The sequence below is a fragment of the Vicia villosa genome, unplaced genomic scaffold (genome assembly GCF_029867415.1).
Source record: "Vicia villosa cultivar HV-30 ecotype Madison, WI unplaced genomic scaffold, Vvil1.0 ctg.001111F_1_1, whole genome shotgun sequence".
NCBI classification, from domain to species: Eukaryota; Viridiplantae; Streptophyta; class Magnoliopsida; order Fabales; family Fabaceae; genus Vicia; species Vicia villosa.
Genome location: NW_026705482.1, coordinates 366,692 through 510,870, shown reverse-complemented (window position 1 = coordinate 510,870; position 144,179 = coordinate 366,692). Strand labels below are relative to the sequence as shown.

Genomic DNA, 144,179 nt, shown 5'->3' with positions numbered 1-144,179 from the left:
AGTAGTGAGCTTATATGAGGATTTAGCCGAGGAATTTTGGTTTATATTTTGATTATGTAGAGAGTCAAATGCTCTGTTCATGTAACACTTTGGAGGGTTTATTTGAACTCATGTTTTGGTTATTTGGATATTGTTATCTTTTTCATATTTGACATGATATTTGGATATGTTGTTAAAGGCTATGTTGCCTAGATCTTGGATTTCATATAGCATAGTGAGTATGTTATTTTGAATTGGTAGATGAATATAGTATGAGATATATTCGTTGAAATTTTCTGAGTTGTATTTATTCTTCCGCATGCGATATGCATTATATATGAAAGCATGAAGTGCCAAATTGTGTTACGATATGATTAGTGCATGTTTTGTATGTTTTGTTCTATGTTTTCATTGCGATGAAAATAACATGTGACGCTCTTTTTATTATATGCATATGAATACTCTGTGAATAATTATTTTTATTTAGGGGTTAGAAAAGAGATGTTACAGTCACGACCCATATTAACACCCCCTAATCACATGTTAGTATTGTTCTTCACGAAAGCTACCGACTAGCCTATTGCGATATATATTGACATTTGATTAACCAATCCAATAGCTTGAATAAATTAAGATTTAGATTATGCATTCTATAAGTAAAAAAAGACTATGCATTCTAAAGTATAAAATAAGACTATGCAAAAGAGACCCAGTCTATTTTTGTTTGACAAATTCAAAAAAAAAAAAATTGAAAAAATTAGTTAATATTATGGAATATTGAAATTATTTATTGAAAAATTAGTAGAACTAAATAGTTAAAAAAATAATAAAGCACATTTTATAATAGTATGAAACAAAAATTCTTAAAATAATAAAGCACATTTTTAAATTAAATCAATAAATTTGCAAACAATTGACTTCATCATACTAAAAAATAATTGCAAACAATTGACTTCATCATACTAAAAAATACAAAACTATCAAGTAGAAATTTCCATTTCAACTTATATTATACAAATATGTTGAAATGATACATTTATCCATACAAAGTTTTATCTTCAACTTAGTTTTAAAAAAAAAAAGAGGATTTCAATCACATAAAATCGATTTCTCATCCTCATATAAATATGTTGAAATGATACATTTATCCATACAAAGTTTTATCTTCAACTTAGTTTTAAAAAAAAAGAGAGGATTTCAATCACATCAAATCGATTTCTCATCCTCATCACCTTCAATGCATATATATATATATATATATACCCTAATTTTTGACCCCCTGAGATGTCATATCTTTTAAACTTTTCATCAAAGATAAAATAGATACCCAGAGCAGTCACTTGTTCATCTGATACCCAGTCTAGGGTCTTGAGCCCCATCAAGGACTAAAATCAGGGATCACATTTGGGAAACCCTAGAAAACTCCAGGGGATCACTCAAAGACATTAATCATCTTCAAATAGCTCATATGGCAATATCCATTGGGCATTACACTCCAAGCCAAGATCCACAGTCATCAATTTCATCTGGTCGACAATTAGGGTTTTTTACCTAATTCACCAAGAAAGTTGACTTTTAATCAGGACATGGATCCAAAACTCAAGACATGGTTCAAGGACTTCTACTACCTCAATATAATCCATCTACATCACCCATTTGAGGAGAAGATCTTGATTCCACACAAAAGTCCAAAATCTCACTTTATCAAGAAAAAGTCAACTGTATAGGATCACATTTGACTTTTAAGATTTTTGGTCAAACCATGACTTTTAAAGATCAATATCATCAATATATGGTTATTAAAGTCATTTGACCAAAGAAATTCAAAGAGATTCACCAAGGAGCAAAAAGTCGGGAATTAGGGTTTTTGAGGGTATTGTGGGAACTCAAAATTTCACCTACACAACTCAAAAAACTTCCAAAATGAAAGTTGTAGATCTTGCAAAATAAAATAACATCTTACATAGGAACTTTTTTCAAAAGATCAACCATTTAAGAGATTTGGAATTTTGAAGCTTTAGGTCATAAAAACTTAGAATTTTTCTAAGTGTTTTTAACCTAGTTTTCATCCAACTTTGGGCTCATTTTTCACAATTTTCCCAAATGATTCTGAAGAAACCATAAACTAATGATTTGAAGTAGATGTTTAGGGCTTTCCAAATTGTGCTCAACCTTCTCCAAATTCATTTTGAGCTAGGAGTTATGCTTGTTCAAAGTTGGCCTCATGAAGTGAAATTATAGGTCATGCCTCATTTTGGAACTTTGAAATTTTGTGCACATGACCTCACTTATGGATGCTACACGACCCATAACACATATGAAAACATGCCATGCATTCATTTTCACCATAGCATAAGAATTGAGGAAGATTCCCAAAACAAGAACATGTGATTATGTAATGATTACATTTGGGAATTTATGGCAAATTGATGAATCACCCAAGGAATCTTCTCACCAACCAATTAGAGCTCATTTCTGTATCAGAATTGTCCCCTAAGATCAAGAAAAATCGAGGGCTAGGGGATTGATCAAATGGAATCAAAATTCCCATCATTGCATTTTGGATATTTTTGAATTCCTTCATAGCCAAGAAACCAAATCAACCTCACTAAGCAAGCTCTCTCCTCTGCAACTATACTGAACCATTTGCCTATAAATACAAGTGCTATCCTTCATACAATTCACACCAAAGCAACCATATTCCTTGCTTTTCTTTCTCTTCTCATGCTTATAGTTTTTCAAAGTTCTTTGGCAAGAAGAATCGTTTTCTTCAAACCAGAGCTTCTCTTTGGAAAGTAAGCATTCTAACATCTCAAGGGGGCTCATTTGAGGTGATCCAAGCACCTGGATCACTCCTGTAGGTGGAGGAACACCATTGTTGCTCTCACTTTGGAGCTGTTGCAGTTGGAGGTCCATAGAGCAATTCAGAAGGTTTCTAACAAAGCCAAGCATCCAGACATGTTCCTTAGGGCATAGTGAAGCTGTTCAGATGGCTGCAGCTCATTTGTAACTCAAGATTCATCACCCTCCATGTCCACTTGAAGCTCAAATCAAAGGTGTCGGGTAGAGCAATTCAGAAGGATTGAAGTCACAACAACATTCAGTTAGCATCACTGAGTCCCAAGGAGCTTTTAGGATCACTCACACAAGCCCAGGTGTTCCTCATCATCCTCACGACCTCCATTTTCAGAGGTATTTTTTCAAACTCCAACCCACTTATTTGAGTATTCTTTCTCATATAGCTCGACACTATCTTGTTCAACATCATCAAAGGATCGAAAACCCTCTATCATCATTCATGTATTCATCTTGTTTGTCATTTAATTTTAAATTTAGGGTTTATGTGTTCTTCGTGTTTTCTGAAAAATTAGATAGTTATAGTCAATATAAATAAATGTTAGTTACATATTTGAAATCGTGAGAGAATTTAGAGCAAGTTTGCTCTTTACATCTTTGCAAATGGTTGAGAGTTGAGAGAGTTCAGAATTTCAAAAATCCAAAAGCTAGAGGTTGAAGATGACAATGGTGGTGGCGCGCAAAATTCAAATCCATGGCTAAAGTTTATTTTATTTTGAATGGTAGTTGTTTCATAAACGACTAAATCGTTATAGCCCAGTGGTAAAGAGTGTTTGTGTGTTGCGCGTGCCCAAGGTCTGGGGTTCGAATCCCCCTCGCCCCAGACCTTTTGATTTTATTTCTTTTTTTGCTTCTATGCATTTGAGTAATATATGTATTGCAATGGAACCATTACCTTGTCACCAAGCGCGCGTTGGCTCAGTGGTGTTGTTTTGGGCTGGTAACATAAAGGGCGTGGGTTCAAACCTTTGTGGGGACAAAACCTTATTTTTTATCACTTTTTCCACTTAATTTCTTCACAACTTTAACCAATTATTTAACATATCAAATTAAATCATTTTCACTTCATTTTTCATACACTTATCATTTAATATATCTATTTTATGAATAATCAAAAAAATCATAAAAATATTATTTATTTCATGTATTTTTATTAGGTTTAAAATGATGTATTCTTTAAGAATTTCTAAAATACTTTTAATACATTTTCATTTGATTTTAAACTTAATCTTTCTTTGTGAATAATTTTATGGTAAAACCCTAATCATATAGGTCTTAATTAGGTATAGATTTTATCTTTACCTTAATTAAGTTGACTTTTGTCATTTTTTTAAAAACAGTTTTCAATCTCCGATTAAATGGATGATTATGGTTTTCAAACAACAAAACCTTATATCATTTCAATCATTTTCCAACTGTTTACATAAACAGTAAATCATTTTCATTGGGCCTCTAATAGAGTGTAAGTCCCAGCACCTTTTTCTTTTCATAGTTTGTTTTCAAAAACTGTATTTACAAAATCTTCTTTCTGTTTTCAAAACATTCTTCTGGTATTTGAAGGGCATTATTCCCGGTGAAACTCTTCAGATACCTATGTGACCTTTGTCCATCTTCACTTCTTCTGTTTTCAAAAACCCTTAACTGTTTATCATAAATAATCAACTGTCATCAATAAAATTGCTGGTAAGGCTTTGTACATACTTCTTCAAAGGCCTCCACTCCATCCAGGTTAGGCTTTACAAGCTTTCAATTTACAGTCTTTATTTAAATTACTGTCAAATATAGAACTGTTTATATATTGTTTAGAACTACGTTTGAGTGTAAACCCTAGGACAGTTAAACTATATATATATATATATATTATAGGAATATGGCCTAGGATTGAGAATGTCTTCCCGGTGAAGGCTCTTTCCTAATTAGAGATCTGTAGTTCAAACCCCCAAGATGAATTATTCCCGGTGAAACATCTTGGCAAAAGCCTTAGAAAAAAAATATGACACATCCACCCAAAGAGGAATTATTCCCGGTGAAACCTCTTACCCATTAGCTTAGAGCCAAAATAAGTTCAAAACCACATAGCTTTCTCTTGTGCTATAACAAGGACCCTCGATGACCCTCGATTAGCCTCCTCTTGGGCTTTGTACAAGGACCCACAGGCTTCTTAAAAGCATTTCCAGCTTCCTCTTGAGCTTGTATACAAGGACCCATCAGGTTTCTTATAAACATAGGAACAGGTCTTTAGTTACCTTTTAGCCTATCCTGGTGAGTTTCTTCCATTCTTTAAACCAGACTTTAAACAAGCTAATATTGTCTCAATCTCATATTGAGTACACTTTTGGAATGAGAGACATGGACAGTCTCTGTCACCCTTATCTTCATCAATCTTCCTTAGCAGAGTCTAGGATCTATGTTTTCTTATTCTCAGTCAGAGTCAGCCTTAATCTTGGGCTTTAAAACAAGAAGTCTCCAATAGATAATCTTTCTGCCTTTCATTTTAACAAAAACCCCTGGAAAGGGTAAGCCTCCACACATTCCTTCATTTTAACAAAAACCCCTGGAAAGGGTCAGCCTCCAAAAATCACTCCTTCAAATCCAAAGATTCACTCTTTTAAAAGATAAATTCCCTAAAAGAGTCAAAACCCCTGGAAAGGGTCAGCCTCTAAAAAACATGATAAAAATCCAGTCTTTTAATAGTTTATTTCTTCAGCTGAGTCAAAACCCCTGGAAAGGGTTAGCCTCCACACATTCCTCATTTTAATAAAAACCCCTGGAAAGGGTTAGCCTCCACACATTCCTTCATTTTAATAAAAACCCCTGGAAAGGGTCAGCCTCCAAAATCACTCCTTCAAATCCAAAGATTTATTCCTTTAAGAGATAAATTCCCCAAAAGAGTCAAAACCCTTGGAAAGGGTCAGCCTCCAAAAAACATGATAAAAATCCAGTCTTTTAATAGTTTATTTCTCCAGCTGAGTCAAAATCCCTGGAAAGGGTTAGCTTCCAAAAACATAAAAAATAAATAAATTAGTTTGTTAGAACCTCTAGCAGAATAAAACTCCCTCAGTGAATCTTTCATTTTTAGTAGCCACAACCTTGGGCTTTGTACAAGGCAGATAAACCATATTGTCCTGTGTCAAAGATTCCTAATCTTTAGGATCTTTTCCCCATAGAGTCTTCCATACTCAGTTAATTTAAGAGTCCGCCACAACCTTGGGCTTTGTACAAGGCAGAAAATAATTTTTCCTAGCTAGAGTAGCCACAACCTTGGGCTTCATACAAGGCACAAATTAATAATTTCCTCAGCTAAGAGTCAGCCACAACCTTGGGCTTCATACAAGGCACACAAAATAGAGTCATTCATAGTCTTAAAAGCTCAGTTTCCTCAGCAGTCAGCCACAACCTTGGGCTTCATACAAGGCACACAAAAATAGAGTCTCCCTAAATAGAGTCAGCCACAATTCTGGGCTTTGTACAGAACACCAAATAAAATCCATCAAATAAAAGCTCTCCAACTAGAGTCAGCCTCAATTCTGGGCTTTGTACAGAACACAAAAACTCCTTAATTAAAATTCTCCCCAGTAGAGTTATCTTTCAATAAGTCAATAAATCAATCAAAAGCCTCAAGCTTGGGCCTCATTCAAGCCAGCTAAAACCAAATCTTTTATACAGTAGATAGACATAGCCTATCTCTATAGAGAGATATTTTTACTACTCTACCACATTAAAACAAACAAACATCACATTTCATTTTAATTTTAATTAAGTCTCCCATTTAGGATTTTGAAAGGCATGAGCTGGCAGTGAAACCAGACATGTGATTAACTTTCCCTAATTTGGATGAACATCCTTCTTTCATTCAAGAGGCATGTTGGCTGTCATACTTGATCAACCAAGTAGGCTCCCTCTCTTGAATGAAATGAATTCAGTTATTCTATCACTCTTTCAATGTTTGTGGTAGAATAGTAGAAATACTTCTCTATAAAGATGACTTCATGTCTCTTTACTGTAAACAGAGATTTAATTCAAAGCTTCAACCTTGAGCTTCAAGCAAGGCACCAAAAATAATTCATTTCCCTAGTTAGTTCCCCGAACTACATTAAGCTCTGACTTCCACTAGAGATATGTAGGCATGAGGTTCACAAGGAATCTCAGCGAGCTAATAAAATACCAAAAATAGTCAGTTTGTCTGTCTGTCTGTCTGTCTTTTTAAATCAATTCAATTCTCTCTCCTAACACAAAGGAGAAACTTTCCCAATCATTAGCAATAAACACAATCACAATGACATAGAGAAGGTTCCCGTAGAGTACTACGGATATGTAGGGTGCTTAAACTCTTCCCTATGTATAACCGACCCCCCGAACTCCAGAATTTCTAGTCTAGGTGAATCCCCACACTTAGCAAACTCCTAGGGTTTAGTTGAGATCTTTTTTCCCCTTTCCTACTCGTAGGACAATAAGAAAGTTCGTGTGATATCGTAGGAAGAACTGAAACAAAATTCATCCCACCACGGGCGCATTCTCCTTCCAAATTTCGCGTGAAGGGTCTAGCGTGCCGTCCTCCCAAGTGAAACGGGGAGGTAAAAAAAACGACACCACAGAAAAATGGCGACTCTGCTAGGGATATAAGTGTTAAAAACCTTGGTTTTTCATCCAAACCAATGGTTGACCTGTTGCTGGTCCAGCCCCAATGAGGAATTAGGGATGCCAAATTCCCCCTCAAACAAGAGAGGTCCTGCCTAACCTCTATGTCATTTCATGTGTTTGTTGCATTTATATTTGTTTATTTTGTTTATTATGTATCAGGAAAGGGCTTGATTCCCCCTTGTGGTGAGAAATCCTATACCCGGATTTGAGTGCAACATAAGATAGGATGGAGGATGTCTTCTCAGTGAAGGCCCTCTAATCTTGGTTTCCAAGTCTACTCTTGGGATTTGCCTGGCTGGTTGTGATTAACTGCGCCAATGCATTCCGAGATTGATTTGTACCAGGAGGACCTAGAAACACATTAACCCCACTTAAAGCCTTTTTTTTAGGACTTAGAGCGGTGATTACAGAAGTAATTGTCACGCAGATACTACACTCAGAGAAAACTCTCTTATAGATACCAATCAACGTATCTTTAAGGTTGAGCAAAAACTCTGAAACCCCTAGAACCCGTTCTACAGGTACAAAAATCCTTATCCTTAGTTTACCATTGGGGCGAGGTTTGCGTTGTGATTTCATGACCACTATACCCTTCCACGCCATGTTTGTTTAAAAACTCTTGTGTGTGCATTCATGCATTCATGCATCATTCATAATAATTAAAACCAAAAAGAGTCTTTTTCGAGTCGTTTTTCAAGGAAACTAAATAACGAACGTTTTGAACTTCAGAGAAAGAGAGAAACGGAGAAAGGACTTAAGGATCTATACCATGGACTACGGGAGAAAGAGATCTAGGAAATACACCTTCAAGATTCCTAAGGTAGAGGAATTGGAAAAGCTCGGAAAACTGGTGGTCAACCCCCAGGCTTTCAAGGAGAAGTATGGAAAACTTCTGCCTCTTCTCAGCACTGACGTTGTGGATGAGATCCTTCCCACATTGGTGCAGTTTTACGATCCAACGTATCACTGCTTTACCTTTCCAGATTATCAACTCATGCCTATGCTGGAGGAGTACTCTCGTCTGATTGGAATACCCGTGTACGTGCAAGATCCGTACTCCGGTTTGGAAAAGAATCCTGACGACATTATCATTGCTGCAACTACTCCTTTGAATGTGGTCGACAGCAGAACTCATATGGTGAGTAGAGGAGGAATTCAAGGATTACCCTCCAAGTTCTTGTTAGATCAAGCTCGGTACTTCGTCAGCATCCAAGATATGAGTGCTTTTGAGGAAATCTTGGCTTTGCTTATCTACGGATTGTTTTTGTTTCCTAACATTAACGATTTCGTCGACATCAACGCAATTAAGATCTTTTTTATTGGAAATCCAGTTCCAACCTTGCTTGCGGATGCTTATCACTCTGTGCATTCAAGAAACCTGCAGCGAGGAGGATTAATCACATGCTGCGCACCGTTGTTATACGAATAGTTCGTCTCGCACCTGCCAAAGTCTAGCACTTTCTGGAACATGAGGGATGGCCTTTACTGGTCACAGAAAATCATGTCTCTCACTCATACAGACATTGATTGGTGTAGTCCTGACAACGACGAAACCAAGATCATCTTCAGTTGCGGAAGTTATCCCAACGTACCCCTTATTGGAACTAAGGGAGGAATCATCTATAATCCAGCTTTAGCCCGTCGTCAATACGGCTATCCAATGAAAAATATTCCAAGTAGTATTCAATTGGAGGGTCTGTTCTTCAAGAACATCGACGATCATGGCAACATGCTGAAGAAGGAAATTGTCCAAGCCTGGCGTCTTGTTCACACAAAAGGGAGAAGATTATTAGGAAAACATCCTTGCATCTCTTTGGATCCTTACCTTCAATGGGTACGAGTCAGAGCATTCAAGCTCAGGATGCTATATCAACATCAAGAACCTATTCCCCTAAGGGAACCGATATACCTTTTCTCCACCGATGTTGAAAAATTACAAGCGGCATTAAACAAGGTATGCCAAGAAAGGAATGCTTGGAGGAACAAGTATCAAATTGTCAACAAGGAAAACGTTGAGATTCAGAACATCCTAAGAAGGAAGGATGAATTACTTAAAGTACTCGATCGACAGGTGACACAATCATCACTTTCTCATCATATCCCTCCTGCTTCCTGGATCATCGATCAGCTCACGTCAGAGAATGCTCAGCTCAAGAAATAGAACAAAATGTTAGAACGTGAAGTCGGCTCTTCGTCAAAGTTTTAGAGTCCTTTCTCTCAGTTTCTCTGTATTTCCTTTTTCAAAGTGTGTAAAAACGGCGTTTTCGCTTAATTAATAAAAGTTTGATGTTTCATAACGTAATTATGGTGTTTCCTTGAAAAATAATAACTTAATTACATATCATGCATCGCTTTAGTCGTACGCACTGACACGAGAATTGTCGCGGATCTAATAGTCACTTTCCTTTCTCCAGAAAGAGAGGAGGAGAAGGAGGTGAACAAAGACTTTCAAGCTGTCTCATCCATACAACACTCGTTCAAGTCGCAAGAAAAGAATGGAAGACTTCGAACAAGAGAATGAAGAACTCAGAGAAGAGATTAATACTCTCAAAGGTACTGTTGAAAGACTCAATAGTATGGTAGAAGCCCTGGTAGTTGCGCAGAATTGACCAACGCCAGAAGAACCGCAAAGGACTGTGGTTTCCGAGATTGTTTCTACTCCTATTCCTCAGTATACCATGCCGCCCGATCGACCTTGGGGCATGCCGTATAACTTTACTCCAGAAGGGTACATACCTCCAGCTTCTGAAGTTCCAAGAGTCACCATGGATATGCGACCACCGGAGGGTTACAAACCTCTGGAAATTGAAGTTCCAAGAGCAATGACAATGGGTTTCACACAACAGAATGCTGAGATACCAAGATCTGCTGTCATGGCTTCTCCACGACCTATTATGCATACTTTTCCTCCACAGGGCGGACAAGTATATCATCACGCTCCAAGTGAGGATGCTGGCGTGTATGAAAGATTGGACGAGTTCCCGGAATAGTTTCTGCAAATGCAGAAGGAACTCAAGACTCTCCGAGGATAAGATCTATTTGGAAAGAATGCTGCAGACCTCTGTCTGGTTCCAAATGTTAAGATTCCTCACAAATTCAAAGTACCAGAGTTTGAGAAGTACAAAGGGAATTCATGCCCACAAAGTCATCTCGTGATGTACGCTCGAAGAATGTCAACTCAAACTGATAATCAACAATTGCTCATTCATTATTTTCAAGACAGCCTGACTGGTGCTGCACTCAAATGGTACATGAACTTGGATAGTTCAGAGATTCGTACTTTTAGAGACCTCGGAGAGGCCTTCGTCAAACAGTATAAGTACAATCTGGATATGGCTCCCGACAGAGATCAACTTCAGGCCATGACTCAAAAGGATAAAGAAAGCTTCAAGGAATACGCTCAGAGATGGCGTGAAGTTGCTGCTCAAATTTGTCCACCACTTGAAGAGAAAGAAATGACAAAAATCTATCTCAAAACTTTGAGTCCATTTTACTACGGACGAATGGTTGCAAGTGCACCAAGTGACTTTACCGAGATGGTAAACATGGGTGTACGTTTAGAAGAAGCAGTTCAAGAAGGACGCTTGAACAAAGAACCAGAATCTTCTATTGGTCCAAGGAAGTATGGAAGTTCTTTCCAGAAGAAAAAGGATCAAGATGTCAGCAATGTCTTGCACAAAGTGAAGAAGAAGTTTTCACCTCAAGTTGCTACAGTAACTCCGGTTGTTAACTCAGCGCCAGCCTATCAACCTCAGGTTTCGCAACAACCATTTCAACAAAGGTCGCAGCAACCTCAGCAGCAGGTTCGACCTCCAAATTTCAACAACAATCGGATTCCAAGGTATCCTGCCTTTGATCCCATACCAATGCCATATGCGGAATTGTTTCCAACACTACTGGCAAAAGGACTCATTCAGACAAAGAGCCCTTCAAATCCTGTAAATGAATCATCACAGTGGTTCAAGGCTGACCAATCTTGTCCCTATCATCAGGGGGCACCATGTCACAACATTGAGAACTGTTTCAGTTTCAAGGCCGACGTCAAAATATTAGTAAAGAGCGGAATGCTATCCTTCAAAGATACTAATCCCAATGTCCAGGCAAATCCTCTGCCGCAGCATAAAGAAGCTTCAGTGAATCTGATAGATCAACACCCCAACGTCATTCAAATCTACGACATTCGTCAGATAGGGGAAAATCTTGTCAAGATGCACGCTAGACAAGCTGGGTACGGTCATGTACCACCTCACAACTACTTCACATGTGAAATTTGTTCAAAGAATAATCAAGGATGTGTCGTAGTTCAAGCTGCATTACAAGAACAAATGGACTTAGGATGGATTCAACACATTCGAGTCAAAACTGAGCACGGCGTCAACATGGTGCAAGGATGTCCAGGAGAATATAAAATCTACAAAGTTGAAGATCTCGAAGGATCGGTAGTCAGGTTCCATAAGACTTTAAATGGACTTGCCTACTTTGGAACGGATTTCCATCCTTACAGTAGATGCAGAATTTGTCGAAGAAATTCACAAGGTTATTTGCGCGTCCGCAACGACATTCAGAAACTGATGGACGATAATACCATTACAGTTCTTGCCAACAGAGAAGATGACGAAGTCTTTACCGTATCTCCTCAAATTAATCAAGTTGAGCCTACACAAGTCAAGTATGACAGCAGGAAGACAGCAATTGCTCCATTAGTCATCTACTTACCAGGTCCTGTACCGTATGAGTCTGACAAGGCTATACCATACAAGTACAATGCTACATTCATTGAAAATGGTAAGGAAATACCATTACCATCTGTTGTCAACATTGCTGACATTAGTCGAGTCACCAGAAGTGGACGAGTCTTCAACAGAGCAACATAAAATGTGGAAAAGCCTTCGGAAGAAGCCCCACATAAGCAAGACAATCATCCGACCAATGCTGTTCAAGCGAAAGAAAATGATGAGATCTTGAAGTTAATCCAGAGGAGTGAATACAACATTGTAGACCAGCTGCTACATACTCCTTCTAGGATATATGTTCTCTCCCTACTATTGAGTTCTGAAGCTCATAGGGAAGCTCTACAGAAAGTTTTGGAACAAGCTTTCGTAGAACCAAGTGTTACTATAGGACAATTCAACAGTATCGTGGCCAACATCTCCGCAGGAACTAACCTGAGTTTCTATGATGAAGATCTTCCTGAAGAAGGAGTGGACCATAATCTTCCACTTCACATCTCAATTAGCTGCATGGGTGATGTACTCACAGGAGTCCTAATAGACAATGGATCCTCTCTCAACGTCATGCCTAAATCAACATTATCAAGATTATCTTTCAAAGATTACCCGTTAAGGGATAGTCACGTCATCGTCAAAGCATTTGATGGATCGAGAAAGTCAGTTTTTGGAGAAGTGGATCTTCCCATAACTATTGGACCTCAGACGTTCAAAATCACTTTCCAAGTTATGGATATCCCGACACAATACAGTTGTTTGCTAGGTCGCCCATGGATTCATGAGGCTGAGGCAATTACTTCAACACTTCATCAGAAATTGAAGTTCATAAAAAATGACAAATTGGTAACTGTATGTGGAGAACGAGCTTTGATCGTCAGCAACCTGTCATCATTCTCCGACATAGAACCAAAAGAAGTTGTTGGAACTAAATTCCAAGCACTTTCCTTGGACAAGGAAAAAGGAAAGGAGAAAGCAGCGTCTATTTCTTCATACAAAGATGCAATCCAAGTTGTAAAGGATGGCACTACCAGTGGTTGGGGGCACATTAATATTCCTACCAACAACAAGAACAGAACAGGAGTTGGATTCTTTCCGACATCATCAAAGGCTATTCCAGGGATTGAGGTAGTTCTCCCAATTCAAGAAACTTTCCGCAGTGGAGGTTTTCTTCAACCTGTTCAACAAACAGTCAATACCATCGGTACGGAAAACACCGATGAAGAGGAATGGCTATCCTATCTTAACAAAACAGGATACATCTCCCTATCAGAGTCTGATTCACCTTGCTGTTATCCAACTAAAGGATTTGAAAGTAAGACTCAACCAATCAGTGAAGAAGTTACAAACAGCTTCCCCACCAGAAGTCATGGTTCATCAGAAGAAGTTCCTCCTATCCCCGAGGAAACCTGGGATACATTAGGAGAACCAAGCAGAAAATTTGACTACATGGTGAAATACTCCGCTCCTGAAAGTTCAAGAATCTCTCTTGAAGATATTGTTCCAACTGGATGGAACATTGATTACGAGTACCTCTCTCAGCCAAAAGAGATATATAACCCTTGCTATTCATCATCAGCATCTGGTGAAGTCATCATTGAGGATTATATCCCCAAATCACCTTCCGAGGCTACTGATTTAGAGTTCACATATCTAGTCAATGCCATCTTGGGAGAAGAGCAAGACCAAAATACAGAAGAGGATGATCTCGAAAGTGTCTCCGACAACGAGTCTCTCCATTCAGAAGATTGGAAGTTTCCTTAAAAGAAAGGGGTTCGCCACTATTGGACAGCTGTTGGTAAATCAAGACCTACCACAGGCCAGCTTAAGCCTAAGGTGCCAGATTACTTAGTGCACAAAGGGGTTCGCCACTATTGGACAGCTGTTGAAGTTTCAACTGTTGTTCGCACTCCTAAGTAGGAACTTTCACCGTTATTTTGTCCTCTCACCATAGCCCATGGTGAAGAGATGTTTCATAGGGCTTTGCATTTTACTATTTCTTAGGAAAATGTCCCTCTTTGCTTCGCCCAAAGCAATAGAGTTTTGTTTTATAGGGTCTTTGTTTCAAGAAATGACTGTCAATAAATAAAAATGTCATTTTGTTCCTTCGTTAGTTTTTCCTTTTCTTTTTTCGGAAATTGGTAATCCTAAAAAACACCCTTAAAAAAACATCAAAAATTCCATTAACTGCATACACCGAGTCTTCCCTCGTTGTCTAAATAAAACTTATCACACATATGCAGATTAATCATAAAATACCCCGTTGAAACGTACGACCGTATGACTTCTTCAAGCTTTGGGTTTCCTGTATTCGAGGCAGAGGAAGAAGAAGACGAAGAAATATCAAAGGAAATTTCACGGTTACTTCAACAAAAGGAAGAGGCCATTTAGCCATATAATGAGCCTCTAGAGATCATTAACCTTGGTTCCGATGGAAACAGAAAAGAGGTTAAGATTGGAGCTTCGCTCAGTTCAGAGATCAGAGAGAGTTTGATACAGCTGCTCAGAGATTTCTCAGATGTCTTCGCTTGGTCTTATCAGGATATGCCAGGGTTGGATACCAGTATAGTGGAGCATCACTTACCATTAAAAGCAGAGTGCCCTCCGGTCAAGCAAAAATTGAGAAGAACTCATCCAGAAATGACTATGAAAATCAAATAGGAAGTTCAAAAGCAAATCAACGCTGGTTTCCTCGTCACTTCACAATACCCTCAGTGGTTAGCTAACATTGTTCCCATTCCTAAGAAAGACGGAAAGGTCCGCATGTGCGTCGAGTACAGAGATTTGAACAAAGCTAGCCCTAAGGATGACTTTCCTTTACCACATATTGATATGTTGGTGGACAGTACAGCAAAATCCAAAGTTTTCTCATTCATGGACGGATTTTCAGGATACAACCAGATCAAAATGGCACCTGAAGACATGGAGAAAACAGCTTTCATCACCCCCTGGGGCACGTTCTGCTACCGCGTTATACCTTTTGGACTAAAGAACGCAGGGGCAACATATCAAAGAGCCATGACTACACTTTTCCATGACATGATGCATAAGGAAGTAGAAGTGTATGTGGATGACATGATTGCCAAATCAGAAAATGAGGAAGATCACATACAGAATCTGACAAAGTTATTTCAGCGCTTACGGAAGTTTCAGCTTCGCCAGAATCCCAACAAGTGTACTTTTGGTGTCTACTCAGGAAAACTCCTTGGCTTCATCATCAGCAAACGAGGAATTAAAGTGGATCCAGACAAAGTCAAGGCAATTCAAGAAATGCCTTCACCCAGAACCGAGAAACAAGTTAGAGGATTTCTTGGACGTCTGAATTACATCTCGAGATTTATATATCTCATGACAGCAACTTGTGCTCCAATTTTCAAACTTCTACGGAAAAATCAAAGTTGCGTCTGGACAGACGATTGTCAGAAAGCGTTCGACAGCATTAAGGAATATCTGCTCGAACCACCCATCCTGGCTCCTCCAGTGGAAGAAAGACCTTTGATAATGTACTTAACCGTCTTAGAAGATTCCATGGGTTGTGTCCTTGGACAGCAAGACGAGACAAAGAGAAAAGAGCATGCCATCTACTACCTGAGCAAGAAATTCACGGACTGTGAATCCCGCTACTCCATGCTCAAAAAGACGTGTTGTGCGTTGGCCTGGGCTGCCAAGCGTCTCCGCCAGTACATGATTCGACATACTACTTGTTTGATCTCTCATATGGATCCAATCAACTACATCTTTGAGAAGCCTGCCTTAACTGGGAGAATTGCCCGTTGGCAGATGTTGTTATCAGAATATGACATTGAGTATCACGCACAGAAAGCCGTGAAAGGAAGCATTCTAGCTGAGCACCTGGCTCACCATCCACTCAATGGTCATGAATCAACCAGTTTTGACTTTCCAGACGAGGACGTCATGTACCTCAAGATGAAAGACTACGACGAGCCACTACCAGACGAAGGACCTGAGATAGGATCCCAATGGGGCTTAATTTTTGACGGAGCTGTCAATGTTTATGGACGAGGAATTGGGGCAATCATTGTTACACCTCAGGGTACCCATATTCCATTTACCGCCAGATTAACTTTCAAGTGTACAAACAATGAGGCCGAGTATGAAGCTTGCATCATGGGTCTCGAAGAAGCCATGGATCTAAGAATCAAACACTTAGATGTATATGGAGATTATGCTTTGGTCATCAATCAAATCAAAGGAGAATGGGAAACACGCCAACCAGGGCTAATCCCTTACAAAGACTACGCGAGAAGATTGTTACCATTCTTCGACAGGGTAGATTTTCATCACATTCCTCGTGAAGAAAATAACTTGGCTGATGCATTAGCCACACTCTCTTCCATGATTAGGATAAATCATTGGAATGACATTCCTCGGATCGATGTTATGCGCCTGGATAGGCCTGCTCATGTTTTCACAGTAGAAGCAATCATCGACGACAAACCGTGGTATCACGACATCAAGAACTTTCTTCAAAGACAAGAGTACCCGCTTGGGGCATCAAATAAAGATAGAAAGACTTTGAGAAGGTTAGCTTGTAGATTCTTCCTAAATGAAGATGTTCTGTACAAGAGAAATTTCGACCTGGTTCTGCTCAGATGCGTTGACAAGAAAGAAGCAGAAACACTCATGAAAGAAATACATGAAGGTTCCTTTGGTACTCACACCAATGGACATACCATGACAAGGAAAATACTGAGAGCAAGATATTATTGGCTGACGATGGAGTCAGATTGCTACCAGTATGCAAAGAAGTGTCACAAATGCCAGATCTACGCCGATAGAATTCATGTGCCACCATCTCTTCTCAACATACTCTCTTCCCCTTGGCCTTTCTCCATGTGGGGAATCGACATGATTGGAATGATCGAGCCGAAAGCGTCCAACGGACATCGCTTCATCTTGGTAGCCATAAACTATTTCACCAAGTGGGTTGAAGCAGCTTCATATGCAAACGTTACAAGACAAGTTGTCGTCAGGTTTATCAAGAATCACATCATATGTCGCTACGGCATTCCTAGCAGGATAATCACTAACAATGGGTCAAATTTGAATAATAAAATGATGAAGGAGCTTTGTGAAGAATTCAAGATTGAGCATCACAACTCATCTCCTTACAAACCAAAGATGAATGGGGCTGTAGAAGCAGCTAACAAGAATATCAAGAAAATCATTCAGAAGATGGTCATCACTTACAAAGATTGGCATGAAATGCTCCCATTTGCTCTTCATGGTTACCGTACATCTGTACGTACTTCGACTGGAGCAACTCCTTTCTCCCTTGAATAAGGCATGGAGGCAGTCCTACCTATAGAGGTTGAGATCCCATCAATGAGAGTCTTGATGGAAGCAAAATTAACAGAAGCCGAGTGGTGTCAAAGCAGATTCGATGAATTGAACTTAATCGAAGAAAAGCGCATGACAGCTTTATGCCACGGACAGCTATATCAACAAAGAATGAAGAAAGCTTTCGACAAAAAGGTTAAACCTCGCACAATCAAAGAAGGCGACCTTGTACTAAAAAAGATTCAATCTTTTCTCACAGATTCGAGAGGGAAATGGACTCCCAATTATGACGGCCCATATGTGGTCAAGAGAGCTTTCTCAGGAGGAGCCTTAATACTCACGGCTATGGATGGAGAAGAATTCACCCGTCTTGTGAACGTCGACGCAGTCAAGAAATACTTCGCCTAAATAAAAAAAAACAGCTCGCTAAGTTGAAAACTCGCAAAGAGCGGCTTAGGCAAAAAAGAGCGTCTCGGTGAATCGAAAACCCGAAAGGGCGATTCAGGCAAAAGTTAGAGACATAAAAAAAATATATAACAATCAATCCCGGTAGACTTAAAACCCGAAAGGGGTAGTTTACGCAAAAGTTAGGGATATATGGCAAGTAACTGTGTTCAGAACAAACTTGATCATTCGAAATCCATAGTGGAGTATTCATCATCAGTAGGTCATCTTCTACGAAGCACGCATGCAGCGCAATTCAGAGTGGAAGGGAAAGATAACGGTCGTCACGTTTCATCGTAGCCCTTTTTCCAAAAATTACCAATTTCCAACTTTGTAAATACTCCATGGAATCAAGCATTTGGCTGGTTACCATTCCATAAATAATAATTTGAGCCTTGTGCTTTTCTTTGCAATCGAGTCTTATTCAGTTTCTTAAAATGCATTTTAAGTTTAAAACAGTCATTTTCTTGAAACAGATGTTTTCATAAAATAAAATGAATTTACTTGCAAAAATAAAGGTGAAATTTCTTTCTAAGGTTTACAAACAATAGGAAGAATGCAAACAGTTGCTCCAAGAACGGTTGAGACTCCGGGAACCCAGATTTCCCCATGAGGTCGCTTTGCGAACATCTCCCGATGATGGATCTTCACTTTAAATCATATCACTCACTTCCAAACAGCGGGCAACTGATAACCAGATATCCCCAACGGAGTGCGTCTCTCAAGAAGAAGACATCTTCTGATCATCACAAAATTCAAGTCGCATCATAGGATTTCACATCCGCGACAATTCTATTCACATTCACTTTACATTTTATAATTATCATGATTTTCATGCATACATTATATCATAATTGCATAGTCGAGTTAGTGCCCAAGTCATTAAAGCATGTACTCGAGTTTCCCCTGCAAGTTGTGGAGGAACTTTCTTCTTCAAGACGACAGTTCGTACATAAGGATCTCCCCGAGTAGGTCAACAAATGGCAATCTCCTTTAAAGAGATAGTTTGTTCACTTTTGGAGTTCCCCAGTTGAGATTCTCCCGCAGAACGACACTCGACAAGATGAGTTTGTTTTGCATTTGCCATTCCTCACAGAGTCGTTGAATATCCCCAACAAGGTCAATGGATGACAGTTTGCATCAGGAAAATAACTCTGATTCCCCGACAAAGTTGACAAGCGACAAGTTTTCTCCCAGGAGATTGCTTCAGCAATCCCCAGCGGAGTCAGTAAATGATAATTTTCTTCAAGAAGATAGTTCAGACTCCTTAGCACGAGTCGATGAACGACAGTTTTTACCTCGAAAAAGCGATTTGTTTCCACCCCAGCGGATCGACAAATGATCCCCTGCGGAGTTAGTGAATGGCAGTCTCTTTCAGCAGAAGGCAGTTCACTCATTTTTCGGGCAAAAATAACGAATGGCAGCCTTCCTCATGAAGACAGTTCGTTTCGCTTAAAAAATCCTCAACAAAGTGCGCAAATGGCAGTCTCTTTCAGCAGAAGACAGTTTGCTCACTTTCTTTTCATGGCAAGGTCAACAAATGGTAGACTCTTTCAGTAGAAGACAGATTGATTCCCCTGGCAGTCGACAAATGGGACTTTTCCTCCTAGGAAAACATTTTGTTAATTCCCCGGCATAAGTCGACGAATGATGGTTTTCATCCCAAAAAACAGTTCGCCCGCTTTCAAGCAAAGTCATTAGCCCCTCAAAAGATCATGAGGCCGTATGACATTCTTTCAAAGACGTCAAGTCGGAAGAAAAGGTGGTGAAGTTTCTTTATTACCATCAAATGGCGTCTCATCTCCAAGTGCTGATGAGAAGTCTGATGAGGAAACAACCCTTGGAGATTTTCTCTTCATCAGAGATATCTTCCAAAAGATGATGAAGTTTCTTTATTTCCATCAAATGGCATCTCATCTCCGAGTGCTGATGAGAAGTTTGACGAGGAAACAAATCTTTGGAGAATTTCTCTTTATCTGAGATATTGTCCAAAATCACAACTTAGACCAGTTTCGAGATATGGACATCCGAAACGAGGGGAGGTTGTTTACCTTTTTCTAAGTATCAACACTCAGTTAAAGAAGATGGATTGCGCATCCTACATTGCCATCCATTCACCCGAATCCACATAACATGTTTCTACAAGAGTTTGTCTCCCTATCCCCGCCAAGTGCGACAACGGGATCAAGTCATGCAAAGATTTTATCACTATTACATCTCAGAAGCGCCCAAAATTCGGGCATTCTTTAGTATTTAAGTCTCTTTCACTCTGAAGTAATCGAGATATTAATCTCTCTCCCTCCAGATGAAAGAAACTTAAATAGGGGCATCTGTCATACCCTAATTTTTGACCCCCTGAGATGTCATACCTTTTAAACTTTTCATCAAAGACAAAATAGATACCCAGAGCAGTCACTTGTTCATCTGATACCCAGTCTAGGGTCTTGAGCCCCATTAAGGACTAAAATCAGGGATCACATTTGGGAAACCCTAGAAAACTCCAAGGGATCACTCAAAGACATTAATCATCTTCAAATAGATCATATGACAATATCCATTGGGCATTACACTCCAAGCCAAGATCCACAGTCATCAATTTCATCTGGTCGACAATTAGGGTTTTTGACCTAATTCACCAAGAAAGTTGACTTTTAATCAGGACATGGATCCAAAACTCGAGACATGGTTCAAGGACTTCTTGTAACACCCTGGATTTCCGCTTACCCCGCAGGGCTTCCGGCCTACCAAGCATGTCACCAGCTTAATCAATACTCCCCCCTAGGTCCGCTTATCGGCTGCCCAGGAAATATTGTTTTTGCCTCCCGCAGGAATCGAACCATGTACCTAGGGGTTAAGTACATATTCATAGCAATTCCTACTACCACTTGAGCTACTTGGGAATTTATGGCAAATTGATGAATCACCCAAGGAATCTTCTCACCAACCAATTAGAGCTCATTTCTGTCTCAGAATTGTCCCCTAAGATCAAGCAAAATCGAGGGCTAGGGGATTGATCAAATGGAATCAAAATTCCCATCATTGCATTTTGGATATTTTTGAATTCCTTCATAGCCAAGAAACTAAATCAACCTCACTAAGCAAGCTCTCTCCTCTGCAACTATACAGAACCATTTGCCTATAAATACAAGTGCTATCCTTCATACAATTCACACCAAAGCAACCATATTCCTTGCTTTCTCTTTCTCTTCTCATGCTTATGGTTTTTCAAAGTTCTTTGGCAAGAAGAATCGTTTTCTTCAAACCAGAGCTTCTCTTTGGAAAGTAAGCATTCTAACATCTCAAGGGGGCTCATTTGAGGTGATCCAAGCACCTGGATCACTTCTGTAGGTGGAGGAACACCATTGTTTCTCTCACTTTGGAGCTGTTGCAGTTGGAGGTCCATAGAGCAATTCAGAAGGTTTCTAACAAAGCCAAGCATCCAGACACGTTCCTTAGGGCATAGTGAAGCTGTTCAGATGGCTGCAGCTCATCTGTAACTCAAGATTCATCACCCTCCATGTCCACTTGAAGCTCAAATCGAAGGTGTCGGGTAGAGCAATTCAGAAGGATTGAAGTCACAACAAGCATTCAGTTAGCATCATTGAGTCCCAAGGAAGCTTTTAGGATCACTCACACAAGCCCAGGTGTTCCTCATCATCCTCATGACCTCCATTTTCAGAGGTATTTTTTCAAACTCCAACCCACTTATTTGAGTATTCTTTCTCATATAGCTCGACACTATCTTGTTCAACATCATCAGAGGATCGAAAACCCTCTATCATCATTCATTTATTCATCTTGTTTGTCATTTAATTTTAAATTTAGGGTTTATGTGTTCTTCGTGTTTTCTGGAAAATTAGATAGTTATAGTCAATATAAATAAATGTTAGTTACATATTTGAAATCGTGAGAGAATTTAGAGCAAGTTTGCTCTTTACATCTTTGCAAATGGTTGAGAGTTGAGAGAGTTCAGAATTTCAAAAATCCAAAAGCTAGAGGTTGAAGATGACAATGGTGGTGGCGCGCAAAATTCAAATCCATGGCTAAAGTTTATTTTATTTTGAATGGTAGTTGTTTCATAAACGACTAAATCGTTATAGCCCAGTGGTAAAGAGTGTTTGTGTGTTGCGCGTGCCCAAGGTCTGGGGTTCGAATCCCCCTCGCCCCAGACCTTTTGATTTTATTTCTTTTTTTGCTTCTATGCATTTGAGTAATATATGTATTGCAATGGAACCATTACCTTGTCACCAAGCGCACGTTGGCTCAGTGGTGTTGTTTTGGGCTGGTAACATAAAGGGCGTGGGTTCAAACCTTGGTGGGGACAAAACCTTATTTTTTATCACTTTTTCCACTTAATTTCTTCACAACTTTAACCAATTATTTAACCTATCAAATTAAATCATTTTCACTTCATTTTTCATACACTTATCATTTAATATATCTATTTTATGAATAATCAAAAAAATCATAAAAATATTATTTATTTCATGTATTTTTATTAGGTTTAAAATGATGTATTCTTTAAGAATTTCTAAAATACTTTTAATACATTTTCATTTGATTTTAAACTTAATCTTTCTTTGTGAATAATTTTATGGTAAAACACTAATCATATAGGTCTTAATTAGGTATAGATTTTATCTTTACCTTAATTAAGTTGACTTTTGTCATTTTTTTAAAAACAGTTTTCAATCTCCGATTAAATGGATGATTAAGGTTTTCAAACAACAAAACCTTATATCATTTCAATCATTTTCCAACTGTTTTCATAAACAGTAAATCATTTTCATTGGGCCTCTAATAGAGTGTAAGTCCCAGCACCTTTTTCTTTTCATAGTTTGTTTTCAAAAACTGTATTTACAAAATCTTCTTTCTGTTTTCAAAACATTCTTCTGGTATTTGAAGGGCATTATTCCCGGTGAAACTCTTCAGATACCTATGTGACCTTTGTCCATCTTCACTTCTTCTGTTTTCAAAAACCCTTAACTGTTTATCATAAATAATCAACTGTCATCAATAAAATTGCTGGTAAGGCTTTGTACATACTTCTTCAAAGGCCTCCACTCCATCCAGGTTAGGCTTTACAAGCTTTCAATTTACAGTCTTTATTTAAATTACTGTCAAATATAGAACTGTTTATATATTGTTTAGAACTACGTTTGAGTGTAAACCCTAGGACAGTTAAACTATATATATATATTATAGGAATATGGCCTAGGATTGAGAATGTCTTCCCGGTGAAGGCTCTTTCCTAATTAGAGATCTGTAGTTCAAACCCCCAAGATGAATTATTCCCGGTGAAACATCTTGGCAAAAGCCTTAGAAAAAAAATATGACACATCCACCCAAAGAGGAATTATTCCCGGTGAAACCTCTTACCCATTAGCTTAGAGCCAAAATAAGTTCAAAACCACATAGCTTTCTCTTGTGCTATAACAAGGACCCTCGATGACCCTCGATTAGCCTCCTCTTGGGCTTTGTACAAGGACCCACAGGCTTCTTAAAAGCATTTCCAGCTTCCTCTTGAGCTTGTATACAAGGACCCATCAGGTTTCTTATAAACATAGGAACAGGTCTTTAGTTACCTTTTAGCCTATCCTGGTGAGTTTCTTCCATTCTTTAAACCAGACTTTAAACAAGCTAATATTGTCTCAATCTCATATTGAGTACACTTTTGGAATGAGAGACATGGACAGTCTCTGTCACCCTTATCTTCATCAATCTTCCTTAGCAGAGTCTAGGATCTATGTTTTCTTATTCTCAGTCAGAGTCAGCCTTAATCTTGGGCTTTAAAACAAGAAGTCTCCAATAGATAATCTTTCTGCCTTTCATTTTAACAAAAACCCCTGGAAAGGGTAAGCCTCCACACATTCCTTCATTTTAACAAAAACCCCTGGAAAGGGTCAGCCTCCAAAAATCACTCCTTCAAATCCAAAGATTCACTCTTTTAAAAGATAAATTCCCTAAAAGAGTCAAAACCCCTGGAAAGGGTCAGCCTCCAAAAAACATGATAAAAATCCAGTCTTTTAATAGTTTATTTCTCCAGCTGAGTCAAAACCCCTGGAAAGGGTTAGCCTCCACACATTCCTTCATTTTAATAAAAACCCCTGGAAAGGGTTAGCCTCCACACATTCCTTCATTTTAATAAAAACCCCTGGAAAGGGTCAGCCTCCAAAATCACTCCTTCAAATCCAAAGATTTATTCCTTTAAGAGATAAATTCCCCAAAAGAGTCAAAACCCCTGGAAAGGGTCAGCCTCCAAAAAACATGATAAAAATCCAGTCTTTTAATAGTTTATTTCTCCAGCTGAGTCAAAATCCCTGGAAAGGGTTTGCTTCCAAAAACATTAAGAAAAAATAAATTAGTTTGTTAGAACCTCTAGCAGAATAAAACTCCCTCAGTGAATCTTTCATTTTTAGTAGCCACAACCTTGGGCTTTGTACAAGGCAGATAAACCATATTGTCTTGTGTCAAAGATTCCTAATCTTTAGGATCTTTTCCCCATAGAGTCTTCCATACTCAGTTAATTTAAGAGTCTGCCACAACCTTGGGCTTTGTACAAGGCAGAAAATAATTTTTCCTAGCTAGAGTAGCCACAACCTTGGGCTTCATACAAGGCACAAATTAATAATTTCCTCAGCTAAGAGTCAGCCACAACCTTGGGCTTCATACAAGGCACACAAAATAGAGTCATTCATAGTCTTAAAAGCTCAGTTTCCTCAGCAGTCAGCCACAACCTTGGGCTTCATACAAGGCACACAAAAATAGAGTCTCCCTAAATAGAGTCAGCCACAATTCTGGGCTTTGTATAGAACACCAAATAAAATCCATCAAATAAACGCTCTCCAACTAGAGTCAGCCTCAATTCTGGGCTTTGTACAGAACACAAAAACTCCTTAATTAAAATTCTCCCCAGTAGAGTTATCTTTCAATAAGTCAATAAATCAATCAAAAGCCTCAAGCTTGGGCCTCATTCAAGCCAGCTAAAACCAAATCTTTTATACAGTAGATAGACATAGCCTATCTCTATAGAGAGATATTTTTACTACTCTACCACATTCAAACAAACAAACATCACATTTCATTTTAATTTTAATTAAGTCTCCCATTTAGGATTTTGAAAGGCATGAGCTGGCAGTGAAACCAGACATGTGATTAACTTTCCCTAATTTTGGATGAGCATCCTTCTTTCATTCAAGAGGCATGTTGGCTGTCATACTTGATCAACCAAGTAGGCTCCCTCTCTTGAATGAAATGAATTCAGTTATTCTGTCACTCTTTCAATGTTTGTGGTAGAATAGTAGAAATACTTCTCTATAAAGATGACTTCATGTCTCTTTACTGTAAATAGAGATTTATTTCAAAGCTTCAACCTTGAGCTTCAAGCAAGGCACCAAAAATAATTCATTTCCCTAGTTAGTTCCCCGAACTACATTAAGCTCTGACTTCCACTAGGGATATGTAGGCATGAGGTTCACAAGGAATCTCAGCGAGCTAATAAAATACCAAAAATAGTCAGTTTGTCTGTCTGTCTGTCTGTCTGTCTTTTTAAATCAATTCAATTCTCTCTCCTAACACAAAGGAGAAACTTTCCCAATCATTAGCAATAAACACAATCACAATGACACAGAGAAGGTTCACGTAGAGTACTACGGATATGTAGGGTGCTTAAACTCTTCCCTATGTATAACCGACCCCCCGAACTCCAGAATTTCTAGTCTAGGTGAATCCCCACACTTAGCAAACTCCTAGGGTTTAGTTGAGATCTTTTTTCCCCTTTCCTACTCGTAGGACAATAAGAAAGTTCATGTGATATCGTAGGAAGAACTGAAACAAAATTCATCCCACCACGGGCGCATTCTCCTTCCAAATTTCGCGTGAAGGGTCTAGCGTGCCGTCCTCCCAAGTGAAACGGGGAGGTAAAAAAAACGACACCACATATATATTTATATATATATATATATATATATATATATATATATATATATATTCAAAATAAAAATATGAAGATATCGTAAGTGTATCTTCAAGGTTTGAGATCCCAAGCAATAAATTTGGTCCTAAACTTGATAAACTTCCTAATGAAGATTATATTATACAACTATTTAATGTATGGAAGAAAGAACATGGACGAGTCTACCGTGACCTAGAAGAGATGGCGATGAAATTTGATACTTTTGTTACAAATTTGAAGTATATCGTAGGGACCAAAGCAAAGAGAGACTCACCTCATAGCTCTCTTCTTGGTCTCACTAACTTTATTTATTTGAGCTTCATTAAGTTCAAAGAAACATATATGACCATGAACAGTGATAACATGGATATTGTGATTGATGATGTTGATGAATTAACATATAGTAAACCACCTCCAAAATTGGACTAGAGACTGAAAGCAGCTGTCACTCCTGTTAAGGATCAAGGCCTTGATTAGTCCCATGCATGTGATGATCATCATAAATTCTCATTGCCTTAATTTGATTGTCTGAATGAAAAAGGAGGAAAATCGAAAAAAGACTTAAGAACAAGGCATAGTTATAAAGGTGTCCGAAAGGGGAGCTCAGGTTTAAAATGTTCTCACGGAAACTCTTCGCGTCATGTGAATGCCAGGCGAATTGTTTCTTGATCAATGTGAACAGAAATCTCGCGTATGAGTATTGTGATACTTTGCTTTTCAAGAGCTTTTGTATTGATTGCTTGAGGTCATGCAGTGGTTTAAGTTTGGGGAAGTTGAATAGTGGTTTTTACTCATTTATTTGTCGTTGATTTTAGTTGTCTTTGTCTTGCTTTGTTAAGAATTTTATTGCATTCTTCTTCATTTATGTTCTAATGTTTTTAGGCTCAGATGAATAAATCAGGACAAATTAGTGCAAAACTCGGAGTTTTAGAGGAGGTACAAAAAGAATGCTTTAGGAGGCCTGACACGGATGATCGTGTCACCTGACACGGGCTGTGTCATGAGGAAGGCTGGGACGAAGTTTCAAAAAAGTGGAAGTCAGTCGTTTCACACGGGTGGCCGTGTCATGAGTTTTGAAGAAGAATTAGGGGACTTTTTGGAAGGAAGAATACACGATTGAAGATTGGAGAAAACAAGAGTTTGGGAGAGAAGAATGTTTTCATTAACGGAAGCGATTGAAGATCAACTTTCATCTCAATTCTAGTATTGTTCCTATTTTATATTTTGTTTTTTTTACAGTATAGGCAGAGACACCCTAGCAGTAGCTAAGCCCCCCCCCCCCCCCAATGCAAAGGGGTGTCCCTAATTTTAACCTGTAATGACTAAGTTAGTATTTGCAATGATAATTGGTTTTTCCGTATTAAGTTATTCTCTTGATGTTCTTAATGCTTTTTCTCTCTGACAAATTGAAATTATTGTATGATTATCAATTACGTTGGGCCACCATTGATAATGCTTTCATGAGAATATGCTATAGTTAATATCACCTAGGACTAGGGATACCCTATAGTCACCGGACTATTCTTGATAGTATAATGCTTAATTTCATCCCTAATTTCTATGGACATAGGGGCTTGGATTGAATGTTTAAAAGTTTGCTCACTAAGAACTTAGGAGTGAATACCCTTAAGAACCGGTAATTGATTCTTTAAAATATGTTGTTGAAGTAATAAGTCAGAGTTGTTACATGAGTGAGTCATACACCTTCCCTAGCAAGTTACTTTTATGTGCCAAAACCAAAACGTCATCCTTTACCTTATTCGCATTTATTTTCATAATTTTACAAATCAAAACCAACATTTATTTTTTGTTTAATCAAACGAGAATTTGAACTATATACCGGTACACAGTCCTTGAGATCGACATTCGGGGAATTTCCCCTTTATTACTACATAGGCAAAATAATACACTTACTATTTTACCGATCAAGTATCGTAACAATTTAGCAGGAGGACGCTTCTTATCATCATTGTCATTGTCATCACCATTATTGTTCTTCAACTTGTAGCACGACTCACCATATTCTGGATATTTATCCAAATTTTCATACTCTTTCCTGTATAATATGCAATCATTAGGACATGGATGTATTTTTACATACTCCAAATCCATTGGACACAATATCTTCTTGGCCTCATAACAATGATCCGACAAATTGTTATCTTCTGGTAGCATTTGTTTCAACAAATCAAGTAATTATATAAAAATTTTATCCGATCACCCACTTTTTACCTTTAGATTGAATAATTTTAACAACGCAGACAATCATGTAAAACTGATACACCCTTTATATAAAGGCGCATCTTTGGCACTGCATAAATGATCATAGATATGGGCTTTCATATAAGACGATTCTCCCATATCACAGATCGTATCTTCTAGTCGATCTTCCATATCTTTATGATCTTCACCCATTAGGGACATATCATTTCGTTTATTATCCACTTCTCCATGCCACGCCTATATTGTATAATTTTTACTTATTCCATTCTTTTTTTCGACGGTTTGTTGATATTCCCGCAAACAACACAAGGACAATAAAAAGATACCATTATTGTCGGGAACATTTTTTTTGGCAAATTCAAGGAATTCAAGAACTCTTTTCTCATATATCGGACCTAATTTATCAGCTTTCATCTAACTATGATACATGACGAATTCTAAAATTTATATCAAAAGACTAATGTGAATGACACACTAATGCTACACACACAACATCCTAATATGATTATATGCATATGCATATCCAACACCAAAAACTAAAGCATATTCACAAAATTTGTATAAAACATGAACAATAAACAAGACAATTTCGAAGACCATAAACAGGAGTCATTGACTCATGAAATATCACATAAATAAAAGCATCATTTACACGTTTAGAAAAATAAACAAGTAACCCTGACGGAGAATAAACATTCAGAAGAGTATGGTAACGTACCATAAATAATATTCGAAGATGATGGTGAAGATTTCGCTTCCAAAAATGAATGAAGATGGTGAATATTTTGCTATCGTGCGCTCTTGTCTTGTTCTCTAACGTACAAGAAATGATATTCGAAGAGGATGGTGAAGATTTCACTTCTGAAGATGTCGTCTCGTTCGCTAGGGCACCCATTGGTGTTATGAGAGGAATAAAGTACTTGTTATGTTTTAATTTTATGGGAAACAATTTCACAAAGATTGCATGATTCAACCATAGTGAAATATGAAACATATAACCAAGATTTTTTGAAACAACCGTAGTTGTTATACTTTAAATTTTTAAATCAAAATAAATGTTAAAGGACACACGCTTATTTTTACTAAAAAATGGAAAAATGTTGATGTTAACATTCGAAACTTGTCACCTAAGTTATATGACAACGATTATTTAAAGGAACCTTGATGTAAATTTTCTTAATAAAATAAAAATATATATTAGCGCGTAAAAAATGAGATATGACTACAGTGGATAAATTTTCGTGGTAATATTGTGTTACCGAAGGTGTTTTTCTTAATAGTGGGTTTAGAAATCAAAGGGGCCTTTTAGAGTTACTATAAGGGTCAGACAAAACTTCTTGATACTTGGGTTTGAGTGATTCATATATTGAGAGTTTGGGAGGTTGAGAAACACTTGGATAGAAAATAGAGGTTTGTTCTTGGGAGACTTAAGGGTTTGTTTTTTGGAACTCTGAAGGCGAAGACTATTTTATTGAAACTCAATTGCAATCCTTTTGTAACAAATTTTTGAGTATAGTGATGAATTGGAAAACTGTTCTCCCCCTCAGACGTAGATCTTTTGATCAAACTGAGTACAGAAACTTTTCACCTTTTCTCGCCTGATTATGTTATATCTTCTACTTATTGATTATAATTGTTGAAAGTCATTTATTTTTGTTGATATTGTTTCTTTGTCCTTACATATCAAAATACTTTATTTGAATTGAACATTGTCATTATCACAACACAAGGCACTATGAGTATCAGTTAAGAAAAAATCACACAAGCCATACCTAGTATCGGTTAAGGAAGAGTCACTCAAGCCATCAAGTATTTGTTGTTGGTCTCTTAACCTTCAGGATTATTGCCGATAGAAACTTTTTAAATGGATTCAGGTATTCTTAAAATCAACTTATATATTCTTTAATTATTTACATGTTTGTATGACTATCTAATTTCCACATTAAATGATATGTTATACTTTGTTAAACATGTATATTTAATAGAGGGGACAACTTCTCTACCCATTACAAAAAATTGGGTAGTGTACCTTCAACCAATCACAAAACACCATTTAATTTGGTTGGGTAATTTTCTTTGTCTTTGAGCTTGTCTTGCTCTTTTGTAATCTTTTGTAGAACTTTTGGTTCTTATAATATATCTTGATTACAAAAAAAAAATACCATTTAATTTTAACATATTTATTTATTTAATAATACAATTATTTGTTATTTCCAAAACATTTTACACTGAATGTAACTTTACCCAACTTTTTGAGTTGGGTAGATAAGAATTCACCTGTTGTGAATTCGATGCCAAGAACAAAGTATAATACAAGGGAAGAATAAAGAATAAATAAGAAGAAGAACACAAGAATTGGTTATAATTGCTATTCTTTTACTTTCTCTTAAAACAAGATTACAAGTTTACAAGAATAACAAATAACCTATCTCACCTTAAATTAGGATTTGCAGCTTAGCAATGATGAGAGACTAGTATACTATTTATAATAAAACCTAACATACTAACTAATGTGTTTTTTCCACAAGGCCCATTACACAAGCCAACTTAATAAACACGCTAACTTTACAAATTAGGATTTAAACACTAAAACCTAATTTAACATGCTAACAACCCTAGCATCTTCGACACAAGCATGTGAGCAACCTTCGACTTCATGCTTAATCTTGTCGAACCAAGAAGCTACCCTTCGACCATACTAGAGTTCGATCCAATATCTCTTAAATCTCCACCTTGGATCTAACTCTACAACATCAAGGGAACAAATTAATTTCTACATGCAGCTTTATCAATTGCATACAGTGGAAAAACTTGCAACTCGGCAATGTCTTGGTTATCATATCAGCAGCATTGTGATCTGTCGAAACCTTCAGCACTTGGACTTCTCCACGCTCGATTACTCCTCTGACAAAATGCAACCTCAAATCAATGTGCTTAGTTCGCTCATGATAGGCTGAGTTCTTCGACAGATGTATTGCACTTTGACTATCACATTTAACAGTGATACCTTTACCTTGAAGTTTCAGCTCCTTAGCAAAATCTTTAAGCCACAATGCTTCTTTGACAGCTTCAGTTAGAGCAATATACTCCGCTTCAGTGGTTGATAGAGCAACAACCTTCTGAAGTGTTGCTTTCCAACTAATTGTTGTGCCAAACATGGTGAAAACATATCCAGAAATAGACTTTCTAGAATCCATACAACTTGCATAATCAGAGTCGACATATCCTTCAATTGCTGCTTTACTATCTTCACCCAAGGCTCCACCATAAATTAGGACTCTGTTAAGAAACCCATTTATGTACCTTAAAATCCACTTCAATGCTTGCCAGTGAGCCTTTCCAGGATTCGCCATGTACGTTCTTACAAGACTTACTACATATGCTATGTCGGGTCTAGTACAAACCATAGCATACATCAAAGAACCAACTATATTAGGATACGGGATGCTATTCATATAAGCTCTTTCAACATCAGTACTGGGACACTGATCTATACTCATCTTGAATTGAGGGTTTGTCGGAGTCACAACTGGCTTCGAATTCGACATACCAAACTTTTCGAGAATCTTTCATAGATATGCCTCTTGAGATAAGCATAACTTCGACTTCTTTCTATCTCTTCGAATGTCAATTCCAAGAATCCTAGAAGCAGCTCCCAGATCCTTCATATCGAACTCCTTATTAAGTTCAGCCTTCACCCTCATCATATCTTCAACATTGTTGCTTGCTATGAAAATATCATCCACATAAAGCAACAAACTAACAAATGAATTACCAGGTCGAAATCTGAAGTAAACACAGTGGTCGAACTGACTTCTAATGAAACTTATGCGTGCCATGAACTTGTCGAATCTCCTATTCCACTGTCGAGGAGATTGTTTCAGTCCATATAAAGATCTCTTTAGCTTGTACACATAATCTTCCTTCCCCTTTTCGACATACCCTTCAGGTTGCCTCATCAGGATTGTTTCATCTAGATCACCATACAAGAACGCAGTCTTCACATCCATCTTCGAACTGTGCCACCATGGCAAGCAACATTCGAATGGATCTATGCTTCACAACAGGAGAAAACACATCATTAAAGTCGACACCTTCTTTCTGAGTGAAACCCCTTGCAACTAACCTTGTCTTGTATCTTTTCGACGCCACTCCTTCAATTCCTTCCTTAACTTTGAAAATCCATTTATAGCTGACTAACCTTGCCCCAACAGGTTTCTTGATCAGTTCCCAAGTATGATTATCATGAAGAGATTTCATCTCATCATCCATGGCCTTCAGCCATTCAGTCTTATTTCGACTCCTCATAACTTCCTTGTAGTCTCTAAGTTCATTGTCTAGAACCTCACTAGCAGAGATTAAGGCATAAGCTATAAGATCTGCATACCCAAGTCTCGGAGGTGGCTTGATGGTTCTTCTCAACCTATCTCTTGAAAATAGGTAGTCATCGACAGTTTCCTCAATTTTCTCAGCATCTTCTGCTTCTTCTTTGATTTCATCAGGGGTATGCAATTCAGCATCAACATGCTCCACCTCAACAGGAATCTCTACCTGTTCCAGGTCTTCGTCAGATGTTTTTGCATTTTGACCAACATCATCAGTTTTCTTAAAATCCATTTCAGCTTCATTGAAAACTACATCTCGACTGGTGATACACCTCCTGTGACCTGGCTCTAGGCACCATAGCCTATAAGCTTTGACTTCTTCAGGGTATCCCATGAACATGCATTTCAAAGCTCTAGGCTCAACCTTGTCTTGCCTAATGTGAGCATAGTCTACGCAGCCAAATACTCTTAGTTTGTCGAGATTTGGTGGATGTCCCGACCAAACTTCTTCAATTGTCTTCATATCTAACGCTGTCGAAGGACATTTGTTTATCAGATATGTTGCTGTTGAAACAGCCTCAGCCCAAAACACCTTCTTTAATCCGGCACTAGTCAACATGCATCTGACTCTCTCCAAAATAGTTCGATTAAACCTTTCAGCCAAACCATTTTGTTCTGGAGTACCTGTAGTAGTTCTATGCCTTGCAATACCATAGGCAGCACAAAAACTGTCGAACGCCTCATTGCAAAATTCAAGGTCATTATCGGTTCTCAACCTCTTGACCTTCCTGCCAGTCTGATTTTCGACCAGAGTTTTCCAACTTTTGAAATTCTCAAAAGTTTCATCCTTAGTCTTCTGGATGAATACCCATAACTTCCTAGAATAATCATCTACTATGGATAGGAAATACCTCGCACCAGAATGTGATGCACACCTTGTAGGCCCCCAAAGATTAGCATGGATGTAATCAAGGGATCCATGTGTTCTTTGTTTGCCTTTGTTGAACTTCACTCTGCAAGATTTTCCAAGTACACAGAGTTCACAAAACTTCAGCTTTTCGACTTTGTCTCCACCAAGCAGATTTTGTTTCCCTAATTCGACCAGACCCCTTTCACTGACATGGCCCAATCTCATGTGCCAGATTTATGTCTTCGACAATGGTTTCATGGATGTAACATTTGTCGAACCACTTACAACTTCAGCCTCAAGGGTATACAAGCCTTGTTTCTTCACGCCTCTCAAGACTTCCCTCGACCCCTTCATGACTCTTAGAATAATTTTCTCTCCTTGGAAAACATATCCTTTCTTGTCGAATTCACCAAGAGAAAGCAGATTTCTCTTCAAATCAGGAACATACCTGACTTCAGTCAACAACCTTATTGACTCATCATGGAGCTTGAATTTGACAGATCCAATACCTACAATTTTGCACGCCTTGTTGTTTCCCAGCAATACTGATCATCTTGAACAATGGCTGCATTGCCATTATCCTTGCCTCCATGATCTTTCAGGCGTTCAGGGCACACCTTTCTCGTGTGACCCTCCTTCTTACAATAATAGCATCGAATGCCCGATGCTTTGCCACTATAAGACTTCTGCTGGCCTTTGCCTTTCTTCTTGTCGAACTTACCATCTTTTCGCAAGAATTTGCCTTTAACGGCCAAACCTTCACCAACAATCGAAGGTTTATGCTCATTTGGTTCGTTCAAGTCCTTTGAATACAGAGCTAATTGAACTTCTTCAAAGGACAGGGGTTCCCTTCCATATAGGAGAGTTTCTTTGAAGTGAGCATGTGATCAAGGCAAAGCGCACAATAGTAACAGCGCTTGATCTTCATCATCGATCTTCACATCAATATTTTCAAGATCAAGAATCAGCTTGTTGAACATATCCAACTGCTCAGCTGATCAGTGCATTTTAATGCACGTTCTTCCATGTTTGTACTCAAGAATTTCTTTGGTTTGTTTTATTTATTTTTATGTTTTAGTATGTTTTTATATTTTATTTTATTTTTGCACTTATTTGTTTTTCGTATTAATTTTTCAGCATTAACAGTCTGCACGGAAACAATCATATCTGGAGTTCCAAGAGTCCGATTGAGGCGTTCTAATAATCGCCGGAAAGCTAAGAGAAAGCGCTACGATTCTTATGTTGGAGTCAAAGTCAGAATCGGAATGTAGAAGGGCCAGAATATTCGTTGAAGTTGCAGCACTAGTTTTAGCTAAGTTTCGGGTCATTTGGTTTTGGGCCTGGGTCATATGTTTGACCCAGTTGGATTGTAAAACGGGTTGTGGTTTTGACTTAGGTTAGGCAGCCGCGGTTACTGTTCATTCGGTCACTATTCACGAATTTTGAGAGCTTTCACGATTTGCTATGGAGAACTAAACCTTCCGGACGAATTTACTGTATTCAGGTTCAATACTTTGAGATTGTTATAACTACAAATAGAATTCTATTCCTTTCAATAATATTATATGATCATTGTTTGCTTAATTCGATTTCCTTATAATATTGTTGATTAAATTTGAATTGATACATGTTCTTGACTTTTGATCGCAATTCGACTCTACTTAACCATTAATTTGCGATATCTTTAACTGTATGCTTAATCCGGCAATAGGAATATGTATCTTACGATGTCAATCACGCTTGTTGAATGATATTATGTTCAAATATGATAGAGATCGTAGTTGTATCAATTGATGATAAGTAGAACCCGAAGCAGTGAATTCGTTTGCCTTTTAATCACTTATTTTCAAAACAGCTTATTTTATAATCACTTATTTTAAGCACTTTTTTTCTATAAATCGAACCTGAACCAAACCCGCCCCCCCAATTTCGACTTACATTCAGTTAATAAGAATAGGAATCCTTGAGAGACGATACGCGAGTTACCGTTACCGTCGTACTACAGTTTTATAAAATTAACTCGTTTTTGACCCGCGCGCGACAGCGGATCAAATTGGCGCCGTTGCCGGGGATTCTTGTGAATATTAACTGATATTAGAGTCTTAGGTGTAGGGTTTGCGCGTTTTGGCCATAGGTTCCTCGCGGTTTCGGCCATAACGCCTCTAGAGTCAAAAAAATCGGCTTTTGGGAAAATTTCACCGTTTCGAAAATCTGTCCCGACAGTTAGGTGTGAAAAAAATCCCTGATCAAAAGTCACCTACTATAGAGTAGTTACGTGACAAATTTTTCAAATCGCGAAAAAAGACTTTTTACTATTTTTAATGATTTATTTTCTGTTTTCATAGAGTCGAAAAATTCCGAAAAAAATATCAAAATTCTATTTTTACGTCATTAAATTATTTTCGGTGTCAGTTTATTTTTTTGAATTGTTTTTAATCGATTTGCTTCATTGTGTTGTTTTAGGGACATAGTTGGCATTTTCACGATTGTTGTTGCATTGTTGTGCACTAGTCCTGGCTACTAGGTCTTCCTGTCCTGAACTTGTTGCTTTTGATCCTGAGATAGAGAGAACCTTGCACACACTTCGTAGAGCAGGCCAGGCTAGCAATAGTTCACCTTCACCGACCATAGCTGAGTCTGATTCTGAGTCTGACTATTTGCATAACTTGTTTGATTCAGATTCTGAATTTGCTTTTGAAATGGATGAAAATAGAACTCTAAGGCAACTTGCAGCCCCTGATGTTAATTATAATGGCTTGTGTATTGAATATGATGCTGTTGCTGTTCCTTTTGAATTAAAATCGGGTTTAATACACTTGTTGCCAAAGTTTAATGGTCTTGCAGGTGAGGATCCACACAAACATTTGAAGGAATTCCAGGTGGTGTGCTCTACACCATTGAAGCCTGAAGGGATCACTGAAGATCATATCAAACTTCGTGCTTTTCCTTTTTCTTTGCAGGGTGCAGCGAAGGACTGGATATATGATCTCGAACCGAATTCAATCACAAGCTGGAATGCTCTGAAGAGAGTGTTCTTGGAGCGATATTTTCCTGCATCTAGAGCTGCTTCAATCCGAAAAGAGATTTGTGGTATTAGACAAGATAATGAGTCATTGGCTGAGTACTGGGATAGGTTCAAGAAGTTAGTTTCAAGCTGTCCTCAACATCAAATTACCGAACAACTTCTCATTCAATACTTTTACGAGCGGTTGTTACCTATGGATAGAAACATTCTTGATGCTGCTAGTGGTGGAGCACTTGTTGACAAAACTCCAGCTGCTGCCAGAGCCCTCATTGAAAATATGTCCTTAAATTCCCAGCAGTTCACCACTCGAACCAATTCTGTCCAGACCAAGGGTGTACATTGAAGGATAGAAAAACACTTAGAAAGGGGGGGGTTTGAATAAGTGTAGCTTTAAAAACTTGACAGATAAAAATAGATTGCACAGTTATTTTTATCCTGGTTCGTTGTTAACTAAACTACTCCAGTCCACCCCCGCAGAGATGATTTACCTCAACTGAGGATTTAATCCACTAATCGCACGGATTACAATGGTTCTCCACTTAGTCAGCAACTAAGTCTTCCAGAGTCTTCTGATCACACACTGATCACTCCAGGAACAACTGCTTAGATACCCTCTAAGACTTTTCTAGAGTCTACTGATCCACACGATCACTCTAGTTACAACCTGCTTAGATAACCTCTAAGACTTCCTAGAGTATTCTGATCCACACGATCACTCTAGTTCCTTACAACTTAATGTAATCCTAAGAGTATTACAAATGCTTCTTAAAAGCGATAATCACAACTGTGATATTTCTCTTAATCGTTTAAGCTTAATCTCACTAAAATATTACAAAAGCAATGTAGTGAGCTTTGATGAAGATGAAGATTCTGAGTTTAGATTTGAACAGAGTTTCAGCAAGTTGAATATGAGTTGTTTTGGTGCAGAATCGTTAACCTTGCTTCTCATCAGAACTTCATATTTATAGGCGTTGGAGAAGATGACCGTTGAGTGCATTTAATGCTTTGCGTGTTCCGTACAGCATCGCATTTAATGTTATACGCTTTTGTCAACTACCTCGAGCCTTGTTCACGCTGTGTCTACTGACGTAGCCTTTAGTAGCTTTTAACGTTCCTTTTGTCAGTCAGCGTAGCTTGCCACTTGTACTTTCTTCTGATCTGATGTTTGTGAATACAACGTTTGAATATCATCAGAGTCAAACAGCTTGGTGCATAGCATCTTCTGATCTTCTGACCTTGAAGTGCTTCTGAGCGTGATACCATCAGAACTTCAGTGCTTCTGTTCTCTTGTTCTTCTGATGCTTCCATAGACCCATGTTCTGATTCTGCTTCGACCATCTTCTGATGTCTTGCCAGACCATGTTCTGATGTTGCATGCTGAACCCTTTGAGACAAAGCTTCTGAGCGCTGAATTATGCGTACTCTTTATATATTTCCTGAAAAGGAAATTGCATTGGATTAGAGTACCATATTATCTTAAGCAAAATTCATATTATTGTTATCATCAAAACTAAGATAATTGATCAGAACAAATCTTGTTCTAACAATCTCCCCCTTTTTGATGATGACAAAAACATATATAAATGATATGAATTTGCGATCAGAAAGAATAGATGGCAAAAGACAAATTACACAGCTATAGCATAAGCATATGAATATGTCTCCCCCTGAGATTAACAATCTCCCCCTGAGATAAATAATCTCCCCCTGAAATAAATACTCGAAGAACTTTAATAAAAGACTTCCCTGATTATTTCGGTAGAGACGATCATATAAGCTTCTGTCTTTAGAGAATTCATAGCTTCTGACTTCTGCTTCCATTGGACAGCTTCAGAACTAGAATTTCCTTAGATCCCTAGAACACTCACAGCTTCTGATTCCTGCTTCCACCTAGGACAGCTTCAGAACTTGAATTTCTTTGATCTTCTGAACATTCACAGCTTCTGACTTCTGCTTCCATCTAGGACAGCTTCAGAACTTGAATTTCTTTGATCTTCTGAACATTCACAGCTTCTGATTTCTGCTTCCATTTAGGACAGCTTCAGAACTTGAGTTTTCTGGATCTTTAGAACATTCGCAGCTTCTGATTTCTGCTTCCCTCGGATAGCTTCAGAGCTTTGAATTTCTACCAACATCACTTCATGCTAGATTTGTATCAGAACATTGTTGAAAGTACCAGAGCATCATCTGAGCATCTCTACATCCTGAAATGTTACAGAACAAAAAACTAAACGACAAAAGTCAGCATGAACGAGTCAGAACATAAAATGTATATTTGAACACATTATATGTATCAGAGCCATATAGGCTAAAATAATGTATCAGAGCAAATAGAATTTTGTTAGATCAAATAGACAAATATATATCAAATTCTATTTTCTTTCTTGCTTCTGATTTCTGAAGCTTGACAGCACTCAGCTTGCTTCAGTTTCCATGGTTTTGCTTCTTGTGTTTGCTTTGAAGATTCTCTTCACTTCTTTATACCTGCAAAACACTTAAACCATATAGAACTTGCAGTTCTTGTCAGTAAATGTGTGGGAGCTTTACCCAGCAACTGATAGATTAATCAAATCATTTATCATTTATCTTTCTCCTCCTTTTTGTCATAACATCAAAAAGAATATTTCAAAAGATTCAGATGAATAAAACGACAAATAAAATCACTGGAATGTAAATCAAGGAAACTTTTTATTGATAATCAAAAGATATTACATGAAGATGTTTAACAAGCAGATGCAACAAGGAAAAGAAAACTACAAAGACCAAAGCCTAAGACCCTAGCTGAGACAAAGTCTGTGCCAGCATGCCATGATGGAGTGAAACGCCTCATTGACTGCTTCTTGGGCTTCCAGGCGAGGGATCAGGGAGACTTGGTTCTGATGCAGATCTTCCACAATCTTTATCAGAGACAACATTCTCAGCGGGTGGAGATGAAGAGATTTCTTCGGAGTGGGTTGAGGGAGAGGAAAGGTTAGATGAAGAGGAACTTGAGTCTAGAAGGAAACAAGATGAGGAAGAAGATGGAGATGATGGAGGGCTTTCACCAGGAGGTTGAAACACACGTCTAGAATAGCTTCCAGATAACATTGCTTCGAATGGATTCACCTTGAGAGGATCATAGGTGATTTTTATCTTTTTGGGTTTGGAAGGTGATGTTTCAACAGCTTTTCTCTTGTTGTTTTGATCTTTTCCATGGTTTCCTGGGCTTGATGAGGAGTTCATGATGGATTTGCAGAAAAAGAACAGGTAGGGTTTGATATGAATGCAAAAAGATAGAGTGAATAGAGAAAATATGAGAGGGAAGGAGAAGTGTTTGAAAAGTATTTAAAAGAAAATAAAATGAAACGAATGATGAATAGCATTTAATGTTACGTGACGTGAGGAGAGATAATAAAGACAAATGAGGTGACTGGCACAGTTACCTATGGTCGGCGTCCCTTCAACTGCACGCGCGCTTATCTATGAATAGTAACGACAGGTTTACCATCCCGAGATAAAACGTTACAGCTGTTTTGCTTTAAAAGAGGTTCTGAATCAACTTAGACAATGAAACGTTAGTAATAACCGAATCATAATTTCTAAAAGATTTCAATCAGAACTTCTGATTAAAAAAAAATTGTTCCACATTCATTTCAGAAGATACTCATACATGAGAACTTCTCATCTTCTCATTCTGGGCATAAATCCATACTGATGTTTTTCAGAATGAACTTAAACCTATCTTCAGCCAGGGGTTTTGTAAAGATATCAGCCCATTGATGGTCTGTATCAACAAAGTTTAAAGATATAACACCCTTCTGAACATAGTCCCTTATGAAATGATGTTTAATCTCAATATGTTTAGCTTTTGAATGAAGAATAGGATTCTTAGATAAACATATAGCAGAAGTATTATCACAGAATATAGGAATGTTACTCTCAAATATCTGATAATCTTCTAACTGACTCTTCATCCAGAGCATCTGTGTACTGCAACCAGCAGCAGCGACATATTCTGCTTCTGTTGTTGATAGAGCAATAGTTGCTTGCTTCTTGCTGTACCAGGAGATCAAATGACTTCCAAGAAATTGGCAACTTCCTGAAGTACTTCTTCTTTCAATTCTGTCTCCAGCATAATCAGCATCGCAGAATCCTACTAAGTTGTATTCTTTAGATTTTCTGTAAACTAAGCCAACATTAGTAGTACCTTTCAGATACCTTAGAATTCTCTTAACAGCAGTTAAATGAGATTCTCTAGGATCTGATTGGAATCTAGCACACAAACAAACACTGAACAGAATGTCAGGTCTAGAAGCAGTCAGATATAGAAGAGATCCAATCATACCTCTGTATAACTTCTGATCTACCTTCTTACTTACCTCATCCTTACCTAGGATGCATGTTGGATGCATAGGAGTTTTGGCTTCTTTGCAGTCTAGAAGATTAAACTTCTTCAGAAGTTCCTTCACATACTTGGTTTGGTGAACATACGTTCCTTCTGATGTTTGATTTATTTGTATTCCAAGGAAATACTTGAGTTCTCCCATCATACTCATTTCAAACTCAGCCTGCATAGACTCAGCAAACTCCTTTCCAAGTGTAGCATTAGATGTTCCAAAAATAATATCATCTACATATATTTGACAAATTAAAATATCCCTTTTAAAGGTTTTACAAAAGAGAGTAGTGTCCACTTTTCCTCTAGTGAAACCATTATCCAGAAGGAAAGAACTTAAGCGTTCATACCAAGCTCTGGGAGCTTGTTTCAATCCATATAACGATTTCTTTAATTTAAAAACATGATTAGGAGACATAGAGTCTTCAAAACCAGGAGGTTGATGGACATAAACTTCTTCATCTATATAACCATTTAAGAAGGCACTCTTAACATCCATTTGATAGAGAGTGATGTTATGTTGAGTGGCAAATGAAATTAATAGACGAATAGATTCTAACCTGGCCACTGGTGCAAAGGTTTCTGTATAGTCAATCCCTTCTTGCTGACTATAACCCTGAGCCACCAGTCTGGCTTTGTTCCTTACCACTTCACCTTTCTCACTGAGCTTGTTTCTGAAGACCCATTTTGTACCGATTATATTGAATCCATCTGGTCTAGGAACAAGATCCCAAACATCATTCCTTGTAAACTGATTCAGTTCTTCTTGCATAGCAATTATCCAGTCTGGATCTTCTAGAGCATGATCAACAGAAGTTGGCTCGATCAAAGATACAAGACCTAATTGACAATCTGCATTGTTCTTAAGGAATGCTCTTGTTCTGATTGGATCATCCTTCTTTCCAAGAATGACATCTTCTGAATGACCAGAGATGAGTCTGGATGATCTTCTGACAGATGGTTCTTCAGATATGCTTAGATCCTCCAGAGAAGCTGATACTTGATCTTCCGATTCTTTGCTTCTGAGAAGCTCTGCTTCTGATGCGTTGCTTCTTGACTCAACAACTTCTGATATATCAATATTCCAATCTGCAAAATTATCAAACTGCTTTGGTTTTTCAGAACCAAGCTTATCATCAAACCTGATATTGATTGATTCTTCTACAATCAATGTTTCAGTATTGTATACTCTGTAGCCTTTTGAGCGTTCAGAATATCCAAGAAGGAAACATTTTTGAGCTTTGGAATCAAACTTACCAAGATGATCTTTAGTGTTCAGAATAAAGCATACACATCCAAAAGGATGGAAATATGAAATGTTGGGCTTTCTATTCTTCCACAATTCATAGGGAGTCTTATTTAGAATAGGTCTGATAGAGATTCTATTCTGAATATAGCATGCAGTGTTTATTGCTTCTGCCCAGAAATGCTTAGCCATATTGGTTTCATTGATCATGGTTCTGGCCATTTCTTGCAGAGTCCTATTCTTTCGTTCTACAACCCCATTTTGCTGTGGAGTTCTAGGACAAGAGAAATCATGGGCAATACCATTTTCTTTGAAGAATTCTTCAAAGGATCTGTTCTCAAATTCACCACCATGATCACTTCTTACCTTTATGATTTTACACTCTTTTTTAGATTGAATCTGAATGCAGAAATCAAAGAACACTGAATGAGTCTCATCCTTGTGTTTCAAGAATTTCACCCAAGTCCAGCGGCTATAATCATCTACGATGACTAATCCATATTTCTTCCCTCTGACAGATGCTGTTTTGACTGGGCCAAACAGATCAATGTGCAAGAGTTCTAATGGCCTTGAGGTAGAAACAACATTCTTGGACTTGAATGCAGGTTTGGAGAACTTGCCCTTCTGACATGCTTCACAAAGAGCATCTGATTTGAATTTCAGATTAGGGAGTCCTCTGACCAGATTCAGTTTGTTAATCTGAGAAATCTTTCTCAAACTAGCATGACCTAATCTTCTGTGCCAGACCCACTGCTCTTCAGAAACAGACATAAGACAAGTCACCTTCTGACTCATAAGATCTTGCAGATCTGTCTTATAAATGTTGTTCTTCCTCTTGCCTGTAAATAGGATTGAGCCATCCTTCTGATTTACAGCCTTGCAAGACTCTTGATTAAAGATTATATCATAACCATTGTCACTCAATTGACTGATAGATAAGAGGTTATGTGTTAATCCTTCTACAAGAAGTACATTAGAAATGGAAGGAGAGTTACCAGACTTTATAGTTCCAGAGCCAATTATCTTGCCCTTCTGATCTCCTCCGAACTTGACTTCTCCTCCAGACTTAAGCACCAGGTCTTGGAACATAGACCTTCTTCCTGTCATGTGTCGTGAGCATCCAGAGTCCAGGTACCATGACATGTTGTGCTTTGTCCTTTTTGCAGTCAAGGATATCTGCAATAGGAATAATCTTATCCTTAGGTACCCACATCTTTTTGGGTCCTTTCTTGTTAGATTTTCTCAAGTTCTGATTGAACTTGGGTTTAACATTGTAAGCAATAGGAGGAACAGCATGATAATTTTTAATGTGAGTTTCATGATATTTCCTAGGTTGTGTCACATGCTTTTTGGTGTGTGTTATGTGAAAACTTTGAGCATGTGAAGTGTGCCTAATATCATGGGAGTGGCCATACTTGAACTGATCATACAATGGCTTGTATGTGAGTTTCATTTCATCAACAGGTTCAAGTTTGTATGGGGTTTCACCCTCAAAACCAATGCCAACTCTTTTGTTTCCAGACACAGCATATATCATAGAAGCTAGCTGACTTCTGCCAATACTTCTAGATAAGAACTTCCTGAAACTTAAATCATATTCTTTCAGAATATGGTTTAGACTGGGAGTAGATTTTTCTGAATCAGAAGGAGATCCAACATTATTGGATAATTTTAAAAGTTTTTCTTTTAATTCAGAATTCTCCAACTCAAGCTTCTTTGTTTCAAATTCAAATAGCTTTTTAAGCTTTTTGTATTTGAGACTAATCTGAGACTTGAGTTCCAGAAGTTCAGTTAGACCGGAAACTAACTCATCTCTAGTAAGTTCAGAAAATACCTCTTCAGAATCTGATTCTGATGTAGATTCTGATCCGTCATCTTCTGTCGCCATCAGCGCACAGTTGGCCTGCTCATCTTCAGAGTCTGAATCATCTTCTGACTCATCCCAGGTTGCCATAAGACCTTTCTTCTTATGAAATTTCTTCTTGGGATTTTCCTTCTGAAGATTTGGACATTCATTCTTGAAGTGTCCAGGCTCATTGCATTCATAGCACATGACTTTCTTCTTGTCAAATCTTCTGTCATCAGAAGATTCTCCACGTTCAAATTTCTTTGAACTTCTGAAGCCTCTGAACTTCCTTTGCTTGGTCTTCCAGAGTTGATTTAGCCTTCTGGAGATCAAAGACAGTTCATCTTCTTCTTCAGATTCTGATTCTTCAGGATCTTCTTCTCTAGCCTGAAAAGCGTTAGTGCATTTCTTGATATTTGATTTTAATGCAATAGACTTACCTTTCTTTTGAGGCTCATTTGCGTCCAGCTCTATTTCATGACTTCTCAAAGCACTGATAAGCTCTTCCAGAGAAACTTCATTCAGATTCTTTGCAATCTTGAATGCAGTCACCATAGGACCCCATCTTCTGGGTAAGCTTCTGATGATCTTCTTTACGTGATCAGCCTTGGTGTATCCCTTGTCAAGAACTCTCAATCCAGCAGTAAGAGTTTGAAATCTTGAAAACATCTTTTCAATGTCTTCATCATCCTCCATCTTGAAGGCTTCATACTTCTGGATTAAAGCTAGAGCTTTAGTCTCCTTGACTTGAGCATTTCCTTCATGAGTCATTTTCAAGGACTCATATATGTCATAGGCCGTTTCCCTGTTAGATATCTTCTCATACTCAGCATGAGAGATAGCATTCAGCAAAACAGTTCTGCATTTATGATGATTTCTGAAAAGCTTTTTCTGATCATCATTCATTTCTTGCTTTGTCAGCTTTACGCCTCTGGCATTTACTGGATGTTTGTAACCATCCATCAGAAGATCCCATAGATCACCATCTAGACCCAGAAAGTAACTTTCCAGTTTATCTTTCCAGTATTCAAAGTTTTCACCATCAAATACCGGCGGTCTAGTATAACCATTGTTACCGTTGTATTGCTCAGCAGAGCCAGATGTAGATGCAGGTGTAGACTTTTCACTTTCATCAACCATCTTTTACTGAAGCGTTTTTCTCTTCCTGAATCTTTTCTAAACACGGTTAAGTGCTTGCACCTTAGAACCGGCACTCTGGTGCCAATTGAAGGATAGAAAAACACTTAGAAAGGGGGGGGTTTGAATAAGTGTAGCTTTAAAAACTTGACAGATAAAAATAGATTGCACAGTTATTTTTATCCTGGTTCGTTGTTAACTAAACTACTCCAGTCCACCCCCGCAGAGATGATTTACCTCAACTGAGGATTTAATCCACTAATCGCACGGATTACAATGGTTCTCCACTTAGTCAGCAACTAAGTCTTCCAGAGTCTTCTGATCACACACTGATCACTCCAGGAACAACTGCTTAGATACCCTCTAAGACTTTTCTAGAGTCTACTGATCCACACGATCACTCTAGTTACAACCTGCTTAGATAACCTCTAAGACTTCCTAGAGTATTCTGATCCACACGATCACTCTAGTTCCTTACAACTTAATGTAATCCTAAGAGTATTACAAATGCTTCTTAAAAGCGATAATCACAACTGTGATATTTCTCTTAATCGTTTAAGCTTAATCTCACTAAAATATTACAAAAGCAATGTAGTGAGCTTTGATGAAGATGAAGATTCTGAGTTTAGATTTGAACAGAGTTTCAGCAAGTTGAATATGAGTTGTTTTGGTGCAGAATCGTTAACCTTGCTTCTCATCAGAACTTCATATTTATAGGCGTTGGAGAAGATGACCGTTGAGTGCATTTAATGCTTTGCGTGTTCCGTACAGCATCGCATTTAATGTTATACGCTTTTGTCAACTACCTCGAGCCTTGTTCACGCTGTGTCTACTGACGTAGCCTTTAGTAGCTTTTAACGTTCCTTTTGTCAGTCAGCGTAGCTTGCCACTTGTACTTTCTTCTGATCTGATGTTTGTGAATACAACGTTTGAATATCATCAGAGTCAAACAGCTTGGTGCATAGCATCTTCTGATCTTCTGACCTTGAAGTGCTTCTGAGCGTGATACCATCAGAACTTCAGTGCTTCTGTTCTCTTGTTCTTCTGATGCTTCCATAGACCCGTGTTCTGATTCTGCTTCGACCATCTTCTGATGTCTTGCCAGACCATGTTCTGATGTTGCATGCTGAACCCTTTGAGACAAAGCTTCTGAGCGCTGAATTATGCGTACTCTTTATATATTTCCTGAAAAGGAAATTGCATTGGATTAGAGTACCATATTATCTTAAGCAAAATTCATATTATTGTTATCATCAAAACTAAGATAATTGATCAGAACAAATCTTGTTCTAACAATCTCCCCCTTTTTGATGATGACAAAAACATATATAAATGATATGAATTTGCGATCAGAAAGAATAGATGGCAAAAGACAAATTACACAGCTATAGCATAAGCATATGAATATGTCTCCCCCTGAGATTAACAATCTCCCCCTGAGATAAATAATCTCCCCCTGAAATAAATACTCGAAGAACTTTAATAAAAGACTTCCCTGATTATTTCGGTAGAGACGATCATATAAGCTTCTGTCTTTAGAGAATTCATAGCTTCTGACTTCTGCTTCCATTGGACAGCTTCAGAACTAGAATTTCCTTAGATCCCTAGAACACTCACAGCTTCTGATTCCTGCTTCCACCTAGGACAGCTTCAGAACTTGAATTTCTTTGATCTTCTGAACATTCACAGCTTCTGACTTCTGCTTCCATCTAGGACAGCTTCAGAACTTGAATTTCTTTGATCTTCTGAACATTCACAGCTTCTGATTTCTGCTTCCATTTAGGACAGCTTCAGAACTTGAGTTTTCTGGATCTTTAGAACATTCGCAACTTCTGATTTCTGCTTCCCTCGGATAGCTTCAGAGCTTTGAATTTCTACCAACATCACTTCATGCTAGATTTGTATCAGAACATTGTTGAAAGTACCAGAGCATCATCTGAGCATCTCTACATCCTGAAATGTTACAGAACAAAAAACTAAACGACAAAAGTCAGCATGAACGAGTCAGAACATAAAATGTATATTTGAACACATTATATGTATCAGAGCCATATAGGCTAAAATAATGTATCAGAGCAAATAGAATTTTGTTAGATCAAATAGACAAATATATATCAAATTCTATTTTCTTTCTTGCTTCTGATTTCTGAAGCTTGACAGCACTCAGCTTGCTTCAGTTTCCATGGTTTTGCTTCTTGTGTTTGCTTTGAAGATTCTCTTCACTTCTTTATACCTGCAAAACACTTAAACCATATAGAACTTGCAGTTCTTGTCAGTAAATGTGTGGGAGCTTTACCCAGCAACTGATAGATTAATCAAATCATTTATCATTTATCTTTCTCCCCCTTTTTGTCATAACATCAAAAAGAATATTTCAAAAGATTCAGATGAATAAAACGACAAATAAAATCACTGGAATGTAAATCAAGGAAACTTTTTATTGATAATCAAAAGATATTACATGAAGATGTTTAACAAGCAGATGCAACAAGGAAAAGAAAACTACAAAGACCAAAGCCTAAGACCCTAGCTGAGACAAAGTCTGTGCCAGCATGCCATGATGGAGTGAAACGCCTCATTGACTGCTTCTTGGGCTTCCAGGCGAGGGATCAGGGAGACTTGGTTCTGATGCAGATCTTCCACAATCTTTATCAGAGACAACATTCTCAGCGGATGGAGATGAAGAGATTTCTTCGGAGTGGGTTGAGGGAGAGGAAAGGTTAGATGAAGAGGAAGTTGAGTCTAGAAGGAAACAAGATGAGGAAGAAGATGGAGATGATGGAGGGCTTTCACCAGGAGGTTGAAACACACGTCTAGAATAGTTTCCAGATAACATTGCTTCGAATGGATTCACCTTGAGAGGATCATAGGTGATTTTTATCTTTTTGGGTTTGGAAGGTGATGTTTCAACAGCTTTTCTCTTGTTGTTTTGATCTTTTCCATGGTTTCCTGGGCTTGATGAGGAGTTCATGATGGATTTGCAGAAAAAGAACAGGTAGGGTTTGATATGAATGCAAAAAGATAGAGTGAATAGAGAAAATATGAGAGGGAAGGAGAAGTGTTTGAAGAGTATTTAAAAGAAAATAAAATGAAACGAATGATGAATAGCATTTAATGTTACGTGACGTGAGGAGAGATAATAAAGACAAACGAGGTGACTGGCACAGTTACCTATGGTCGGCGTCCCTTCAACTGCACGCGCGCTTATCTATGAATAGTAACGACAGGTTTACCATCCCGAGATAAAACGTTACAGCTGTTTTGCTTTAAAAGAGGTTCTGAATCAACTTAGACAATGAAACGTTAGTAATAACCGAATCATAATTTCTAAAAGATTTCAATCAGAACTTCTGATTAAAAAAAAATTGTTCCACATTCATTTCAGAAGATACTCATACATGAGAACTTCTCATCTTCTCATTCTGGGCATAAATCCATACTGATGTTTTTCAGAATGAACTTAAACCTATCTTCAGCCAGGGGTTTTGTAAAGATATCAGCCCATTGATGGTCTGTATCAACAAAGTTTAAAGATATAACACCCTTCTGAACATAGTCCCTTATGAAATGATGTTTAATCTCAATATGTTTAGCTTTTGAATGAAGAATAGGATTCTTAGATAAACATATAGCAGAAGTATTATCACAGAATATAGGAATGTTACTCTCAAATATCTGATAATCTTCTAACTGACTCTTCATCCAGAGCATCTGTGTACTGCAACCAGCAGCAGCGACATATTATGCTTCTGTTGTTGATAGAGCAATAGTTGCTTGCTTCTTGCTGTACCAGGAGATCAAATGACTTCCAAGAAATTGGCAACTTCCTGAAGTACTTTTTCTTTCAATTCTGTCTCCAGCATAATCAGCATCGCAGAATCCTACTAAGTTGTATTCTTTAGATTTTCTGTAAACTAAGCCAACATTAGTAGTACCTTTCAGATACCTTAGAATTCTCTTAACAGCAGTTAAATGAGATTCTCTAGGATCTGATTGGAATCTAGCACACAAACAAACACTGAACAGAATGTCAGGTCTAGAAGCAGTCAGATATAGAAGAGATCCAATCATACCTCTGTATAACTTCTGATCTACCTTCTTACTTACCTCATCCTTACCTAGGATGCATGTTGGATGCATAGGAGTTTTGGCTTCTTTGCAGTCTAGAAGATTAAACTTCTTCAGAAGTTCCTTCACATACTTGGTTTGGTGAACATACGTTCCTTCTGATGTTTGATTTATTTATATTCCAAGGAAATACTTGAGTTCTCCCATCATACTCATTTCAAACTCAGCCTGCATAGACTCAGCAAACTCCTTTCCAAGTGTAGCATTAGATGTTCCAAAAATAATATCATCTACATATATTTGACAAATTAAAATATCCCTTTTAAAGGTTTTACAAAAGAGAGTAGTGTCCACTTTTCCTCTAGTGAAACCATTATCCAGAAGGAAAGAACTTAAGCGTTCATACCAAGCTCTGGGAGCTTGTTTCAATCCATATAACGATTTCTTTAATTTAAAAACATGATTAGGAGACATAGAGTCTTCAAAACCAGGAGGTTGATGGACATAAACTTCTTCATCTATATAACCATTTAAGAAGGCACTCTTAACATCCATTTGATAGAGAGTGATGTTATGTTGAGTGGCAAATGAAATTAATAGACGAATAGATTCTAACCTGGCCACTGGTGCAAAGGTTTCTGTATAGTCAATCCCTTCTTGCTGACTATAACCCTGAGCCACCAGTCTGGCTTTGTTCCTTACCACTTCACCTTTCTCACTGAGCTTGTTTCTGAAGACCCATTTTGTACCGATTATATTGAATCCATCTGGTCTAGGAACAAGATCCCAAACATCATTCCTTGTAAACTGATTCAGTTCTTCTTGCATAGCAATTATCCAGTCTGGATCTTCTAGAGCATGATCAACAGAAGTTGGCTCGATCAAAGATACAAGACCTAATTGACAATCTGCATTGTTCTTAAGGAATGCTCTTGTTCTGATTGGATCATCCTTCTTTCCAAGAATGACATCTTCTGAATGACCAGAGATGAGTCTGGATGATCTTCTGACAGATGGTTCTTCAGATATGCTTAGATCCTCCAGAGAAGCTGATACTTGATCTTCCGATTCTTTGCTTCTGAGAAGCTCTGCTTCTGATGCGTTGCTTCTTGACTCAACAACTTCTGATATATCAATATTCCAATCTGCAAAATTATCAAACTGCTTTGGTTTTTCAGAACCAAGCTTATCATCAAACCTGATATTGATTGATTCTTCTACAATCAATGTTTCAGTATTGTATACTCTGTAGCCTTTTGAGCGTTCAGAATATCCAAGAAGGAAACATTTTTGAGCTTTGGAATCAAACTTACCAAGATGATCTTTAGTGTTCAGAATAAAGCATACACATCCAAAAGGATGGAAATATGAAATGTTGGGCTTTCTATTCTTCCACAATTCATAGGGAGTCTTATTTAGAATAGGTCTGATAGAGATTCTATTCTGAATATAGCATGCAGTGTTTATTGCTTCTGCCCAGAAATGCTTAGCCATATTGGTTTCATTGATCATGGTTCTGGCCATTTCTTGCAGAGTCCTATTCTTTCGTTCTACAACCCCATTTTGCTGTGGAGTTCTAGGACAAGAGAAATCATGGGCAATACCATTTTCTTTGAAGAATTCTTCAAAGGATCTGTTCTCAAATTCACCACCATGATCACTTCTTACCTTTATGATTTTACACTCTTTTTTAGATTGAATCTGAATGCAGAAATCAAAGAACACTGAATGAGTCTCATCCTTGTGTTTCAAGAATTTCACCCAAGTCCAGCGGCTATAATCATCTACGATGACTAATCCATATTTCTTCCCTCTGACAGATGCTGTTTTGACTGGGCCAAACAGATCAATATGCAAGAGTTCTAATGGCCTTGAGGTAGAAACAACATTCTTGGACTTGAATGCAGGTTTGGAGAACTTGCCCTTCTGACATGCTTCACAAAGAGCATCTGATTTGAATTTCATATTAGGGAGTCCTCTGACCAGATTCAGTTTGTTAATCTGAGAAATCTTTCTCAAACTAGCATGACCTAATCTTCTGTGCCAGACCCACTGCTCTTCAGAAACAGACATTAGACAAGTCACCTTCTGACTCATAAGATCTTGCAGATCTGTCTTATAAATGTTGTTCTTCCTCTTGCCTGTAAATAGGATTGAGCCATCCTTCTGATTTACAGCCTTGCAAGACTCTTGATTAAAGATTATATCATAACCATTGTCACTCAATTGACTGATAGATAAGAGGTTATGTGTTAATCCTTCTACAAGAAGTACATTAGAAATGGAAGGAGAGTTACCAGACTTTATAGTTCCAGAGCCAATTATCTTGCCCTTCTGATCTCCTCCGAACTTGACTTCTCCTCCAGACTTAAGCACCAGGTCTTGGAACATAGACCTTCTTCCTGTCATGTGTCGTGAGCATCCAGAGTCCAGGTACCATGACATGTTGTGCTTTGTCCTTTTTGCAGTCAAGGATATCTGCAATAGGAATAATCTTATCCTTAGGTACCCACATCTTTTTGGGTCCTTTCTTGTTAGATTTTCTCAAGTTCTGATTGAACTTGGGTTTAACATTGTAAGCAATAGGAGGAACAGCATGATAATTTTTAATGTGAGTTTCATGATATTTCCTAGGTTGTGTCACATGCTTTTTGGTGTGTGTTATGTGAAAACTTTGAGCATGTGAAGTGTGCCTAATATCATGGGAGTGGCCATACTTGAACTGATCATACAATGGCTTGTATGTGAGTTTCATTTCATCAACAGGTTCAAGTTTGTATGGGGTTTCACCCTCAAAACCAATGCCAACTCTTTTGTTTCCAGACACAGCATATATCATAGAAGCTAGCTGACTTCTGCCAATACTTCTAGATAAGAACTTCCTGAAACTTAAATCATATTCTTTCAGAATATGGTTTAGACTGGGAGTAGATTTTTCTGAATCAGAAGGAGATCCAACATTATTGGATAATTTTAAAAGTTTTTCTTTTAATTCAGAATTCTCCAACTCAAGCTTCTTTGTTTCAAATTCAAATAGCTTTTTAAGCTTTTTGTATTTGAGACTAATCTGAGACTTGAGTTCCAGAAGTTCAGTTAGACCGGAAACTAACTCATCTCTAGTAAGTTCAGAAAATACCTCTTCAGAATCTGATTCTGATGTAGATTCTGATCCGTCATCTTCTGTCGCCATCAGCGCACAGTTGGCCTGCTCATCTTCAGAGTCTGAATCATCTTCTGACTCATCCCAGGTTGCCATAAGACCTTTCTTCTTATGAAATTTCTTCTTGGGATTTTCCTTCTGAAGATTTGGACATTCATTCTTGAAGTGTCCAGGCTCATTGCATTCATAGCACATGACTTTCTTCTTGTCAAATCTTCTGTCATCAGAAGATTCTCCACGTTCAAATTTCTTTGAACTTCTGAAGCCTCTGAACTTCCTTTGCTTGGTCTTCCAGAGTTGATTTAGCCTTCTGGAGATCAAAGACAGTTCATCTTCTTCTTCAGATTCTGATTCTTCAGGATCTTCTTCTCTAGCCTGAAAAGCGTTAGTGCATTTCTTGATATTTGATTTTAATGCAATAGACTTACCTTTCTTTTGAGGCTCATTTGCGTCCAGCTCTATTTCATGACTTCTCAAAGCACTGATAAGCTCTTCCAGAGAAACTTCATTCAGATTCTTTGCAATCTTGAATGCAGTCACCATAGGACCCCATCTTCTGGGTAAGCTTCTGATGATCTTCTTTACGTGATCAGCCTTGGTGTATCCCTTGTCAAGAACTCTCAATCCAGCAGTAAGAGTTTGAAATCTTGAAAACATCTTTTCAATGTCTTCATCATCCTCCATCTTGAAGGCTTCATACTTCTGGATTAAAGCTAGAGCTTTAGTCTCCTTGACTTGAGCATTTCCTTCATGAGTCATTTTCAAGGACTCATATATGTCATAGGCCGTTTCCCTGTTAGATATCTTCTCATACTCAGCATGAGAGATAGCATTCAGCAAAACAGTTCTGCATTTATGATGATTTCTGAAAAGCTTTTTCTGATCATCATTCATTTCTTGCTTTGTCAGCTTTACGCCTCTGGCATTTACTGGATGTTTGTAACCATCCATCAGAAGATCCCATAGATCACCATCTAGACCTAGAAAGTAACTTTCCAGTTTATCTTTCCAGTATTCAAAGTTTTCACCATCAAATACCGGCGGTCTAGTATAACCATTGTTACCGTTGTATTGCTCAGCAGAGCCAGATGTAGATGCAGGTGTAGACTTTTCACTTTCATCAACCATCTTTTACTGAAGCGTTTTTCTCTTCCTGAATCTTTTCTAAACACGGTTAAGTGCTTGCACCTTAGAACCGGCACTCTGATGCCAATTGAAGGATAGAAAAACACTTAGAAAGGGGGGGTTTGAATAAGTGTAGCTTTAAAAACTTGACAGATAAAAATAGATTGCACAGTTATTTTTATCCTGGTTCGTTGTTAACTAAACTACTCCAGTCCACCCCCGCAGAGATGATTTACCTCAACTGAGGATTTAATCCACTAATCGCACGGATTACAATGGTTCTCCACTTAGTCAGCAACTAAGTCTTCCAGAGTCTTCTGATCACACACTGATCACTCCAGGAACAACTGCTTAGATACCCTCTAAGACTTTTCTAGAGTCTACTGATCCACACGATCACTCTAGTTACAACCTGCTTAGATAACCTCTAAGACTTCCTAGAGTATTCTGATCCACACGATCACTCTAGTTCCTTACAACTTAATGTAATCCTAAGAGTATTACAAATGCTTCTTAAAAGCGATAATCACAACTGTGATATTTCTCTTAATCGTTTAAGCTTAATCTCACTAAAATATTACAAAAGCAATGTAGTGAGCTTTGATGAAGATGAAGATTCTGAGTTTAGATTTGAACAGAGTTTCAGCAAGTTGAATATGAGTTGTTTTGGTGCAGAATCGTTAACCTTGCTTCTCATCAGAACTTCATATTTATAGGCGTTGGAGAAGATGACCGTTGAGTGCATTTAATGCTTTGCGTGTTCCGTACAGCATCGCATTTAATGTTATACGCTTTTGTCAACTACCTCGAGCCTTGTTCACGCTGTGTCTACTGACGTAGCCTTTAGTAGCTTTTAACGTTCCTTTTGTCAGTCAGCGTAGCTTGCCACTTGTACTTTCTTCTGATCTGATGTTTGTGAATACAACGTTTGAATATCATCAGAGTCAAACAGCTTGGTGCATAGCATCTTCTGATCTTCTGACCTTGAAGTGCTTCTGAGCGTGATACCATCAGAACTTCAGTGCTTCTGTTCTCTTGTTCTTATGATGCTTCCATAGACCCATGTTCTGATTCTGCTTCGACCATCTTCTGATGTCTTGCCAGACCATGTTCTGATGTTGCATGCTGAACCCTTTGAGACAAAGCTTCTGAGCGCTGAATTATGCGTACTCTTTATATATTTCCTGAAAAGGAAATTGCATTGGATTAGAGTACCATATTATCTTAAGCAAAATTCATATTATTGTTATCATCAAAACTAAGATAATTGATCAGAACAAATCTTGTTCTAACATACATCAAATTCAAGGGTCCTCGAACAGAGCTTTAGAAACCAGACTTGATGAGCTGACCGCTTTAGTTAAACAACTTGCAGTAGCGAAACCTCAAACAACAACTGTATGTGGCATTTGTACAGCTCATGATCATCCCACTGATACTTGTCCTCTTCTAAAAGATGATACTGTTACCGAGCTGCCTCAAGCTTATGCAGCCAACCTTTACAACCAGAACAGGTACAACAACACCCCTGACTTGTCCACCAACAAATATCATCCCAATTGGAGGAATCATCCCAACCTTCGATATGGAAATCAGCAGCCCTCACAACAACAGCTCACCGTTCCATTACCCCAGCCACATCACACCCCTCCAGCTACTACTTCTGGACCATCCTTGGAAGATCTTGTTAAACAAATGGCTGTGAACAACCTTCAGTTTCAACAAAGAACCGACACTAGCATTCAGACCTTGACCATACAGATGGGACAACTTGCTACTCAAATAAATAATATGCAAGCTCAAGGTTCGAACCAACTTCCAGCACAAACTGTTGCCAATCCGAATGGTAATGCTAATGTGAGCGCTATTTCTTTGAGATCCGGAAAGGTTATAGAACCAGCCCCTGAAAAAAATAAAAAAATCATTGAGGTAACTTCTGAACTTTCTTCTTCTGAACCTCCTCCAGCTGAGCTTTCTTCTCCTTCTTCTGTTGTGGTCGGAACTGAAAAAAATAAAGAAAAGGAGTATGTGCCACCAGTTCCTTTCCCACATAGAGTTCTGAAAAATAAAAGAATTGAGGAAGGAGACAAAGAAAAAGAAATTTTGGATATGTTCAGGAAAGTAGCGGTAAACATTCCGCTTCTTGATGTGATTAAGCAAGTTCCAAGGTATGCAAAGTTTCTGAAGGATCTGTGTACAAACAAGAGAAAAGTAAAAGGAAGTGACAGAGTCAACTTGGGAAGAAGCATCTCTGCTTTCATTCAGCCCGAACAAAGTGTTTCGGCCATCTCTCAGGTCTTGCCACAAAAGTGCAAGGACCCGGGAACTTTTACTATTCCTTGTACCATCGGGGATAAGAAATTTGATAATTGTTTGCTTGATTTAGGAGCGGGCATTAATGTTATGCCTACTTCTATTTATAATAACCTTTGCCTTGGTCCCATGTAGCATACAGGTTTAATCGTTCAACTGGCGAACAGGAGCAATGCACGTCCCACCGGCATAGTGGAAGACGTCCTCGTTCAAGTTAACGATTTAATTTTTCCTGCAGATTTTTACATCCTGGACATGGAAGGAGAAACTAAGTCAAGCAGAGCTCCCATCATCTTAGGCAGACCGTTCATGAAAACGGCGAAGACAAAAGTTGATGTTGATGATGGAACCATGTCCATGGAATTTGGTGACATCGTCGCAAAATTTAATATCTTCGATGCCGTGAAACACCCTGTGGAGGAGCATTCGGTTTTTAATATTGAGTTGATTTATGAATTATTTGCACTTGATTTTCCATCTCTCTCTGATTTTGATGATAATTATTCATGTCCTGATTGCACTGACACTAACGTTTGTGTCCTTTGTGCTGAGATTGATGCTTCCTTGCAGCCTGATACATTTTCTACAGGTGAAGTTGTTACCGATGAGGCTGTTTTTACCGTCGATGCTCTTGACATCCCGGCTGCCCCAAGCCTTCCATCCATCGAGCAGCCCCCATCCTTAGAGCTAAAAGAGCTCCCTGGGAACCTGAAATATGCTTACTTGGAGCATAATGAAAAACTTCCTGTTATTATCTCTTCTAACCTTGATTTCAATCAAGAAGACAGACTTTTGCAGGTATTGAAGAGGCACAAGAAAGCAATCGGGTGGACATTAGCCGACCTTCCAGGAATTAGTCCTTCAATGTGCATGCACAGGATTTTACTTGAGGATGGAGCGAAAACAGTAAGGCAGCCCCAAAGGAGGCTTAATCCTTTGATTCTTGATGTTGTAAAGAAAGAGGTAACCAAACTCTTGCAAGCAGGTATCATTTCTCCTATCTCTGACAGTAAGTGGGTAAGTCCAGTGCAGGTTGTACCTAAGAAATCTGGACTCACAGTGGTAAAAAATGAAAAGAATGAACTTGTTCCCACTAGAGTCCAGAACAACTGGAGAGTTTGTATTGATTACAGGAGACTGAACCAGGCTACTAGAAAGGATCACTTTCCTTTGCCGTTCATTGACCAGATGCTTGAACGACTAGCTGGTAAATCACATTATTGTTTTCTTGATGGTTTTTCAGGTTACTTTCAGATTCATATTGCACCTGAAGATCAAGAAAAGACCACTTTCACGTGCCCATTCGGTACATTTCCTTACAGGAAGATGCCTTTTGGCCTTTGTAATGCTCCTGGCACTTTTCAACGATGCATGATGAGTATTTTCTCTGATTTTATTGAAAATTGCATGGAAGTGTTTATGGATGACTTTACTGTCTATGGTTCTTCTTTTGATGCATGCTTGAACAGTTTAAGCTTGATTTTAGAAAGATGCATCGAGACTAACCTTGTGTTGAATTATGAAAAGTGTCATTTTATGGTTGAGCAGGGAATTGTTCTTGGTCACATTATTTCTGAAAAAGGAATTTCTGTTGACCCTGCTAAGATTGATGTGATTTCTACACTGTCTTACCCTTCTTGCATTCGCGAGATTCGTTCTTTTCTTGGTCATGCAGGTTTTTACAGGCGTTTCATCAAGGATTTCAGCAAGATAGCTCTTCCGATGTCGAACTTGTTGAAGAATGACGTCACTTTCGAGTTTGATGACAAATGCAAACAAGCGTTTGACTTCTTGAAGAAAGCATTGACCTCCGCTCCCATCATTCAGCCCCCTGACTGGACACTTCCTTTTTATCTTATGTGTGATGCTTCGAATTATGCTGTTGGGGCTGTCCTTGCACAAAGGGTTGACAAGGCTGCCCATGTTATTTACTATGCTTCTAGGACTTTAGATTCTGCACAGTCAAATTACACTACCACTGAAAAAGAACTGCTAGCTATTGTTTTTGCTCTTGACAAATTCAGATCTTATTTGCTAGGTTCCAAGGTTGTTGTTTTTACTGATCATGCAGCTTTAAAGTACTTGCTGAAGAAGCCGGATGCAAAACCGAGATTGATTCGGTGGATGTTGCTGCTCCAAGAGTTTAATGTTGAGATTAAAGACAAAAGTGGAGCTGAGAACTTAGTGGCTGACCACTTGAGCAGGATAGAGAGAGATGAAGATCCTTTTCCTATTAAGGATGACTTTCCTGATGAGCAGCTGTTTCTTTTGCATGGGATTACACCTTGGTTTGCTGACATTGTTAATTTTCTTGTTGCTGGTGTTTTTCCTACAGGTGCATCTAGATCACAGGTTCACAAGCTCAAGAGTGATGCCAAATATTATGTTTGGGATGATCCATATCTATGGAAGTTTGGTAGTGATCAGGTAATCAGGAGATGTGTCTCCGACAATGAGATTGAATCTATTTTGAAATTTTCTCATGCATCTCAAGTCGGCGGACACTTCGGTCCTCAAAGGACTGCGAGAAAAGTCCTTGATTCAGGCTTCTATTGGCCAACTATTTTTAAGGATGCTTTTGAGACTTACCGCACTTGTAAAGAGTGCCAGATAGCAGGTACAAACATCACTCGCAAGAGTGAAATGCCTCAACAACCTATGCTTTTCTGTGAGGTATTTGATGTATGGGGAATTGATTTCATGGGTCCTTTTCCTGTATCATTTGGGTTCCTTTACATTTTACTTGCTGTTGATTATGTTTCAAAGTGGGTGGAAGCTATCCCCACTAGGACTAATGATTCTCGAGTTGTTGCAGATTTTGTCAGGTCTAATATCTTTTGCAGGTTTGGAATACCGCGAGCTATCATAAGTGACCAAGGCACTCATTTCTGTAACCGTACCATGGAAGCTTTGCTTCGAAAGTATGGAGTTGTGCACAGAGTCTATACTGCATATCACCCACAGACTAATGGGCAAGCTGAGATCTCAAACAGGGAGATCAAACAGATTTTAGAGAAAATGGTGCAACCAAACAGGAAAGACTGGAGCCGTCGTCTAGAAGACGCACTTTGGGCTCATAGGACAGTTTTCAAGACACCCATTGGGATGTCTCCTTATCGACTTGTTTTTGGTAAGGCATGTCATCTTCCTGTTGAGATAGAACACCGTGCTTTTTGGGCGGTGAAAAGTTGTAATTTGGAGATGCAACAAGCAGGTATTGAAAGAAAACTCCAATTACAACAGTTGGAAGAGCTTAGATTAGAGTCTTATGAGAGCTTTAGGATTTATAAAGAGAAAACTAAGCACTTCCATGATAAAATGATTTCTAGGAAGGAATTTTCTGTGGGCCAACAGGTTTTATTGTTTAACTCCCGCCTTAAGCTTATGGCTGGGAAACTTCGATCCAAATGGATTGGCCCCTTTGTTGTTACTGATGTTTTCCCTCATGGTGCAGTAGAAATAAAAAGTGCAGGTACTGACAAAGTCTTCAAGGTTAACGGGCAGCGGCTGAAGTTATTCCATGAAAGTCCGGTGCCTGAAGATGTCAGCATAGAGGAGCTTTCTTTGGAAGCACTTGACTACACTGCAACTTGATCAGGGAGTCTTTCTTTCCTTCTCTCTACTTTATTAGTAACGTCCTTTCATTGAGGGCAATGCTTAGTTTAAGTGTGGGGGAGGGAATCGTGTGTTTTATTTGTTTTTGTTAGTATTTTGTTTAATTTCAATCAATAAAAAAAATGCATCTTCTTGAAAGTTTTGGGCTACAGACTGATTTGAGTCGAGTTTGCGGAGACTTGGGAAAAATTCACAAGATCGGTATCGTTCTAACACCGTAAGTCTCCTGCATATGGAAATTGATTTGAATTTGTTATTATGTTTTAGCCTTAATTTCTCATTCTTTGACAGCTCTTGAGTAGTTTATTTCAGCAGTCAGCACCATCTCTCACACACTTTACGCAGGGAAACCGATGAATATAAGTGAATGTTCCAAAAAGAAAAAAAAAAGAAAAGAAAAGAGAAAGAGAATACACCTTCTAAGTTTGGTGACCCTCACCCGGTCACTTAACCCAACGGTTGTGTAATCTTCAAAAAAAAAAAGTTTTTCAAAACTCTTTGTTAGTTGGTTCAACGGTTTCTGGTGCTGAACTTGGTAGGGAGGATTACGGTCCGATCCCCCGCAACTACATCTGAGTAAGCAAAGGGTTATGCCACGCAAGTACCGGAACCCCGTGCAAAAGGATCAGAGTCACTAACCGGTCGTCCTGCTATAAGTGTGTGGAGATAACGGGCTTAATGTGATTGCGCCTGAATGAAAAAGAGCAAAAAGGATGAGTAAGTTAGGCTATGGTATAATAATATGATTTGAATTGGTTTGTGTATTTAGGAGGCTTATGTCTGCATATCTGTGGTTAGTGTTCTTACGATGTCCTTAGTGAGCAAAATTAGTACCTGTCGATGCAAACTTACCCGAAGAAGATTTGTAGCCTAGGATGAGTAACTGTTGATGTATTTGTGCTTTCTTTGTTTTGTTTTTCATTTTGCTCGGAGTGCAAAAGTTCAAGTGTGGGGGAATTTGATCAATGCATTTTAATGCACGTTCTTCCATGTTTGTACTCAAGCATTTCTTTGGTTTGTTTTATTTATTTTTATGTTTTAGTATGTTTTTATATTTTATTTTATTTTTGCACTTATTTGTTTTTCGTATTAATTTTTCAGCATTAACAGTCTGCACGGAAACAATCATATCTGGAGTTCCAGGAGTCCGATTGAGGCGTTCTAATAATCGCCGGAAAGCTAAGAGAAAGAGCTACGATTCTTATGTTGGAGTCGAAGTCAGAATCGGAATGTAGAAGGGCCAGAATATTCGTTGAAGTTGCAGCACTAGTTTTAGCTAAGTTTTGGGTCATTTGGTTTTGGGCCTGGGTCGTATGTTTGACCCAGTTGGATTGTAAAACGGGTTGTGGTTTTGACTTAGGTTAGGCAGCCGCGGTTACTGTTCATTCGGTCACTGTTCACGAATTTTGAGAGCTTTCACGATTTGCTATGGAGAACTAAACCTTCCGGACGAATTTACTGTATTCAGGTTCAATACTTTGAGATTGTTATAACTACAAATAGAATTCTATTCCTTTCAATAATATTATATGATCATTGTTTGCTTAATTCGATTTCCTTATAATATTGTTGATTAAATTTGAATTGATACATGTTCTTGACTTTTGATCGCAATTTGACTCTGCTTAACCGTTAAATTGCGATATCTTTAACCGTATGCTTAATCCGGCAATAGGAATATGTATCTTACGATGTCGATCACGCTTGTTGAATGATATTGTGTTCAAATAGGATGGAGATCGTAGTTGTATCAATTGATGATAAGTAGAACCCGAAGCAGTGAATTCGTTTGCCTTTTAATCACTTATTTTTAAAACAGCTTATTTTATAATCACTTATTTTAAGCACTTTTTTTCTATAAATCGAACCTGAACCAAACCCCCCCCCCCCCAATTTCGACTTACATTCAGTTAATAAGAATAGGAATCCTTGAGAGACGATACGCGAGTTACCGTTACAGTCGTACTACAGTTTTATAAAATTAACTCGTTTTTGACCCGCGCGCGACAGCGGATCATCATCCAACACTTTGTCTTCAATCATCTTGAAGGAATACAAAGCTTGCTTCAGGTAGAGTCGATTTACCAACGATTTGGTCATGTACAAACTTTCAAGTTTCACCCATAATCCTGATGTCGTCGTCTCCTTTGATACCTGCCGGAGAACCTTATCACCAAGGCTCAATAAAATTGCGCTGTGTGCTTTCTCGATCATAGTCGTCTTCTCCGCTGCCGTTAATTCAGCATTCATGGCTGTCTCTCCCTTCAATGCTTCCAAGCAACCCTGCTGAACCAGTAGGGCTTTCATCTTCAAGCTCCACAGACCAAAATCATTCACTCCGGTGAACTTTTCAATCTCATACTTTGTTGAAGGCATCTTCTCCACGCTCACCGCACCAATTTGTTGTGAATTCGATGCCAAGAACAAAGTATAATGCAAGGGAAGAATAAAGAACAAATAAGAAGAAGAACACAAGAATTGGTTATAACTGCTATTCTTCTACTTTCTCTTAAAACAAGATTACAAGTTTACAAGAATAACAAATAACCTCTCTCACCCTAAATTAAGATTTGTAGCTTAGCAATGATGAGAGACTATTATGCTATTTATAATAAAACCTAACATACTAACTAATGAGCTTTTTCCACAAGACCCATTACACAAGCCAACTTAATAAACAAGCTAACTTTACAAATTAGGGTTTAAACATTAAAACCTAATTTAGCATGCTAACAACCCTAGCATCTTCGACATAAGCATGTGAGCAACCTTCGACTTCATGCTTAATCCTGTCGAACCAATAAGCTACCCTTCGATCATACTAGAGTTCGATCAAATATCTCACATCACCTTTAATTAATTGTTATCGATTTAATTCTATCACAGTGCCTTTTAAACACCTCACTCACAAAATAGACAGACGAGACATTTTTCTTTTTCTCTTGGACGAGCTAGAGAGGTCTGCCCACACGTTACATGTTAGCATTAGCATTGGTAGCGCAACTTTTAAGCACATATGTTAGCATTGTTCTTCATGGAAGCCACCGTCATAATGAGAAACAGACTTTCTATTAACCATGTCAATGGTCTGAATAGATTAAGATCTCTCATTAAACACAATAAAATAAGACTATGCATTCTATGATTAAAAAAAAGACTATGGATTTCATCAAAGAATAAAATAAGACTATGCAGAAGAGACCCACTCCATTCGTCTTTTTTTGTTTGTCTTATTCACGAAAATCTGAAATGATTAGATAATATTATGAAGTATTAACATTATTTATTGGTAAATCATTAGAAATAAATAATCAAGAAAAAGTAAAACACATTTTATAATAGTATGAAACACTAATTAAAATAATTAAGCACATTTTGTAATTGTATGAAATAACAATTAACTAACAATTGACTTCATGATACCAAGATATATAAACTATCTCAAACCAATTTCCATACAAAGCATCTCAAAACTTTTAAAGAATACACATCTTTCCATACAAAGTTTTATCTTCAAGATAGTTTAAGAAAAAAAAGATGAGGATTTCAAACACCTCAAATCGATTACTCCTCCTCATCATCTTCACTGCATTCTTATATATATATATATATATATTTTGCTATTCAAAACAAAAATACTTATGAAAATCAAGATATCTTGAATATATCTTCAAGGTTTGAGATCCCAAGCAGTAAGTACACCTCCATATTGGGTCCTAAACTTGATAAACTTCCTAATGAAGATGATGCTATACAATTATTTCAACTATGGAAGAAAGAACATGGACGAGTCTACAGTAACCTAGAAAAAATGGCAACGAAATTTGATACTTTTGTTACAAATTTGAAGTATATCACAGAGAGTAATGCAAAGAGAAACTCACCTCATAGCGCTCTTCTCGGTCTAACCAATTTTGCTGATTTGAGCTTCATGGAATTCAAGGAAACATACATGACCATGAACAGTGATAACATGGATATTGTGAATGATGATGTTGATGAATTAACATTTAGTAAACCACCTCTAAATTTGAAGTATATTTTGAAATTGGAAAATAATTTTTAAAAAAAGAAATTAAAAAAACTTAAAAAGATCTTATATTTAAGAACAAATGTGGTTTAGTTATTAAATTCCAATTATAATATAGGTAGCTCCTCTAGAATTTTAGGTAAGATCCATCACTAACTATATTTTATTTATTTTATTAGGTTGTTGCTGGGCATTCTCCACTGTTGCCGCTATCGAAGGAATAGTTGCAATAAAGACGAAGAAGCTTATCAGCCTTTCAGATCAAGAGCTTCTAGATTGTGAACCATATGGAAATTGTTTGAGAGGAAATGTAAACAAAGCATTCATTTGGGTAGAAGGAAACAAAGGGATTGCAACACAAGATCGATATCCTTATACAGCTAACAAGGGTGTTTGCAGAAACTCCACGGTTCTTAATTTCTATCAATTTTATTATTGTATAGTTGTTGTTTTGCTAATAAGCCAAATTTTATTATTATATAGCTTCCATCACACTTTAAAACTATTAATATTTCATTTTGTATTTTTTAGTATAAACATTGTATTACTTTATACCACCTTCTTTTTTTTATGAAATGTAGATTCCAAATAGTGCAACTAGTCGCATTAAATCACATCATCTCGTGAAGAGATCGGAGAATGGTCTATTGTGTTCAGTTGCAAAACAACCTCTGAACGTTGGTATTTATGCAGAAACACGAGAATTTCAACATTACACCGGTGTAAGTAGTTATATAAAGTAGAGTTTTTATTCATCATATTTTGTTTACACCCATTTAACACCTACTTTAATATTGAAGATGTAGTTATTTTATATTTATGTTGTTTAACTGTGAGAGAACAATTGGGTGATTAATGGATGATTGGATTATATCTTTGTTAATGAAGAACATATTTATCTTTTGGCAGGGAGTATTTAGAGGTCAAGAGTGCCCGTTGGATTCAATGGATGTAACTCACTCTATGGTAATAGTCGGTTATGATTCGGTAGACAATGACAAATATTGGATTGTGAAGAATTCAGTTGGCACAAAATGGGGAAAGAATGGTTATATGTTTATCAAAAGGGAGACCGGTAAAAAATATGGAGTGTGTGCAATCAATGCATGGGCTATAGAAATAGTCAAAAATAAATGAGCATATTAGAATTAAGTTTACTAATTTCTTTTTATCTCTCTTCAAAAAAGTATTTAGAGAACTAAGGATCTAAATATAAAAAATAATTTAAAGCAAAATTTATGGTTTTGTGAGAGTTTAGAGTTTGTTATGTGGTTACTCTTGATATTATTTTTAAATGTGAATTCTCCTCTTCATGGTTATTATTCTTGATGTAAAGTGGTCATGATAATAAAGTAGTTGTAATTTGCATTATCCTAAAATTATGTAGTAAATAATTTTTTATTGCTTTCTATTCTACTTTGGAATTGGTTACTGATAGTAAAGTATGAGTTTGTAATTTGTTGCGGTCTTTCACGACTTTCAATACAAGGGAGGGGAGACTAACCTACAAGGTCATCCCTCCAACGTTTAAGTCAATAAGAGTGCAAAAACGTGGAATTTTAATGGAAATGATTTTGATATCTAAAGAGTGGCGTGTTTTCCTCTTTAAGTAGGGGAGATGGTTGGTGGGATGCGGTCACCCGCATGAAGGATCATAAGAGATTGACATGGTATCCTTATGGTAGATACTCTATGATGCTGAGGGGAAAAAAGTATGTCTACTTTAAATGGGATAGCTGCTTATTTCGCTGTTGGGCTTTTCTTATTGGATCTTGCGGCTAGCTCAAAATTATTGCCTTCGAGGCTCCTGTCCCTGCTTTATATGACAATGGTTTGTGATATATGTTGTTATTCGGCCATGGTATCCATGGACATGGACGTCTTAGATGGGACATTGCTTCTCAGGGGAATTGGTGCATTATGTGCTACTCTTGAAAGTTGTAGCGCAACGCTAGGAGAGATTGTCACGTTTTTACTTACCAGCAACCACTATAAAAAACTTCATTTTAGCATCGGCCTAAAACCCTCGCTAAAAGGACAAAAACCGACGCTAAAGGTTGTTAGCATTAGCTTAGCATCGATGAAGGGGCAGACACACTACTACAAATAATACATTTCATGATGAAGCTTTCACGTCATCTAGAAAAAAATGAGGTATTATGCCTAGGCGCGCCATGTTTTGTTTTTTTTTTATAATAATAAAAACAATATATTCCCTCGGTTTTTAAGAAAACCGAGGCTACAAACAAATCAGTACACGCTTCGAAACCCAACTATTGCAATTTATGTTTTTATTTGTTTATAAGTGTAAACTAAAGGAACTAGCCCTTTGGTGTTTCTTTATAATCGAGGGATTAAGTAATCAGATTTGACTATAAAAGCACCCGTCAAACAGATTTTAGCCGGTGCATGAGTTACACAGCTATTGTTAAGAGTCTCATATCAAAAAATATATGTCCTGAACATGTCATTATAGGTGGAGGAAATCCTCATTCTACAAGCCGATTTTGTAGGGTTGAGTTAGGTCCAACCAAATTTCTTAACATGGTATCAGAGTCAAGTTTAAGATCTTATGGGCCACATGTTATCAGGTTTCCTCTATCAGGCCATCCACCATTTATTTTCATGCTCTAGATGTCCATTCATGGGCGTGAGGGGTGTGTTAAAAGATGTATGGAACTGAATTCTAACCATTGATCAAAATTGTTCTTGCTTGTAAGACATGTTCAGGTTAGAGAATAAGACCAAACTCATTGGTAGTCTCGGGGAGAAGATAATAGGGTTCCAACAAATTGCCTTTGAACTTCTTCAGTTGTGAAATGTGGAATATTTAATGTATTTTTGACGTAGGGGGAGTTGGATCTTGAAAGCTACCGAGCCAATTCTAGTAATGATGGGAAAGGGCCAAAGTATTTCAAACTCAATTTGTGATTACCTAGATGCTCCATAATCATCTTCCATAGGATTGTAGTTAAACGAGATTTTAATCACCCACTTCAAATGACACATCAAATCATCTCTGGTTTGCTTGGAATTTCATTGCTTGTTGAGTTTTATGCAAATTTCAATGCAACTACTCTAGAAGTCTATCCCTAGTTTGGATTTGCTAAGATGATACCTGGTCATATGAAAAAGGACTGGCTGACTAAAAATTTCATACCTTGGTGCCTTTATTACTATATGTTACTTAACTATTCATTTTCTTTTAATTAAATATTTTTTTAATCATGCATTTATGCCTCTTAGAGCATCTCTGATGGTACAACTCATTTTTGAGTTCTTCATGGGACCCATTAAGCCACATTATCTTGAAGCAACTCACTCTATTGTCACTCCAACGGTACAACTCTAAAGAACACCTATTGGGTCCCACAATTTTACTTTATATATTAATTTTTTATTTATATATTAAAACTGAAACACACCACAATTATAACTTTTAGTATTTTTTTATTCCATGCAACCGCTGCACTGCAATGTAACGTTCTCCACCTAGCACAATAGTAAAAGGTACCTAATAGTCTAAAGGTATCAAAGGTACCCAATAGTAAAAGTTAGCATATCCAAAGCCCTGGTCACATGTTCCCTTACCAAATGAGATTTGGTGAGGGTTGGAGAGTATAGTCCATATATACGACCTTGAATGGTGTTATTAATGCACTCGTAAGAAAAGTTGTATTATACCAGTATTGTGCACAATAGAGAATCTTAAACCACACATTAGGATTGGAAAAGGTGGGGAATATTAGATATATTTCTGAGCATTTATTCAGTGCTTCTATTTGACCATCACTTTGTGGGTGGTAGGCTAACCTCATGGCTAATGTAGTGCATTAGAGTCTAAATAAGTTTTGCCAAAACTTGCTAGTGAAAATCTTGTAGATTAAGGCATGCTGTCATACCCCAAAATTTGACCATCCTATTTCTTTTAATTCAAATTCAAATCAAGGTACAACTTTCAAAGACACCCTCTCCTAAACAAGGTTCAAAGAACTAGGGTTTTGTTATTCTGAGAAGAAATCAATGGATCAAAAGCTCCAAGGCATCTCATATGGTCTATGATACTCCAAACTACCTCCATGACAAAATTCAGAGCTCAATTCAAAGGGTTGGTCATTCAATTGCTCAGAAAGTCAACAGTCGATTGATTTGACCTAAAAGTCAACTGTGGTCGAAGTACAATCAAAACTCCTGATTTTTGTCAACATCCTTATTTTGAAGTATCATTCACCATTTGATCAAGAATTGATCATGGTTCATCAAGGAAAGATCAGAAATCAACAAATCCAAAAGTTTATAAATTAGGGTTTTCATAGGAGAAAGTCAACTAAACTTTGACCAGCCATAACTCCCACATAGAACATCAGAAATTTTCCATCCAAAGATCATTTTGAAGGAAATTGAATTCCCTACAATTTTGTCTCTCACATGCCAAGTCTAAAAATGCTTCATTTGAGAGATAGGGATCAAAACATTATAGGTCCTTTTCAAAAGTCATCTTTTTCAAAAGAACACACAAGGAGCATGGAAGATCATTTTGACATGGGACCAAAAACATGGGTTAGAGGACTCTTCAAGGTTTCTAAAAGGTCCAAGAACTTGAAAAAATATGGAAGTATGAGGAAATGGCAAGGTGCACAAGTTCACCTATTTTTAAAAGGCATATATGAAAAGAAATGGTCCAAAACTTCAAGAATCTCCAAATGGGCCTATATTCCTCTTATCATACCTTCATATTGAGCCCATGCATGCCCCAAGACAAGTCTCTCTTATTTTATTTGTTTTATTATTTATTTTTATGGTTTTTATCATTAAATTAATTATATAAAACAATAAAATTAAGAGGAGATTTTATTTGCTTTGATTCCAATCAAATATGATCTCATAAAATTCAAATATTCAGTGCCAAATCAGTGATAAGAGAAATTAGATTGAGAGAGATTGAAATTGGTCCAAAATAGAAACATACATAAATCAAATTTTCTCAATTTACAAAACAAAGATTGGATTGGATTTTGTTTAAGTTTGTTGACCTAATTTCTTCCAATATATAAACATAACACTCTTAGATCACAAGGTCACAAATTTTCTGCAGTCAAAGAGCACCATACAAGTTCAAAAATATTCAAGAAAAGTGTGAGGTCGAACTCCAATTTGCAGCCATTCTCAAGGCGATTTGAAGATCGATTCACGTTCCTTAAAGATTCCTGAAGCTATTTGGATCATCATCAGGCTTCCAGGCATCCAAAACCATTCGTAATTTCTCACGGTTTGCACATTCCTATTCTTGCTCGATTTCCATGATTCATGCATCATAAACAATTTTTGCTTGCATATTTGTGACCTATGTGATAATATGATGAATTCTGGATAATTAATTGTGTTTTCGTGCTGTTATGAGCAAACCACCATGTTAGGGTTCATAAGCTTCAAATTGGGGCTTTTTATTTTAGCACGAATTAGGTTATAACACTGGTACCATTAGGTTATAACACAAATTGGGGCTTTTTATTTTAATTAGGTTGAAAAACCAATAATTAATTAAATTGATTATTTATTTTGCTAATTTTATTTAATCCGTACCCTAATCAGAGTTTACGAAGATCACGCCTGCACTGAAATTCTTTCTCTTGTTGTGTAGTTTTTCAAGGTTAGCATCGAGGATACCTCCGACCACGAACCATATCAAGATCAGAAGCTAAGTTCTATTCCATATTAATTTTATTTTTATTTTACTTTATTTTTATCAGATTACAGTTAGCCTCGACTGTTAAGTGAACCGATAATGCACTCACCCTTGGTTTTCTATTTCTCTTTTTCCCAATTTTCAGGGTTAGCCAACCGTCAAAGCTCAATAGTCGGTAACCCTAAAACCTAACCTCATTTATTTTTCTGTCTTAATTATTATTTATGTCAGATCTATTGCCCTGCTGGTCCCCTGGTTTCTTTTTCCCCTTCCCCATAATATTTTTGTAACTGCTTCCTGGTGTATTGTTTGGCCTTGAAGGCACTTAACCTGTCATTATATTATTGTGTGGTTAGTATTTCTAGGGAGTGTAACCATTGAATTGAATTAGAATAATTAATTATAAGATAATTTATTCTGAATCTGGTCACGTGATTGTTGCACACACGCACCTTTTATGGTACCCCTCTTGTTGCCTGTTGCCTGTTGCCTGTTGCCTTGTGTTTTTTTGCAGAATAGCCATGTCCCTCGAATACGAGGATGCCTCAGCAATATTGCCCTCAGTTCATTCAAAGGTCATAAGTCCCTAATGATGCTGCCTTTGATTCGCCAAATATGACCTCGTCCCTCAAAGTTGCCTACGAAGTGCTGAGGTATCCTCTGGTTGCCTAACGAAGATGGCTATTCTGATCCTTCCCTTAGACTACCTGCCCCTCTATGGCATGGGACAGTCTTATGGCGAACGATAACTCGACGACCCTTCAACCTCCAAATCAAAGGACTTCCTTGCCCTCATATGGCAGGGATAGCCCTGAAAGGCTAAAAAGAACATTTTTCATCTAACCAGGTAATTGCTCCTAATTGCCTTGCTCTGGCTTAAATCTTTTTCTACCCTTTTCTCAAAAACTTTCAAAAAGCTACGCTTATTTACAAGCTAAAGTCTTATTTCTTTTCTACATTGTTTCTTTCAAAAGAGCAAAGCAATTAAGAGCCCATGGATAACCATGGATGCAAAGGGTGCCTTACACCTTCCCTTTGCATAAATTACCCCCCGAACTCAGTTTTTTTATTTAAAAGGTTTTTTCTGTTCTTTTAGCCTTTCTGATATTTGGATAAAATAAAAGTCGGTGGCAACTCTTGCTATCCGCACATTTCGATAAAGTCAGTTCACCGTATTACACATGCCATAGAGTTTGACAGTGATGTGCATCATGATTTCAGCCACCTTATGACTGTAATAATCCTTTTCATAGGAAAGAAATTACCACACTTGTCAATCTGTCAACTATTACAAGAATGATAGTGAATTCACATGAGTTTGGAAAGCCAATGATGAAATTCATTGCAATGGTCTCCAAAACATGAGCAGGAAAATGGAGAGGGTTGAGAAGCCTTGTAGGAAGGGATTTGGTTTCTTTGGCCTATTGCCAAATGGTGTATACCAAGCAAGGGTGAACTTTCAAGATAATGCATCTACAACCTTATTATCCTTTCCAGGCATGTACTCAATGGTAAAATCAAATCCAATGAATTTGTGTAGCCAAGCCTATTGTTCATGTGTTTGTAAGGTATTGTCTAGCAATAACTTTAGGCTTTGTTGGTCAATTTTGATGATAAACTTATTCCTAGTCAGTAATGCATGTAATTGGCTAATGCTTTAGTAATGGAACGAAATCCTCTGATATAAGTAGATTATTTTTGTGCTCGAGATGCCAGCTTTGTGTGAAAAATCTACAATAGGGTGTCCCTTCTAACTGAGAACAACCCATATGTCAATGCCTGAGGCATTAGTCTCCCACAAAAAAGGTTGAGAAAAGTAAGGTAAGACCAAGACAGGAATTGGAATCATTGCCTGTTTAAGTGTTGAGAAAGCCTTGGCAGTGTTCTCAAACTAATGAAGATTTTCTTTCTTTAATAACTCAATGAGAGACCAATCAATATTCGCATAGGCTTTGATGAATCTTCTATAATACCATGTAAATCCTAGGAAGCCCCTCAGATTTTTCAAGTTTGTTGGGATAGGCCAATCTATGACCGCTTATACCTTATATTTATCCATGGTCACTCCTAATCCCTACATAGTATGGCCAAGATAGTCCACTCCAGTAATGCCAAATGAGCATTTATTAAATTTGACAAAGAGTTTGTGGTGTTCCAACAACTTTAGGAAACTTTCCAATTGATATAAATGGCTGGTGGGACTATAAATCAGTATATCATCAAAGATTACCAATACAAATTTCCTTAAAACTTCTTGAAAGACTTGATTCATGAGACATAGAAATGTGGCAAGGGCATTGGACAATCTAAATGGCATCATAAGCCTTTCATATTGTCCATGATGAGCTTTGAAGGATGTCTTAGGTTTATCCTTGGGTTTCATGATTATTTGATGATAATCTATGTAAGCACAGATTGCGCCTAAGAGGGGGGTGAATTAGGTACTTTAAAATTTTATCGGTGTTTAGAGATGATGGTATTATTTTTCTGGTTTATGGTGATGTTATGAAAGATGTAAAGTGCAAAAAAATAAACGACACGAAGATATATCACAGTCCGAGAGTACTCTATTCAAACACGAAAGAGATTTTACTAGTGTAAGCAACTTGCAAAAGCCTATGCAATCCACAAGAACAATCCTCTTGTGATTGACTAACAAATGATCAAGATAACAATCCTCTCCTTGATCAAACCAAATGATTAAGAGAATAATCCTCTCTCTAATCATGTAACCCTTGCTTCCAACAATCCTGGACAGCAAGTCAATAATAACCAAAATCTGGAAATTTATTTGAGTAAGAAAGTATATGAATATATATCAATCTATAAGAATGATCTTCCCTTCCAAACAAGCAATTATCAATGATAGTATAGTGCTCAATGTTTATGACTTATGATATGAATTTTTCTGAACTTGTATGAAATACGAATGCAGAAAAAACTCAATGTGAAAGTTTGAATATCAATGAGCACTTAGTATGAAAATTGAGAGAGTAAGTTGTAAAATTGCAAATGGAAGAGGTAAGAAACAAATCTCAAAATAAATGGTTTATATAGTGTCTATACAGCCCTAGGAATGAGTATGTTTCAATGACAATGTGCAATGATTAGTAGACACACAATCTGATTCGTATGCAACAGAAAAAATGATGAACCACTGCCACTGTTTCATTTGTAACGGTTACGAGAATGGTCGTAACGGGTTACACTGTACCGTTGCAGCTTAAAATTTGAAAAACACGTTTCTGTAACCGGTTACGTAAAATAGTGTAACGAGTTACGCTGTGAGAAAAAACACTTCCAGGGGCAAAACAGAGGTTGGCTGCGTGACCCCGGTTACACCTAAAACCGTAACGGGTTACGCTGGGAAGAAAAATAGTTTGTTTTACTTTTAAAGTTTCCAACAGGCCATGTTTTTTAAGGGTATGACTCAATGAACGCATGCAATAATATATGAGTTTTGAGCACTATATTATTAAGATAAAAACATGTTTATACCTATAATGCTTAAGCTCAAAATGTCTTCAAATATTGCTTTAAAAAACTTGATGCTATTTTAAGACTTGGATTGAATGCTCTTTGAATCTTTTTCTCATCCTTTCTTGATGCTCGTGCATAAATGTTGATATCATCAAAACATGGAATTGAGGAAGCTTGACTTCACAATATGGACTCAAGTTAAGTTTTGTAAAGAATTATACACCATAAAGTTTATCTAGGAGTTCATCAACTGTAGAAAGAGGAAATTTAGTTTTAACTTCTATAGCATGGAGAACTCGATAATTAGTACAAAACCTCCATGTCCCATATTTTTTTTTATCCAATGTGATAGGGGAAGAGAAAGGGCTAGTACTAGAATGAATGATGCCTTATTTAAGCACTTCATCCACCATGGTTTCAATTTAGGCTTTCTGACTGCCAACATAACGGTATGGTCTTACATTGACAATTTTGGATTCATCAATGAGAAAAATGGAGTGATTATTAGGGGTGGACAACGGTTCGGTTCGGGCCCAAAACCTAAAACTGGACCAACCCTCAAGTTAGATATATTGGCCCGATTTCCGACCCTTTTGAGTATCGGTTTTTTCGGGTTCGGTTCACTTCGGGTTGGTTTGCTAAATCGGTTTTTTTCGGTTAAGCACATTAATGGACAATATCAAATTTTAAGCCCAACTTAAATTCAATTAAACATTATTTTATATTAATTTTTTTAAAATCTAGTCAGTTTCTGGGCCAGTATAAATTATGGGCCAACTTGACGCGTTTTAAAATTTAGAAATTTAGAAATTTATTGATTTTCAATTAGTTTTAAATTATAAAAATTAGCTTAATTTCCCAATATGATGAGACTATTATATTAATTTTTTTATTAAAAAAAAAGTTTTTCTACAAGAGTATAAATCTTTTGTAAAATTATCAAAATTAAAAGATTAAAAAGCATAGTAAATAATATAATATTTGTTTTGTCCATGTTTTTGTGGCATTTTGATGTTTCATCCAACTGTGCCTATTTATATTCTATTTCTTGAATATAATCTTTCTTTGATGTCTTCTCAATTTTTTCTCTTCAAATTCAATTTTCTTATTTTTCTCTCTTGTTCATGTTTACTGGACTTGAAGATATCTTCCCTCAAAACAACCTTATTATGCTATAATCCAATTGCAACAAGGTTATGCTACAATCCAATTGCAACAAGATCCTGCATAAAAAGAAGAAGTGGTATTAGAAAAATTAATAAAATAGAAACAATTTTATAAAATCTTAATTGAACAAGCCATTAGCAACATAAATCTAATGGATTAATTATATAGCAACAAACTCTATTGAATTAGTATCATACTAATACACACACCAGAAACATCATCTTCTTGCAAACAATGTTATTTTATTAGAATTTTTAACAGAAATTATCATTTTATTCTGTCCCTGAAAATCTAATCAAAATTTGGTATCATTTATGTTAAGATCATTCTCATATGCAACACTTCTTTTCATCTTCCACAATCAATATTTCACATAACTTACATATTTAAAGACTTTACTATGACATCAAAATATAGAACTATCATATACTAATATATAGAAAATTATATAGAACTATCATATATTAATAATTTACCATGAATACAGGGCCTGGAAGTGAGCCAAAACTCCCAAGATGCAGGGCATGAAAGTGAGCTAAAACTCCCAAGATCTTTTTTACCTGCAAATACCAAACAAATATATAAATAATTTACCATGAATGTAGGGCCTGAAAGTGAGGCAAAACTCCCAAGATCTATTCTACCTGCAAATACCAAACAAATATATGAATAATTTACCATGAAAAAGAGCTTGAAAGTGAGCCAAAACTTCTCAGATCTATTTTACCTGCGAATACCAGATCTGGAGGACTTGAGATCTGGAGGACTTGAAAGTTAAATCTCAATATCTTTCGGACACTAGATTTGCATAGTACACACCCAACAATTTAAATCAATGATCGAAGAAGCGGCAGCTGGGACAAGAGATAATGAAGGAGGAGGAAGTGAGAGAGAATGGAACTAGGGTTTTCTAAGTGGTGATTAAGACTGAGAAGAATATATATAATTAAAACAAGTGATATAAATATATATAATTAATAATTAAAATAAAATATCAATTAAATTCGGTCGGATTCGGTTCCCGATGGGTTCAAAATAACCATCCGAACCGAACCGGTCTAACCCTAATAAATCCAAATCAATCATCCGATCAAAATCGAAAATCGTTCAAATCCGACCTAATGCCAAATAAATGATTTGGATCGGTCGGTTACCACCGGTTGGTGATTATTTGTCCAGCCCTAGTGATTATGTTGTATATATGTGGTTATTGTGATGGGGTCTCAAAACAAGTGTTTGTAGGTTGTCATTAATATTGATAAGACATGGTCTATGGTAGGTGGTAGTATAGAGCTAGGTTTTACGTCAGCTGACCATTGTAGGTAGTACAGAATAAAGACTTCATAGATAGCATAAGTAGTAGACAATATTGATAAGTGGCGTAATTGGGCTTGCCTTGTGTTATGAGGGGACTTACTTTGTTGGGTAATGCTATTGTTTCCATTGAAAAACTTCAATACCAAGGCATTATAATCAGCCCCATGGGGCCCCAATGTGGCTAACCATGATGATCCAAGGATCAAGTCTCCCATGGTAAAAGGTAATAAAACGTGGCTTAAATAGTCTTTTGGTCCCTGTAAGTTGGCGTGTTTTTGGTTTTCGTCCCTGTATCTTATTTTTCTTGGAAATGATCCCTGAATGTTAAAATCCTTTTGGTTTTAGTCCCCAAAGTTAAAATCCGCAAGAAAATCTTTATGTTTCTTGCGGATTTTCCTTTGAATTTTTCTGCAGATTTTAATCTAAGGGACTAAAACCAAAATAATTTTAACATTCAGGGATCATTTCCAAGAAAAATAAAATGCAGGGACAAAAATAAAAAACATACCAACTTACAGGGACCAAAGGACTATTTAAGCCTAAAAATGTGGATATGGTAATGGGGTGCCATTGAATAGTCACAGTCATATAAGTAATCTTTCTTCCTGCCACCATTTTATGGCCATGGCCAGGGAACACATTGAAATGCGGAAAAGGCTTAATGGGAAGTTTCAAGAATTTGGCCAGTCGTGGTTGGAAAAAATTCTCAGATCTACCACCTCCACTAAGACTTGCGCCTCTAGACCATTCACATTGCATGTAAAATGAAGGGTTCCCAAAGAAGGGAACCTATTCGTGGCATTAAGAGACAAATGGTGATCACTATCCCTAATAGTGTCATCAGTTTACAGTTGTAGATGTTCATCAGTGGCCTGAGCCTCTGAATTAGAGTCATCGTCGTCTAATTGGAAAAACATTATGTATTTGTTAGTGCATCTATGACGAGGGATAGACTTATCATCACAATAGTAACATGTACCTTTTTCTCTATGCAATTGCATTTCAGCGGGGCTAATACCTTTTATGGTTCTAGGTTTGATTGGAATGGTGAATGGTTTAGTGTTTTGAGTTGAGAGTAGTGATGGTTTCTTTTGTGGTTGGTTGGGTGGAGGTGGCTTGGTTGAATAGAGAGGTTATATTTGTAGTATGTCAAAATTTATCCTCAAATAAATGTGCAATTGCAACAACTTGAATCATAGTAACAAGAGCTTGAGAGTTAGGCAATAATGAGGGTGAGACTGTCACATTCTTGGTATAGATAATGTTTCAGCTATTAAGAACCCAATTGCACATGAGAGGAGCAAGCACATTGAGATGAGGTCTTACTACTTGAGGGAGCTTGTTACTAAATGCAAGTTAAGATTGGGATATTGTAGAAATGAGGACCAAGTTGTTAATTTACTGACTAAGGGAGTCACATATGATGTGTTCAAGAAGTTGAAGATGAGCATGGACATGGAGAACTTGGAACACCTGAATTAAGGTGGTGTGTTGGATAAAAACTCAATAATTCAAGTGTTGTAACTGGATAACACGGAGGTGTAAGCCGTCACAGCGGGATAACAATCACTTCCAGGGTCTGAAAAGTTGGTTTTGAGTTGATGTAACCGGTTAACCAAATACGTTAACAGATTACACTTGACATGAGATGTTTTTTCTGTTTGTCTGTGTAAGCAGTTAACCAGATGTATTAACCGATTACAAACTCATGTTTTGGATTTTTCTTATATTTTAATGTTTTGTTTTATGTCACAATTATTGTAATACTCTGGTAAAAATGATTTGGAGGCATCCTCATCCTAAACTAGTGAAAGTTAATGAAATTAATGATTCTCTCTCCTTCTTCTCCACATACCCTAAATCCTCCACTATTCACCAATTGTGCTTACAATTTTGTTTCCACACAATTTTCAGCAAAAACTAAAAGAATCAAAAGTGATAATAGAGTTGAATTCCTCCTGAAATCTTTTTATGCATCATTAGGAATTTTCATCAAACTTAGTATATGAAGAAATCCGAACAAAATTATATTGTTGAAGAAAACACAGGTACCTTTTGAATGTGACTAGGGCTTTTCTTTTTCTTTTTTTTTAGTCTAAGCTTTCTAGAAGTGTTTGTTCATAAATCTTAAACACGAGATGCCACTTTTTTATTTTTTGAACTTGTACTCCCAATTTATATAACAAAACTCTTCTTAAAAAATTATACAAATATTTAGAGTTGTCAAAATAGGCTAGCACATATGGGTCGGCCCGTCCGGCCCGAAAAATCATAGGGCTTGGGCCTTCAAATTAGAGCCCATATTTTAAGGGCTTTTTTAGCCCAACCCTAAAAAGCCCGCTGCCCATTAGGGCTAGCCCATATTGGCCATGGGTGCCCGCACAAGTATAAATTTCAAAAAATTATATTAGTTTTTGTATTGTGTCACTCCAAAATAAAACATTGATTTTTCTCACTTCACTAAATTTTGTTTCTATTATATTCAGTCTTTCTCTTTTAAATATTATACATTAATATAATCAACATTATTTCCTCGTATTCTATTAGTTTCTCTTATATTAAATATTTGAGTATTATTTTTTACAATTTAAACATGTAGTATATTTAAAAACATATTATAGTATTTATAAAAGATGATGCAGTAATTAAAAATGTATTATGTTTAAAATAATATAATTTTTTATTTAATTTATAATAAATATAGTGTATTTTTTGTTTTATTTTTTTTATTAAAAAAAGCCCGTTTAGGGTCGGGTAGCTTGAAGTCCATCTAGGGCCGGGCTCAGGTAGTAATTTTGAGGCCCATATTACAATAGGGCTTTTTTGAGCCAACCCTAAAAAACCCCGACCCATTAGGGCCGGTCCTAAATGGGTCGGGTAGCCCATTTTGACAGCTTTACAGATATCCTTCTACTTTTTCATGATCTCAAAATTTTTGGATGTTTATCTTTTTCTTCTGGTGCAAGGAAATGTATTTTTCTAGAATTCAGGCACAACTAAGTGTTTGTCTATTTTATTTAAATATGAAGCTGTATTTCCCTATACTAGTTTGAGTTCCAGTAATGACAATCATAATAATGTCACAATTTTAATGACAATCATAATATGCAATTTCTAGTGCAACATGGCATTTGAACCGGGTAACATTCGTCCTTTATACCATGCTTCTTTTGTTATCTCATATGACAAACTTTTCTGCATCCCCATTATAAATTTAGGACCCCACTACTTACAAACAGAAAGTTAAATCCCAACAATAGATTAAGGCATTAATGTTTAAATTCAGGCACTCAACTTAAGTAAAATTATCTATTGAACTTATATAAGTGAAATTATCTATTGAATTTTGGGGTGAGAAATATAAGAAAATTTAACCATAAAAACCTTGTAGTAAGAAAATTTAACGATGAAACATGACACGTTTATTGCATAGTTTGAAAATCTATGAAAATTGCATATCAATCACATGATAGTTACATCTATTAATCACCTATAGCAAAAGCTTCAACTGGGAAGGTTTTGACAATCCCAGCAAAACCCTTGAAGTGAATCGTTCCAGTAGATACCTCATCAACTCTAATTTCATAGACAGGAGGCCAAAGCATGACTTCTTTAGCTTTCACACCTTTAAGCTTCTTAATTTTCTTCTTCAACAAGTAACCATTGATTTCAGTATCATAACTCACCAACTTTCCAATCAATTCAAACTTGTGTTCGACTTTCTTCTTTTGCAAGATTCGGAAGTAACCGGTTCTTCTTGCAAAAGTAACTTTGATTACATCAACTAGTGGAAGAAGTCCTGGTGGAAGTCCAAATTCATTCAAGATTGAGGTTGCTAATTTGATTCCTTCTTCGTGGCCCTTAGCAACTACTGAACCATCTTTCTTTGCCATTATAGCTACTTGCAATTTCTAAATGTCAAAGGAAGGATATTTTGCAATTGAATGAAATAGTGATATACACTAATAAACCTGTAGGATGAACGCGTCAAAGAAATCTTTAATGGAGAAAACAAAGACTTGTGTATTATCATTTTTTTGGTCCAATTTGCCTCTAATTTATATGTTTTAGCAGCCTTTTGTTTTTATCTGTATGTCTTGTTTGGATTAATTATTTAATTATAAATTGATAATGATTAATTATTTAGAATTATTAATATGAATTATAATTTATTTTTATTAAATAATAGTTAATAGTTATGAAAGAGTGTGAATTGTATGTCTGCTACTGGTTTCCAATCACAAATTTATACAACCAAGCTATGATTTATATTTCTAAATTAACATGTTAAACTTATACTAACTACGATTCAAACAGGCACGTGTTAAACTTATACTAACTAGGAGTGGTAAAATATGCCGCTTGTTCTGCTCCATCCCGCTCCGTCTTATGTCCGCCAAAAAAAGAGTGGGATGAACAAGCCCGTCAAATAAAAATGGGCCTGTCCGACTTTTATTTTAGTGGGCGGCGGGCTTGTCCGACTTTTTTTTTTAATTTTATTATTTTTTATTTTTTTAATAGATTAATAGTTTTTTTTACCTTTCAATTAATTTTTTCAATTATTTTTTAGAATAATTTTTAATAAATTTTACTTAAAAAATATTCCACATATTCACAAATAAATATATCAAATAAAACCATCAAGAATTAAAATTAGGGTTAAATATGTTAGTGGTCCCTATAAATATGACACTTTTCACTAATAGTTTCTACAAAAAATTTCATCGAATTTTGATTCTCACAAAATTTTCCGTCACGAATTTTGGTCCCTCCCGTTAGATTACTCTAATAGAGGCTTACGTGGCACACCACGTGTCACGCCACGTCAGTAACAGTTAACACTAAAGAAAAAGAGCCAGATTGTGGGGGTTTTAAAACCCCTTTAAATAACTTAAAAAACAATAATTTTTTTACAATTTCTATCAAAATTAAAATAAATTAGTATTCATAATTATTTTTTATAATTATTATAAACATGGCCAATAAATCAATAAAAAATATCATTGAAAGATATAAATTATGAGTGGGACAATTATTTATCTTTTATCAATTAATAAAATTATTAAAGTCTTAGTCACCTTTCTTATTTTTTTTTGTTTATTTTATTTATTTAGTATTGCTCTAGCTATATATATTTTTATTCATTAATGAATTTAACTTAATATTTTTTTTGTATAATTTGTATAAAATTAATATAAATTAGTACTCCTAATAATTTTTTATAAAAATTGTAAACTTGACAAATAAATTAATAAAAAATATCATTGAAAGATATAATTTATGGATGGGATAATTTTTTATCTTCTATCAATTAATCAAATTAATTTTTTCTATTTAATAAAATAAATGATAATAAATAAAATAATAATTGTTATAAAAATCCTATATTTAGCATAAATGCATGTCATTTACATAAGTTAGTATTTTGTTTAATTTTGACAACATAAAAATAAAGAACAATAATACACCTGTTATTATTTTTTATACTTCACTATTTTCATCTTGTTTTTTCGAAAATAGTCGTTGAAGGTTGATGTTGGAGCATGCAATTTATATTCGGGAGAACTACCAAGAGATTTTGATATCACCTTGTATGTAGTAAAGTAGATGCTATGTTATGCCACTTGTGTATGATGTTTAAGAACCCATCTACTGGATTTTTCAACTCCCTGACTGCAACTTGTATGTTAATTTCTGTTTGTGTTATATATCTTATGTTTTCTAGTCACTTCATGGATTATTGTTCATTATTAGTTGAAGAATTATGTTGCTTGCTTGAGGAACTGCGTGTTATGTTTAGTATGTTAATGTTTGATAGAAGAGTTTTTTTTGTTGATACTTCAATTGTGCATTTCATTAGAGTTTTATTCGTCTATAGTTAGAGTTTCTTTGTGTCCACTTCTTGAACTTGAAATTAGCAATAGTTGGTTTTTTTTTACTTGAATTTGTTGAGGTTAGATTTTATTTTTCTTGTTGCATTTGTTATAGGTTTTATCTCAATATATAAGTGCACCTGTATGCAATATGTTGATTGGATGAGGCTCCTGTCCCCATAAATGTTATTGTTGGGAATTGGACAACGGTGGGAATTGGTGCTTTAAAATTATTGTTTTTAAGTTATTTAAAGGGGGTTTAAAACCCTCGCCCGCAATCTATATTTTTTTTTAGTTTTAACTTTACCTGACGTGGTGTCATACGTGGCGTGCCACGTAAGCCTCCGTTAGTGCAATCTAACGGGAGGGACCAAAAATCGTGACGAAAAATTTTGGGAGGACCAAAGTTCGACGAAAAAACTTATTTAACCCTAAGCCTTATTTTGGCAGGGCAGACTTTGGTGGGTGGCAGACCCAAAAGCCCAACCCAACCTGCCATTTTGTGGCGGGTGCACGGGTCGGCCCGGCGGGCCACAGTCTATTCTGCCACCGCTGATACTAATAAGCGTCTCGTGCCCGTCTGTCCGCTTTTTTCAATTGCACTCGTGGTATTTTGGATTGAACTCTAATATCGACAAGGGTTCATGGTTCGAAAAAGTAGTGTGTTGTAGTCAAAGTTTGTTCTAGCATGTAGTAGTCGAAACTTGTTCTAGCATGCACAGCCTCTGCCTCGTCAATAAACTGGCAAAAATATCTTCTTTCGCCCGGCGAACGAAATGCTTCGCCCGATGACACCTTCTTCTTCCTCCCGGCGACCATGAGGCGGCCCAAAACAGAAACTTGGCAATTTATTTTCCACGCTCGCCCGGCGAGCCAATTGTTCCGCTGGGCGACTCACACCAGTCTGCACTTTACTCTTCATTTGCTTCTTCTAATGGCCACTCTTTTATTGATCCAAAATTGCACCCTTGAATGGAAAACTATTAGTCAGTACATAAATGAATCAAAAACTTGATAAAACACAAAGGCTACATATTGTATGTAATATACACTAAAACGCGTCTAAATTGAGGAAAAAGAGAAAATAAGTGCCACAAAACTATACACAAAATAACTACAATTTGGCACTTATCAAGTTATCCTTAGTGTAAAATGTATTGAAAATAACAAAAAAAATGTATCATTTAATAAAGAATTAAAGATGATAAAATGAAATGATGTTATATGATTAGTTGAAGGTATACTATCCAACTTTTTTAGATGTGTAGAGAAGTTGTCCCCATCTATATAGATCATTTACTGGTAATTTTCTCTTCAAGTCAATAATATAGAAGGCTTGATTGTCTTTTTTTTTTAAACCCAATTAAGTAAGATATTTCATACCATTTTAATTACTCTATCTATATAGTATATTTCATGAATAAAGTACTGATATTTATATATATATATATATATATATATATATATATATATATATATATATATATATATATATATATATATATATATTAATAATTTTTATTTTTAATAAAAAGTTTCTTTCCTCTCAATTTTAAACAAATTTTTTATTTTTTTTACTTAAATAAAGTAATATTTTATTCAATTAAACTACACTATAAAATTTATAAGTTTTAAAATATATTAGAAAATTGTATTAAAAATATTAAAGAACAAATAAAATTAACGAGTAATGTGCATAATAATTATGTTGTACCAAATATATATATATATATATATATATATATATATATATATATATATATATATATATATATATATATATATATATATATATATATATATATATATATATATAAACTGATCATTTTATGAAAATTCCTTTTAATTAAAATCAAAATTTTAATATATTATTTGAAAAATAATAAGAAACTATTTTTTATTAAGAATCATGAACAATATTTGAGAATTCTGATTTTTTTTAAAGAAATATTAAAAAGAATCATGTGTTTACTTATTAACAAAAGTGGAGGAATCTATTTTTAGAAATAATCATATGAGTTCAAAAGTCATTTAATAACTATTAGATTAAAATAAAATCAAAGGTCATAAAGGAGTGTAACTATTAGTGTAACTTAAGGGTGTAATTTGATCCTCCTCTATAAAAGGATGATCAAATTTACACCAATATATTACACTAATAGTTACACTCATTTATAATTTTTTATATGATTTTAATCTAATGGTTAGAAATGCCCACTTAGTAACTCATGATTGTTTCCTCCTATTTTTGGTAATAAACAATTTTTTATTTTATCAAATCATAATTTATTTTTCACATAAAATTAAAAACTCTCTCATACTTTTTCTAACAATTAAATTACTCTTCATTGTAAAAAAGAAAACGTGATTCGAAATCATTTTTATAAAACCAATCAAGATTCTTAGAAAACAAACCTTCTTTTTATTTTAAAACAAATTTACTTTTTTATTTTCTCTATATAAATTCATATTCTATTATTTAAAAAGTAAATACTGAAATTGTACCAATTTTAAATAGAATATAAAATAATGTTCAAAATGTGAATAAAAAATTAAATAATGAATAATGAATACATAAACTTTTTGTTGAGATTTAAAAAAAAATTAAAAAAAAATGTAAAATGAAATTGTTTAAAAATAATAAAAAATTTATTTGTTTTATTATTCACTTCATATATATTTTTTTGGGTTAATCATTACTCAGTTTTTGTTATTTATTTTTATATTATACGATTTTGAATGATTTTTAAAAATATATCAATTTTGTAGTGTAAAATAAGTAAATACAGTATAATTTTATTTAAATAAAATAGTAAAATTTGTTTAAAGTTAAGAAAAAATATTTGTTTTTAATTTAAAAATAAAATTTTTTGTTAATAAATATTAAAAATCACATTTTAAAAAAAAAATTAATAACATTAATTGAATCGAATGTAATTTTATTAATAAATTTTATTTGTTTAAAATTGAGAGTAAACAATATTTAATGAAAAATAACATTTGTTAATAAGAAATATATAAAATGATGTAGTTTTAAAATATATTAATAAAAATTTTGTGATTTTTATTAATATTTTTTTGAAATACGTGATTTATAATATTTCTTAATAAAAATATAATTTTTTAATTAAAAAATATGTATTCTTAATTTTAAACAAATTTTAATATTTTTAAAAATAATATTATATTTTACTCACAAGTATTATTATTATTATTATGTACTAATTATTCAATATTTAGTTTTGTATTTTTTTTTACTTATTTTTAGTATTATTTTGTATTATATTTAAAAATTACAATTTTATTATTTACATTAGATAACTTTTTTTAACTTTGAATAATGATTTTTTTAAAAAAATATTTAGAATCAAGTTTTTTTTAACAAACACGTTTTCTCTTACAAATGAAGACTAATTTAATTGTTAGAAAAAGTAGCAGAGATCTTTATAATTTTATGTGAAAAACAAATTATAATTTGATAAAATAAAAAATTATTTATTACAAAATAGGAGGAAACTATTTTAAGATTATGCATTCTATGGTTTTGGATTAACTAGACCAATGGTTTGAATAGATTAAGTAGGAGGAAAAAATTGAACGATCATGGCCTACCAGAGAGTTATGATTGAACCAATTATTGAATTTTCTTACAAAAATCTGAAATTTCAACAACGCTTGTTCATTACTACCCACTCACTGTATGCTTGTTCCAGTAGTAAAATTCACAATCTATCCTCTAAAAACTTAGCTTATTCCGATGGCTAGCAGTAGCAGAGACTCTTCAACTTTAGCTCTGAAAAATAGCTATTTTGATGTGTTTGTGAGCTTCAGAGGTGAAGACACTCGCTACAATTTCACGGATTTTCTTTTCGACGCCTTTCAAACTCAAGGCATTTTTGCGTTCAGGGATGACAATAATCTTCCAAAAGGTGAATCCATAGCACCCGAGCTTCTTCGTGCAATCCAAGTTTCTCAGATTTTTATTGTTGTATTCTCAAGGAACTATGCTTCATCAACTTGGTGCTTGCAAGAATTGGAAAGTATATGTGAATGCGTTCAAGTGTCTGGAAAGCATGTTCTTCCTATTTTCTATGATGTTGATCCTTCTGATGTTAGGCATCAAAAAGGAATTTATGCTCAAGCTTTTGCCAAACATGAACACAGATTCCAACATGACTCCCAGATGGTGTCAAGATGGCGAGAAACTCTAACACAGGTTGCCAATCTCTCCGGATGGGATCTGCGTGATAAGTAAGTAAAACACATGCTATTTCGTTTACTGTGTATGTGCTTTTCTTGTTTTGGGTACTTATGTGATGATTTGCTGTCACTGCTCTACTTCTATGAACTTTCAGGCCACAATCTGCAGAGATTAAAAACATTGTTCAAAAGATAATTGATATATTGGATTGCAAATCTTCATCTGTTTCAAAAGATTTAGTTGGTATGGATTCTCCTGTACAAGAATTAGAAAAGCTTTTACTTTTGGACTCAGTTCAAGATGTTCGCGTGGTAGGAATTTGCGGAATGGGAGGAATAGGGAAGACAACTGTTGCTACTGTTTTATATGATCGAAACTCTCAACAATTCGGTGCATGTTGTTTTATTGATGATGTAAGCAAAATTTATAGGCTACACGATGGTCCACTCGGTGCACAAAAGCAAATTATAGATCAAACTCTCGGACAAGAGCACCATAACATATGCAATCATTACAGCGCAACCAATCTGATACGACGCAGGCTATGTCACCAAAGGGCCCTTATGATTCTTGATAACGTTGGTCAAGTCGAACAACTAGAAAAAATAGCTGTGCGTCGTGAATGGTTAGGTGCCGGTAGTAGAATCATTATCATTTCTAGAGATGAGCATATATTGAAACAGTATGGGGTGGATGCAGTTTACCAAATTCCTCTCTTGGATCACACTAACTCTCTTCAATTATTGTGTCGAAAAGCTTTTAAACTTGATTACATTTTGAGTAGTTATGAAGGGTTGGTTAATGGCATACTAAATTATGCCAATGGCCTACCCCTAGCAATTAATGTATTGGGTTCATTTTTGTATGGTCGAGATATTTCTGAATGGAGAAGTGCATTGGCAAGATTGAGAAAAAGTCCAGACAAAGATGTCATGAATGTGTTGCGATTAAGTTTTGATGGGCTAAGGGAGACAGAAAAAGAAATATTTCTTCATATTGCTTGTTTTTTCAATGGAAGTGAGAAGGAATATGTTAAAAATGTTTTAAATTGTTGTGAATTTCATGTTGATATTGGATTAAGGGTTCTTATAGATAAATCACTTGTAAGCACTGAATATGGAATCATTGTAATGCATAATTTGTTGGAAGAGCTAGGCAGAAAAATTGTTCAAGAAAACACAAGCAAAGAGCCCAGAAAGTGGAAAAGGCTATGGTTCGACAAACAGCTCTATGATGTTATGTTGGAAAACATGGTAAAGTAGATGTTTGGATGTGAAAAACTTATTTCTATTTTTAACTACTAATTGTAATGAAAATTATTTAAGTTCTTTTTTCTTAATTTTCTACTATTCTTTAGGAAAAGAATGTTGAAGCAATAGTTTTGGATCATGAATATGAAGAATATAGTGAGGTCGATGAAGGTATGGATGCAGTGATATTCAAAGACTTTTCAAATCTTAGATTGCTCATCATCAAGTATGTGAAAGTATCGGGAAGCCTCAATCGTCTTTCTAATGAATTGAGATATATTGAGTGGAATGAATATCCTTTCATGTATTTGCCATCATGTTTTCAACCCAATCAACTTGTTGAGCTGATATTGAAGTCTAGCAGCATCAAACAACTCTGGGAAGGCAAGAGGGTATTTTAAATTCTCATATTATTTTTTTCTCTAAAATTGAAACAATAAATTTCTTTCCTCCTTTTGAATGTATATTTGTAAACAAAAGAAAGTAATGCCTTTACTTGTGTTGATCTTTCACACAGAATCTGCCCAAATTGAGAATTTTGGATCTGAGCCACTCCAAAAATCTAATAAAGATGCCAAATTTTGGAGAGTTCCTGAATCTTGAACGGCTAAATCTTAAAGGATGTATTAAACTTGTGATGCTGGATCCATCTATTGGGCTTCTAAGAAAGATTGTTTCCTTGAATTTAAAAGATTGCAAAAGTCTAGTAAGCATACCCAACAACATATTTGGTATCAGCTCTCTCAAAGATCTAAAAATGTCTGGGTGTTCTGGGTGTTGTTTCAAAGATTTTAACAATACAAGGCATTTGGATATAAGTGAAACTGCTTCACATTCCCAATCAACGTCCTCCATTTGCAAATGGACCACAAAGCCTTACCATTCCTTGTTTCCCACTCCCACAACAAACATAGTTATGTTTCCTTCCTCTCTTAGTATATATTGTTTGCTTGAAGTTGATATTAGCTATTGTGGTTTAAGCCAACTCCCTGATGCTATTGGTTGTTTACGATTGTTAGAAATGTTAAATCTCGCGGGGAATGATTTTGTGACACTGCCTAGCCTTAGGGAGCTTTCCAAACTTGTATATTTGAACTTGGAGAATTGCAAGTGGTTGGAATCTTTGCCTGAGCTTCCTTTCCCTACTACTCTCCAGCAGGATTGTCGAAAGAACAAATATTGGAAGAGAACAGGATTGTTCATTTTGAACTGTCCTAAAATAAGGGATAAGGAACGATGCAGTAGAATGACATTTTCATGGATGACACAGTTCATTCAAGTGAACAAAGAATACCCTGCCTTCCTTGAAATTGGTATTGTCATTCCAGGAAGTGAAATACCAAGTTGGTTCAAAAATCAGAGTGTTAATGGTAGTTCAATACCTGTATCGCCTGTTATGCAGGACAAGGGCAATAATATGGTTGGCTTTTTATGTTTTGCAGTGTTTTCTTTAGCACATCGTTATCTAACAATGACAAGAAGTTCTCAATGGAGACCTCAGATGACACCGGATGCACCATTAGGCCACGTTGCCTATCTTCCAGTAATTGTTGATGGAGATCTTATTAATGTCAAATCAAATCACATCTGGCTAGTCTATATCCCTAGGGAGTCGTCCTATGATGTTACATTACTGCATAATTTTTTCCATGTTCATAGCAATGAAGGCTTGGATGTGGAGGTGAAGAAATACGGGTATCGTTGGGTATATAAACAAGATCTACAAGAGTTCAACTCAACAATGATGCATCCCGAAAATATGTCAACTCTGAAGCGCAAGTTTTTGGTAATTGAAGATGAGGCACAACCACAACCATAGCTACACTCTTTCAGATAATGAAATAACTCTCAAGTTTTTTTGCAATTGAAGGTGAGTCATTTTTCCTAGTTATTTTGTTATTATCAAATAAAAAATAATTGTTATTTATTTAATCATATAATATCAATTTAATTTTTAATTTTTAAATTAAATATATTTTAAATTTTGATTGTTATTATTAAATTAATATCAATTTAATATTTAATTTTAAAATTAATCGTCACAACATCACTAATTCATTCGAAGCACAGACAATTATTCATCGATTAAGGTTCCAATTTCATCTAAATTCTCGGACAACACAAGCAAATGATAGTGAATACACATGAGTTTGGCAAGCCAATGTGAAATTCATTGTAATGTTCTCCCGAACATGAGCAGGAATAGGGAGAGGGTTGAGAAGCCTTGTAGGAAGAGATTTGGTGAATTTGGCCTATTGACAAATGGTGCAGACCAAGCAAGGGATAACTTTCAAGATAATGCATCTACAACCTTATTATCCTTGTCAGGCATGTACTCAATGGTAAAATGAAATCTAATGAATTTGTGTACCCAAGCCTATTGTTCATGTGTTTGTAAGGTCTGGTCTAGCAATGACTTCAGGATTTGTTGGTCAATTTTGATGATAAACTTATGTCATAGTCAGTAATGCCTCCTGAAATTAGCTAATGCTTTAGTAATGGCATGAAATCCTCTAATATAAGCAGAATATTTTTGTGCTTGAGATCCCAGTTTTTTGTGAAAAATCTGCAATAGGATGTCCCTTCTAACTGAGAACAACCCATATGTCAATGCCTGAGAGAAGTCAGGTAAGACCAAGATAGGAATTAAAATTATGGCATGTTTAAGTGTTGAGAAAGCCTTGGCAGTGTTGTCAAACCAATGAAAAATTTCTTTCTTCAATAACTCAATGAGAGGCCCATCAATAGTTGCATAGGTTTTGATGAATCTTCTAAAATACCATGTCAATCCTAGGAAGCCCCTGAGATGTTTCAAGTTTGTTGGGATAGGCCAATCTATGACAACTTATACCTTAGATTTATCCAAGGTCACTCCAGAGCCTGACATAGTGTGGCCAAGATAGTCTACTCCAGTCACGCCAAATGAACATTTGGAAAATTTGTCAAATAGTTTGTGGTGTTCCAACAACTTTAGGAAACTTTCCAAATGATATAAATGGCTGGTTAGACTATAAATCAATATACCATCAAAGATTAACAATACAAATTTCCTTAAAACTTCTTGAAAGACTTGATTCATGAGACATTGAAATGTGGCAAGGGCATTGGACAATCTAAGTGGCATCACAAGCCTTTCATAGTGTCCATGATGAGTTTTGAAAGATGTCGTAGGTTTATCCTTGGGGTTCATGATTATTTGATGATAATATGGACTCAAGTTAAGTTTTGTAAAGACTTATGCACCATAAAGTTTATCTAGGAGTTCATCAACTGTAAGAAGTGGAAAGTTATTTTTAACTGTTATGGCATTGAGAGCTCGACAGTTAGTACAAAACTTCTATGTCCCATCTTTTTTTATCCAATATGATAGGGGGAGAAAGGGCTAGTAATATGTTGAATGATGTCTTATATAAGCATTTCATCCACCATAGTTTCAATTTAGGCTTTCTCACTGCCAAGATAGCCGCATGGTCTTACTTTGACAATTTTGGATTCTTCAATGAGAAGAATGGAGTGATTATGTTGTCTTTATTTAAATATGAAGCTATATTTCCCTATACTAGTTTGAGTTCCAGTAATGACAATCATAATAATGTCACAATTTTAATGACAATCATAATATGCAATTTCTAGCGCAACATGGCATTTGAACCGGGTAACATTCTTCCTTTATGCCATTCTTCTTTTGTTATATCATATGACAAACTTTTCTGCATCCCATTATAAATTTAGGACCCCACTACTTACAAACAGAAAGTTAAATCCCAACAATAGATTAAGGCATTAATGTTTAAATTCAGGCACTCAACCTTAAGTAAAATTATCTATTGAATTTTCGGGTGAGAAATATAAGAAAATTTAACCATAAAAACATTGTAGTAAGAAAGTTTAATACGACAAAACATGACACGTTTATTGCATAGTTTGAAAATCTATGAAAATTGCATTTCAGTCACATGATAGATAGTTACATCTTTTAATCACCTATAACAAAAGCTTCAACTGGGAAGGTTTTGACAATCCCAGCAAAACCCTTGAAGTGAATCTTTCCATTAGATACTTCATCAACCGTAATTTCATAGACAGGAGGCCACAACATGACTTCTTTAGCTTTCACACCTTTAAGCTTCTTAATTTTCTTCTTCAACAAGTAACCAATGATTTCAGTATCATAACTCACCAGCTTTCCAATCAATTCAAACTTGTGTTCGACTTTCTTCTTCTGCAAGATTCGGAAGTGTTGGATCACGATTTTAACAACTTTGCCACCAAAGAAATTACCGGGTCGAGTCGCGGATCGGTACGCTTTCTTTAAGACGTTTCGCGGTACTGCCAAAATTATGCAAAGCAGCTCTTAATAACCACGACGCCTCCAGGATAAAACAGCCCAGTTCTATACTATACGATTACTACTTGCACGGTAGATAATCGGTCTAGAAATACACCCTCAAATGGTACTAGGACCATTCAAATATGGTATGAATACCATCTTAGTATCTGGTATAAAGACCAGTCGTAGTAATTTCTCAAACCAAGAGAAATTTCAATAATTCTCTAAAGAGAATCCAAGAAAAAATTATACTTATAATTTCTCAACTCAAACGAGGAGAAATTAACATTATTCTCTAAAGAGAATTCAAGAAGGTACTCGGAAAATTCAACGAGTAGAAAGAAAGAGGGAGAAGTTGGCGCTTCGACAATTCGAAAGACGCAGAGTTATGAGAGTGAGGAAGGAAAAACTCAAATTAAGTTTTTGGTGTGTTTTGGAATGAAACAAGTGACTTCATTATATAATGAAATAAACTAGCTAAGATTTCTAATCTAAGCAATGTGGGACTAAGAAGTTTTTTCAACTAATATACAATGTGGGACTTCACTTAATGAACTTTTTTCAATTCATCTCCCTATATTGGAATATATGCATAATGTTCCAACAATCCCCCGCTTGAATTTAAAACAGTGTTTCAGAAATAACGTCAAACGTTTCTAAGATTGTGCATAAGCAGAGGTGTCTACGACTTGAACCTTTGCGTAGCAAGTAGGATTCCGATTCAACAAGAGTGACACAATTGTCTTGAACTCTATCTCAGACATCAAACTCGCACACAACCTTTTCTTAAGGTGTATTCTAATAGCCCGTGCTTTAATGGCCCTGCACGTGTATCCCGGTTTAGTGAAGGCTCTAGGAATTCTGCCTCGAAATTCCATAGGAACCGGCCTCAGTTCAACAATCACATAGGTGAGTCTATCAAGAGTACTCTTGTAGCCTAGGTACTCCCTCATACAAAGTATAGATCTCATTAAGAGTTTCTATTATCTCATCCTCTTATTACTTCAGGATTCATGCTTCTTTTATTTACTCTAGCATGATCAGCTCATATTACTCACAACTTGTTATTACCCATTGAACCTATTTCTTGGGATCTCCAGTCATTTAGGTCGGGTTACCATCATGAGCAACTCATTTCTGTATAGGCATTAGTCCCATCTTTTTTTAGATGTATTATGGACTTTCTCTCTAGCTAATCCTTTCGTCAAAGGATCTGCTAAGTTTTCATCAGTGCGTACATGATCCATTCTTACAGCTCCTTTAGAGATACAATCTCTAAAGGCATTGTGCTTTCTTCTTATTTGACGTCTTTTACCATTATAATAACGGTTCTCAATTTTTGCAATAGCCGCGGTACTATCGCAGTGGATCAACACAACTGACATAGGTTTTTCCCATAAGGGAATCTCAACTAGCAAGCATCTTAACCAACTTGCTTCTTCACTAGCATTTGCTAATGCGATCATTTCAGACTCCATCGTGGACTGAGCCAGGATAGTATGCTTATTTGATTTCCAAGATACAGCTCCTCCAACTATGTTGAATACATAGCCACTAGTAGCTTCGGAATCACCTGACAAGGTATTCCAATCTGCATCACTGTATCCTTCAAGTACAACAGGAAATTTCTGATAATGTAGACCGAGATATACGGTCCTTTTAAGGTACCTCATGACTTGCTCAATAGCTTGTCAGTGCTTGTTACTCGGTCTACTCGTAAATATGCATAACAATCTTACGACATATACAATGTCGGGTCTAATACAATCAGTGGCATATCTAAGGCTGTCAATGATGCTCGCATATTCAGTTTGTCTCACACTTTCACCAGTGTTCTTAAACAGTTTAACACTTGGTTTATAAGGTGTGCATGCAGGTTTACAATCAAAGTATTTATATTTCTTTAAGATCTTCTACACATAGTGTGATTGATCCTAAGAAATTTCTTGCACGGGTCTCATGATCTTTATACCAAGAATCTCGTGATCTTTCATATCAAAGTTGTTACTCAACAATGATTTCACATCATTAATGGTCTGAATGTTTGATCCAAATATGAGTAAATAGTCTACATATAGACATATGATAGTGTAAATGCGATTCTCAAGTTTGTAATAAACGCATTTGTCACTTTCATTCACTTTATACCCATTCGATATCATTAAGTTATCAAACTTTTCATGCCATTGTTTAGGAGATTGCTTTAATCCATACAAAGATTTGTCTAACTTACAAACCTTGTTTTTCTTGTTCATGGATCACAAACCCTTCTGGTTGTTCCATATAGATTTCTTCTTCTAAGTCACCGTTTAGAAAAGCAGTTTTAACATCCATTTGGTGTACTATTAAATTATAAATAGCAGCAATTGAAATAAGTACCCTAATGGATGTTATTCTAGTGACAGGAGAGAAGGTATCGAAGAAATCTACATTTTCTCGTTGTCTAAAATCCATGGCTACAACAAGCCTTGTATTTATCAATAGTTCCATCATATTTTAGTTTCTTTTTCAAAACCCATTTACAACCGATTGGTTTGCAACCAGGAACCAAGTCTACTAAGTGCCTGGTCTTGTTAGATTCTAGAGAATCTATCTCATCATTAATAGCTTCTTGCCATGAGTCTACATCCAGAGAAGACAAAGTTTCTTGAAGATTTATTGGATCTTCTTCTACATTATAAGCCGCATAGTCAGGCCCATAATCTTTAGAAACTCTTACTCTTTTACTTCGTCGAAGTTCTATTTCTACATTTTTGTTGCTTTCTGTGCTTCTTATCACAAGAATGTGACTCGATTGAGTGCCCCCACTATTTCTCAATTTGAAGGGAAATTCATATTCATAGAAATCAACATCATTTGATTCTATGATCGCTTTTGCATTTAGGTCATAAAACCTATATGCCTTACTGTTTGTTACATATCTAATGAATACATATTCATATGCTCTATTAGCGAGTTTAACTCGTTTCGGATCCGGATTTCTGACATAAGCCAGACATCCCCAAGTTCTCAAATAAGACAAGATTGGTTGTCTTTTCTTTAATATATCATAAGGAGATATATTACTCTTTGACTTGGGAACTCTATTCAGGACATAACAAACAGTCAATAAAATTTCCCCCCACTAGTGAGGTGCAGCACCAGAATTCATCATAATTGCAACAAAAAATTCAATAAGAGTTCTATTCTTTGTTTCTGCTTTACCATTTATTTCAGGGGAATATGGAGCAGTCGTTTCATGTACAATTCAATGTTGTTTATAAAAATTATTAAATAAACTAGAATCATACATATTACCTATCACTACAAATTCTTACTAAATCATTTTCAAATTCTTTACAAAGTTTTTGAACTTATCAATTTCATTCACAAAAATATCATTCTTTATGATGATGGTGCACAAATCTACCCCAATAAATTGACTAAATATTTCCTTATTTATAAGAAGAAGAGAAAACATAAACATGATTCTTTATAATATCAGAAGTATACATGACATTCTTCAAGATTAAAGTCTTTTCATAGGTGGACCATGTTCCACTTCTCCAATATCGACAACATTAGTGGTGTGGGCATCTCCCAACAACACTTTCTTATCTTTAGTATTCGTGTATGTTTTAAACATAACACGATCATAACAACCACGACGAGAGACGCCTGTGTTTATCCACCAACCATCAAATCTATCAACCATGTTGATTTCAATGATCATATGAATAAATTTTCCATTAGCCAGGTTAACTCGTGCATTACGGGCCACACCAAGTTCAAGCATTACATGCTACATCTCTTAGCCATATGACTTAGTTTTCCACAGTTGAAACAAAAGCAAAACCACGTCATTTCTTTGAGGTGGTGGTTGTTGTCTAGTTGGAGCAATTGGGGCCATAGAAGGGTTCCCATTCTTAATTCGGTTCACAATATTGCAGTTCTAATTCTATAATGATTTGCCATATGGCTTTAGAACCATACCGAATTTATTTTTGTTGTTTAAAGCAACCAAGACTTTTCTATTTAATCATGTCTCTGATATTCTTCTTTAATGAGAATAATCAGTCTCTAAATAAAATATTATTTTATTTTCTAACAAGGCATAATTCATAAAAACTTTCAAACTAGGGGCAGTTTGTCAATAATAAAAGAAATTCAAATTGCTTATAAATACATACCTTCAGTGATGATCTTATGAGCAATATTTTGAAGTTCGTGACTTTGAGTTTCTATGGACCTTTCAACTACCATCTGATACTTCACGTAGCTGCTAAAATCATTCTTCTGTTCTCCAGCTTCTTCAATGTCATACTTGTTTTTCAGAGTCTCTTAAACATATTTTGAAGTATCACAATTACTTTAATAGTCATACAGATCATTTGTGATTCTATTCAGAATGTTATAATCATTCTTTCTATAAGGTGATTTCATTCCTAAGCTGTAAATTGTTCGCTTTAATCTGTGCAGCAGATTCAGCTTCAACACTATTATGTGTTCCTTTTGATCCTCAAATTTCTTACCGTTAGTATGTTCGGTTGATCCAAAGGGAGCAACAAAATGTCCTCGGTCAAAATGTTAGCTATTTTTTTTTCAACATTAAGAAGAAAATCATCATTTGTTGCCAACATTTGAAGTGACATCTCTCAAACATGACGGTTTGTCAAAGAAAGTATCCGCAGAAGTACCAATAATTTCTTCAATAGCCATGGCAATTCGAAACGTCTTAAAATTGTTGGATCACGATTTTAACAACTTTGCCACCAAAGAAATTACCGGGTCGAGTCGCGGATCGGTACGCTTTCTTTAAGACGTTTCGCGGTACTGCCAAAATTATGCAAAGCAGCTCTTAATAACCACGACGCCTCCAGGATAAAACAGCCCAGTTCTATACTATACGATTACTACTTGCACGGTAGATAATCGGTCTAGAAATACACCCTCAAATGGTACTAGGACCATTCAAATATGGTATGAATACCATCTTAGTATCTGGTATAAAGACCAGTCGTAGTAATTTCTCAAACCAAGAGAAATTTCAATAATTCTCTAAAGAGAATCCAAGAAAAAATTATACTTATAATTTCTCAACTCAAACGAGGAGAAATTAACATTATTCTCTAAAGAGAATTCAAGAAGGTACTCGGAAAATTCAACGAGTAGAAAGAAAGAGGGAGAAGTTGGCGCTTCGACAATTCGAAAGACGCAGAGTTATGAGAGTGAGGAAGGAAAAACTCAAATTAAGTTTTTGGTGTGTTTTGGAATGAAACAAGTGACTTCATTATATAATGAAATAAACTAGCTAAGATTTCTAATCTAAGCAATGTGGGACTAAGAAGTTTTTTCAACTAATATACAATGTGGGACTTCACTTAATGAACTTTTTCAATTCATCTCCCTATATTGGAATATATGCATAATGTTCCAACAGGAAGTAACCGGTTCTTCTTACAAAAGTGACTTTGATTACATCAACTAGTGGAAGAAGTCCTGGTGGAAGTCCAAACTCATTCAAGATTGATGTTGCCAATTTGATTCCTTCTTCATGGCCCTTAGCAACTACCGAACCATCTTTCTTTGCCATTATAGCTACTTGCAATTTCTAAATGTCAAAGGAAAGATATTTGGTTTTTTATTTATGTGTCGGATGAACGCGTCAAAGAAATTTTTAATGGATAAAACAAAGACTTGTGTATTATAATTTTTTGGTCCAATTTGCCTCTTGTTTATATGTTTAAGCAGCCTTTTGTTTTTATATGTATGTCTCAATTGTTTGGATTAATTATTTAATTATAAATTGATAATGATTAATTATTAAGAATTATTAATACGAGTTATAATTTATTTTTATTAAATAATAGTAGTTAATAGTTATGAAAGAGTGTGAATTGTATGTCTGTTACTAGTTTCCAATCACAAATTTATACAACAAAGATATTTATATTTCTAAATTAACATGTTAAACTTATACTAACTATCATCCAACAATCTAAGAATCATTTGGTAAGACAAAAAAAAAAAAAAACTTTTAGCTTTTCAGTTTGTTTGTATTAATAAAAAAGCTCTATTTGATAACTCTATTTTAACTTTTAGTTTGTAGCTTTTTTATTAGTTTTTAGCTTTGTTTATCAAAAGCTATTTGAAGTAGTTTTTTAGCTTGTAACTTTTAGCCTGCGACTTTTTCTTCCATTAATAACCTTATTATTTTAACTAAAATATATTATTACCCTTATTAATTAAAATGTCATTAATTTCATTTTGTATCTATCAGCTAATGAAACAACTAATTTACCAAACACTCATATTAGCTTATCAACTATCATGTTAAACTTATACTAACTAACGTTCAAACAGGCACATGTTAAACTTATACTAACTAGGGGTGGCAAAATAGGCCGCCTGTTCTGCTCCATCCCGCCCCGTCTTATGCCTGTCAAAAAAAGAGCGGGACGAACAAACCCGCCAAATGAAAATGGGCATAAAAATCTAACCCGTCTCGTCAAGGTGGCGGGTTGGTGGGCGGCGGGTTTGCCCGAATTTTTTTTAATTTATTATTTTTCATTTTTAATAGATTAATAATTTTTTTTTTATCTTTCAAATAATTTTTTCAATTATTTTTTAGAATAATTTTTTATAAAGCATCTTTTTAGTAAATTTTACTTACAAAATATCCCATATATTCACAAATAAATTTATCAAATAAAACCATCAAAAATTAGAATTACTATAATTAACAAAAAATGGCGGGTTTAAGGTGGGGAGGGGTTAAACAAATAGGTGCGGCAGACTTTGGCGGGGCGAGCTTTGACGAGCGGTGAGTTTTGGCAGGGCGGACTTTGGTGGGCGGCGGATCCAAAAGCCTAACTCAACCTACCATTTTGTGGCGGGTGCACGGGCCGGGCCACAGTCTGTTTTTCCACCCCTGATACTAACAAGCGTCTCGTGCCCGTCTGTCCGCTTTTTTCAATTGCGCTTGTGGTATTTTGGATTGAACTCTAATATCGACAAGGGTAGCTTCATGGTTCGACAAAGTATTGTATTGTATCAAAGTTTGTTCTAGCATGCAGTAGTCGAAACTTGTTCTAGCATGCAGTTGTATAAGTTAGCTATGTGTGTGTATTATCATCATACATAACATACATAGATAATAGTCTATAAATAGGCTGATCTCTCAAGTTGTTGAGAGAGGTTGAGGTTGGTTGTTATTGTGTAATACTTGTAATCATAAACTCTAACGAGAAAGTAAAGAATAACGGTTTTAACCAATCCTATTTTATTCTTCTTCTTCCCTCATCTCTCCCATTTCTTAACTGAATTGTTTCTTGGTCAATCAAGAAACTCTCTCTTTTATCACAGAATTACATAGTTATTAGCATCGTTTGTTACAACAAATTGGTGTGGTGAGCATGGATCAAGATGCCGTCAATGAAGTATGAGATTGAGAAATTCTTTGGAGTAAATGATTTTAGTTTATGGCGCTTAAAGATGCAAGCTTTTCTAGTACATCAGAGTGTGTTAGAAGTGTTGAAAGGATCATAGAAGATGAATGTTTCCCTAACAGAGAAGGAAAAGGCGACGATGATCGAGAAAGCCCACGCTGTCATTGTTTTAAGCCTCGGTGATAAGGTTTTCTGATAGGTCTCGTAAGAGAAAATCGCCGCAGGCGTGTGGCTGAAACTTGAAGAATTATACATGACCAAATCCTTGGTAAATCATCTCTACCTGAAGAAAGCTCTGTATTCATTCAAGATGAGTGAAGACAAAATCTTTACCGAGCAGATGGATATGTTTAATAAACTAATTCTTGATCCAAAGAATATTGATGTTACCAACATTGGTGAAGATCAAATGCTACTATTGTTGTGTGCTTTACCCAAATCCCATGCTCACTTTGTAACACCCCTCTAATAACCTGCGGCAAATAACAATTATTTTAAATCAGAGTAACATGTAGAGAGGCATCACAGTTTCATAAGTAATAAAACACATGTCGGTACATATCATGCATTCACTGAAACAACTGAAATTATAACTCATTAAATAAATCATGTTTTACACAGCGGAATCAAAAACATAGAGTCAACATTCATCATTAATGTATCTGACTCAACCAACAAAACCAATTAGAGTTATAATCAACTCAATACAAACGTATTCCCAGTGTTACATCTACCAGAGCATGACACCGACACAATACTAAAACCGACTTATGAGCTAATCCTCACCAAGTCACGCCGCTATCCTCAGTCTGAAAATGACAACAAGTAAGGGTGAGTCTCATCACAATTAACCAATGTTATTGCATCATAAATAATAACATATCATAGTTATATCATTCACCCAATTGTTTCATACTCAGACAAATCAATCATTCATACATCCACAGATAAACAAACAGTCAACATGTAACATCTATCATCATGCTATAAACAAATCATGCACATGTATGAAACTGACACTATGCATGTGGTACCAATCATCACCAGTGGAAATCATCCACCGACCGATCTATCATCATCCAGATACGGCCCTGCCAGCACAAATTCCACACAATGGGAATTCTGTCCCTCGCTGAATCCTCTCATCATATAGGATTCAGCCCATGTTTATGAATGCATGCAACATATATATATATATAACATACTTTCATCATCACCATTCTATGAGTAGCATCATCTATACTCATTTCATCATCATCATCATCATTACTAAGCATGTTCATATATACATTACATCATTCAATACAATCAATCATCAGTAAACCACAGAATCACATCACAAGGTTTACACAGTCTAAAACAGCATACAAACAGGCCTACAAATCGAAAGTTACACATCATCGAACTTTCCAGAAAAATCACAAAACAGAAATTTCACATACAGGAAGCCATACGCGTATCATAGGGTCCATACGTGTCCATACGCGTATCCCCTTGCCTCATACGCGTATCATACGCATCTCAACAGAATCAGATTTTGCCTACAATCAACCTCATACGCGTATCAGTATAGCCATACGCGTATCACCAGAATAATTTTCCTCTTTCCAAATTCCCATACGCGTATGAGCATCCTCATACGCTCTCATACGCAAAACACTAGTACGTGGTAATTGGGATAGGGCAACTGCGTATCATACGCGTATAGCCCAGTGGGAGTGTCCCCCATACGCGTATGACCTCATCCCATACGCGTATGGCACTGTTTCATACGCGAAACACCAGAAAATGCCCAGAACCTGCAGAATTCGTAACAGTCCAAAACCCATTCGTTTTTACTCATATCAGTCTACGATTTTGAGTCCAAAAACCAGAGAAAAGCACATCTAAACAGCATACAAATTCATCCATAACCATAGTATATGATTCCCTACCAATTCTATTCATCATACCCTAAATCTATCAGTTATTAGGGATTAACAGTTCAATTTTAATGATGAACACAGATGAATATTCAGAATATAGAATCAATGGATCAAATCATACTCCTAATCCATACTATCACCTATAATACGATAAAAGAGATTAAACGAAGAGTCTCCCCTTACCTCAGATAGAATCTTGGTTCTTGGTCTCTCCCTCTACAGTTCTCCTTCACGTTCCTTGTTCCCACTTCTGTTCTTTCACGTTCTTTCTTTTCTTTGTTTCCCAATTCCCAATTATTTTATCAAAAATAATAATATTGAGATTAGTGAAAGCTTTACTAAATTACACCCCCATCTTTACTATTTCCTCATATGGCCCAAATGCCTTAAACCATTATTTATTCATTATTTCCTCAAAATCCCTAATAATTCTAATTATTAATTAAATATTCCAATTTAAATTAATAATAAAATTATACGGGTGTTACAACTCTCCCCCACTAAAAGAGTTTTCGTCCTCGAAAACATACCTTAGGTAAAGAGCTCTGGATAAGAATCCTTCATCTGACTCTCTAGCTCCCAGGTAACATTTCCCTCAGCAGGTCCTCCCCAAGCTACCCTGACCAAAGCTATTTCCTTGCCTCGCAATTGCTTCAGCCTTCGATCCTCAATCCTCACAGGTAAAGTCTCAACCGTCAAGTTATCTTTCACCTGTACATCATCTACTTGGATCACATGGGACGGATCCGAAATGTATTTCCTCAACTGAGATACATGAAACACATCATGCAAATTTGCAAGCATCGGCAGTAGAGCGATACGATAAGCCACTTCTCCCACTCTTTCAGAAATTTGGAATGGTCCAATAAAACGCGGAGTCAACTTCTTCGACTTCAATGCCCGACCAATCCCTGTCATAGGAGTAACTCTCATAAACACATGATCTCCCTCTTGAAACTCAAGTGTTTTCCTCCTTTTGTCATGATAACTCTTCTGACGACTCTGAGAAGCCTTCATCTTCTCCTGAATCATTTTAATCTTCTCTGTAGTCTGTTGTACAATTTCTGGACCAATCACAGCACTCTCACCAGATTCGTACCAACACAACGGCGTCCTACACCTCCTACCATACAAAGCCTCAAACGGAGCCATACCAATACTCGAATGATAACTGTTGTTGTAGGTAAACTCAATCAAAGGCAGATAACTATCCCAAGTACCTCCTTTTTCCAACACACAAGCCCGCAACAAATCCTCTAATGACTGAATCGTCCTCTCAGTCTGTCCATCAGTCTGCGGATGATAAGCAGAACTCAATCTTAGCTTAGTACCTAAAGCTTTCTGCAAACCTTCCCAGAAATTAGACGTAAACCTCGGATCTCTGTCTGACACGATACTTGAAGGAATACCATGCAGACTCACTATCTTCTCAATATACAATTGAGCCAGCTTCTCCATCGGATAATCCATTCTCACCGGTATAAAATGTGCAGACTTTGTCAACCTGTCTACCACGACCCAGATAGCTTCACAATTTCTGACAGTTCTCGGCAAACCCGACACAAAATCCATTGATATGCTATCCCACTTCCATTCAGGAATAAACATCGGTTGCATTAACCCAGATGGTTTCTGATGCTCAATCTTTGACTTCTGGCAAGTCAAACAAGAGTACACAAACTCAGCAATCTCCTTCTTCATTCCAGGCCACCAAAACAACTTTTTCAAATCATGATACATCTTGGTAGCACCAGGATGAATACTCAATCCACTACGGTGTCCTTCTTCCAAAATACGCTTTCGGAGTTCATCAATATCAGGAACACAAACTCGGTCACCAAACCTCAGTATACCATTCTCGTCGACTCTGAATTCACTACTCTTGCCCTGATTAATCAAAGTCAACTTATCAATCAATTCAACATCGGCTTTCTGACCTTCTCTGATCTCTTCAAGAATACCACTAGTCAGCTTCAGCATACCCAATTTGACACTAATAGGAGTACCTTCACACACTAAACTCAAGTCTCTGAATTGCTCAATCAAATCCAATTCCTTCACCATTAGCATAGACATATGCAAGGTCTTCCTACTCAATGCATCAGCAAGAACGTTTGCCTTACCCGGATGGTAATTTAAACCAAAATCATAATCCTTCAGAAATTCTAACCACCTTCTCTGCCTCGTGTTCAACTCTTTCTGATCAAAGAGATACTTCAGGCTTTTATGATCACTGAATACCTCAAATCTCGAACCATACAAATAGTGTCGCCACAACTTCAAGACAAACACCACAGCTGCCAATTCCAAATCATGAGTCGGATAATTCCTCTCATGCACTTTGAGTTGTCTCGACGCATAAGCGACCACTTGTTGATTCTGCATCAATACACCACCTAAACCCATCAGTGATGCGTCACAATAAACCACAAATGATTCTGTCGGATTCGGCAAAATCAAAATAGGAGCACTAGTCAATCTCCTCTTCATCTCTTGGAATCCTTCTTCACACTTTGCATCCCAAATAAAGGTTTGTCCCTTCCTGGTTAGTTTAGTTAACGGCAATGCTAACTTTGAAAATCCTTCAATGAACTTTCGGTAGTAACCTGCAAGACCAAGAAAACTACGAATCTCTGACACTGACTTCGGAGCTTCCCACTGAGACACAGCTTCTATCTTTGTAGGATCAACAGCAATACCATTCTTAGAAATTACATGTCCAAGAAAACTGACTTCCTCTAACCAGAATTCACACTACGACAGTATGGCAAAAAGTTGCTTCTCTTTCAACAGCTCTAGCACAGTTCTGAGATGTTCTGCATGTTCTTCTTCATTCTTAGAATATATCAGGATATCATCTATAAATACCACCACAAACTTGTCGAGATACGGATGAAAAATCCTGTTCATATATTCCATAAAAACACCAGGTGCATTAGTAACTCCAAACGGCATTACAGAATACTCATAATGTCCATACCTCGTTCTAAAAGCAGTCTTCTGAATATCGTCATCTTTCACACGTATCTGATGATACCCAGACCTCAGATCAATCTTACTAAATACACGTGCTCCAACCAACTGATCCATCAAATCATCAATCCTCGGCAATGGATACCGATTCTTGATAGTAACCTTGTTCAATTGTCTGTAGTCTACACACAGCCTCATTGAACCCTCTTTCTTCTTTACCAGTAACACAGGCGCACCCCACGGCGAAACACTAGGACGAATAAACTTCTTCTCAAGCAATTCCTCTAACTGCTTCTTTAGTTCAGCCAATTCAGACGGCGACATACGATACGGCGCCATTGACACAGGACTAGTTCCCGGAACCAAATCAATAGAAAACTCCACTTCTCTTTCCGGTGGCAATTCATTCACATCTTCTGGAAAAACTTCTGAAAATTCACACACCACAGGCAATTCGCCACTCGCCACTTTCTCCTTCATATTCATCAATGCGAACAACATAAACACTGTCGCACCATCTCCGATAGCTTCATTCACTTGTCTAGCTGTCATTCCCAGACTATCAGAACTAACCTCCTCAGGAAAAATCACCGTCTTCGCAAAACAGTTGATATGAACACGGTTGAATTCCAACCAGTTCATTCCCAGGATTACATCAAGTTGTTTCAACGGAAGGCACACTAAGTCCATACCAAATTCTCTACCAAAAATGTCAACCGGACAATTCAAGCATGCAGACGAAGTAGTTACTGAATCCGACGCAGGAGTGTCAATAACCATACTTCCATTTATATCAGATATCTCAAGATTTAACCTCTCAACACAATCCAAAGAAATAAAAGAGTGAGTTGCTCCAGTATCAATAATCGCAATTAAAGGTGTGCCATGAATGAAACACGTACCTTTAATCAACCTGTCTTCTGGAGTAGTCTCAGACCCAGTCAAAGCAAAAACCTTTCCTCCCAATTGGTTCTTCTTTGGCTTAGGACAATTAGGACTGATTTGACCCTCTTCACCACAGTTGTAGCAAGTCACAACCCTCTTCTTGCAGTCAGCAGCAATATGACCCACTTGGTCACACTTGTAACACTTCTTCTGATCAACCTTGCATTCATTCCTACGATGTCCCATCTCACCACAATTGTAACATCTGATACGAGCACTGGAATCTCCCCCACTGGGTTTCTTCCAATCAACAGGTTTACCTCTACCATATGGCTTACCTCGATCCATATGTTTCTTTCCTTTTCTGTCAACCAACTCGCGAGAGTGAGATGACCTCAGCTTGATGTTATCTTCCTCAAAAATCCTGCTACAATCTACCAGATCAACAAACCTCCGGATTCTCTGGTACCTAATACCCTGCTTGATCTCATCATGAAGACCATTCTCAAATTTGACACATTTTGAGAACTCACTGGCTTCATCATCATTGTAATGCACATAGTACCTTGCCAGTTCCACAAACTTAGCAGCATACTCCGGTACTGACATATTACCTTGAACCAGCGCCAGAAATTCAACTTCCTTTCTTCCCCTGACATCTTCAGGAAAATACCTCCTCAGAAATTCCCTCCTGAATACAGTCCAGGTAATTGTTGTACCACTAGCATCCAGCTCAGTTCTGGTTGACATCCACCAATCATCAGCTTCCTCTGATAACATGTGAGTGCCATATCTCACTTTGAGATCCTCAGCACAGTCAATGACTCTGAAAATCCTCTCGATCTCCTTAAGCCATTTCTGAGCACCTTCAGGATCATGCGTTCCCTTGAACAATGGAGGATTGTTCCTCTGGAAACTGTTCAGTTGTCTGTCAGCACCAATCGCAGCTCCATTGGCATTCCCTCCCAGTACACCAGCAATCATGCCCAAAGCCTCAGCGATAGCATCGTCGTTCCTTCCTCCTCTTCTAGCCATTGTTCTGCTTAACACAAACAATCCGGTCCGAACAAAAGTATCGACAAATAACTCGTATTAGTCGCATACACAGAAGACTGACACTAAGACTCTGGTCACAACGACCGACTATGCTCTGATACCACTATTGTAACACCCCTCTAATAACCCGCGGCAAATAACAATTATTTTAAATCAGAGTAACATGTAGAGAGGCCTCACAGTTTCATAAGTAATAAAACACACGTCGGTACATATCATGCATTCACTGAAACAACTGAAATTATAACTCATTAAATAAATCATGTTTTACACAGCGGAATCAAAAACATAGAGTCAACATTCATCATTAATGTATCCGACTCAACCAACAAAACCAATTAGAGTTATAATCAACTCAATACAAACGTGTTCCCAGTGTTACATCTACCAGAGCATGACACCGACACAATACTAAAACCGACTTATGAGCTAATCCTCACCAAGTCACGCCGCTATCCTCAGTCTGAAAATGACAACAAGTAAGGGTGAGTCTCATCACAATTAACCAATGTTATTGCATCATAAATAATAACATATCATAGTTATATCATTCACCCAATTGTTTCATACTCAGACAAATCAATCATTCATACATCCACAGATAAACAAGCAGTCAACATGTAACATCTATCATCATGCTATAAACAAATCATGCACATGTATGAAACTGACACTATGCATGTGGTACCAATCATCACCAGTGGAAATCATCCACCGACCGATCTATCATCATCCAGATACGGCCCTGCCAGCACAAATTCCACACAATGGGAATTCTGCCCCTCGCTGAATCCTCTCATCATATAGGATTCAGCCCATGTTTATGAATGCATGCAACATATATATATATATATATATATATATATATATATATATATATATATATATATATATATATATATATAACATACTTTCATCATCACCATTCTATGAGTAGCATCATCTATACTCATTTCATCATCATCATCATCATTACTAAGCATGTTCATATATACATTACATCATTCAATACAATCAATCATCAGTAAACCACAGAATCACATCACAAGGTTTACACAGTCTAAAACAGCATACAAACAGGCCTACAAATCGAAAGTTACACATCATCGAACTTTCCAGAAAAATCACAAAACAGAAATTTCACATACAGGAAGCCATACGCGTATCATAGGGTCCATACGTGTCCATACGCGTATCCCCTTGCCTCATACGCGTATCATACGCATCTCAACAGAATCAGATTTTGCCCACAATCAACCTCATACGCGTATCAGTATAGCCATACGCGTATCACCAGAATAATTTTCCTCTTTCCAAATTCCCATACGCGTATGAGCATCCTCATACGCTCTCATACGCAAAACATCAGTACGTGGTAATTGGGATAGGGCAACTGCGTATCATACGCGTATATCCCAGTGGGAGTGTCCCCCATACGCGTATGACCTCATCCCATACGCGTATGGCACTGTTTCATACGCGAAACACCAGAAAATGCCCAAAACCTGCAGAATTCGTAACAGTCCAAAACCCATTCGTTTTTACTCATATCAGTCTACGATTTTGAGTCCAAAAACCAGAGAAAAGCACATCTAAACAGCATACAAATTCATCCATAACCATAGTATATGATTCCATACCAATTCTATTCATCATACCCTAAATCTATCAGTTATTAGGGATTAACAGTTCAATTTTAATGATGAACACAGATGAATATTCAGAATATAGAATCAATGGATCAAATCATACTCCTAATCCATACTATCACCTATAATACGATAAAAGAGATTAAACGGAGAGTCTCCCCTTACCTCAGATAGAATCTTGGTTCTTGGTCTCTCCCTCACAGTTCTCCTTCACGTTCCTTATTCCCACTTCTGTTCTTTCACGTTCTTTCTTTTCTTTGTTTCCCAATTCCCAATTATTTTATCAAAAATAATAATATTGAGATTAGTGAAAGCTTTACTAAATTACACCCCCATCTTTACTATTTCCTCATATGGCCCAAATGCCTTAAACCATTATTTATTCATTATTTCCTCAAAATCCCTAATAATTCTAATTATTAATTAAATATTCCAATTTAAATTAACAATAAAATTATACGGGTGTTACAACTCTCCCCCACTAAAAGAGTTTTCGTCCTCGAAAACATACCTTAGGTAAAGAGCTCTGGATAAGAATCCTTCATCTGACTCTCTAGCTCCCAGGTAACATTTCCCTCAGCAGGTCCTCCCCAAGCTACCCTGACCAAAGCTATTTCCTTGCCTCGCAATTGCTTCAGCCTTCGATCCTCAATCCTCACAGGTAAAGTCTCAACCGTCAAGTTATCTTTCACCTGTACATCATCTACTTGGATCACATGGGATGGATCCGAAATGTATTTCCTCAACTGAGATACATGAAACACATCATGCAAATTTGCAAGCATCGGCGGTAGAGCGATACGATAAGCCACTTCTCCCACTCTTTCAGAAATTTGGAATGGTCCAATAAAACGCGGAGTCAACTTCTTCGACTTCAATGCCCGACCAATCCCTGTCATAGGAGTAACTCTCATAAACACATGATCTCCCTCTTGAAACTCAAGTGTTTTCCTCCTTTTGTCGTGATAACTCTTCTAACGACTCTGAGAAGCCTTCATCTTCTCCTGAATCATTTTAATCTTCTCTGTAGTCTGTTGTACAATTTCTAGACCAATCACAGCACTCTCACCAGATTCGTACCAACACAACGGCGTCCTACACCTCCTACCATACAAAGCCTCAAACGGAGCCATACAATACTCGAATGATAACTGTTGTTGTAGGTAAACTCTATCAAAGGCAGATAACTATACCAAGTACCTCGTTTTTCCAACACACAAGCCCGCAACAAATCCTCTAATGACTGAATCGTCCTCTCAGTCTGTCCATGAGTCTGCGGATGATAAGCAGAACTCAATCTTAGCTTAGTACCTAAAGCTTTCTGCAAACCTTCCCAGAACTTAGACGTAAACCTCGGATCTCTGTCTGACACGATACATGAAGGAATACCATGCAGACTCACTATCTTCTCAATATACAATTGAGCCAGCTTCTCCATCGGATAATCCATTCTCACCGGTATACAATGACATTAGTGACTGTTGGAGAGTCATAAACTTTCTTATATTAAGATAAAAAGTCAAACATATCTCTATAGGTGGCCACATGTGAGTATGGATGACAATTGATAGAATTTGGATATGATACTATAGTATTCGTCCTCATATTCACAATTTAAAAAAATTCTCATACCCGAATCTCTACTCACGTGAACACCATCCTATAGCTACCTCAATATATATATATATATATATATATATATATATATATATATATATATATATATATATATATATATATATATATATATATGGGACGACTCAAGTGAGAACACTTGGTTATTATGAGAAATGAGAACAATGAATTACGATCATTAAATTTTGTTTTTGTTGATTTTAATGGACTAGATTGGTTTCTCTTTCTATGTTGATTTAAAATGAATACTAAGGATCATAGAAAGAGAAACCAATTCAGTCTATTAAAATTAACAAAATCAAAATTTAATGGTCGTGATTCATTGTTCTCATTTCTCATAATAACCAAGTGTTCTCACTTGAGTCGTCCCTTATATATATATATATATATATATATATATATATATATATATATATATATATATATATATATATGTTTATACGTGTTTGTAATAAAATTATACGATTTATTATCAAATATCATATAATTTTAAATGTTTTTAACAATATTAAAAAATTATGAAGGTTAGTATTGTTGAGTTAAAAAATAAATAAAATAAAAATATATAAAATAGTTGATGTGACATCATTCCAGAATTGAATAAACAATGGCTTTTGTCATGACACACCGCTAGCATGGCGCTACCCTCACTCCCTCATCCATCCTATGACACAACCACCACTACTTTTTCTATTTCCCCCCTTCGTCGTCTTCCTAATAACCTCGATTCCACACACAAACTTCACACTTCGCTTCAAATTCGTAGCAAATAGATTTTAGTATTTGCAAAATACTCTTCTCCTTCATTTCCTAATACATGTATATATGGCAGCATCCCCATTGATTTACCCTCGCTGCAGTTACTCCCCACCAATTACTTCATCATCATCATCATCATCATCATCATCCTCCCCGTACTGTTCTTCACCCTCTACCCCTATTTCAAATTTCACTCCTCTCTCTGGTAATTTTGGGTTACTCCTTTTTTCTACAATCTCCAGTTTTATTGCTGTTTATTTCATTCTTAATTGTGTAAATTTGCGGGTTATTACAATAATAGAATTTCTACTTGAAAAAGTTGGGTAGTGTTCACCTTTGTACATTCCTAAACCCTAATGTCCTAATTTATGACGACTGTGTTGTGTTTTTTTGTCAATTGCAAAATTTGCAGCACAATCTTTGATATTACAAGAATTACAATAGAATATAAAGACTCAATTACAGATGTAGAGACACATAACAACCTTGATATTGCGGATGAGCAGAAAAATGATGATTGAAGAGCTTTCTTGTTAGATTTGAAAAATCAAATGGCACTCTTTTCATATTTGTGAACGGAAATGCTAATCCAAAATAGTATGTTTTAATGTTTAAATGGTGTATTCAATGCATTGGAAAATAAAATAAGTAACATTTTCAATAAATCCGTTCTTTATTTAAAAGTTTTAAACAATGCTCTTAGGGCTCTATAGTTAACAACACGACCTTTTGTGAATTGGTTTGCAGTTGGTAGCTCATAAGCAGTTTGGTGTATGTTTGGTTTTAGGGTTGGGGCACTTGGAATTGAATCCGGATGTGTAGAATTGATTTTGACATGTTTGGTTGCTCTGGAGTAAAATTGATTTTGCTTTCAAGAATTGATTCTACTTGGAGCTAAGATTTGTAGCTTTTGAGTTTAAACTTGATTCTATTGGCACTTATCCATCTAGGCTTGCATACATTTCCCTCTTGATTTGCTGTTCTTTTTTGTTTTTTGTCTCTATTACATTTCCTAATTCTTAGGTGAAATACTAACATATGGTTTTAATGTTTCGATTTTTCTTTTGGTTTTCAATTTCATCAATGCTGGATATGAACTTCTGCAGGTGCAAACAGAGGACAAAGACACGAGAACCTTAGAGCTCAAGCTATGAGTACTACCACTCACGGAATGTCTCCTGCTACAACCACTGGGAATCAGAAGAATGATCCTGATCATCTTCTAGTTCTTGTCCATGGTATCGGGTCTTGGTAATGGGTTTTTTGAATTACTATATTTCAATGTTCATATTTGAGTCAAAAGATAAAATGAGCTGATGGTGGAAATAGAAAATAAATAAGCATAATGCTTTTAAGGTTTTAAAAAAACGGTGCGCGAGGGCGAAAACTGCCGCGACAAAACGGTAGTGACAGGTGTCGATACGGCGATACCGATACTGTTATTCAGTGTTTTCATGTTAAAGAACAATTTGTAGTTAATTCATACTGCGACAACTGAAACCAGTGTTGCTATTTGCTACACTTATACCCACCGATATCGCGAAAGTTTTACGCGACCGCGCCCGTTTTTAAAAGCCTTTTATGATTATATACAATATTGAAAGTTGCTATAGGAATAAATGATGGCATTCATTCTCCAGCAACTCATTATTCCATGCTTTATAGAAAATCATAGTAGTAGGTTTTGTTAGTAAGAACTCTTCAAATTCTTTTTCATACTAACTACACTGCATATGCTTATTGTCTAAAAACCCGAGTTCTTTTGAATGTGTGGATTAAAGTAAATGTTTGAGGAGTGTTCAGAGTATATAGATTTTTCTTGGCCTAGTCTTGTCACATTCAAAAAATATTTCCTTAGTAAAGCAAAAACATGACACACTTTTTTGGCTTAATACTTAGTGGAAACTTAATTAGTTGAGGATCCATATGTCTAACACTAGAATCTCGACGAATAGGCTCTTTCAGAACTCAGAAGCAATGCACAGTAAATGGATTCTGGAAAAATTCTTTAGTCATTTTTGTACTGTAGGGTGTCTAGTATTTGTTCACTTTTTTTCTGATGGATTTTGCTCTTGAGTTTAACCTCACACATAATTGACTGGTGTTGTAACTGACACAGCCCAGGTGACTGGAGTTATGCAGAGGAAGAGTTAAAGATGAACCTTGGAAAAAACTTTCTAATTTATGGTAATTACATTTTTTTTTACTTATGGTTTCATGCCATTTATTTTGTTTCATCCCCCTTTTTTTCTTTATTTCTTTAAATAGAACTTTTATTTTCAAGCCGTATTTGATTAAGTTTTGTATTGAGCAAATGCCTAATACTCTTGGAAGATAATGAAAATTTTTGTTGTGTGTATCGTGCACCAAAACATATTGAAACATAACAGGAGGATATTTTCTGAAAATATTGGGATGATTGCTTTATTGCAGTAAACTGACTAGTGACTGATATGCCTTAGCCAAGTCAAAGTTGATCTTTCTATCTCCCAAGTACTAAACCATGGTTGTTTGCTGTGTAACGTATGAGAAAGTATATTTCTATCAATTGGAATAGCTAGTCTAAATTGTATATGATGAGAAAAATTGTTTATAGAATTGCTTGTATATGTGTGTCAATGTGAAAGTAATCTTTAGTTTGTTTTTCGAAAGTTCTTTTAAAAATGATTTGATTTCTGCAGCAAGTTCATCAAATGCTTACTCCAAGACATATACTGGGATTGATGAAGCTGGAAAGCGATTAGCTGATGAAGTGAGTCTTCAAGTATTATGTTCAAATTTGTGTGTCAAAAGCTTAGACCTCCAGAGTCGGTTCTAATAGCATGCAAAGTCTACTCTGTCTTGAATTAGGTCATATAATATAATATTTCCTTTTATCACAACAGATCATGCAAGTTGTAAAGAAGACAAAGAGCCTAAAGCGGATATCATTTCTGGGCCATTCTCTTGGAGGCCTCTTTGCAAGATATGCAATAGCTGTTCTTTATTCACCTGATACCTATAATAGTGGCCAACCTGGTGATCCAGCAAACCTTGTAATAGAAAATTCCCAGAGAACTGACTTTTCAAGAGGGATGATTGCTGGACTGGAACCAGTGAATTTTATCACTTTAGCAACTCCACATCTTGGTGTAAGGGGGAAAAAACAAGTATGTTCAGAACAATCGAATTACTGCCAGATTTCATGTTTAGACTTGCTATATAGGTCAAGGGAGTTTTGACTTTTCTGTGATGGTTTTTTATGTTTAACTCTCATATTTACAGCTTCCATTTCTTTTCGGTATTCCGATACTAGAAAAGCTTGTTGCACCTATTGCTCCACTTTTTATTGGTCACACTGGTAGTCAGCTGTTCCTTACTGATGATAAGCCCAAAATACCACCCCTCCTTTTGAGAATGGCTTCTGACTGTGAAGATGGAAAATTCATGTGAGTATAGGAACTTTTCTTTTCCGATTACAGCTTCCTTTGTCCAGTAAAGCAATCACATTCTCAAACATTTTCTGTTTTGTAGATCTGCACTTGGAGCATTTAGATGTCGAGTTGTTTATGCTAATGTATCATACGATCGTATCCATTCAGAGTATTAGAGACACTTATTGGCTCTTTTTTCTTTGATTTGTGTTACTCCTTTAACTTATATAGATATGGTTGGGTGGCGCACGTCCTCTATAAGGAGGGAAATCGAACTTGGTAAGGTGAATATGATGATTTTTCTTCCTTGATTATCTCCTTTTTCATACTGTAGGTCTCAAAAGTAGAAGTTGAGAATGCAAATATGTTTGTGTTAAGATACCTAACATTTTGTATTTGTGCCGACAGCCTCCACGCCAATCTTTGGATGGATACAAGCATGTTGTTGATGTGAAATACTGCCCCCCAGTTCCTTCCGACGAACCTCAATTTCCTCCCGAGGCAGTGAAAGCGAAGGAGACTGCACAGCATACACAGAATAGTGTAGAATTTCATGAAATCATGGAAGGTGATTACCATAGCCAAAACTAACAGAATATACTCTAATTTACATTTTGAGACATTGTTGTCTTGTTGATCCATGTCATAGAGATTCAACAGTTTTATGTTGGTCGTTGACTGCCTAACACAACCCTCTTTGTATCCGGGTTTGAGACCGGCTATGCATAGCAAAGCTAACATAGGCCGGATTTAAGAAAGATTTCAAGATTAACATTTTCAATACAAGCATGGTGCTGGACAAAATATTTTAGTGAAAGTTGATCTATGTAGCCGACTCCACTTAGTGAAATAGGGCTTGGTTGTTGTTTTTGTCGTCGTCTTGTTGCCAAAACCACCTTGTTGTCTTATTGATAAAACCACTTGATGTTTTAAACAGAGGAGATGATACGTGGCTTACAGCGAGTAGGATGGAAAAAAGTTGATGTCAACTTTCATTCGGCAATTTGGCCTCTTTTTGCTCATAGCAACATCCATGTACTGCATCCTCTAAATCTTCTTTTCAAGTACTAGTATGCTGATATCACTGATATAGTTTATAACATGAGTATTCTATTGATTTCAGGTGAAAAAGAAATGGCTTCACAATGCTGGTGTAGGAGTAGTTGCTCATGTTGTTGACAGCTTAAGACAGCAAGAAACATCATCAACTTTACCATCATAATAAAATCTTGAATAACATCATTTGTATGTACATAGTTGAAAATTAAAACAAAAAAAAACAAAAGCGATTCTTATGTTTTTTTAATTTAAGTAAACATGAAAAACCTCTTCTAAAGTCAAACAAACTAACTCTGTAAAAGAAAAAGTCATATTTGGGTACTTTTACTTTTTTAGGTTTTAAATATAAAAGAAAGTTAGGTAAAAAATAATGATGTATTTTATTGAAAATTAAATTAAATGTATCAATTTTTATTGACCAAACTTTCTCTTATAATTAGGACTATAGGAACTTTGTTGTCAAATACAAAGTGACTATTTCTTATGATCCTCAAACTACTAGCGGAGGTTGAAGTGTCAACAGACAACTAGGACGAATTTTGGAAAAAATAGTAGCAATTTAAGATTGATTGGTCTTGGAAGGTGGATGATGAATTGTAGAGATATAGGAGAAGCTTCGGTTACTTTGAGGGAGTGTAATTTTGGTAACTTTACTTATTAATTTGATCTCTCACATCAATATAATATATATTAATTATTTTTTCATTCATCTTTTTAACTAAAGTTAGAAAGTTATGACAAACAGTAAAGTTACTAAAGTTATTCCTCTTGGGTTATCAATTTATCAATTGGTTTAAGGGAAGATTTGTCACCTATTGATGAAGTTTGAACATAGGACATTTTAGGTGGTGAAAATTTTAAATTTTGATGCAAAAGTTGGATGAGAGGAAGATGATCTTAAGCTGAATGAATTGGACGAGATGAGGTTGAGGGTTTATGAAAATGTAGTAACTTATAAGGAAAGGTGATGTTGAAGAAGTTCTTCCACATGAGATGAATGATTTTACTTAAGAAGGTGAAAGCAAGGCGTCATAGTCATAAAAATTGATAAAGAATCAAGCAAGTTCTAATTTAAGAAGGATATTCTTTTGAATGTAAGAAATGGATGCTCTAACGACCAACAATTGAAGATTGAAGAAAACGAAAAGTTCGAATGTAAAGATTAACTGCTTTAGAAATTTGTTAAAAAAAGATATAATGATATTTAAGTTAGCTTGTAAAAATTAGAGATTTTTTATTTATTTCTTTCTATTTTATATCATCTATGTAAACCTATGTCATATTAAGATTCATAGTTTTCGAGACATTATACATAAAATAAATATATGACAATCTTTTTAATAATATAGCAACATCTTTGTCATTGTTCTTAGTTTTAATCTCCATTTGTACCGTTAGTTTCATTTATCTATTATTAGATTTTTTTGTGATTCAAGTTTCATGTAATACAACCTTATTTAAGCATTCAAACTCTAAACATTCAATTACAACTCCAACAAGATTTAAGTTGAATTTTAGTTTGTTTGTCAAATTCATTTGTTGAGATTAATATATTAGACTCTCGTTAAGAAGGTTTGCCATCTTAACCTAGAATTAATTACTTGTGAAATTCATCAATTGAAATTAATATATTTTATTATCATCAAGAAGATTTGTCATTTGATTGTTTATCTTGACGATTTTTACTATTATACATTTTATTATCATCAAGAAGATTTGTCATTTGATTGTTTATCTTGACGATTTTTACTACCATAATAAATTGAATTAGTTGACAATAAACTTTATTTGCTAAACTAATAATCATTTCAAAATGGATGGACAATAAATTGAATTAGTTGTCATTTGATTGTTTATCTTTTTAATCTATTTTATAATCCAAATCAAGATTTAACAAAATACTTTCCTTTTAAATACCAAAAAATTTAAAATTCCATTTCAAAATATATCCAAATTTGGACTCAACGCAACGCTAATCCCTTCCAAACGCGTGTCTATAAAACCGAAACCCTGACTCTCACTTCCATTTCACCACCACCACCCTCACATCAATCAATCAACCAAACAACCAAAACCGTTGCGCAAATTCAAACCTCCCAGATCCGCCATGGCATCCTCCAACGAAAGCTTCGTCTACACCGCCAAGCTCGCCGAACAAGCCGAACGCTACGAAGGTTAGCTTTCTCAACCTTTCCATTTTCGTTTCGATTTTGATTTCTCTCATTTTCACTGATTTGTTCGTTATTATTCCTATTTAGAAATGGTTGAAGCGATGAAGAATGTCGCTAAGCTTGACGTTGAATTGACGGTGGAAGAGCGGAATCTTCTGTCTGTTGCTTATAAGAATGTTGTGGGAGGACGTAGGGCCTCGTGGAGGATTCTTTCCTCGATTGAGCAAAGGGAGGAAACGAAAGGGAATGAGGTGAATGTGAATCGGATTAAGGAGTATAGGAAGAAGGTTGAATCGGAGTTGTCTGATATTTGCACTGATATCATGGCTGTGATTGATGAGCATCTTATTCCGAATTCGTCTGGTGAATCGAATGTGTTTTACTACAAAATGTAAGCGATTTTGATTTTTGATTTTTGAAATTTTTTTTTTTTGAGTTGGATTTTGAATGTATTTGATTTGGTTTGTCTTTCGTTGTGTTGTAGGAAAGGTGACTATTATCGTTATCTGGCTGAGTTTAAGAGTGGGGATGACAGGAAAGAGGCTGCTGATCAGTCCTTGAAAGCATATCAGGTATGCTGTTACACATGTTGTATATATTATATGAAACATGGACACCGAATACCACACGTCGACATCGGTAATAATTTCAAAAAAATGAATAAATTGAACGTAATCACAAGTGTCGGTGTCGCTGTCTGACAGACACGGTCACGCCTGTCTGTTTTAAGAAGTGTCGCTGTTCAGAGGTGTATAATTTCTTTTGAATGTTCTATTTCTCTGTGTGATTCAAAAGGTTATCAAGTTTGTTACCCTTCATGTTTGTGCTTAATCATGCTTGGATTGGACTGCTTTGCAATCATATCCATTTGGCTTAAAATATATGCAATAGATATGCATGAATTCCTTTCTTATGCTAAGCATTCCACAGGACATGCCATATCAATATGCATTTTGAATCAGTAATGATTTTTTTGTTTAGTTTAATAATTTTCCATCAAATTCTGTCGTTTGTGTAAAGCATCTGTAATGTTATTGACTAAAACTTATAAAAGGATGCTGTATTGTGTAATGTGGAATGTTTGATTGTATAAATAACTTATGCTTTAATCTCGCTATATTTCTTATGTATAAGAGTTGTGCGCCTGAATTCATCAGTGGTAAATGGTAATACACACTTTATAGTGGTTAGTGTACTGGTTCTTAACTGTAAAATATGCTTGTTATGGATTAAAAGATGAAGGGAGATGCTAGACGGTAGTGGTGCTGTTGTGCTTAGTCTTAAGGCATGACATTGTTCACTATGTCTTTTCTTTATCTCAAGACTGAACTGTTAGGTGTGACCTCATTTACTTGAAAACATCCCCATTGTGTCAGAGAGAAGGCCAGATTTTCTGTTGAGTTTCAAGAGTGATTTTACACATGTTCATGTCTGTATTTGACTCTTAATATTCATACATGAAAATAATTGCAGGAAGCTTCCACTGCTGCAGAGACTGAGTTGCCTCCCACTCATCCTGTCAGATTGGGTTTGGCTTTGAACTTCTCTGTTTTCTATTATGAAATCTTGAACTCTCCTGAAAGGTATATCTAACATTACCTACTTACTATAACATCACTAATTTGTCTTGTGTTCATGCTAGCTTAGTCTCTTCAACTATTTTAACAATGTTACTCTTTTGTATTTCAGGGCCTGTCACCTTGCCAAGCAGGCATTTGATGTAGCAATTGCTGAGTTGGATTCTCTCAATGAGGAATCTTACAAAGACAGCACACTGATCATGCAGCTTCTGAGGGACAACCTGACATTGTGGACTTCTGACATTCCTGAGGAAGGAGGTGGATTTTAGTCTTCTTCTATAACTTCACTAATTTGATATGAAGAGGGTGTGAAATATATATGAAATGCTTTAATTTAGATTGTTAGCCTTTGATATTTTCTTTAGTCAGATAGGAGTATGTGTTGGTAACATGTTTGTTTCAGATTGCTCTCTCTTTGTTCATTTGATTGTTAGTTCTTAATAGAATTAGGTGTCCCCCCACTTTCTTGATAGAGATTCCAACTTATTTTTTCATCAGAACAAAATCCAACGGAAGATTTAATGTCCAGGCTTAGAGAGCTAGATCTTGTTATGTTCCACGAAACAATATTGGAGCAGGGTGGGTGAAGTAGTGGCTAAACATCCCCAGACGCATCTGTTTTGACCAGATTGGAGTGCGGCTGTCGCCTCTGACTTCGTGTCTTGGATTTGCTTCTTGTTTTGCATCTTGGGTGCTGGGGTAGGAGCACTACAGTGTTGTGCTCAAGAAAACCCAGAAGCACCATTCCATTATACTTGAGTCGATATAGGGGGCAGTTTAGGATCCTTGCACATTAGAAAACTTATTTTCTCTCCTCATCTGTGCAACCTCCACTTTTCTCTTCTCGCCCGTCGCTCTTTCCCAGCTGTCTTCATCCCAAACCCCATTTTTTCCCCCAATATCAGTTGTTCTAGCCACTGCCAGTAGTCATTATTCCAACCCTTGCCTTCCCAACCTCTCCACGTACAATTAGCTATGGAAATTCCTGCTCCTTCCCAACCATCATTGATCAGCGACCGATCCCCCAATACCAGTTTTGAGGTCAAACCGCAGCCAAAGTACGTTCAAAATATATGACCACCCCGAACCTGCAATCCCAGTTTTGGGGTTGGCCGCTCTTCTCTGTTATCCGAGATTGACAACATCTGTAAGTGATGAATGCCTGTTGAAGTAACAGCTAAGAAATTTGACCTCACCGTAGAGCATTTTCAATTGTCTAATTACTTATTCTTATAATAATTAAAGTCAACCAAATTTATGGTAACCAAGCACCAACTTGTAGGTTTATGATCCTCATTGCTTCACTGAATCTTATGGTGTTGTTGATAATACTGATGATTATTTTAGTGAGAATTGTTTAACTCTAGCAGGTTATTAGGATTGAGTTACTGAATTTTGTAGTTAACAATTGAAGTTTTATGTATATAACTGCAACTTGATTGGAATATAGCTATGGAATATCTTCGATAACTTCTGGCAGTAGGTTTTAGTAGTGGTATAATTTGTCTCTAGTGTTTCTTTTTGAATTAAATTATTTTAGATTTTTTCTAGCCTTTTTATGTTTCAGTAAGTTATGTACTTAAAGACTTCTTCTATTTTTGTGCAAATGCACATTGTTATCTTAAGCCCTTTTTAAGTGATTTGCTTTGGTCATCTATCTTCTTCCAGCTAGCTAGTTCTGCATCAAGTTTGTCTGTGAGGAAATGCATATTGAACATTGCAAGGGAAAAAGAAACAATCTTGTCTGAAAGATAAAAGTCTACTATGCCTAAATTTTGCCATTGTTTCTTTCCTTTCAAACTTAGCTTACCTCTTTAATATGCATTGTTATTTTCTCATTGAAGTATGATCACTAGATTATTTGCTTTGAGGCCCTTTAACCTTTCTAGTTTCCTGAAGTTCCTCCATTTTTTACAGTTGAGGAACAAAAGGCAGAGTCTGCCCGAGCTCCTGTCGGAGAAAATGCAGAGGTACGTAATTGACTCACATGCGAGATTGTCTTCTGGTTTTCCTTGTACCTTAACAAAGTTATATTTGCATGCAGTAAAATGACAGGTTTTAAAAGGGGTTTGTGGTGTGAATACAAAAGATTAGCCTCCATGCAAGTTCGGGTGGTTTTCTATTTCCATGTTTTCTAGTTCTAGGAAGTTTATAGCTTATCCATTAGGATGTTTCAATTGAAGAGTAGTCAGTCTCTAGGAATATTATAAATCCTGAGCTCCTCTTCATTTGACAAGGAGGAATACATCTTCGTCAATGTTGCTTTAGGTTCTGTTTTAGCTATTGATAAAAAAAAGGTTCTGTTTTAGCTACTGGAAACAATAGAGCCATGGTTGGCTGTAATTTTGTTGGTGCTTTGATTTTACATATGCACTATTCAAAATGATGCCTTGGTAGATTATTTCCTCTCTTTACTAGGAAATAGTTTTTATTTTAAACACCATATTCGCATTTCTCTTACACCACTATCTGTATGAGAATAGGGTGAAAAAATTGCGATTCCAAAAACAAAAATGATTTATGTATTGCTCTTTTCAAATTTCTTCCATGAATTTATTTTGAAATCGATTCAACATGTGTTTGCATTAGATTATGAGTCGCATCGAATGGAATTTTGGCAACAAAAAAATTCTTATAATTAAAAATAATTTTTAAAACTACAATGAAACAGGCTGACCTTTTATAAGATAAAAAATACTTTCTTTCAGAGGTTGAGAGACACTGACTACAGTTATAATGTTTTGCATAAAACTGATTTGAGCCTATAAAACACTTGGGAGTCAAAAAGGAAGATTCTTAGGTAAGCTATATATACCAATTTTTTTCAAATAGAACGAACATTAGGGATAAAAGTAATGAATATGAAGTTATTTGAGTTGTTTAATATGATTAAGGAGGATTGGGGTTGCTCTAGCCGTGAACTGATCCTCTACATAAACATAGTCATGGTGCCACCATAGTGTAAGGATGGTTAGATATAAATAAATCTTTACCTCTAGAATTTATCGATACTTATGGTTGCGGCACTAAAGAATTACTGATCCTCTACATAAACATAGTCATAACATTTAACATTCTTTACTTACGTAAAATGTGGGTGTATGATGTTGTATCTTGACAATTTGCCAACTTTCAACAATACTCAACATAGAAGAAAACTAAAACAAAGCCTAGAATAAGGCAAGAAAAAACAAGAGTTACAAAACTAACAACACTACAGATAAACTACCATTAAAGAATCACAACAAACAAATTCTCATAAGGGTCTATTTAAGAGTTTGGAGAAGTAGGGAGCACCAACTGAACCTATTCTTTAGGACTAAAAAAGAAGAATATGTCACATTTTTATCAAAAATCTTAAAGAATTATTAGGTATTCTCTTGAGATTCTAATATTTTACCCATTCATAAGCGATGTGAGACTTAATTACTTACACTTGCATCAAACAATCTTTCTCATAAGTGTTAGTTCTCACATCATGTAACAGGATCCAACTCTTGCTCTTCCACCAAGTTGAACCATGACTCTGATACCACTTGTTGGGACATCACAGAAGGCGAGAGCACCAACAAAACCAAAAACTAAAGCATTACGCAATATACGAGTATTCTCTCTTATAAATTCAATATTTCACTTATTCATACGCAATATTAAACTTAATCACTCACACTTTCACCCAACAATCTCTCCCACAAGTGTGATTTTTCCGATAATAAAATCTAACACAAGATCCAACTCTCGCTCCCCCACTAAGTTGAACCATGACTCTGATACTATTTATTGGGGAATAAAGAAACCAGAAGCATCTTGGAACACTTTGGATAGGGTAAGAATTTGTTTTATCGTTTCCACAGGGATTGATGCGATATTACCGCCGTTCTACAGTTAATAATGTTTTGAGTAAGGGTTTAAAAAGATTTTGGTATCGAAAAGTAATGATTGCATGAAACTTAGTTAACAACGGTAAAAAGTTGAAGTTTTACTGATTAAAAAGCATGTCAATATTAGATTTTGCTAACCTTTTTCATATATATATATATATCCAATTAATCAAGCATATTAACTTGTTCATGATAAATATCATCATGTATCCTTTCAATTTCTTTTATACTTAAAGTGATATCGTGAGTATTATTATATTAATTATTAGATGATGTCTCATGCCAATAATCAACACAATAATCTTTAAAGTTTGTTGATACAAGTGAATATGAACCTATAAATCCGTGTCTAGAGTTTGTTCATCGATAGATAAATATCTTATGCCATGGTTTAAAAAATACCTTTCAATAGTGATTCACATTAAACATATAACAATAACAATAAAGATATTCATCATATATTGATCATCAACCAGGTTCATACACAAAAAATCAAAATAATTACATGATAATTAAGTTAACTGCCTCTAATCTTGACAAAAAAAAGTTTAGCTATCCATAACCATGGTAGCTTGATCACCAAGTAATAAAGAAAGCTTTACTAGCATCAAAGTCAAAAGATTGAAGATTGATGCTCCAAAGCTTTGATTTTGAGCTCCTATGAAAGTTTTGGTGTTTTTGACATAAAACTCTCTTCGGAAAATGCTGAAAAGTGAAAAGTTTCTTCAAAATATCTACAAATAATGCTTAAATACTCTTGCTGCGCAGACAAATTCTCCCAACGAGCTAAAGTTTCGCTTGACGAAAATCACCTTTATGGCCAAAATATCAGACTTCACCCGACGAGCCTAAGATTCGCTTGGCGAATTCCTCGCTCTAAGTGCGTCAGGCGAAATTCCTGTGAATCCAAGTTAGTAGCTATTGGAATTTGAGAGATTCAGCTCGCTCCACTCTCGCCTTGTGCTCGCCTCAATCTCGCCACCAGCTTGCTCGACGAAAATTGCTGAAACTTCATCACTTTTCTTGGCTTCGAAACTGCTTCCCTTGGACATGCTTTTTACAGTTTTGCTTATGCTTTTTGCTTCATAATCAACAAACATGTTACAAATACCACAATTATGTACATAAACATATTATCAAGTAAAATTGGAAACTTTAATCATAAAATGCAATTAAAAGGGCTTGAAAATGTCAATTTTTTATTTAAAAATATACACATATTTTACACTTAACAGAGCACCAACGAGATCAATGCTTCAAGACCACAAGAGAGGGGGATGCCACATCTCTATCAAAAGTTTAATTCATTAGGTAAATGAATCTTCTTTCTTACAAAGTTATTATTCTACCCATTTATAAGTGACATGAGACTTAATCACTCACATTGTCACTCAACAAGACCATCACAAAGCACCCGACACATCGGGCTAACTCATTTTGCACAAAAGTCACTACAACAAATAATACATTTCATGACAGGGCATTTCACCTCACCCAACAAAAATCCGAAGTGTAAACCACGGACGCGTCACATTTTAATTTTTTTTCAAAAAAATACTATATTTTCTCGGTTTTTGGTAGAAATTAAGGGAAAAGTATTTAGAGGACGCGTCATCGAATCCCAGCAACTACATTTTATCACCTTTTAATATTTTTAAATTTGTTTAATGACCTATTATCTTAGTTTTGCTGAAAATTGAGGGGTAAAGTATTTAGAGGACATGTCTTCGAATCCCAACAACTACACTTTATCACTTTAGAATTTGTAATAGGATTTTACCCTTTGGTTTTTGTTAAGAACTGAGGTAAACACTAGCATAGCTTTGAAAATTAAAAAAATGCAGTTGCTGGGGATCAAACCTATGACCAATATTACCTTTTAATTTTTTTACCTATTACCTCGGTTTTCTAAAAAATAGGGGTAAAGTAGTGTATTTTATTTATTTATTTTTATTTAAGACCAATTTGATGAAAACAATTAGGTAACGAATCTTTGCCGTCCATTTATAAAGTAACAATGGTCAAGACATTGCCAGCTCATCAGTCCACATGAAACATTAGTGATCCGCGTGAAACTCTCAGTAGCCAATCAAAACGTGAATGCAAAGTGCTGAAATTTAAACTTAACATATTTAAAACAATGATAATGAAAGCAAGAGCAGGAAAATAGTTTAAGGTTAGTTTCTTAATGAAATATTTTATCTAGTAATTCCTTATTAAAATTGTTTAATGTTAGTTGTAGTTGTATCAAGTAAGATGTTTGATATTATTGTTGTTGTAGAAAATTTATTATTTAACGATTCTCTTGATTTTGTTTATTTGTCGTCATCATTTATATTGTTGAGATTTAATGTTTAAAGATTCCATGGATTTTTTGTTGTTGTTGTTGTTGTTACTTCTGTTTTGAGATTTAATGTTTAAGTATTCTATTGATTTTGTTTATTTGTTGTTGTTGTTGTTGAGATTTAATGTTTAAGGATTCTATTGATTTTGTTTTTGTTGTTGTTGATGATGATGAGGGAGACTTAGAATTTGTCAAAAAAAAATTGTGCTTTGCAGATTAAAACAAAAAAAAGTTAAATCGAAATGTTGTAAACAGGACTTTACCCTTTGATTATTGTTAAAAATCGAGATAAAAAGTAGCACAGTTTTGAAAATTCAAAAATGCAGTTGATAAGGATCGAACCCATGACCAGTGCCACTTTTTCTCTCCGTTTTTAAATCACCAAGGTGATAAGCGGAAACTTTTCATGTCGCCCTTTATTACTTTACCTATGTAATCGAGATTATATCCATTTTACGTTTGAGGTTAAAACCACTTTTTGTAGTAGGAAATAGATGTTTCTTCCAATTCAAGAGAGATAATGAGTTATCCAACAAATTTCCACAAATCAAGTTCTATGAGGAGTATATAATCATGTTCACCACATGATAAGTGTTAATTTTTTTTATATATAAATAATATCTTTACGAGCTTTTTAAATAAATCATACTACAAAGAGTTGAATCACAATCAATCCATAAAAGACTCTCTTACTCACATCAAAGGACTTAAGACTCTTATCAATTTTGAAAATAGATTGAGAACAAAAGCATAAGCTCTATAGAAAACTCTATAGAGATAGTAGCAACAAACCCAGACACATAAAATAACTAGTAAAATACTCGTGCGAGACACATGTACTAATAACTTACGTATATTTATTTTTAAAATGAAATAAAATATATATAAAATTGTTTAACCAAAATTTAATTATTTTTAAAATAGATGATAAGCTCGTGCCTATAATTTTTTCTATGCATAAAATATTATGATCAAAAGAATTTTTTTTCATATATATAAATATTATTTTTGTTTTAAAGTTCTTTATAAAAATATTTGAATCAATAGTAAACTTATTTCCATATATAAATTTTAATTTAAATTTTTTTGAGATATAGTCAAATATATTTTAAAGAATAATCAAACACATTAAAATCAATTACACACCTTTAAAATATTAAAAATTAATTATAAATACAACATAATTAAATATTAGCATTAAAATCAATTATACGTAATATTTAAATATTTTTATGAATACAATTTATTTAATATTATATTAAATAAATCATTTTTGTTTACAAATAAGAAAATTATTTTATAATAGAAAATAAAATTTTAAAATATCCACTCGCGGGTATTATTAATAAAACTTTAATGTTATATCATAAAAATCATTAATTTTAGTATATGAATATATGTAACTTTATTTTTTCTTATTTAAAATAAATTATTAATATTATTAAAACAATAATATATGATACGTGATTAGCAAATTACTAGTATATAATACATAGTTAGAGGTGTAATCGGATCTATTCGAAAGGGTTTTTGGTTAAAAAAAGGTTCGAATCGATGATATTTTTATCGATTTGGTTTTTTAATATTTTTCAAAGACGGAATCAAACCAAACTAATTGATTTGATTTGGTTGAACGGTTTACAATGTTTTTTTCACTATTTTGTTTTTTGGTGTATTTTATGCTATTATTTTTTAAGATAGTACATTTCATGTAAATTTTCATGCTCTATTTATTCAAACAAATAACAAATTGCTCTTAATCCATACAAAATAGTGACACGATTTCCATTGAATCATGAAATAAGTCTATTATAATATATAAAAACTAAAGTACCTGAAAATTACATTCCAAGCCCTCTGGCAAAACAACTAAATCTGATCTTATTCCATGGGTAAATTTGTCTTTTTTCAAAATAGGTCACTATTATTCATCTGACATTTATTACGGGATGATGTCAGCCTCTTAAATAAATTTTATTATTGGTATTGATATTTTAATTTTTTTTAACCAAACCAAATAATCATTGCAAAACCCTAATTCCTAACTAATAATAAGGCCTATTCTACGTGTTAAATACATAATAACATTAGGGTTCTTGGAAAAACAAAATCTCCACTATCGAACAGTACAATAAATCCTCGACCTTTCAGTTTTCTAAACCATGTCATTTTCATGCTTCACCTTATCCATATCACTATTTCACCTTATCTTCTCCATATCACTTTTCATATCAGTTCTTCAAGATGTGAGTTTTTTTTTGTCATTCCATCTTTTCTTTTTAACACAATTTACCTTTTCTTTTGTTTTTCAGGTGGTGAACAAATTTGGAGATTCGAAGAAGTAAATGGGTCTTAAAACATCATCAACATAAGTAAAAACATACCTTGTGTATTTATTTTGTTAAAATACTTTCTTCACATTCTTTTTAACATTTTTTCTCTTTTTATTGATTTTTCAAATTATATATATATATATATATATATATATATTTGAAGATGCAAAAAAGAAACAATCCAATCGTTAACTTCAACTGCACAAGCCTCATATCGGAACCGCACCATTTGCAACAACCGATCCACATCGCAACATTTCACACAACTCAACGCACCATGCATCACATGCAGATTCAAGAGCAGCAACTCATCGTATTCAACTTCACGATTTGCAACGGACAACAACAACAATTCCAACAGGAATTCATAGAAAAGGAGGATGGAGAACATATTCGAATACCAAGAGGGAAGGAATTCACGCTACCTGGAGATTGGTAATTTTCGAATTTTGTTCTGCAAATTCGTGTTATTATTATGTTCCTGATGATGTACCGATTTATACCCCTTTGTTCTTGGCTCGAAATTATGAATGATTGTTGTTTAATTCTGTTTTGAAGGACTTGGGTTTTGTTTTATTTTCATTTACTCTAACTTGATTGCGATTTTGGTTCTAAGATTTGGACGGTATATTCGGAATCGGGAAGGAAATCGTTGAGATCTGTTTGATTGTTTCTTTCATTCAGCTGGAATTTTTTAGTTGGCGAAGGTTTTTGAATGCAACAATTGTTAGAACATAGTACTCTAATCAATTGTTAGAACATAGTACTCAATTGTTTTGATGATAACAAGCAAACAAATTTTGTATAAAGCAAACATGGTACTCTAATCATATGGTTCTAATTTCATAAGATGTACCAGTACCAGCAATTAGAACTTGGCACTTATAAGGAGCTAGAGAAACACAACGCAAGTCATAAAGGAACTTCTGATACCAAACGCTGCAAACATATCTACAATAGAAGTTAAAGAACAAGGCTGAACAGAAGATTATAAGGAATGACTCAAATTGACACTGCTGAAAGCAACTTCTGATATTACACCAGAACACCGTAAACACATTCAAAACAGAAGTTGAAAAACAAAGACTGAACAGAAGATTACGCAGATTAATTCTAATTAAATCGTTGAAGACATAATCATTAGCAAAACGACTGCAATACTCCAAAAGCGTAATTCCCAAGGTTGATTGAAGAAGCTATCCACATGCAAATCCTTGGAGACAGCAAAAGCAAAGACAACACGCAAGCCATTTAATGCTGAATACAAGCTTTGAAGATAACGGTCAAAAATTCTGAAGCTATATATACTCATGATCGTTTGAAGAAAAATGTGCACCGAAACTAAAGAAAACAAGAAAGAACACACAATAATGCTACAACTCTGATAAATCATCAAGTGTGAAGAAAAACTCTCTGAACCTAAATTTTCTTATTCATATTCTGAGTTCATCATTCTGTACTTAATCTTAGTGAAATATCAACAAAAGTTACGTGGTAACTGAGTCCTTGAGAGACCAATTGGGTCAGAAGTCTCAAGAAGTCTAGGACTAGTTGATCACAAACAGTTGGTTTGTGCGGGATTGTTAGTCACCAGCAGTTTGGCTTGTGCATTGTATTGTGAGTCACGGAAGTTGGTCGTGCAAGTGTAATCAAGTTCTAATTATAGTGGATTAAGACCTCTGTTGAGAGAGACAAATCACCTTGTTAAGGGTGGACTGGAGGTAGCCTTATTGAGAAGGTGAACCAGGATAAAAATAATTGTGTTATGACTATCTTTCCTTCATAAAGTTTTAAAACCCACTTATTCAACCCCCCTTCTAAGTGTTTTCTCAACCTTCAACAATGGCGGTCGATGTTTGTTTTTTGTGAGAAATAGAGCGTGAGAAAGAGCTGAGAGAAGAAAAAGGGAGGCAGTATCTCCCTTGTTTTTCTTTTAGGGTTTATGTCGATTTGCTTGGGCCAAGCAATTTTGGGCCTAACCAGATTTCTATGTTGCACACCTCCGTATTTCAGCAAACCCCTCCTCTTTGGCAGATTTTTGTGAGGAGCATCTGGACTTATAAAATCAATAATGATACATTTACAAAATAAATAAATAAAATAAATTTATAAAATCTTTGATTATTTTTTTAGGTTAAATGTGCAAAAAAATTAGAGTTGTTTATAGTAAGGGAGGAGATACCTACATATTCAAAAATTATTCCATCTATTATAAACAAACTGTCTTATTTATAAAGAGGACAAAAAATAATTGCATTAAATCAACCGTATTGCATAACTATAATTCAATATATTTTATTAAAGTTTGAATTAAAGCAAAAGATTTAGTTGCAGATTTTTTTTTTTAATTATGGAAATACATATACATTAAGTTAAATATATGTCTCACATGTCTTTTATATAATATTAAAAATTTCTATATAAAAATATACCACAATTTCAATAAGACTGCAATACTATTAATTTATTTTAAAATATGAGAAATTAAATACACACTTATTAATATATTAAATATATATTTAAAATATCAATTAATAAAATAAATCTAACAAATTTACTAAACATACTTTTTAAATATATTTTATTAAGTATTAAATTTTTATAAATAATATTGTTTTTATAAACGGGAACAAGTTATTTATTGCTTTAAATATTTTTATAAATAAAATCCAAGACAAAAATAATATTTATATACAAGAAAAATATATATTGTTTATAGACACGTTTATTTATAACTTTAAAAGAATATTTATAACTTTAAATATATTTTCCAAATCTAAAAGAAAGTGAGATTTTATAAATAAATGTAAAATAAATAGATCGCTATAAATAGTAAGTATTTTGAATTTAGATACTATTTAAACTTTTAAAAATTAACTTCAAATATTTGTACAACCTGTTAATGTAGATACGGAGAATCCAATTTTTCGAGTTTTCAATTCAATTTTTTTATTATCATAGATCTTAAAGGCAATTAAATGATAATTACAATAATAATGGTAAAATTATCATTTAATATAGACTTTACAAAATGTTATTATTGAATGAAATAATTATTATTGAATTGAAAACTAAATAATTCCTTATAATTATTATTTATTTCTTAATTCCTGTCATACATTTTAGATTTGTAAAATTCATAAGTTTGACGAGAGCTGTCATATATTTTAGGTTTGGAAAAATTGAATAATATTTAAAATATGTTTAATAAATTTTTAGAATTAACTCAGTTGGATTCAACTGGGTTTTTAACTTATCTGAATTAACGAGTAGATGTGAACGTATATATGAGATACCAGTTATTAAATAAATGTTTGATATATATATATATATATATATATATATATATATATATATATATATATATGAGGAGGATCAAATTACACCAATTAATTACACCAACTATTACACTCATTTACAACCTTTGATTTATTTAAAATCCAATGGCTATTAAAATAACACCTTAATATAATATTTCCTTTTCTTATAAGACCAATTATTCCATATATATATATATATATATATATCTTTCCAATCAATACCATATATATTACCAAGATATTATTTTTCTCTCACATCAATAATCAATGTCAAATATATTTACATGTAATGTACTACCTAAGATTCTCATTAAAATTGGGAACACACTCACACACGTGAGTTTTTTCTTTTAATTTTTTTTTAAAAAATTCTCATTATTTTTAAAAAGATTCTCATCAAGATATTATTTCTTTTAAATTAAGAGATTCATATATATACATATCTATTTATATGTATTGTACATAATATTTTTTTATATATGAAATAATTTATCTAATCAATTATATATATTAACAAAATATTTTTTTCTCACATGAGTCATCAATTTCATATATATATTTATATCCATAAATGTATCGCCAAATAATATATATGTATGCATCTGAAATAAAATATTCTGATACTTCGTAGTCTTGCTTAATACAATTTTGACGCGCGAGAAAAAAATTGTTATCAAAATATCTTGTTATTGTTTCTTTTTCACAAGTCTATTCATCAAGTTCATCAAGTAAGTTTTCTTTTTCTATTATTTTAATTGTCTTTGACTACTTTTAGTTATAAGTTTTATGTTCTTATTAGATCATTTAAATATATAGTTTGTTTATATTATTATATTATTTGTTGGTTTTTGTTTTTGGTTATGTTCTTATTAGAACATTGAAAATAGTTGTAGTACAGTTTTTATTTTGCAAATATATGTATTTTTTATTTAAGATGAAAATAATTGTATATTTTCAGAGATCAAATGTATATTTAAACTTTATTCGAATATTTTACAGGATGGAAGAGACTATTTTGGATGATGAACTTGAATCAAATATTAACTTTTCTGAAGAGCCACAAATTAATATTGTTGCAGAAGAGAATATTGAGCCTTATGTAGGAATGGAATTTGATTCATTGGAAAAAGTTACAGATTTTTACAGATTATTTTCTAAAGCAAAAGGATTTGGAATTCGTACTCGATCAAGTAAGCCAAATTATTGCATTTTAGTATGTGTTAGGGAGGGTAAACTACCGGTGAAAAGTACGAATGATAATAATGTGGAAGTGAAGAAAACATGTTCAACCATGCGCATGGGATGTCAAGCATCACTTACTATATCAAAAGAAAATAATAGCCACATGTGGACTGTAAAATCATATGACAATAATCACAATCATGCCATGGCTAGTCCCAAAAGTGTATCTTATTTGAGGTGTCATAAAAATATGAATAATGCTGCAAAAAATCTTATTGAGAAGTTTAGTGAAGAAGGTTTGCCTACTGGAAAGGTTGCTTCAATGTTTAAGGAAAGTGATTTAGCTTTTTCTAATAGAGATTGTTGGAATCACATGAGAAATGTTCGAACGAATAATTTGGATATCGGAGATGCACAAGCAGTTTTTAATTATTTCAAGCACAAGCAAGCTCAAAATTCTAATTTTTTCTATGCAATACAGTGTGACGATGAAGCTAGAATGGTAAATTTTTTTTGGGTTGATGCCAGATCAAGGTTAGCTTATCAACATTTTGGAGACGTTGTTACCTTTGACACTACTTATAAAACCAACAAATATAGTATGCCATTTGCCCCATTTACTGGGGTAAACCATCATCTCCAATCAATTTTATTTGGCTGTGCATTATTACAAGATGAATCAGAAATATCTTTTACATGGTTATTTGAAACTTGGCTTGAAGCAATGAATGGAAAAAAACCAATATCAATAATAACTGATCAAGACTTAGCTATTGGAGCTGCAGTGACTAAGGTATTTCCACAAACCCGTCATCGTTTATGTTTGTGGCACATAAGAAAGAAGTTTCCAGAAAAGCTTGCACATATATATCACAAAAAATCAAAGTTTAAGCATGAGCTAAAGAGATGCATTCGAGAATCACCAACTGTAAATGATTTTGAAGTTGATTGGCAGCAAATAATGGATACCTACAATTTACAAGAAAATGATTGGCTTCAGCGGTTGTTTGAAATTCGAGAGTCATGGATACCCGTTTATAACAGAAAATTTTTTTTTGCCGGTATGAGTACTACACAAAGAAGTGAGAACATCAATTCTTTTTTTGACTCTTTTGTTAATTCAACCACAACACTACAAGAATTTGTGGTAAAATTTGAAAAGGCAGTTAATAATCGTTATGAAGCTGAAAAGAGAGAGGACTTTGAGTCTAAACATAAATCACGCATTTTGAGTATCAAATCGAAAATAGAGGAGCATGCGGCATCGATTTATACAAGAAATATGTTTGGAAAATTTCAACATGAGCTTGCACTTGTTAGCCAATTTACAAAGCACAAGATTGAGAAAAATGGCTCACAATATAGGTATCAAATATCCAATTGTTTTAAAGATCGAGACAAATTCATCGTTGATATAAATTTAGAATCAAAGGATGCTACTTGTACTTGTCAGCTTTTTGAATTTATGGGAATATTATGCAGACACATTTTGACAATTTTTCAAACTAAAAATATACTTCAAATTCCCAATCAATATATATTGCATCGCTGGACAAAAGAAGCTAATAGATACATGGAGGTTAGTGTTATGGATTCTCATGATGATGAGGTGGATACTTTGAGAAGCATACACTTGCATCAACAATTTAGCAAATTTTCAAATTTTTCTAAACAATCAAAAGAAGTGTATGAGTTTATTATGGTAGAGTTTGAGCGTATTTGTAATACTTTGGAAACAATGGGATTAAAATTCTCCAATGTAAATGATGCTCCTATAGATTTGCAACAACAAGATGTAGATGACACACATGATAATGTTTCGAATTTTATTATCCAAGACCCCAATGTGTCACAAACAAAAGGTAGAAAGAGAAAAGATTCAGACAGTGCCCGTGTACAAGAAAGATATAAAAGTGGTGTAGAATTGTCGATGGATAAGACACTGGTTAAAAGAAGGGCATGCAAATACTGTGGAGAATATGGTCACTATCAATCAACTTGCAAAAATAAAACAACTTGACATGTTCATTTTGTAAGTATTTGTATATAATTTTGTTTGATAAAATATTATAGAATTATAATACTACAAACATGATATTATAGTTATAATGCTTCATACTATTTTACAGGTCTTCATGCAAGGACTAAATCACATAACTCGTGTATACTTATCATGAAAGATGGAGAAAAGGAAGCTAGCACATGGAGATTGAAGATATTTATAGTTGTTATTATTATAGACATTATTTTATTTTCTAGTTTCAAGGAATTTTAAAATGATATCTCATCAGTACTATGACATTTTATTTGTTTTAAAATTTTAGAATGATTTCTTATATATATACTTTATTTTCAATTAAATTATTTTGTATTTATTATTTATATATATTTTAAATTTTTATGTAAATTTTATTCTTTAATTTTAATTAATAGAATGTAATTTAATTAAAATAAAATTGAAGAAAAAAAACAATGAGATATTTTTTAAAAATCTAAAAGAATATCTTGATGAAAATATTTTGTACAATACATGTAAATGAAAATATATGTATATATATGAATCTCTTAATTTAAAAAAATTTATATCTTAATGAAAATCTTTTTTTAAAAATTAAAAGAGAAATCTCACGTGTGTGAGTGTGTACCACATTTTGTTAATATATATAATTGATTAGATAAATTATTTCATATATAAAAAAATATTATGTACAATACATATAAATAGATATGTATATATATGAATCTCTTAATTTAAAAGAAATAATATCTTGATGAAAATCTTTTTAAAAATAATGAGAATTTTTTTAAAAAAAATTAAAAGAAAAATTTATGTATATATATGAATCTCTTAATTTAAAAAAATTTATATCTTAATGAAAATCTTTTTTTAAAAATTAAAAGAGAAATCTCACGTGTGTGAGTGTGTACCACATTTTGTTAATATATATAATTGATTAGATAAATTATTTCATATATAAAAAATATTATGTACAATACATATAAATAGATATGTATATATATGAATCTCTTAATTTAAAAGAAATAATATCTTGATGAAAATCTTTTTAAAAATAATGAGAATTTTTTTAAAAAAAATTAAAAGAAAAAACTCACGTGTGTGAGTGTGTTCCCAATTTTAATGAGAATCTTAGGTAGTACGTTACATGTAAATATATTTGACATTGATTATTGATGTGAGAGAAAAATAATATCTTGGTAGTATATATGATATTGATTGGGAAGATATATATATATATATGGAATAATTGGTCTTATAAGAAAAGGAAATATTATATTAAGGTGTTATTTTAATAGCCATTGGATTTTAAATAAATCAAAGGTTGTAAATGAGTGTAATAGTTGGTGTAATTAATTGGTGTAATTTGATCCCTCCTATATATATATATATATATATATATATATATATATATATATATATATATATATATATATATATATATATATATATATATATATATATATATATATATATATATATATATATATATATATATATATATATAAAGGAACTTAGAAAAATGGAATAATATCTAAAATAGGTTTAATAAAATTTTAGAATTAATTCATCTGGATTAACGGGTAGAAGTGAACGTATCTATGAGATACCAGCTATTGCATAAATTTTTGATATATATAAAGGAACTTTACAAGTCAAAATTAGATACAGTGAAATTCCGACCAGACCCGTGCGAAAGCACGAGTTTCCTACTAGTTTACAATTAAATTTAAAAATTAACACTTGACATTAGAATATTAAAAAAGAATTTGAAAGTTTAACACATAAAACACAACAAAACACTCAACACTTTACATATTTCACACATCAAACACTGGGCCTGTAACACTCTTCTAAACCCCCCATAGAATATATTAATTAATTTATAGTAACTTGTAAAAAAGATGCTACAATTCTACATAGCCATATTTTTAAACACACATGTCATGCTATCACGAGGAACTCAATAAATAAAATTCACTGAAACATGTTAACACATAAAAGGATTCATAAGTTGAATAAGATTAAACCATCGTTCATCATCTCCAAACACTTAACAAATTATTCAACTAAAATAAAATTAAGATTTATCAAACAACTCTCAAACAAACGTTCCCCAGTGTTACATATCAGAGCATGACACCGACACTACGACTAACTTCAATATTTAAGATGAAGAGAGATATACATCTTAACATAAACCAAGGGTTTATTCTAAAAATAATGTATTTGTAAGTAATTTAATATAATAAAGTTTTTTGTAAATAAAACTTAATAGATCATTTAATCATATTTAAATCATTCATTGGCAAATTTGTACATTTGATTTATAATAGACTATACTAAAATGAAACCAAGAACTTGTAAATGTAATTATAATTGTTTTATGCCACATACTATAGCTCAATAAAATTGTTACACAACGAAAGGTCAATGTTGTTCTTTGAAATGAGATACATAAATTTTTTTTATAAGCAAATGAGATACATAATTAAAATTACATTGACCCTTTAATTTGTTTCCTATTAAGCTGGTCTTTATGACTAATTATACATATAACTTTTTTCCACACACATAAATAGATTTAATAGCTTAATAAAGAAGAGGAAAAAACGGGTCATAACATAAGTTTCTACCATCCTCAAACAATGGGAGGAATTAGAGCCTCAAGTTACAAACTGAACAAATAAACAAAATTAGTTTAATCCATTAATTTTAAAGTATAAAATGCAATCCTTTCTTCATTGTAAACAGTATATCTTATTTAGAAAGAAATTACTTTTCACAAATCCATAACAATGGCAAAGTCTACAATCTTCCTAGTCTCCACCCTCTGCTTCTTATCTTTCCTTGGTTCTGCTTATAGCGTCAAGGACCGCTTCTCTGTCGAGGGTTTCGTTTATTGTGACACATGTCGCACCCAATTCATCACCAAATTGACTGAGTTCTTGGAAGGTACGTATATTATTCAAACATGAATTTTTTACAGTCGCATCAATATGCATCATACTAATGCGGCCGTAGAGATCAATAATCGCATCACCATGCATGTCACCGTGCATCATATTGATGAAAATATAGAGATCATTAACCGCATCACCATGCATATCACCATGCATCATATTGATGCAGATATAGAGATTATTAACCGCATCACCATGCATGATGTTAATCTCCATGCATGTCACCATGCATCTTACTAATGTGTTTGTAGAGATCATTTGCTGCATCAACATGCATGATTCTGATCACCATGCATGTCATCATGCATCAAACTAATGTGACTATAGAGATGCATTATACTGATACATTTGTAGATCATTAGCCGCATCACCATGCATGATGCTGATCACCATGCATGACGCTGACGCGGCTATAGAAATAATTAGGTTTAGAATCCAAATTCATGTTTTTCACATGCATGCATACGTTGAAACTTAATATTCATAAAAATTTAAAGTTATTGATTAATATACGTGTGACAATAGGTGCAACCGTACGTGTGGAGTGCAAAGAAGAAAACGGAACAGTGACATTCACCAAAGAAGCAACAACAGATGCAAATGGATCATACAAACTAGAGGTAGATGGAGACCATGAAGACGAGGAATGTCAAGTTGTGCTTGTGAAAAGTCCTAGACCAGATTGTAACGAGGTTGACTCAGAATCTCACTTGGAACAAGCTGCTAAGGTTAGCATCACACACAACAATGGAATTGTGTCTCCTATTCGTACCACTAGTCCTCTTGGTTTCCTTAAGAAAGAACGTCTTCCTGGTTGTGCTCAAGTTCTCAAGGAACTTGGAATCAATGAAGATGGTTCTCAAGATCTTGATTGATTTCAAGAATTCTAAACATTATGAATTAAGTATTTATAAAGGAGGGTTAATTAACTAAATATTTTGATCTATGCCCTTATTAGTTAGGATTTAATAATGAAAGCATTTATGCATGTACCTTTTGGGAGTTTTCCTAGATTTGAAAACCCTAAAAGGATATTACTCTCTTTTTTTCCTTCTTCTCTAATTTCTCATATTTTTTTAATGTATGATTGATTACAGTTTATTGGATCCATTTTAATTTTTTAAGTAATATTTTAGTGTTTTTTATAAATAGTTCTTATTAAATTGTTATTATTCAATTCCTTTTAATTTCACAATCAAGATGATAATTACTCATAAAGATAATTAAATCTTTAGTAATTAGACCTGCACGAAAAGATATTTAATTTATTTAATGAATAATTAATATAAAATTATAATAAAGTATATATTTAATTTAGTTTATGTTGTAGTTTTGAGAATAACAAAATACATATAAAATTAGTATTTTAATATATACTAATATTTATATGTATAATTTATCTATCTTAAATTCTAAAAGATTTTTTTATAAATTATATTAAATCATAATGTTTTTTTGGATACATGTCATTCATCATCAGATATAAGTCTCTTGAACTTAGCACACAAAGTTACATGTGAAACCACCAATACATGATTTAGAAGATATATACCAACCTTTTAAGAAGATTGATATTGTATTTTATTTATAATGAATAAAATTCTATGATCAGATGGAGTTAAAGATAATCTCGAGATGTAAATCTTTTTCTAATACTATTTTTTATATGACATTTTTCTAAAGCACATAATTTCTTATTTAAAGTATCATTTGGCCTAACATGACGCGTAGAATTCACAATGATAGTTATAGCCTTATAGGTATAACGAATCTTCAATCGATATATAAACAATATCGTTCATAGGTGCTAAAATTGCTTATTGTGGAAAAATAAATGATCATTCATATTCTCCAAAATTGATAGATATGTGGTATCAACAATTGAAGCAATAGGATCACCTAATTTCTTGATCAACATGTCATCTAGTATTTGAGTTTTAATTTCTCCATTATTATTTTAATTAAAATGTCCATTTCCAACTCTTAAAATTCAATTTGAGGATTCGTTCACTTCTTTTGACATTTGAGCACCAAGATGTAGTTGTCTCATTTTTTATCAATGTTAAGTTCTGACAAAATTTGCCAAGGTGTGATAAATTAAGGCTAGTATTTACAACCCCTTTTCTAGTACTCTTTCAATTGACATGAAGATTTTACTTGAAATCAACACCCAAAACGACAACTTTTTGTTCAAAAGGAAGACTCAATCTTTTAGGATCAGAGATATTAAGTGTATTTCTAAAAGACTTATGAACAATTTCAAAGAAATGCTTATAAATCATTGGAGCTTCATCTCAAATAATAAGCATTTCTTAGCAATCAATTTAGTTAAATGATCATTTGATTTGATATGACAAGTAGAATTTTAATGATGTTGATTGGTACGACAAATTTTTAAGAGAATGTCCTGCTATCACTAATAAGTAATGATGATATTTCACTTGAGGCTACAATCAAAATAGTATCTCTCGTTGATCTAGTTGGTGCAGAAATTTCTCTTTGAATGTTTCATCAGTCTCACCTTACCCATAGAGGAATAAAAAATCACAACGATTCTCATTGTCACTATTGTAATGATTGTGGAAGTCCATCTTTTATGCTCTAAACTTCACTTTGGTGATCATACGAAACTCGTCATGAATAAGATCATTTGAGAATTAAAAATCAAAGGTATTGTACATTTTGGGAAATATATTCTGGATTGGACACCAAGACACCTCTACTTAAAGCTTCTCCCCGTCACGCCTCACCCTTGGCGGGCTATGTACATACGGAGAAGAAATGTGTGTGTCCGCCGCTGCTAGAGTTTCTCCCCTGACACATTTAAGGCTAGGACATCAGTGCGATCGCCTGGCCTAACCGCCCAAAAGATCCCCCATAGGACTGCCCGTGTAACACCCTAATTCTCCGTCAAATATTAATAAGAAACCAGAGTAAATTTTTTCATAATAATAAACATAAAGCCAGAACATGAAATTAGGATGCCACATTTTTCAGACATATCAAACATGCTCATTTGTTAAAGATACATAACACGGTATCGAAGGAATAAAAAAACTTTATAATCCTCAAACATTACGTTTATTAAGCAGCAAAAAATCATAGTTAATAACAAAAATCATTTGCATTCAACAAACAAACGATAATTATTCCATCAACAGGGAGTTCCTATGACTCCAAACAAATAATCAAATAACAAAACAAATAAGTGTTTATTCCCCCTGGTGTTACGTATCAGAGCAATGATGCCAACTCAAAATAAAACGAAGAGCAACATATTCCGAGCTACATCGCTAGCGAACTAATTCTGATTACCTGCATGTTACCCACGTGGAGGCAATATTCAAACATAAGAGGTGAAATATCACAACAATATAAAGGAATGTATAATAATAGGCATATAGAAATATGATCATGCATAGTCATACATTCAGTATCTCACACATCCACACCATTTCAGACAATCATCAGGAAATTCACACATCAATCACACAACATATTCATCAAAATGACAATAGTAATGCAATGCAATGAGACCAACTCGCAAACTCAATGCACGTGGTACCAATTTGTGAACTCTTAGATTCATTGCCCAATCCCCACCTAGGATCAAGGCTCTTCAAACGGACCTCCGTCCAAAATCATTACACAGTAACGCTTGACTAATCCATCACTATAGGAATTAGCTACTCGCAGCCAATCCACACAATGAGATTAAGGCTCACCAAAAACTATCTCATTAATTCCAACACCATAGAAATTTAGCTACCAACAACGAACCACTGTCCAATATGCATGCACATAATATATGCAACAACAATATGCATATTGACCTTTACCATAGTCAGTGCACTTCGCCAATACTGGCCACTATGCAACAACCTGCCCAACAAGCAGCAGTAATAATACAACAACGTAGCAACAGTAATGACATGTTCACATACACCCAACAACACAACATCATCACATCATAATCCACCACACATGTTATCGACTTACCAAGTTTTAATCAATAACGGTAACACAACATCATAACTAGATACCATCATCGTATCATAATTCACTATGCATATTATCATTTCAACATGTTATATTCAATAACAACAATATTACAACAACATAATATCATGGTATCACCATCCACTGAGCATATTATCAATTCATTAGGTATAATCCATAATAATAACCCAACATCACATTATTACAGCAATACAACATCATCACACATAACACCATACACACACCTCAGTGTCAAACATAAACAAATAATTACCCCGTGTATTTGAAATTATTTTTATTAGATAGAAAATATTTTTACCTTCTCATAGGTTCAAATGGTGCGTCAAACAGACACTCGTGTAAGAAGTTATGAATTTTCAAAGTTTCACGAAAAAGCAAACACCGATATCATACACTGACACCACAAAACCCCATTAAACACCGAATAAATTTATTTCCATAGAAATGAAATAATTTTTACAAGAAATTAAACTTTATTAACTTTTTACAGATTCAAGCGACGCGTCAAACAGACACCTGAGTCAAAAATTACGAATTTTCAAAATTTAGAAAAATCTACCCAACATAGTGATGTAACCGGTTAACTCATCAAATAACTGGTTACTTCACAACAGAAAAAACATTCACGCATATTTTTAACAAGGTAACTGTTTACCTCACCAAATAACCGGTTACTTTAACTTCAGAACCCAAATTTCTTCAAATTTTTGCGAGGTAACTAGTTACCTCACCAAGTAACTAGTTACCACTGAACCATAAGTGTTTTTATGCTATTTTCCAAATTACGAACTCATTCTTTCTCAACCTCAAAACCTCCAAATTGTAACCAAAAATCATACTTAGCAATTCCAACCTTCTCATACACATGTTATACAACAATTCCACACAATTTACACAACCAATTTATCAATTTGAACACAATTTTTTCATTAATTCACTATTTAGGGAATCACATTCACAAAGAAATTCAAGAAAACAAAGAATCATACAACAATGAAAACCAACCCCCATACCTAACATTATACAAACCCTTAGAGAGTTGGAACCCAACCCTTACCTTAGATTGACGGTTCTTAAACGTTAGCGATCAAACCTTCAAGCTCTAGCCTCTTCTCACTTCCTCGATTCCTCGTTCCTAATTCTCTATAAGAAATCGTTCCAATAATACGACTCTCTTTCTCCATTCTTCCTTTTTACTCAATTAGCGCATAGACCCCGTATATGGTATTCCACATTTACCCTCACTAATCCTCATTATTCCCAATAATATTTAACCAAAACAATTATTAATAAACCTCTAAATAATTATTTTTAATTCTTAATAATCCCAACTCAATTATTTAAATAAATAATAATTTCTAGTCATCACACCGTCTCATCACTACCCCACAATATATTGCTATGACACGTATTATTCCACGAAACTCACATATATTCACCAATAATGCATAAACAGTCAACTAAATAATTAATAAAATATTCGGGGTGTTACAATCCGCACTTAGGGAAAATACCAATCCGTCAAGGCCATAATGTGCCAACCATACTCCGACCCGCCAATGGACACCACCCTTCAATAGCCATTATTACCGCATTAAAGTGATAATTCATTAGGGAGACAGTTTTGGGAACAGGAGGAAATGTGATAATCATGACCATAAACACAAGAATAATACCATAATGGGAAAGACTTATAAGTATACCCACCTCGTCTCCTTAAGAGGCAAGCAATATGTCATACCCCAAAATTTACCCGATACAATTCCCGTTTCAATTTATTAAGGGCGTTAAAAGTTAGGAGCCATAGAGTTTAGTACACCTATTATTAAACTCGCTCTCCTACAAAATCCCCGTATAAATTGGTTTAAAATAAAATGAGGTGTGGATAGCAAATTTGAGGTCCAATCGGTTTTGGGCCCATTCACCTCATCATTTAATCATTTTTATAATCTTTTTATTTTTCACCAAAATAGATATTATTATTTACTAATTATAGGATTTTTAGTAATTTTAGTTGTAAATATCAATTAAAATATTAGTATTGAATAAATATCATTTGGTTAGGATTATTAGTTTATTACTTAGAATTTAAAAAAAAATGATAATTAAATTAGTTGTTTAAGATAATTATGTTACCAACTATAAGGGTAGTATTTTTTGATCATTGGGGTATTAGTAGCGTTTTAATTTAATTTGATCATTATTAGAATATTAGTTGATATTAATATTGTTTTAAATGTTATTATTAATATTATTATTAAATTGATATTATTATTGAATTATTTTAATTAAGGAAATGGAATGGGCCAAGATAAGCCGCGAATTGGGCCAGAACCGAATATGGGTCAGGTTGGGATCGGGTCAAACTTAACCCAGATCCCTGTTCACCCTCCATCAACCTCACGCAAACCCTAGCCCCACCTCTGCGCCGCCGCAGCCAACACCCCAACCCTAATCTGCAAACGAACCAAAGCCCAAATCCAGAAAATAGATCAAATCTTCAGCAATCTAACTTGAAATGTATCTCAATCAGATATTAACAAATCAAAACAATCAATACAATCAAATCTTAACAAATCTGAAATCAAATTCAAATTAAACATAAACGAAATAAAGGATTTTATTCGAATCACATATAACTTTATTACAATCTTCCCTAATCTGAATCTAATCTAAACTAACCTAAAACGAACTTAAAACCTAAGTATAAATTAAAAGAAAAAAGAGATGAAGAGGGGGAGAACGCTTGAATCGGAGTCGAAAACGCGAACCGACCTTCACCTTCATACCCAACCTACAAACCAGAAAAGAAACGGAAGGAGTATTAGAGGGAGAGGATCGGAGAAGCAGAACGAAATCGTAACCATCGAGGTAAACACGAAATATCACTTAGCTTTTTTGGCTTGAATGCTTGAATCTGGGTTTTAAAAGGGGTTAGGGTTCATCATTCAGTAGATTTAGCGTTGAAGTTCGTTAGGGTTCGTTAGGATTCTTGTTCTTCTTAGTGAATTCGGGTTTTCTGGGTAGAGATTGTTGAAGATTTGAGTTTGTCGGTTGAAGATCAACCGGGAACTGAGGATTTGCGGTGGTGTTATGGTGGTTTAGAGGGCGGTGTGCGGCGGTCTACAGTGGGGCACGGTGGTTTTCTTCTTGTGTTTCTGGGTTTCATGAAGAGAGGGCGAGAAACAAAAGGGAAAAGAAGAGAAAACGAGTGGGTGGGATTTTTCTATGTGAAGGAAGTTTTTTTGTTTTGTGATAATCTTTTTCCTCCTGGCCGTTGGATCATAACCACTTGGCCTCCCATGGCCACTTGGCAGCATCACTGAATGTAATTCAGTGGGCCTTCCCAACCATGTATCTCTATTTTGACACCACCTACAAACCGTATGATCTAGATTGGGCAAACCTGATCAACGCCTCCCACCATAAACCATACACCCTCACCGTATCTGACTCACCCGGACCCTAATCCTTATTGGGCCTAATCCAGTTTCCAGTTGCACGTCCCTTGATTTCTTGCCTTTGGCAATATACACCCCCCCTGTGTAAAATAAAAATCTAATTAATTAATTTTGTAAAATGTTAATTGTTTAATTGTTCGATTTTTTTGATAATTCAATCTAATTTTCTTCCCGAACCGACTATACCTATTAGTCGCATTAGGGGAGAAATAATTTTGATCAATTCAATTTATTTGTTATCAATAATATAATTGATTCAAGTTTAATTCTCTCCTCAACCCAACTAAACCTATTAGTCGCATTAGACGAGAGATAAAAAATACATAAAATTTAAAACATATTTAATTTGCTGCCCGCGACGATCAACCTATCGATCTGAGTAACCAGCAATGCCCCATTAATCCGTTAGCTATACTGACCAAATCTATTGGTCATCGCATCTAACGGTGACATATTAAATCAGGGTTGTACGCCCAAACACTTAAAACACATCAAACCACAAACCACAGATTTTTATCTCTTCGATACTGCGAAACTACGAAGGTAACTCAAAATACCTTTTCAAAACTGCGAAACGGTAATTTAAAATACCGTCAACACACTCATATCAAATTCTAAGGCGTACAACCCTGTGCCCGAACTACGTTGACTCTGATTCTCCATAAGGAGATACGTGGGCACTTGGATAACCAAGGCGAGTCCCTTTCCCTAAAACCTCCATTCAGTTCAAATCGCCCTTTTCACTTCTTTAGCTATTAACCTTAACTTTTAGCCATAAACGGTTACCTTAGATTCAAACCCCATAGGAAAGGGTTGAGGGTGCCTAACACCTTCCCTCGACCTGATTATAATAACTTACCCTGAATCTCTTAATTGCGTAGGGTTTCCTATTCGCCCTTCAGAATAGGTGGCGACTCTAAAAGTCTATTTTTTAGGGCAGGTTGCTACAACTGACGACTCTGCTGGGGACAACACTATATGTGAATTATTATGCTCCTAGGTTTTGGCAGGGTTTAGGTTTTTGGCAAACTTTTTTAGGTTTTTGGCGAAATTTTTTAGGGTTTAGCAAATTTGCCAAAATTAGGGTTTGGTTTAGGGTTATGTTTTTTTAAATAAATATTTAATTTCTGTTTATTTATTTATTTAATTTTTATTATTTGCCTAAATGTTAATTGCTTATGTTAATATATTTGCATTAAATGTTTAAATGTTATATTAATATATATTTGCACTGTTGGGTTATATATTATTGCTGTTAAGCCTAAGTGTGGGAATTATAATTAAGACCAGAGGGGAACTACATCGCCTACGAGTCTTGTTATAATTCCACTCAGAGTGGGTTAAATATTCGGAAAGGTCTGATACGAGGCTCGACCTTGTTGAGGGCTGGACTGGGTATTTAGCTGATCTCTCTAGGAACCTACCCCTAAAATTCGAACCTCATGGACCAATGAGTTGTTCCAAAATCCAAAGAGACAAAAAGTCTCGGTGGCTACGAACGATCCCATGAGACCTTCTAGAACAT

General features: G+C 35.2%; 7 protein-coding genes across 9 annotated transcripts; 6 read left to right on the top strand and 1 right to left on the bottom strand.

Moving 5' to 3' along the window:
* Window positions 1-63,078: 63,078 nt before the first annotated feature.
* LOC131633313 (cysteine protease XCP2-like) lies at window positions 63,079-64,434 on the top strand. The gene is made up of 4 exons (XM_058904027.1): window positions 63,079-63,280; window positions 63,477-63,706; window positions 63,879-64,019; window positions 64,207-64,434. Exons 1-4 carry the CDS (start codon window positions 63,079-63,081, stop codon window positions 64,432-64,434), a joined length of 801 nt encoding a protein of 266 aa, XP_058760010.1.
* A 13,995-nt stretch (window positions 64,435-78,429) lies between these two features.
* On the bottom strand, window positions 78,430-78,840 carry LOC131633312 (uncharacterized). The gene has a single exon (XM_058904026.1). The coding sequence runs from the start codon at window positions 78,838-78,840 to the stop codon at window positions 78,430-78,432; it is 411 nt and encodes a 136-aa protein (XP_058760009.1).
* Window positions 78,841-84,399: 5,559 nt separating this feature from the next.
* Window positions 84,400-91,235, top strand: LOC131633322 (disease resistance protein RUN1-like). Of its 3 annotated transcripts, none has more exons than XM_058904044.1 (5): window positions 84,400-85,071; window positions 85,176-86,274; window positions 86,379-86,663; window positions 86,789-87,184; window positions 87,714-87,874. In XM_058904044.1, exons 1-5 carry the CDS (start codon window positions 84,578-84,580, stop codon window positions 87,723-87,725), a joined length of 2,286 nt encoding a protein of 761 aa, XP_058760027.1. In that variant the 5' UTR covers window positions 84,400-84,577; the 3' UTR covers window positions 87,726-87,874. The 3 variants fall into 3 exon arrangements, 2 of the variants coding, with proteins under 2 accessions (XP_058760027.1, XP_058760026.1); XR_009293292.1 differs by adding an exon at window positions 88,472-91,235 and having other exon boundaries at window positions 84,403-85,071; window positions 86,789-88,141; XM_058904043.1 differs by having other exon boundaries at window positions 84,404-85,071; window positions 86,789-91,235.
* Window positions 91,236-108,772: 17,537 nt separating this feature from the next.
* Window positions 108,773-114,040, top strand: LOC131633315 (putative lipase ROG1). The gene is made up of 11 exons (XM_058904030.1): window positions 108,773-109,115; window positions 110,017-110,161; window positions 111,030-111,097; window positions 111,592-111,662; window positions 111,796-112,059; window positions 112,175-112,338; window positions 112,424-112,479; window positions 112,555-112,607; window positions 112,732-112,891; window positions 113,261-113,358; window positions 113,447-114,040. Exons 1-11 carry the CDS (start codon window positions 108,977-108,979, stop codon window positions 113,543-113,545), a joined length of 1,317 nt encoding a protein of 438 aa, XP_058760013.1. The 5' UTR covers window positions 108,773-108,976; the 3' UTR covers window positions 113,546-114,040.
* A 1,302-nt stretch (window positions 114,041-115,342) lies between these two features.
* Window positions 115,343-119,534, top strand: LOC131633325 (14-3-3-like protein D). Its single transcript, XM_058904046.1, has 7 exons — window positions 115,343-115,556; window positions 115,641-115,944; window positions 116,038-116,125; window positions 117,027-117,136; window positions 117,243-117,391; window positions 119,051-119,103; window positions 119,178-119,534. Exons 1-7 carry the CDS (start codon window positions 115,490-115,492, stop codon window positions 119,178-119,180), a joined length of 774 nt encoding a protein of 257 aa, XP_058760029.1. The 5' UTR covers window positions 115,343-115,489; the 3' UTR covers window positions 119,181-119,534.
* A 6,434-nt stretch (window positions 119,535-125,968) lies between these two features.
* LOC131633311 (protein FAR1-RELATED SEQUENCE 5-like) lies at window positions 125,969-132,213 on the top strand. The gene is made up of 2 exons (XM_058904025.1): window positions 125,969-126,126; window positions 130,011-132,213. The coding sequence occupies exons 1-2, from the start codon at window positions 125,969-125,971 to the stop codon at window positions 132,211-132,213; spliced, it is 2,361 nt and encodes a 786-aa protein (XP_058760008.1).
* Window positions 132,214-134,968: 2,755 nt separating this feature from the next.
* On the top strand, window positions 134,969-136,322 carry LOC131633319 (olee1-like protein). Its single transcript, XM_058904041.1, has 2 exons — window positions 134,969-135,165; window positions 135,699-136,322. The coding sequence occupies exons 1-2, from the start codon at window positions 135,009-135,011 to the stop codon at window positions 136,046-136,048; spliced, it is 507 nt and encodes a 168-aa protein (XP_058760024.1). The 5' UTR covers window positions 134,969-135,008; the 3' UTR covers window positions 136,049-136,322.
* The last annotated feature ends 7,857 nt before the right edge of the window (window positions 136,323-144,179 follow it).

Bases quoted from the DNA above. Each gene is read 5' to 3' on its own strand.
- LOC131633313 (XM_058904027.1), top strand. From the start codon at position 63,079: ATGGCAACGAAATTTGATACTTTTGTTACAAATTTGAAGTATATCACA. The intron at 63,281-63,476 runs GTAAACCACCTC...TTATTTTATTAG, and splicing joins TGTTGATGAATTAACATTTA to GTTGTTGCTGGGCATTCTCC. The intron at 63,707-63,878 runs GTTCTTAATTTC...TATGAAATGTAG, and splicing joins GTGTTTGCAGAAACTCCACG to ATTCCAAATAGTGCAACTAG.
- LOC131633312 (XM_058904026.1), bottom strand. From the start codon at position 78,840: ATGGCAAAGAAAGATGGTTCAGTAGTTGCTAAGGGCCACGAAGAAGGA.
- LOC131633322 (XM_058904043.1), top strand. From the start codon at position 84,578: ATGGCTAGCAGTAGCAGAGACTCTTCAACTTTAGCTCTGAAAAATAGC. The intron at 85,072-85,175 runs GTAAGTAAAACA...ATGAACTTTCAG, and splicing joins GGATGGGATCTGCGTGATAA to GCCACAATCTGCAGAGATTA. The intron at 86,664-86,788 runs GTATTTTAAATT...TCTTTCACACAG, and splicing joins AACTCTGGGAAGGCAAGAGG to AATCTGCCCAAATTGAGAAT.
- LOC131633315 (XM_058904030.1), top strand. From the start codon at position 108,977: ATGGCAGCATCCCCATTGATTTACCCTCGCTGCAGTTACTCCCCACCA. The intron at 112,480-112,554 runs GTATCCATTCAG...TAACTTATATAG, and splicing joins TGCTAATGTATCATACGATC to ATATGGTTGGGTGGCGCACG. The intron at 113,359-113,446 runs GTACTGCATCCT...TATTGATTTCAG, and splicing joins TTGCTCATAGCAACATCCAT to GTGAAAAAGAAATGGCTTCA.
- LOC131633325 (XM_058904046.1), top strand. From the start codon at position 115,490: ATGGCATCCTCCAACGAAAGCTTCGTCTACACCGCCAAGCTCGCCGAA. The intron at 116,126-117,026 runs GTATGCTGTTAC...AAATAATTGCAG, and splicing joins AGTCCTTGAAAGCATATCAG to GAAGCTTCCACTGCTGCAGA. The intron at 117,392-119,050 runs GTGGATTTTAGT...CATTTTTTACAG, and splicing joins TGACATTCCTGAGGAAGGAG to TTGAGGAACAAAAGGCAGAG.
- LOC131633311 (XM_058904025.1), top strand. From the start codon at position 125,969: ATGCATCACATGCAGATTCAAGAGCAGCAACTCATCGTATTCAACTTC. The intron at 126,127-130,010 runs GTAATTTTCGAA...AATATTTTACAG, and splicing joins TTCACGCTACCTGGAGATTG to GATGGAAGAGACTATTTTGG.
- LOC131633319 (XM_058904041.1), top strand. From the start codon at position 135,009: ATGGCAAAGTCTACAATCTTCCTAGTCTCCACCCTCTGCTTCTTATCT. The intron at 135,166-135,698 runs GTACGTATATTA...GTGTGACAATAG, and splicing joins ATTGACTGAGTTCTTGGAAG to GTGCAACCGTACGTGTGGAG.